General features: G+C 40.6%; 4 protein-coding genes and 1 non-coding gene across 11 annotated transcripts; 3 read left to right on the top strand and 2 right to left on the bottom strand.

Annotated features, from left to right (window-relative positions):
- Positions 1-4705: 4705 nt before the first annotated feature.
- Positions 4706-17847, top strand: rhoab (ras homolog gene family, member Ab). Its single transcript, XM_040047498.1, has 5 exons — positions 4706-4835; positions 12124-12281; positions 13688-13808; positions 14732-14862; positions 15067-17847. The coding sequence occupies exons 2-5, from the start codon at positions 12126-12128 to the stop codon at positions 15238-15240; spliced, it is 582 nt and encodes a 193-aa protein (XP_039903432.1). The 5' UTR covers positions 4706-4835; positions 12124-12125; the 3' UTR covers positions 15241-17847.
- Positions 17848-27502: 9655 nt separating this feature from the next.
- sema3h (sema domain, immunoglobulin domain (Ig), short basic domain, secreted, (semaphorin) 3H) lies at positions 27503-80611 on the top strand. Of its 3 annotated transcripts, XR_005698260.1 has the most exons (19): positions 27503-27969; positions 47499-47653; positions 51948-52010; positions 52625-52744; positions 55139-55232; positions 55550-55669; positions 56166-56311; positions 57148-57262; positions 68563-68632; positions 71589-71733; positions 71965-72054; positions 72340-72469; positions 72575-72663; positions 73679-73720; positions 74262-74419; positions 75067-75128; positions 75327-75469; positions 75584-78772; positions 78816-80611. XR_005698260.1 is itself a non-coding variant. In XM_040047579.1 (18 exons), exons 1-18 carry the CDS (start codon positions 27858-27860, stop codon positions 76034-76036), a joined length of 2307 nt encoding a protein of 768 aa, XP_039903513.1. In that variant the 5' UTR covers positions 27503-27857; the 3' UTR covers positions 76037-80611. The 3 variants fall into 3 exon arrangements, 2 of the variants coding, with proteins under 2 accessions (XP_039903513.1, XP_039903514.1); XM_040047579.1 differs by having other exon boundaries at positions 75584-80611; XM_040047580.1 differs by having other exon boundaries at positions 27504-27969; positions 74265-74419; positions 75584-80611.
- On the bottom strand, positions 31188-31260 carry trnar-ccu. The gene has a single exon. It is a non-coding gene; the product is annotated as a tRNA-Arg (tRNA).
- Positions 80612-86301: 5690 nt separating the features above from the next.
- borcs6 (BLOC-1 related complex subunit 6) lies at positions 86302-95751 on the top strand. Of its 5 annotated transcripts, none has more exons than XM_040047767.1 (7): positions 86302-86382; positions 88278-88900; positions 89295-89481; positions 89686-89868; positions 92937-93100; positions 93665-93748; positions 94138-95751. In XM_040047767.1, exons 2-7 carry the CDS (start codon positions 88289-88291, stop codon positions 94261-94263), a joined length of 1356 nt encoding a protein of 451 aa, XP_039903701.1. In that variant the 5' UTR covers positions 86302-86382; positions 88278-88288; the 3' UTR covers positions 94264-95751. The 5 variants fall into 5 exon arrangements, with proteins under 5 accessions (XP_039903701.1, XP_039903704.1, XP_039903705.1 ...); XM_040047770.1 differs by having other exon boundaries at positions 86307-86382; positions 88281-88900; XM_040047771.1 differs by lacking the exon at positions 86302-86382 and adding an exon at positions 86389-87058 and having other exon boundaries at positions 88281-88900.
- A 3991-nt stretch (positions 95752-99742) lies between these two features.
- Positions 99743-108410, bottom strand: si:dkey-72l14.3 (Glyco_hydro_56 domain-containing protein). The gene is made up of 6 exons (XM_040047242.1): positions 107378-108410; positions 105456-105704; positions 104727-104873; positions 104341-104427; positions 102279-102461; positions 99743-100564 (listed from the first exon to the last, which is right to left on the bottom strand). Exons 1-6 carry the CDS (start codon positions 107951-107953, stop codon positions 100175-100177), a joined length of 1632 nt encoding a protein of 543 aa, XP_039903176.1. The 5' UTR covers positions 107954-108410; the 3' UTR covers positions 99743-100174.
- Between the last annotated feature and the right edge of the window lie 8116 nt (positions 108411-116526).

Genomic DNA, 116526 nt, shown 5'->3' with positions numbered 1-116526 from the left:
AAGTCAGATTAGCTTTGGGTTTACTGGTTCCAAATATAGAACCAGGTGTGGAACGGAGGAAGCATGAAAAGCATGTTACTCAGCACCAACTGCTGGACCACAGGAAAGAAGCTGTTGCGGGTCTGTCTTGCTGATGAACTGTGTTACCAAACATCAAGATTTGAAAAGGTGCCAGGTGAAAGAAAAATTCCAGACCAGGTTAACTTGCCACCTGATACCTCTCTAGAATCACAAGCAGAAGTACAAACCACATTAACCCCACCCACCCCCTTTTTTTTGTTTTTTGTTTTTGTCAGTGGACAAAAATGTGGGGACCCCCCCCCCCCCCCTCCTAAAAAAATAGTCTATTCACTTATTTAATTCAACAAAAATGTAACTTTTTTGGACTAACAAGACATGTTGGTGGTGTTGCGTCACACAGATCTGTGGATGATTTTCTTGTTTTGCAAGCTGATTTTATTTCTTTCCTGATCCTAACCTGTTTACACTTCTGCATTCAAGATTCTGAAATTATGCTACAAATGTGTGAGCAAGTGCTGTTCTGTTATCTGGGTGCCTACAATGAAGGGAAGGTGGTCATTGTCTGCGCTTCTTTTATCCATTTGCACCATTAGAAATGTGGTATTTGAAGAAAATCACATTGATTTATGAGTTACCGATTTTAAGTTTTATAATTGTTGTAACTCTGGCACTGGTCCATGAGGACAAATGATTCCACAAACAGAGGACTGCTGTCCTGGTCAGTAGTCAACATGGCACAGGTCTCACAGTCACATCCTTTGGACTTGTAGCATTACCATCTCTAAATTTATACTTCCAGACCTGACTCATGGTGAATCGTTTTCTAGGGTTGTTGATAGCAGCTAAATTATTTCATCTAAATAAACATGAACTTCATTTACACCTAAAGGTCATCAGTTCACTGATTGTGCTGCCAGTCATTGCTGTTGCTGTTGCATGCTATTGTGGAAACAATCAAATCATTGAATTTGCAATTTCCCTCCTGTCCTTTTTGATTAGTCATTTGAAGCAAATGAATTGTTTAGCAATGATGACAAACTGAAACCGTACTTTGGAAAAATACTTTTGCACTCATAATCATAAGCTTGTAATTTCAGTGAGAAATTCCAACTACGGTAGCTGAGACTGTGAACCATGGTGGGTTTTTTTAATCACTTTAGACTAGAAGTGCAAAAGTCCATGAGGTTATATTCACACCCTCCTTCGGCCTCTATGATTCTTCCTGTGAAAACAGGCCAAACATTAAGACTAAACGCTGATTAGGGTGAACTGCTAAGAATTAAGAGTTACCTCTACTTTCCTAAAGATATTTAAGAAAATTACAGATGATTATTATTATATTATTAGGGAAACTAGGGAGCTACAAAAATGAGTATGATGTTACATGTGTAATTCCATTTAATAGTTTTCTTTTTGAATTCAAAATAAATATTAAAATAGGTTGTTTTTAATGTTGTTTTATCAACATAATGAAACTTCCTGTGTCCCCACACCTTCAAAATAAAAAACAAAAACAAAAAACCCACATAAATGTAGCCAACCAAATTGAATTCCTCCTAAATGAAAATGTTTATCTGTGGCTCAGAAGGAGTGATTCTGAGCACGCCTTTGAAGCTATGAGAAAACGGTCAGCCTTGTGTCTGGACTCAAATTTTCACTTTTTTTTTTTTTTTTTTTTAAAACACTGAAATATAGAATTGGGTTCTTTGCTTTTTAATAAATGGCAAAAATAGCCTGTAGTCTGCAGACCTTCGCCCCATGTGATAAATTGAAACGGCTGATGGAATGAGATGTGATGTTGAAAGGGAAGTGATAAGCCATATTAGAGGGATGGAATTCTGTGTGCTGTCCTGTTTATTCTTGTTTTATCTCACTGTGCTCATATTTTGGCAAGCCTGTGTATACATGGGATGATATGGGCCTCTACATTAATTTGAATGTTACTGTTTCTGTAAATGAACGGACACAGGAACTGATCTTCAGAGTGGAGCAGGTGAAGCCGCAGTCAGACGTCTGATACCTCACACTGCACCCGACCATCAAACACAGTAGCAACGGATAAAAACAGTCAAGGCAACTTTGTACATAATTGCATAGAATTACAGTGCAATTTACAGCTTTATGGTGTCATTTTCATACCCTTTACATGCAAGATAGTCCGCAAATAGTCAAATAGCAGTTAAAAATTCAGCTTGCATCACAAAATCAGCATTGCAGCAGAACATGCTAATGCGGTTGCCTGCAGATAACTGTGAAGTTCAGTGATTTGGTGAAGTTGTACCATTTTATTTTATTTTATTTTATTCTTTTTAGTGGTTTGAAGGCCGTGGAGCATTGTCGCTGGCAGTCTGAGGTTTCAGACTGAATCTCGTCAGTCTGTCATTCAGCCAAACCTCACCTCCAGTCCTGTTTCCAATGTTTTGTTTTTTATTTATTTCCTTCCCCCCCCCCCCCCCCCCTTGAATTAAAATGTCATTAAAGCGAAGAAGGCAGATCCTGTCTGTGTGTCTTATCCCTTTGTACAGTTGGGTCAAACTATAAAAACTGCAGACGAGCATAATGAATGATGTCAGTGCTGTTCACTGTTAAATTACAGTGGCCTCTCTTTTAGGCTCTGCAGAAATGCTAGCATTGCAACTTGGCCGACATAAATTTGGTTCAAGTCTTTTTTTTCCCCCCTTCCCCTGTTCACATGTATCATGTCTTCAGCCGGGCATGGTGACTTTTTTAAAGCTTGTTTCACTCCACCCTTACATTCATCCTTAAATGTATTCTCACAAATCATTTCCCAATTGGATGTCCAGTTACATAATTTTATGTTCAATTTTTTCAGGTCTTAAACAAGCTCCTTGCTTTGAGACACATGAGAGATGGATGAAAATTGTATGCCCAATGTATAAAATTGGAAGACGAGTAACTGAAGGGCTTCATGTGTTTTTACATCAGAATTTAAGACTTCTTTTAGAACTATTGCCTCTATTAATCTGATTGTTTTTCTTGTCTTAATTTTCCAGTATGAGTGTTTTTACAGATGTGGAGCTGAGAAAAGAGAGTTGTAACAATGACATTAAATATAATCACTGCTTGATATGGCTGGGTTATCACTTGTAAGGTACATTTGGGTGTTTGGGGGATGCTGTACATGTAAGGTTGTCAAGTCTTTAAGACACTTTGTGAGACAACATAGTCCTAGGAAAAATGTCATTGTTTTGGGAAACACCAAACTTCATGAGCTTTAGATAAAAATGGTTAAGAAAGATGAGACTGTTGTGTTTTGGCAGAGTTGATCACCCACAAGGTTTATTTTTCTTGCTTTTCATTACTTCCATTTTCCTTCTCTGTCTCTACTTTTGCTCCAGCAGATCTCGTTCACACTAAGGACATCTTTCTTTCTCTGTACTGTGGCATTTGCACAGACTTCTGTTGATTTTCAAATATATTAGTTCATCTCAATATGAAATAAAAGGCGATTGTATGAAATGTTAGTGAATGGTGTATTACTCTTGTGGTAATTGGTACCCTGCTGTGGAGCTACTATTGAATTTGTGGGTTCAGTAGTCATGTGAAAGAGTTTTTACATGTCACTATAAGTCACACATCAGACCTTCAGAATCCTAAATTTAGATTTTTGGGTTTTTTCAGCTTTCCTGAGCATTGCACAGTCCAACCTTGATGGGTGAATTTGCTGTGGCGTCCACTCCTGAGAAGACTGTCAGTTGTTTTGAATGTTTTCCACTAGTGACTAATCCTTCTCATGTATAATGATGAATTTATAACCCTTACCAGAATGAAGGGGAGAAACAGTTGCTTCTTTAAGATCATTGTTGATGCACTTCCTCCTTGGCATTGCATTAACACAAATACTACCAAAGCCTTTTCTTTTATAGAGGTGATCACACAGTAGTATTTATTAGAAGGACTTGGCTAATACTTAACTTCTTAATTCCTAGTAAAGTAAAAAGTGTAATTAATTTGGCATATATTATATATTGCCAGAGGTGAGGAAAACCTGTAGTGTAACATATTTATTTTGTTTTTCATATTTACAGGAACATTTTTACACAATTTCGTCTCCCTGCCTCTGAATTGGCTTGTTTTCTGAAATTGACCGCCAGGTGGGGCAGCAAGCACAAAGTTTTTCCTGTTAGGCTCTGGCTCTGGCACTGTTTAGAATTGGACCTTAAAGCTATAACTTGGGTTCAATTAACTCGGTTCTTAAAATATTTTCGCCCGTAGGGGCATAACCCCATCATTTATTTTATACTGGACCAGTACAGTAATGGCCACTGTCACTTGTTTAGCCCAAAGCTACAATTAGCTGGAACCTAAGGAAAACGAGTTACTGTTAAGGTGTAAGGAAATGTTGGAGTCAGTCGTTTTGGACACCGCGTAGTGGTTTAAGTAAGATTATTTTAGATTACCTGTAATTGGAAACCCTTGTAAAAGTCTTTTGGTTGGATAGAAACACTTACGCTGTTTTAAAACACATGTTAACCTGAGTGAAAGTCTTTTTTTTTTTTTTTAAATTCCACCTGTGAAATAGACTGTGTTTATGGCTCACATAGTACCCTGAAATTACACATTTCCACAAGTGTTCATACCAAGTCGTGCCCGCGCAGGTGTGGCTCTCAGGCTCGTGCCCGCCACCCCTCCCCCTCTGCTAGAAACTACAAACCTTAGCGGCTCGCTCTCGTCAAGTAATTCATTGTATCAGATTTAGACGGGAGGAAGCAGCGAGCGAGTCGGCTGGTCGGAAAAACAACTTTGGTCCGAGAAACACTGAAAAACCCAACTGCTAGGCACATAAACTGAAGGTAAACAACTTTCTGCGATATCCGACTATGATGAAATGTTGTTTCTTTCGCACTGTTATTTTTAAAAGTGATGGAAATATTTTTTTAAAGTTGCCCGGAGCTGAGCGAGGCCGTGCTAGCGAAGCTAAAAGCTAGCGATGTTAGCTTACGGTAGCTAAGTTAGCCTTTCCCCGAGCCGACCTCTATTTTAGTGCCGCTTCCGCAGTTGCTGTTCAGTTGTGCTGAAGAAAAAACTAGTGTGTGCTTATCGTAGAAAGTCTTTCGACCCCTGCCTCCCCCTAAAGAAAATTATCAGGCTCTACCGGGCACTGTTTACAAACTGTGCAAACTTAGCAAGGCTTATAAATGGAACCGCAAAGATTGGTCTAGATTGTCGAGTCTTAACCAAACAATGAGGCGATTTTCCTGACTTGCCTCGGCTGATCAGGCGGTTCTCCGGCGTCTCTTTTTTGTCTGTTAGTATGGCTGTTAGGCGGGTTATAATTTTCCCGTGACGAGTTAAAGATAAGAAGGGCGGTGTGAAAGAGCGTTGCGGTTTCTTTAAAACCTAAAATTCATATTTCTCGTCATTTTGTACGCTTTAGAAGGCGTCAGTTGTACTTGGGCGCACCATTTCTACTTATTAGGGCATTTTAAGAGTTGCGTTTTCTTTGAGACGCTTTGTGGCGAGAAGGTTTTACCTCTGGTAAATCGTACGTGTGTTATGTGTGGATCTCGTTTGGTGTGTAGTTTGGATGTTGGCCACCCACCCATTCTTCCACTGCGGACACACTAGCCATCTGTTGCCTCTGTGATGACGCCATTTTTCTGGTGACCCACCCAGTGGCTAGCTGGTTAAAAAAAAATGTTTGGTTTAACACTCCCGAGCTCTCACAGGCGACACAACTTTTTCTGTACCTTGGCTATAGTGGACGACCATATATATAGCAGAAGTCAGCTTTCTAACCCGCCACATGGGTGTTGCTTGGTGATACCAAAGTGATCTATCATCATATTTATGCGTTATGGTTATTGTTGATGTGACAGTATCATGGGTGTGACTTTGTGTTCTCTCACAGTTAAAATCAAAACTAAAGATCTAATGCAGTCTTGGGGAAATGGTAGCAGTGTATGTAATTGTCAAGTTGACAGAAGTATTTCCTGTTCTTTTTTCTTTTCTTTGACTAATAATGAGAAACTGTTACATGTAATCTAGTGCCGGAGCCAGTGACCACAATCTCAAAGCATAGCTTTTTGTATAGCATATAAATTGGTTTTAAAGTATTGTACATTAATAATCAAAGTAAATATTTCTTGACATTATTCTTTTCAATGTAGAACAGCCTCCAGGGTAACTCCTTCATAAGGTTCTATCACTCTGAATCTGCCTCCTAATACACGAGCAAGGTTTTACTGCAGGACTTGCGGGTTGTTGCCCTTGAAGCTGTTAACTAAATTCATATCCTCTCCACTGTAATAGAGGAAGATGATGGCTTTTGAACAGTATCCAATTTAGATAAATGGTCAGCTTTGTCAAAATAATTTCATACCGATTAAGACTTCTTACCCATACCACATATATATCAGTACATGCGTGATGACAAAGACAAGCCCAAAGTGTAGGATGGTGATGAATGGGTGGCTGGAATTTGTGTGCTGGTTATTGGTAATTGTTCTGCAGCCTTATTATCCACAATAGTGTCTCCAGAGGTTTGTACCAAAGAAACTGTAATTGTTTTTATTTTATTCTTTAAATTGCAGTTGGTACCATAATCATTTTTAAAATGGTGTATATTAAATGTTTAACAGTAATTTTATTGGCTGTGCTTATCTGTAGATCAACTGGTCTCATACACTTGATGGTATGCTTAACCTAAGCTAATAAAAGCTTCTGGTATTGATTATGGTAACTGGAGTCTCAGAACTGAAATGCATTTTGAAATTGTTGTTAACAAGAATTGATTGAGCCTTTGAAATTTGACAGTAGTGCTTTTACTTATGGTTTTCTTTTTCATTTTAATTGATGATTGATGACTGTGCCTCCTGTTTGCGGAGTAATTCAGTAAGATGTAGTTATCAACGAACAGTTATCAGAATGTAGTATGTAATAGGAACCTACATTTCTACTATATGTATTGTATTAATAAGGCCCACGATGTTGTTCCCTTTAATTTAATGTTGTGTAAAGTACACATTATAGTATGTGTGTTTCATTGTATGTTTATAACACTACATGGCTAATCTGTTCAATGCTGTAAAAAACATTTCCTGTTTATAGAACTGGGCTTGAAAGGGCATCACATATGTGCATACTTTAAAAGTAAATTTGTAAACCGAGACCAGAATTGCTCCCACAGTAACTTACAGTGGTTTTTATCTTCGTGTATCGTGATGCCCAACTGGAGCTGCTAGTGCTATTAGTTAAAACATTGAGTGTGGTAAAGTTCATTCAAGTATGAAATGCGCTGAAAATTCAAAAGAAAAATTGGATTTATTTTATTTTGTTTATGATCAAATGATCAAAAACTGTGGCATAAATAGTTATTTCCTCTAGATTCGTACCTGCCTGAAAAATGAGAGATGAACTGAACCGTGGGTTTAAAGAAATGCTACACCCTTAAAATAAATGAATTATCATCTGATCGCATACAGGGCAAAACCGAAACCGTGACGTACAGATTCATCTGCACTGTTTACACTGACAATGGTCTGATATTTACAGATGGCTGTCTAGCCACTTTTAGCAAACCAGCAGGGACAAACTGGAGTACACACAATGTTGAATCAAGTTCAGCAACATTGTACTTGGTTGGCTGAGATGACATCCAGTCAAAAAACCATGGGTTTGACCAGTGTGAAGAAGCTCTTTTCAATTCAATCTTTCACACAGACAGAATTCCTAGATCACGGGGGACATGGCCAGACGGCTAACTCGATGAGCAAATACTGTAAGGTCATAATTTAAAGGGCTGTCTTGACCAAAGGTAGCTAGTATAACAAGCTCGTCTTTGTTACTTTGACATGTAATGACCTGAGTTCCAAAGTAAATTCATACACCGTGTATCTCTAGCCAAACTGCTTACAACAGGTGACTACTGCCTACATTAAGTACAGGTTATGTTGGGGGAAAAATCGCTGAAATGCAAATATTTCTCTTCTTGAATACAGCCCTTGTGAGCAGCCTAGTCATTTCATTAGCTGAAGATCTATGACATGTTTTCAAGTCTGTAGTGCTTTAACAAACTAATAGCGCATACATTACCAAGCAGTTTTAAAGGGGATGTTTTTATACTGCATTTTTCCGTTATGTATGTGCTGTACATATTGATAATAAATTGCATTTCTTTGGGCTCCAATTTATTATCAATATGTACAGCACATACATGTTAGGTCACAGAAGAAGCTTGTGTCAAGTATCTGTCAGAAATTGAAATATTTATCAGCCAGCAGTCAGTTAACCAGCCTTAAGTGGGGGTAATTTTCCACCCTGGAGAATGTATGTGTGGGGTTTTTCCTCACCAAGCATACACACCTTATCGATGCCACCGTGGCACTTTCTAAAGGTTTCTTGTCTTTTGTTTTTGTTGTTGTTTTCTTTCTAGCAGACAAGATAATGAATCATCAGGTGCACAGTAATGTTTAAGGCTGTGTCATACAAAGTGAAAATGCTGACAGAATAGCATTTCACTTCACACTTGAATGACGTGTGAAAGCATTATGGAAGTGTTGTGTTTGAAAGTGGTTGTGTAACTAAACAGGACTGCTTTTTATAAGTAACCAGAAATGCCTACTTGATTTTTTTTTAATATAATATTTTAACAAACTAACAAAAAACTGCTGGCTAAGTGTATATTAACCAGTTGTCATTTGTTGCTCTCTGCTTCTCTGTGTACTCTTCACTGTAATTTGATCCTGTTGGTTGTCAACGTCGCTCTCATTTGAGTTAATCTAATAGACTCTTGCTGACTACCATGCTAATGGGGTGGGGATTTGCACGTGTAGCCTAGTCCTTACTATCTACAAGGTTATGAATGACAAGTGAAGTAACATGTTACCTTGGTTTGCTGCTCATCCAGCATACAACACAGCTTGTATAACCAGCTGTGTTTTGCTAAACTCGAACAATATACTATCTTTAGTGACAGTCAGCTTGCCCACTATCTGCGTTATCACCATGATGTCGATGTCTGAGAATGTGGTGTTTTTGAAAAGGACTTGTTACGTCACTCCTGTTAATTGGCAAACATGTCTAAATTTAGCATGGCTATGAAAAATGGGCTGCCTAAATTTTAACAGCCGATGATGATGTGTGGAAATCTTCATTTCACATTCTGTTTGTTTCAAACAGGTAGACAATGCTCAAGTTTTATTTTTTCATTGAGTACATCTGGATTTTAGAAAAGGAATGATTAACTAACTATTATCCTGTCGTTTAAATGTACATCTAGAGACACTAAGGGCACTTAGTCATTATTCAATGATGCCCTCTTGAAAGGTGCACGTTTACTTGATGCATTGGTCCAGAGATTTTACATTACAATCTACACGCCCTAAAAAAAAATTGGCAGGTATGTGGAAACGTGCACAGAGCGTCACAGTCATTGTCTGATGACAACATTACGTCATAGATCCTAGCGTGCTCACAGCTCCAGAATCTGAAAACACGCTTTGTAGCTTTCAATCATGTGTGGGATGGGCAACATTGTTATGTAGTTTTTGTACTTTGGCCATCAGTATTCACCCTAAGAACTAATAATCAACCTATATTAATCTTTTGACAGCACTTCTGTACTAGGTCATACTTACATTGTGATAATTGTATTTACTGAAATTAATGCCTAAAACCAGCTTTATATCATTTCTATTGCGGAGACCCCTGCTAGCTATTAAGCATGGTTGGTACGTTTAACGACTTGGTCATAGACGCATAACCAACATTCATCAAAAGGAGGTCACAGATACTCATTTTTACCTAGTGGGCAAATTGACTGTATACCCACCTCTAGGCTACAGCTGCCCCAATTCTTGTCTTTTCCTTTTATCCTCAAGTCATGGTGGGGGTGGTCTGATCCTTTTTTTTTTTTTTTTTTTTTCTCTCTCTCTCTTCTTTTTTTGGACGCCGATGTCCTACTTAGACAATTCATCTACCATTTATGAGATGCTTTCCATGCTTTTTAGATTTGATAACTAGAAATTGAAAAGAAAAATATGTAACATAATTATTAACTAATTTATGTTCACTTGCTTCATCCTCTGTTTCTTCATTTCTATGGGAAGGGGCTAACTGAGCAGAGCAGCGGGCATAAGATGAAGACAACGCAATTTGTTCCTGAGCGCAATACAAGCCAGTCCTGGCCAGAGCATTAACAGCTCTGTCACAGTTGCTCTGCTCGGCAAGCAAATTTAAAAAAATGAGAGAGTGAAGCCCACAGGGAAGAGCAGCATAGCCAGCGAATGACAGGAACTCTAGCATGTGTGAATTTAACCTGTGGTTGATGAATGTGTTCTGTGGAAAAAATCTTAGTGGTGGAAGTAAGCCCTTTGTCCAGATGTGCTGTGCTTTAGGAAAACGCTGCCTTTTCATCAGAAATTTACTGATTTTGTTGCCAGAAACTAAAGACTGTAGGCACATGTATTTGAGAATTTCAGTTGCATGCAAATTACTATATGGACGCACACACAAACATAATGGTATATTAACTAATTTTTATTTTCATGCAGCTGGGGTTTTATTAAACTATGGTACATCAATAAAACTCTGGTACCCTAGCAGATTAAAGGGGCCAGTTAAACAAAGATACATCTCCAGAACTGCAGCAGATTAACACCATGTTTTAGCTGACGGATTGAAAGACAACAGGAGAGGTGTCAAGCAGTTTGCTCTCTACCACGCCTCCACCTGACTCACTATGATGGAGATAGCAGGGTAGAGAATGATGATTGGCACTCCACACTGCTATACCTTCTCAAACCAAGGAGGAAATATCCATTCAGGGATGTGATTTATTAGCCCTGCTATGTGAGGTCCTGTTGTCCTTGTGCTGTTAGCAAGTACACAGTATATGTACTGTGTTGGTGTGAAAGTCTAAGCAGCAAGGGCCACCATGACAAATGAGCTATGTTTGATATGTGCTCAATGAATAAAGAGAGCGTTTCAGTGTGTCCAGCTGAACAACGCTAGCATTTAAAACACATTTCCTATTTAAATGAAGACAAGTCACCTTCTTTTGTCCTGTTTAGTGTCTCAGATTTTTTTTCTTTTTAAATGTGGCTGAGATTATAGTCATTTTCCATAGTTTAAACAGCAGTGCATATTAAATAATTGTAAAATATCTGTGGAGGTTCAGCAGAAAATCCAAAACACTGGCACTCATTTCGTGTCTTTAACATTCAGCTGAATGCAATTTCCCAACATGGACTGATCTTAGCTGCTGCAAACCAGTGACACAAGACTGCATGTCACTCATTTGCACTAACTTCCCTTAACTCTGTTGGGCAAGTTCATCTCACACCCACACTGGTGCGCTTGTTGGGTCATTTACAATAATGAATTACTGGAACCTTGACTCAGTACTTCCTAGTAGCTCGCATCTTTGTGCACCACGCAACACCTTTGTGATGTTGTGTATAGGTAGTGCAGAAAACGTGCAGTGCAGTTAGAAGAACAGGGGACAGTGTAAACACTACACGTATTCTTAAGTTACATGCACAAGACATTGGATTATTAATGAAAGTGGGTTACAGTTATTTACTCAATTTTACATCGAGAATGTGAACAACGTAATTAACCTTTTAGTTTTTAACAAACTATATGTAGTAGCCTGCAGGAAGTTTAACTTTACCCCAATACAAAATGATTCCTGCTCTTTTCTTTGCCATTTTTATCAAGTATACCCTGTTTTCAAATCGGTTTGAATAGTGATACCAATATATTTCTGATTATTTTCTGATTTCATTAATCATTTCACAACTCTGGGGGGCTTCTGAGACGGAGTTGCTTTTCAGCTATGTGGTTTAAAGGTGTTAAGTGTAGTGTTGCATAGTTCAGGTGCACCTAGCAACACTACCCTTCTATGTGGCACAAATGTGACTCAACTTTCACATTTTCCTCTGTTCTCATGCTCAAAATGGGCAGTCAAACAAGACCTGAGTAGCACAAATTTTATTTGTGAACAGGAGAGTAATTCTCCCAGTGGTTACAGTCAGTGCCCTTTTGATGCTCTGCTGTAATGCCATGCTATACATATACTTCATACAACGCTTTTCCTGTGGTTCCCTGATTAAAATGTTCCTTTTTGTATTCCACCAGGGATGGCAGCCATCCGTAAGAAGCTGGTAATAGTGGGGGATGGAGCGTGCGGGAAGACTTGCCTTCTAATTGTCTTCAGCAAAGATCAGTTCCCTGAAGTCTATGTCCCCACTGTGTTTGAGAACTACGTTGCTGACATAGAGGTGGACAGCAAACAGGTGAGACAACTGCAGGGATTCGAACTACTACACTGCCTACTGATACTTAATGTCATGTAAGAGTGGTGCTTTGGGGTAGATGCTTTAGACCTGTTGACCCATCTGCATAAGTGACTGTTTTACTCTGTGAACAAATGCCATTTAAAGATTCTTACCTGAATTATATTTTTTGAATATTTTACTAAAGTAGGTGACTCAGTCTTGGGTCTTCTAAATGTCACAGCACATCTTTCCCTTCCTTACTATCTGCACTGGTTTTTGTGCTGGGACTCATTTCCTGGGTGCTTAATCATGCTCAGTGCTTTAATTTTACCTTCAGGGCCAAGTGAGCAAGTGTTGAAAAAATGTACTGTTCCATTTTCACATCTTCCTTCACACAACAGCAGTCATCTGCTAAGTCTGGTTTCTTTTTGAGCTTGGTCATCATGTTTTACAATGTGTTTGTAGCTTGTGTGTTTGCACTAAGTGAGGATTATATAAAATATAGTAGGACACTCTGCTCTGGAGTTCAGTGGATTTGATTATTTAGCACTCCACACATATCCTGTGTGGGTGGAGTTAGTTCTTCCCAGATAACTGCGGCAGCCAGCCTCATCAGTCACAAACTCTTGAGTCCTGACCTCTTTGTGGGTTAATAGGATTCTGGGACGGGAAGTCTTTATTGGCTGTCTGATTTCTAACCTCCTGTGCTGCTGCAAAGGATTCATGCTTCTTGAAGTGTGACACTTTTCCAAATGCCTTCTTTTACCATTTAGATTTGCATTCTGTATAGAGAAGATGTTATGTCACTGTCATGTTTTGTATTGTCTCTGAAATTAAATGGCACGTGCAGAATGAACAAGAGCACAATTTATGTGAGCACATTGTTGGTATTTTTTCCCCTACCTCTTACAAATTTGGCACGTGTATTACATATACCAAGGCTTTGCAGAAATATTAATTTAAACTAAAATTGCTCTTTGAATGTGATTGATTTTAGGCAGCTTGTGGATGTTCTCTTATGTCTGGCTAATAATGTAATGCTTTATATGGCTTTCAAACTGGGTATTCAAAAGGTTGTGGAGAGAATATTTGAACTATCGAATGGCAACAGCTGGGAAAAAAATGTATTTATCATTTCCATATCATAGATCATCACTCTTTCAGGTCTTTTTCAAATTATAATTAGTGATTATGTTATCCTTGCCAGTTTAAGGTTGTAAAAAAAGCCTTTGTTGTCAGGACTGTCTGCTGCAGGTGTTGCTCACCTTCTTTGCTGGCTTCAGTGTAACAGTTATGCTGATCAAGATGAAAATTACACATTTTCCATCCCCTTCTGATCCTTTTTTAAAAGTTTTCCTTGTTCTCCTTTCATCAAATCTCATCTTTTGTCCTTCTTTGCCTTCTCTTTTCTCAATGTTGGTCAGGTGGAGTTGGCTCTTTGGGACACAGCAGGTCAGGAGGACTATGACAGACTGAGACCTCTCTCCTATCCAGACACTGACGTCATCCTCATGTGTTTCTCCATAGACAGCCCTGACAGCTTGGGTGTGTACAAAGCAAACACATTCTCGCAGTTACATACATTCATGGCATAAATAAAACCAATTCTCTCTTTTGTGTTTGCCACATTTCTGATTTCATTAGAAGATATTTCTGGACTGTTTTGATTGTGCACTTGCAGAGGAACTACTTACATTTGTGTGCACGCAGAGTAACAACTCGTTTGTTATGTAGTGTCATCCACTCCTGCTTTAAACAAAGTTGTATCTTTTTTCCTCATGATGATTATTAACAGCACTTCCATGATCACATGGAAATGGCTGTACATAAAAGTGATAAAAGCAGCAGAAAAATTAAACTGCCAGAGATTAATTAAATAAGATTCAATGAAAGGACATTATAGTTGTAATAAAACAAAGTCTTATTGCACGAAAGATTGTCATATATCTTCAAAGCAACATTTTTTGCTGACCAAGTAAGATAACATTTGATACTCAGAGCTCTGCTTTTATCTCCACTTTCTTCTTTTCAGAAACATAATTTGTCTGCATAAGCTTAAATTTTAAAGACTAATCAGAACGCTGACATCCTCCAATTTTACTCTGCTAACACATTTAAATGTAAATGCAACTGCTGTGACATCAAACTGCTTTGTTTTTGCAAAGAATGCAATGATGGTTTGTGGTGCCCACTTTTCCTATGAAAAAATGGGATTAAATAGTACTTTGTTTCTCCTTTAAGTGAGACACAGAGGGCTACAAAAAGATAAACAAGTCCACTGGAACAGGGCAGGGATGGACACATCACTGGAGAATGTCTTAAAGCAAAAAAAAAGAAAAGAAAAGAAAAAAGGGTCACCTCAGGCATAAAGGGCTCTCAATTAAATTTTAGTCTGACAGTTATAACACTTAAACAATTGAATTATTTGTTTGTTTATGCCTCCCGTCTCTGGTCTTTGTCCATTACAGAAAACATTCCAGAGAAGTGGACCCCGGAGGTCAAACACTTCTGTCCAAACGTTCCCATCATTCTGGTCGGAAACAAGAAAGATCTGCGTAATGACGAGCACACACGCAGAGAGCTGGCCAAGATGAAACAGGTGCCTGACTTTTTACTTAGTTTGAATTAACATGTTTGTTCTGAACTAAGCGAGAGTGAATCTTAAGTGTTCTTCTGATTTTTAGATCTTGAATTAGTGGTGCCGTGTTTCTGCCAGTCACTATAGCAAAAGCTGTTTGAGATTAAACACTTATCTAGAATATGTGTGTTCCTAAACTACCACTTTGTTTTTCTCGGCTAATAGGAGCCAGTGAAATCAGAAGAGGGCCGAGACATGGCCGGGCGGATTGCAGCATTTGGCTACATGGAGTGCTCTGCTAAGACCAAGGACGGCGTGCGGGAGGTGTTTGAGATGGCCACCAGGGCAGCACTGCAGGCCCGTCGTGGGAAAAAGAGCAATAAATGTGTGCTACTGTAAATTGGCCGTCATATTTGGACTGTTTTCACCCTGGGTTACTATACCTGGGGATAGGGCTTGGGAGGGACAGAGGGATTACAAGATGGGAGGGAGGGGGAGGAAGAAAAGAGTGCAGTAAATGACTACCGCTGTAACCTGGCTGTTTGTTGGACTGAATTTACCCTGGGACTTGGGTTTGAAAGGCTTTGATGGCAAAGTACAGGTGGGGAGACGAAGGGAAGGGAGGTGGTAAACGACTACCGCTGTAAACCATTGGGCTCTTTACCTGTGGGTTTACCATCTGGGTGGGAAATTTACACCAGCGACCAGCCAAATGCTGGAACAGTTACTTTTCAACAAGCCACTTACACTGATAAAGATCCTTAAGATCGAGTCCTTCGTAAAATCTAGCTGACTGGTAGCCCTGATAAAGTTGCTCATGAATTACAGGGAGTTGGGGACAATAACAAAATATTTTTAAAGTTACCTGAATGGATGACCAGACAGACGGAAGGGAGAAACGGACAGCACAGTAAATGAGTACCACTGTAAAAGGCCACCAGTGGACTTCATCCCCAGGTGCTCATGCCTGGAATTAGGGCTAAGATGGTGTGAAGTTTGGAAGATGGAGGGATGGGATGTATGAAGTTCTGAAGTGGCCACAATAAGACAGGGAAGCCAGGGCATCACTTCCTAGTTTTGCACTTTTATCTTCCTCGTTATATGCTGTAGGTCAGTTAAAACAGCCCTCAATAGGAGACAAATCGCCAGTTAAATTGAGTGCTCCTCAGAATGGTGCTTGAAACAAATTTGAGGTGTATTAGCTAGCACTTCAATCCGATGGAAGAAAAACTCTCTTATTGATAGGATTAAACTAGTAGTCACATGCTGTCAGGTGGGTTGTGTTATTGGAGAGGCATGGAGCATGCTCACATGCCATTTAGTTTCTCTTTGTAGTTAATCCTCTGTTTATAGACTCTGTGACAAACACATTTAGCCTCTACTCTTACTGGATAATCTGTTGCAGACACCTGACATTGAGTGCTGTTGTTATTTGAGGCTAGATGCTTGTTTTAAACGAGATCTGAAGTGTATCTTATCACAATCTGCTTGCTTCAGATGATCTTAGTGTTTTAGAAAACACAGCCAGGTTCAGTTATTTCCAGGTTAGCAGCAGTGTGCCTTTGGTGGCCAGACAAGATGAGCATAAACATGCAGCTGGTTTGTCTACTTTAGTTCACATCTGAGGGTTCTTTAACATTTAAGTTCTTCAGACTGAATCAGTGGAAGTGGCGGGTGAATTGTGGTCCCATTGGAAGACAAAGGTAGCTTCCTGTGTTGCGTAGACCAACCTGAGCAAACTGCCATGGCTCTGCTCCCATCCCTTCCTGTTCCACAGCTGGCCGCTGGTGCTCATCCTCCTCTGGTTTTAGGCCAGGACAAAGAACAAGGAGGGGAGAGTAATGTTTACATGCACACCACTGATTTCCTTATTTGGGATGAATGACGATGAATATTACGTGTGTGTGCTTGTGTAGGCATGTAGAAGGGTCATGTGTACATTAAGCAGATCGGGTAAATTTTTGAGGGGGGAGGGAACGGATGCCTGGGATTTACCATCCCTTTTACAGGTTGCCTGTTAGTAACTCTCATCTGCTTTAACGGTTAAAGAGAGACAAACAACAAAGTGACATGACCTTTTTATCCCAGAACAGTGCATAGAAATGCCAGAATTGTCAGGTTGGTCAGCCAGGTGGATTTTGTATAACATGCAGGTGAGCCACATCAAAGAAATAACCACCTGCTGCTAATATAGTTTTGTTTTGTTAAAATAAAGAAAAAAGAAAATGTAGGCATGGCCAGTCTGAGGATTGGTTAGTCACCAGCCTTTCCTGACTTTACTGTGTATTTTGCTAACACATTCTGGCTCTCTTCTGTGAAAGTGTTGCACCCTCCTGTTCTTCTTCCTGGTCTACAGGGAGGAGCCTGTTCTAGAAACCAGTCTTGTGGTGTTTGTTTTTATACTTTATTTCCAACTTCTTTAAAAAAATGTCATAAACATATGTTGTCTATCAGTATTTAAGAAAAAAAAAAAAAAAAAAAGAGGTGGAAGACTAGGGAATACTTATGTTGCTTTAGGTTTTTGTTTTTTCCTTCTCTGTGCTTTACCTGAATCTTTCTGATGATTTACTGTTGGTTTTAATAACCAATCAATCATCCCGCCAAATGCTGTTGTTGGGCAGTCAGGAGAAAGGCTGGCCTCTCGGCTGCCTGTCTAGAGCATCGCTAGGACAATTAGTGCTGGCTTTTTTTTTTCTGTTTGTTTGTTTTTGAACACACTGTTAGCTGAAAAGACAAAAAAGGAAAGCAAACTTTATTCTCATGTACAAATCATTTTTATTTCTAGTTTTTATTGTATTTTTAAGTCCTTATTTTGGATGCTGAAGTAGTGATTTAAACAAAGGAACAGGAAAAAAAACAAGCTGTATGCAAAGTCTGTAAATATATTAAAAAAAAAATAGGAAAAAAGATGTGGGTTTGTTCATACTAGGCTATACACACGCACATGACTGGAAACTATTTGTAAACTAGCTTTGGTTTGTGTAATAAATTACTTTCTATAACACACAACTCCTATTCATTATCGTCTCCAGGTTGGGGAAGAGCACTTTGGCTCAGTCAATAAACATGTAATATAAATGAATGGTTTAGTGTTTAATGTACTGGTGCCTTTATGTCTTAAGATTACAACACTATGTCTGAATACATGACAGTAAAACTAGCACGGGAAATCTAGAGAAAAATCCAGACAGCAGCTGAGGGGAAGTGAAACGACTTGAGATGCAATAGAGCATTTTAAAAGGAACCAATTCTTTCTTTTTTCCTTTTTAAGCCTTTACTCGAGAGGTACATTTCAGGAAAAAAAAGTAACATGAAGCAAAGACTCAACTCAAGGTTGCTGCAGCCAGAAACTAACTTAATGTTACGTGGGGGATGCACTAAATCTAAATGAGCTGCACAATACAGCTCAGGTGATCAGGGTTTAGGATTTAGTCTCTCACAGGAAGCTTCAGTCATGTTCTTAATCTTAAAGTCATCCACACTTAATTTGTGCTACAGAACGTGGTCATTGTTTTATACTTTGTGGTCTGAGATCAGTTCAGACTGAGAAGTCTCAACTCAGGATGAAAATATGAAATTGCATTCCCACTGCACCTTTAAACGTCAGAATGAGCTTAGATTAAATAAAAAGCTGATTCTCGCTGAAGTTTGATTACGACCTTGATAAATAACCAGTCGTTAGGATGACTGCTGCCTGGGGAGCAGAAAGTAACACCATACCACTCAAAGATGATGTTCCTGCGCTGCAGAGAGTGTGTGGGATGCTGAGGTGAGGCAGTTTCAGCCTGCGTGGGACGGTGCTGGATGTTGTGGGGCAAGTAATCGAGAATCTGCGAGTGTGTGCGGAGTGTGGTGCCACTCGGTGTCCAGCAGTGGTTGTGTAATGCAGCGTGGAGGAGTGGAAATCCAGGAATAAAATGGATTAAATGTATGAGCAGGATGGTACTTGCATGGAGCTGAGCCTACATACCCCTTTGTGTAACTTAAAAGAAAAAAATACCTCTGTGTAGCACATGTAAGCAGTCAAACGGCGTGGACTAAATATTATTTTAAAAAAAAAAATCTGCCTGTGTCAGTTCCTTTCTTGTGCTGCCAGACACTTTGATGTGAACACAGAAATCATGATTTGGAGAGTAATGATCGCCATGGGCATCAGAGTGCAAGAGGACACAGGAACAGAAATTAAGCATTCATTTAATATTCACAGACGTAGCATAATAATGCCAGGCCATTTCAAAAGGAGGGGATATCAGAAACTCCGGCTGCTTTATTATTTAAAAAAAAACAATGCTGTGCAAAAATCTTGAGGCACCATCGTCTCTTTATTATTTTGTTTCCAAGCAGCCTGACTTTCTTGTCATTTTCTAAAGTGGTCTCGACCTATAGTTCTGAGTTTTCTGAGTTATAGTTTTCTGAAGGTCTTCCAAAGCTTTTCTTTAGGCATGTTTTCTTGCACAAACAATGAGCTATTAGCCAAAAACTTGGCTCAGTGGAAGGGTGGCTATCAGGAAACCATTCTTAATGAAGGAAAACAGGGAGAAAAGGCTGATGTATTACAAGTTACACATTAAGAACTTGACTGAAAATCAGCAGGAACAAGTCTAATAGAGTGATGAATCCAAAGTATACATTTGTGGTTCAAATTGTCATCAGTATATAAAGAGGAAGTCAGCAGAGAGGTACAACAGTGAGTGTCTACAGCCATCTGTAAAACACACTGGAGGCTCTTTAATAGTTTGGTGCTGCATTTTAGCCAGTAAGTTTGGGGTGCTTGTAGAAAACTGATGGAAGTAGACTTTGACCCACCATGAAAAACTATCTAGAATGCGTCTGATTGGCCACATCTTCATTTTTCAGCACAAGAATAATCTCAAACATACTGCCAATGCAGTAAAACACCCAGTGGAGCACAATCGGTCATGGATTGGCCTCCTCAGAGCCCAGATCTCAACATGATTGAAGCAGTGTGGGATCATCTTGACAGAACAGAACAAAAGGCAGCCAACATCCAAAGAAGAGCTTTGAATGTCCTGCACTATTTAAAAGAAATAAAAGAAAGCTTGACTAAGAGTTCAGGCTGTGTTCAAAAATAAAGGTGATTTTGATATTGGAGTTGTGCAAACTCTATTTTTGCCTTATATACTGTATTTACGTGTATTTACATGCACATTTCCATAAATATCTGCACCAGTTTCCCATTTCCAAAACATAAGAAAATGAGAGGTACTTTAAGATTTTTGCTCAGTACCAAGCATATATGGGAGAATTGTGGGGTATGGTTGGAGGGCGACAAATTAAATGATATAGAAAATATGCCTCTAGTATACAGGTAGGAGGTCGTCTCCAACAGTAAACTACAAAAGCCACAGTGGGCGGATGTGAGAGGAACCACGTCAACTTAAGCCTGCCAGACTGCAAAGGACCGACCTCCGTGACTGCGGACCTTCTTGTAGGAGAGGGCCTCATCCAGAAACAATAAGCTGTGTTGTACTCTATTCTTATTTTACCGACTCTGCCCTCGTGATCTCATCTGTTTCCTGTTTGTCACTAAACGGGCACAGCCTCAGTCTCAGTAAAGTTTGTAATAACCGTATTAAAATGCTGTTACACTTGCAAAGTGGCAAACACAACACAGACACACAAGAAGCAACATTGTTAGAACCACTGTAGTTTGTTGTAGTCACAGCTACACCAGCTATGACTATACAGACAGACACTTAAGACATATTAAGGGTATTCCCGACTTAATAAAAAGCACCTCCTCAACTGTGAGATCTCTGCTGGCTAGGCAAGGAAATGGACTGGGGCTCTCTAGAGACGCATTCAGAGCGAAACCCACGAAGTCGAAGAGGAAGGAAGGAAGTTCGTCACTGCCTACTCCACCCAAAACTGGTGGCATGTAAGACATAAGACGCGCTGTCTCTAGCGCAACACTTGTAGAGGAATGAGCTGAAGGGGAGGGTACCGATGCTGCTTTCTTTCTTTTGCTGTGTGGCTCCTTCCCCTCCCGTCTTTCTTTCTTTCTTTCTTTCTTTCAGTCAGTCAGTCAGTCTTTCCCTCTCTCCCCCTCCTTCTCTTCCCTTTCGCCTAACAGCCGGGGAAGACTAGCGAGCAACGCGGCTCAACTGCCGACTTTATATACCGCTCTATTTTTAGCCACTCACGGGCCCGACTATTTTTAACCAATATGAGCTCATTGCCTGGTCCGCCTATCCAATAAGATAAGAGGAAGATGAAGGGAGTCGTCCAATAGGTGCTAGGAAAAAAGAGAAGGGGGCGGGTTACACAAGAGTCTGTTATCTGCAGTGAAACGGTCGGCTTGTGAGGGAGGCAGCAAGGGAAAAGGAAAGACCTCTCACTTTGCTGCATTTCCTAAGGATCTTTTTGAAGTTCATCATTATTCAGACTCGCTGTTCTACAGCCCAAAGCGGATCTGCATGGAGGCAACGATTTTTTGTCTAATTATGCACCTAAAATTGTCTCTGATTTCTTAGAAGCGATAACGATACAATACATAGTTTTAAATTGTTTTAAAAATATTTTGTTGATCCCATTTATATAGAGGAGATTTTCGAAGAGAAGTGTGTGAAAATCCAATTAACCTGCCTAAACCTCTTGTACCTTCCTTGCAGAAGTTTTCACATTATGTTTTAAATTAGCATTAGCTAGCAATTGTTATTTTAAATATGTTAAAAAAAAATAGTTAGTGATAATCTTTCAGTAAAAGCTAACCCCAAACCAAGCTATAGCCCCTGGCTTGAATATGTAGGCCATAACATTTTGTTTGAGATCCATCCATCCTACAATAGACGGCCTTCCCAGGATGGGATGCCGTCTATTGTAGGCTGAACACAGAGAACCATTCACACTGACACTTAAGGCAAATTTATATTCTCCAATTAACTAAACCCCACGAATGCCTTTAAATGTTGCACTGAAGCCGAAGTATCCTGAGATAACCTGCGTAGACAAAGGGAAACTCCACAGAGGATTCAAACCCAGGACCTCCTTGCTGTGAGTCAACAGTGCTGGCCAGTGTACCCCCCTCTTCCATCCAGATCAACTGAACACGATCAGCCAAGGGTAATTTAAGATGATTCTCATTATAAAACTGAAAAAACAAACAAAACAAAAAACATCTCGTCAACTTCCTGACAGGAAAAGATCTCATTTCATGTGAGCATCACTGCAATTTAACTCTGGCCCAAGATACATGACTACAACAGTGTTGACGTCAAAAATGTCTGGCCCCTCAGTCTGGAACTATTTTTACTCACAACAGAAACATAAAATTTTCACAACAACGTTGTCTCGGCAATGAATAAACAACTATGGATTAAACTGCTGCAGTACTATTAGTTTGCTGTGTATGCTACTGCCTTCATTTTATATTTGCCCTTATAATCTGCCAGTGTCGAGTGGCCCTCTCGAATCACATGCATTAGATCATATTACTAGATTATAATTTGCAGATTCATTATTATAATTACTATTTTGTTTATTAAACTTATTACTGTGATGTGAACTAGTTTTAAGTAATTATATGATGCTAGGTAGCTTTATCTTTATCATAATAGATTTGACTTTTATCCATAGAATAATTAAAGGTTTTAAATAAATGGTGTTGACTATGTAATAACAATGTAAAATATTTGCGTGGCTAGGGTTGTGGTTATATACAAAATCTTTAAGGGGGCTGCTGCCTCCCATGCCCACCTCTGGAAACATCTCTGTTTAAAACAACTTCATTCTTAAAAGAACTTTTCCCCATTAACAGCATTCATGAACAGTGTTGAGGTTTTCTAAAAACCAATACTGGCTGAAACTGACTGAGTGGTTTCACATACATCATCCAAACAAGCCTGCAGTGAATCATAAAATGACAAGACTCGGAGTTGTGTCGTAACAATACCTATTTCCTTATTCTTAATTAGCAGAGCCATCCATGCGGCAGCTGCTGCCCAGATTTGCCTGTCACACCCTTATACTTTCCCGATAGTCGTCTTTCAATTAGACGATCTTCGGTGGTGGCTTTGGACTGGTAGGACTGGCTGCTCGGTCCTCAGTGTGTGTGTGTGTGTGGGAGAGAGAGAGACTGGTGTGTAGTTTTTGTTATGACTTTGGACGGAGGGTATGACAAGGATTTCCCCGTGATTGTGACTCATCGATACACCCACCTATTCTTCTTGTTTCCAAAAGTTTTATTTTTAAACGCTGGGTGTCCTGTCACCAGTGGGTCTCTGTTTTTCCGGTAGAACAAGAATTACGATTCACGACACAGTTAAAAAAAATAAAAATAAATAAAAAACAGAAGAAGAATAAAGCTGCCAGTTGGGTGTCTTAGCTGTTACTTCATAAAAATGCTAATGTTTTGGATCTACTTTTAATTCACTAACAGCTGCCGCTCATCCCCCAACAAAGCGCGCTCACGACAGCCGCGCCCCCGCACAAAAGGTTCCAACACATCATGATGTGAGCGCGGAGGACGAGAACGGTCAAGTCCACTCCCTCCAAAACACTCTCCACCCTGCCATATACTCCATATCATCTGCTAAAGACTTTCATTCCCGACCTCACCGTGGGATTAAACCGGACTGGCTAATTTAAAAATATATTTAACCCAATTTAAAATAGCCAAAAACCAAATAACGGCAGTCGTAAATGAAAGTTGAACCATTCATGAGGATACAACCACTGTAATAACTTTTAGCTATGTAAGCGTTCTATGTTTTATTCTAACATCTGAATAGTATATTAAAAACATAACACAAGGTAAGTTCACTCCACTCTGAGATGACTATTATCATATTCTTACTATATTCTTACATATTCGCTGTAACAGTTCAGGCCACACAATGTCAGACTGACCTCTAGCGGTACAAGGGCGTCATTACAACTGTGTCGCTCGGTGTTCTGGTGAAACGCCAGAGATTACGGTTAGTCCAGAGTCTCGCGGGATTACGAGATCACATTCAGGTAAACAGTAAGAAGAAACGTAAGGTGGCAGCATAGTCCTACCCCTCTGATGTAAGTGCACTATAACCACCGTACTGAATAGGTGGCACAGACAAGGTTACACTTTAGCACCCTGACTAAATTATGGCCAACTTTTCTTTCTTTCCAGATGTTTATAGTTTCGATTGAAATATGAAAGTCACACGAGCATGCTAAATCTTTTCTTATAGGACAAATATGGCACATAACCTGTATATAAAGGAGTTAAATAAACACTGCTGTCATTGAAAGTAATAATTAAGCAAACAGTAATATAAAATTTGAAGTGACCCAGCTTGAAATAATGGTTCAAGCTAATTATGACTTTATGACTCGAATTACTCCCAGCCCCATTATATCCCATAGTGCAGTAAATAAACATGGCTACAGTTTGTAACGTTTGACCTTTCAGAGCTCTGGTGTTGATTCTCAGTCTGTGATTATTTGCATCAAAAGGCCACTTAAATGAAGCTGATGCTCATTTGTTTTTACATCACTTACACTGGTTTGTGAACCATTACTGTCATTAACAATTACTGGTCATCAGGGTTCATGTCATGTCTGCCTTATAGGGGTCCATAAGCCAAACAGAAGAAAACGACGACAATGAGCTGCTCATTAACTGCTGCATTCTCACTCACTTCACGAAACACGGGGAATGTGCATGAGTCAATGGACGTGTCTGTGTGTGCCTGGTTTGCAGAGAATAGCTGCGGTGGGATCCAAGACCACTAACAATTGGTCTTAGCAGCCAGAGTTTGCATGCTAATTGACAAATGACGTAACGTGTCAAAGACAAATCGGAGGCTTTTTGTTCAGGCTGACTGGGAGGTCATTAGTTGCAATTAACAAGCAGACTGACTCTGGCAGGATTAGCAACGAGCTTCTAATTATCCTGCCTTAATGACCTGAGGGTTTAAAAGGTTCCGGTAAGAGATGGATGCAACATTAATATTTTTAAGCTTGTCATTTTACACATTTTCTCTTTGGGTATTAGAAATGTGAACATCAGAACCAGGAGAAGAACCTGCATCATCAGTAGCATGCTAAGTTCCTGGTGAGGATTTCTGTTTGGCCCATTACTGACAGGTGAAACTGTAGCTTTACCAGATTCTTGCGCAATTTCAACCAGCTGTTTACAAAATGCACATCGAAAGACAGCAAATGCTGACTCAGTAGAGACTTATATGTGTAAATGATTACTCCAGCATCCCATTCTTCCTCATTTTCAGTCGCAGTAGCGTTATTCTAAAATGTCACGTCTGACTTGACGTTTAACACTTTACCAACAGAAGCCGTAGAAACAGCTTCAAGGTGCAATAGGACAGGAAATATTAAAAGTTGTAGCATGAAATTCCATTTCCCCAACACTTAATCAAAGTAATCCACAGTAAAAACACATAATATCTGTGGGATTTTCCCCAAAAATTGGGCTGTATTTTTATTTACCTACAGTGTACAGTGAAAGTGAAAGAGGGAAACAATTCTGTTTTTTACCAGAAAGAAGAAACACCAGAAGTGATTTTAAGTAGTGAGTAACTTCCAGGTATTTCAAAGGAACTCTATTTCCCTTTTTAACCTGTAAATATGCTTTATTTTTAGGGGTATGGCCATATTATTTAACAGCTTATACTTCCCTTCTTACATCAGGTGTACATCTACATTTTAGGGGTACAGATGACATAATGGAGAAGCTTAACCTCCCCATTTTACATTGTATGCACAACTGACTTTTTTAGGCATGTGGGCCGAAGTATGGAGTGGTTTTAACCTCCCCATCATATATTGTATGCTTACATTACTTTTAGGGTCACTTATAACACTTAACCTTGCCTTTTGAGGATAAGGCTATAGCAACACTTGTAGTATTGAAAGAGTGTTTGTTTTTCCACTAAAATACGTAAAAGTTACTCACTTACCAAAGGTGCATAGAGTAAAAAGGTTTTTTGAATTCTTTCTAAAAAATTGTATTGTTACCTCCTTATTCTAGTGTACTACTATCTGCTAAGTTTTTTTAAAGGTATGATTATAACCTTCAAATAAAAGACCTTGTAATTTAATGCTAAATCTGGAGGGCAATATTATAAAGTGCTATGCAATTTTTTTTTAACTATCAAAACACCAAAACACAAGTGATACAACACATCCGAACATAAAACATCTGCATATCTATTGCATAGGATCTCTCTGTCCTGCGTTACCTGTTTGTCTAAAACACAAAACTAGTCCGGGCGGTTAGTGTGGGACATGATGACTGTGTAAAAGCAACACTACTATATGCACTGTTTTACTTGCAGGTGATCTCAGCATGGGTGAAAAAAGGACTGGCACTGCTATAATGAGAGGTAAGCAGTAGTACTGCTGGCTGTACTGTAACTGCAGAAATAATCATGCATTGTTTCTAAGTGATACAAAACAGCACATGAATATATCTGAGGTTCAGTTATGCTCATTTTCCTTGGCCACACCCCGAAAGAATCACTTAATTACCAAGAGATGCATTTGCAGTGACGTCTTGCCCAAGGTCACTTTAGTAGTGCATAGTGTCATCACAATGGGAGTCTCTATGGATAGAGAGAGTTTTTCTCCTTCACTAATTGAATAACTTAATTAATGACCGGGTTTGACCAGATTTGACCTCCACGAACTGTAAGCTTTATGAGGTTGTGTAAACACCAAGACAGAGGACATCTAATCACATAATTAAACCGCTGGGTCATATTTAAAGAAAAACCTGCACTAATTATGCAATAACAAACAAGCTCGGAGAATAAATCATTTACAAAGCAGAAATCCTCAGAGGGAGCATATACTTGTTCATTTGCACGTAACCTAAATTCATTATTTATCCAGGAGAATGAATAAATCGTCCCCGCTAGCCTGTGATTGAACTTGAGCTGGTGAAAAATTCAGCCCGGCGCAGCTGTACTCCAGTGAGTCGGTATCTAATGAAAATAACAGAGCAGGAGAGAAGGCACGGGCTCGGTAATGATTGCATTTGGGTTAGGAGTGGAAAAAGAGAAAATAATGAGGATAAGGAAAGAGACTGAGGGGTAGAGTTTGGTGTTTTGCATGGGTTGTTTTGGAACTGATTGTAAGATCTCACTCATTTACTTTTAGTGCACCTCTTGGCTCGGTCCCTGATTGTGTTTCATGAGTTGGTCTCACCTGAACGCAGTCCTGAGGCTGGAACCTGCGGTTCATAGAAACGCTAAAACCCTTTTTCGCCTCTCATAAAAAGTAGATTTATTCTTAATCGATTCTCAAAACCTATTTTCATTGAGTGGTTAACACAATAAACATGTGTCTATACCTGTTGCTTTAAAAAAAAAAGTTTCCATAATCTTTTATCAGCCACTTTTTCTTATTCTATTTATTTTTTGATAAGTATAAAGCCATCAGAAGAAAAGAAAAAGAGTGAGCGAGAGAGTAAGCGCAATAAGGAGAGGTCGGTAGAGAGACTAAGAGAATGGTGCATAAAGATGAAAGCTGATTTCCTCCGTCTCAGTTCCACTTTAACAAGGTTTTCCTGGAGCGGAGTGAATAGGCGAGCACGTCTGCATATGTGTGGCCACAAAGATCTCGGATTTTTCTTCTCCTTCCTGAGAGAGAGAGAGAGGGGGGGGGAAGGAGGGAGGGAGGGAGACAGCGAGCACATGTAGAGAGGAGCTGGGACGAGAGACAGAACAGTAGAGAGCTGTCAGGCTGCGAGGAGGCAGCAGAGAGACGACTCACTCATTTTCTTGGAGTACGTTTTGCCTCCATCTCTGACGCGTGCGTGCACAGATAGCATCGCAGAAACAAAGATGGTAAAGTTTGAGCGTGAGTGCTACTTCTTACCTTCCTGTGAAAAACTGTGAATCATTTTAAGGATCTGGACTTAAGCCTGACACACTGTGACTGTGACTTCACAGTTTACTTTGGCAGGCAGGTTAGCCCTTTCTCTGAGTTCTACACTGAGTTAGTGTGTCAGTTGCCAGAATTCAGTAGATTTGAAGCCGGACTTGGACTCCCCGTGTGCGATGAGGAGAAGGATGTACTTGCTGGTGGTGGCGGTCTTGCTAGCCCACCTCGGTGCCACCTTGACAGGAGCGTGGAGAGCATCTCAGCCCAGACTGCAGTTCACACACCCTGGTAAGAAGCAGCACGTCCATTTCTGAGCATTTCTCTTTATGTTTCCTTTAGTGTTTCAAGTCTTGGTTCCCCACACGTACATGCAGGTGGCTGGAATCATGCTTCACGTTTTTTTCCCCACTTTTCTTTCTTTGTCCTTCTATTAATGCCCACACACTGTTATGCAATTCATGTATAAATTATACAAAGCCTTTCTGTTCATGTATCTGTCTCCATCAGCCCTTTTCTTTCCTATATTGTCCTCCAACTCTCTAACCACCTGTATTTAATCAATCATCCTCCAGTAGTCAGGTTCAGAGTGTGACAGCCGTATCTTTAGCCCCACCTTGCTTCCTCCTTTCACTGTGAGGTCTGACACTTTAAGTGAAAAGTAGCGCTTTTGTCCTTTTGTCACTTTTGAATAACAACAGCATATTCTTGAAAGTTAAGAGTCTTTGTAAAACCACATGTCAGACGTGGCAAATGACATAAAAAACAAAAGTCTGGGAAAGAAAAGAAGAAATGAAAGAACCGAATTAAATGCAGCACTCATAAGAGTATTTCAGATAAGCTCTTATTGCACAAGAAAATAGAGTGCAAGTGTAACTGTAGAAGGCACGGCAGGTAAAGATGAACCAGCCAATCAAGTGGGATAGTGTGGAGGATGTTTGCTGCTGGCAGTTTGGGTAATTATTTTAGTGTTTGTATCTGATTTTTTCTTTGGCAAAAATACCCAATTACAGTGTTATCCTTATCAATCGAGAAGTTTTTCTAAAGCATAACGAAAGCATGGAGAATTCATGTGCAAAGCCTACTTTATCGACTCGAGATTAATTTCCTGTCAAGCTCAAATCTTTTGCCAGCCCCTTTGAAGCACTTCATTAATGAAGTTTCAAACTCGAAAGACCTTCTCCATGACAGCACCTCAAACCTCCCGTCACCCCACCTCGCCCCCTCCTCCAGGATTTGGAAATGTGTCCTTGTCTGTTAGTTTCAGTTATGGCTAACAAAGAAATAATTATCTCATGGCAGAAATCCCAGATTCAGATCATCAGTGAATTAATTATTTCTTGGCCCCGGGCCGATCTGTCCGCTGTAGTGAGGTCCACGCAGTGGTGGAAGGACACACATAACAGAACCTCCTTTTAAAAAAAGGGAAAGGACAGCTGTAGCCACTTGAAGTTTCAGCTGTTTGTCGGTGGAGAACTGCATTGTGCTTCTGTGTGCGTTACACATTTTTTCCTCTTTCTCCATGCACTTGTATCACTGTGCAGCATGTCGCATGAACTATGCTGTTACAGGCTGATGCGTTGGTGAACCGGAGTTGATTTTGACTACTACAAGGTGGTGCTGTTCTGCATCAGCTGCTCCAGTTTTACTGTTTACTTTACCCTCGTGGATGCAGCAGTTGGGTGGGGTCTGCCTCGCTGAAGAAACAAGGGGACTCTAGGACGATGTGTGCGTAACAAACACTGTAGCTATAGATGCTCTTGTCACCACTGAATAGGGCAGGACTAAATACTTTGACCCGTTTTGGGGTTTTGCTGTTTGAGGATAACAAACGTGACGGTCAAAAGTTTTGTGAAAGCAAAATCCTGTAATTAAAACAGGATTTGGATTTCAGCGTTTGCCCTCGCGGCTCTGGCGAATCCCTTTCAAATGAAAAGGATTTTTGAGGCCTTTAGTTACAGCGAGGTAAACTCAACTCCCTTTAATCATGTTTACCGGAGCCACCGTTGATTACGACACCAGCTGATTACACATCCTTGCATAAGCCGAAAGATGCTGTAGAATCCGTACTTTAAATCTGGAGTCGACCAATTGTGACCTAGAAAGTAAAGAGAGAGAGAAGGGGAATCCTTTTGGATTCTCCCAGGGGGGAGTTTGGCTGTAATGGAATCTGGAGTAGCTTTGATTGAGTGATTGTGATACAATAGGTGCCTGCATGTCCTTGAATACATATGGCTGCATATTCTTGGACAGGAATATGGAGTGTGTGAATGTTGGCGTGTTGGTGCATGTGTTTAAAGGCTTCTGCATATGTACCTAAATAGAGCAGCTTCATTTCCAGGATCTCTGCCCATTTTACTTTTTGTTGTGTATTATGTTGAGACGAATCCTCGCATCCTTGAACAGCAGCGGTGTAGGTGTGCGTGTGCGTATGTATATATGTGTCTGTATGTGTGTTTCCTATCTACAGCGGTCAATATGCTCGTCTCTGGAAAGAGAACAAAAAGAAAAGTATGATGTGTTTACTGTGGTGCCCACCATCATGCTGTTGTACACATTTGTTTTTGTTTGTGTGTGCGCGTGCACGCTCTTCCTGCCTCTCTGTGGGAGCTCTATACTGTGGTCATTTCCCTTCTCATCACCACAGAGGTTTTCCTCAGACACAAGGAGGAGATTTTTTTATTTGTCATGGAATTGCTGTAATTACTCGAAATATTTTTTGGCCGCTTAGAGACACTGTACATTTAGCTTTTCCTTTTTCTTTGGGATGCACAGCAGATGATTAACTAAAAGAGAAAAAAACAGTACAGGCTGACATTTAAGTGAAGTATTTCACCCTATCACTGGAGAAAATTGGCTACTACAAAGAGCTTTGAAGCAGAAACCAAAAGCATCCCTCAGACTCAAGTGAGTGGTACAGCAGCAGTAAATTGATGATGAAGTAATAGAAGGAAAATAGACAACTGAGGGAAAAGGTACAGGAGACAAAAAAAACAAAAAAAACAAAAAAATTGTATCCACTGAGTTGGTGCCTCAGTAGCAGCACTGCTGATGAGACAGTTCAGAATGTGAAAGGGCGTACAACATTGGGACCATGGGACAAAAGCAGTGATGTAATAAAACAACAATGCTAACGCTCACTAGCCTTATTGACCCCTGGATCATTGAACTAGCATGCTTCCTCTGCTGTCAGTCATGCCTGCTGTTCACAATCCCGAGTCTGTGTCTAGAATAATGACTGGATAAGTTGATGGGTGTTTTCTTAGATTTCAAGAAAAAGCTGTGTTGGTTCATTCAGCAAATGCCCCAAAAAGTCACTGTAATAATTTTACAGCAGCAAGAAAAGATGTTAGTTATAAAGTTGGCCAAGGCAGTGTAGGAGGAGATTGTGGTGGATAGAGCATGTGAGATAATTATTTCCAACTGACAGCGAATGTTACTTTGTTCTTTTTTTTTTTTAACTACAACCACAAGCCTTGTCTGAGCTACTTTAAAAAAAACACCATATTCACCCCAGATGGGACTCGAACCCACAATCCCTGGCTTAGGAGGCCAGTGCCTTATCCGTTAGGCCACTGGGGCTCTGGCTGGGTATATATGTGGAGACAGTTTGTGTTATCAACTTTGCTATGAACCACAACAGATGTGACTTGAATTCTCAGTCACTGGGTTTGGAGGCATGTAGTATCCTGCAGTATCTCTGAAAACTGCAGTGATATATATATATATGACAAAGGTCCTTTTACCTTTTACTGAGAAATATAACTGACCAAACAGCTTTGTGTGTGTCTCAGAATAAAAAAACAAAAACAAAACAGCTTTAAATACTTAAATATACGCTTGATTACCTCCTAACCCCCACCTATCTCTTAATGGCTAAATGATCCCAGTTATTCACTCGCCAATACACACACAGACACACTTATGTATAATGAGTCCATTATCCCGGCCATTCAGTCAGTGATAGTGCGCATTTCTTGAGGGAAAATGGCAGTTATAGATACGATCTGTGTCCCCCGCACACATGCAGACGTACACATTTGCTTAGGAATGTGTTATGTGAAACCTGTTTGGTGGATTGCTGCATGAAGACCCTATAAAATAATTACTCTGGATGCAGCATGTGAGACTTCACGCACACAGTAACGCTGTATACCCGAACGCAGCTACACAAATGTGTATGTGTACAAAAACACAATCATTACAAGTTCCTAAAGAAGAAAGCAGTCCCTTACAGCTGCATCAGCACCAACCACCCTTCCAACTCTGAAACTAAAGGAAGCATCACGATGATGTGGCGAGGATGAGAATATCATCCTCGCCACATTACCACAGCAAAACTTCATAAAAGCCTCAGAGGAGCTGTGGCTGGCTTATCTAAGTGAATTCGAACCTATTAACTCACACAGAGGCTGAGTCATGTTTTATTCATGTGGCATTCACTTCATCAATTGGTTTGCCATAGACATTTAATAGCAGTCAGTCTCTGTAGTGAATTGGAATGAAGTCAGAGTTTGCTTGGTGTGAATGGAGACACTGGCTTTGATGGCTCACCTTTAAACTGCTGATTCCTTGTGATGGGGCGTAATCCGGGCATTTTACTCATCCCGCAGTTTCTCTCTGGACAAATGCCCACATTGTAATGTGAACGTAATGAGTCGTTTTAAATTGCATGCTATTAAAATGCAAATTGCGTGGTTATTATACACAGTAGATGCGTTCATCAACGTCCAGATGCATGTTTGCTCATGCGCTTGTCCGCGGGACTCAATCTGGGTTTTCTAAGAGAGAAAATGTTGCTACAGAAAAAGCTATAGTTAAGATAAATCCTTAAATAGTTTCATTTTTATCTCTGTGATATTTAAGGACGGTTAAAGCCCTGGCATTGCCCATCCACGAGCTGACTGGTTTTGATAACGCAGAAGGACATTTATTATGCAGCTGTGTTGTCTGTGAGACACACAAACCAGCAGCTGTCAGCATATGTGGCCACTGTTTGCCTTAAATGAGTAGAGAGAGATTGTAGAAAGAAAATGCAGGCTGTTCCAAAAAGATAGGACGGTTTATTGGTTTTAAACTTGATGTTCTCACCTCACAGATCACAGATATTTGGATTCCCAGATTTTAGTGCTATTCAGGCTCATTAGCTTAATCTGTAGCTTAATGGATTACCATTAAGTATAAATATATCTTAACGTGTTTTCCAGCCGAGAGAAGCAGATAAACAGTTAGCACTCGACCTCTGCTTACTTTTATTTCACTGCTGTGTTGAGATTCCACGTTAGGAACAGTAATCTGTTTTGTTCCTTGTTCGCTTGACTGGCGTGCAAAAGTTCGTCTCCTCTCTCCAGCCTCACCTTTCTCTTTTCCGCGTGTCCCAATAAAGCACAAAAGCCTTCAGAGGGATATTAAAATCAAGAAATATTTCATTATTCATTTATTCTTTCAGATCTGTTTCTATCTAGGCCAGTGCTTTCCAGGCTCTGGGCTGAGGATGTTGCTGAGACTTGGATTTCACTGGGATGGGTATCTGGCACAGAATCCGGATAGTCTCTGTTATTAATTTTAATGGTACCAGGCCCCAATGGTGGCGCAGTCGTTGCCTGTCACTGCTGAAGTCAAACGGCAGCTGTTTGCTCATCCCACGCTTCATAAAAGACTCAACTAAGACTGCCTTTTCTCTGGAAGAAGACCTTAATTTACTAGCTGCTTGCAGACTAATTTGAAAAGTATACTGTAGCTGCTACCGAGGCTTTTGAAAAGACTTCACCCTCCTCTGCTGTTTAAAACGATTCCTCCAGAATATTTGGAAAACCTACACTAAACTTTAAGTACTTGCTAAGACTTAAAAAAAAAACCCTGATTAAGGGACTCTGAGGTGGAGGGGTTTCTCCTGTTTCTGGACAGAGACGTGAATAGAGTCTAATTACACCCTTGCTTTGGCAACAGCAACCCATGACAACAGTGGACATGCTGTAAATTTACCCTCTGGAGGTTTCTGGTGTTAATATGTGAGCGCTATCTTTAGCCAGTCATTAAATAAAAATCCACAAGCTTCATATTTCTTCAATTTCCCTCAAGTATTAATTTGCTCCAATCTGACCTGCTGTCAATAAGCTAGAGCTGAGTTTCCAACCATTCCTCTGTGGTTCTTTCTGTGTGTCAGCAAGTCTTTTCAAGCAGTGTGAGACTGAATTTTTACTCCCATTATTCAGGTGTTGTTTAGGGAGTTTAACTTTGTTCTACTGTGTACTGAAAGCCAGACAGAGGGAAACTCAGTAAAGATGCAAACAACAAAAGAAGCTCAATATTTTTTAATGAGCTGACGCTTCAGAGTCATGAATGGAGGGGGAAAAGTTTTATTGGGCTGTTTTCTGTGATTTTGGTCTTCATCTTTGTCCAGATGTATATTTCTCACAGCTTTCCTTCACGTTAGCAGTATTTTTGTGGTATTGTGGGATTTTAATCCACAAAACACACTTGAGGTCTTCATCAGCTGCAAGCCAGAAACAGATGGGATCAATAGTGCTAAGATCTACTCTGACCGTTAGTTTACCTCATTAGGTGTAGTTTAGGCCAAGCTGGAGATGGAGGATGTGAGTGTAAATGTAGAGGATACAGAGGTATATTAACAGGAAGTGGCTGGAAATGTATATTTGTGTTTAAACTAAAGTTTTCTCTCTTAAAATCCATCTATGATTATGTCAGGATTTTACTTTCTGTTCTATGCCCATTTTCATGAACAGTCATTTTTAATTATTTTTCACCTTTTGAACGAAAGCATAGGACATCTACAATCAGTCGACCACGCTTCCTCAGTCAGTTGTTCTTAGACTGACTGTGAAGGACTTCTAAGGTCGAGGCTCACTGAGAGTATTTTAAAAAATGTTTGTGACTACAGCCGATCTTTAACCTCTCATGTTACCGATCTGACGTTCCCATGTCTCTGCAAAAGAAGCAGAAACCACAAGAATAAGATTCTCTCTGTTTTAGCAGCAGTGGAAAGATCAGACATGTGCCACAAAAGGTTGGAAGTCAGACTTCCTTTTCCTGTTAAGAAGCAAGAGGATGCAGAGTAACAGATAATGCGTTTGATCATCTGGGCTGGCTTTAGAGTAGAGAGTCTTCACAAGTTTGACCCTCAAAGTTGCCTGTAAATCGCTGTAGACATCACGGCTGTCCACAACCGTCAGGGGACAGCTACTTGTCTTCATGGCTGCCCATTTAAAAAAATATCCATGAAGCACGCTACGCATCTAGTAGCCATTTTTCACATTAACAGGTCAGTGTGGATGACGATTGTGCTGCAGAGCAAGCTCATCAGCAGTGATGTGTTGCCTCACAGTCTATGAAACAACACAGTGGTGATTTTATTTAAGACTCTGTCACCAGTCCAGGCCACTAAGGGCAATTGTTTCCTCTTTGGATGAGCCCACTGCAGAGTCATGAACTTGAAGACTCAGAGTCAGCAGAATCACAGACAGATGTCACACTGACTCAACTGAATCTGAAGGAGGAACAAAAATTATCACATGCCTTTTGGATTTTTGTCCATTTGCTCCAAATAGCTTACAATCTATACGTTTTCACTATTAATGGATTACAAAACTGTTCTTTTTTAAGAAACAGGAGCTAAGCATTAACTTCAGCAGTCCTAAATGTCTTTTAAGGTTCTTTGTGTTTCAGATTGTGAAGCTCAGGGTGGGAAAATAGACAAACTTCAGCTGTCCAATGCAAAAGATTTGTTTTTGTTGCCATTAGCAAATGAGTTAACCCAGAACATTGGTCTGCACTGAGGTCCCCACACTAGGCTGCGTATAACTGTGAGAATATGAAGCGAAAGACGAAAACAATGAGTTCTCAGTGATCCTTCATTTACATTAATTAGAATTTAAAAAAACAAATTAGAGTAAAAGTAAACAGCGGATGGACTCCAGTGTGTGCGTGTAGCGGCACAGCGACCTAAACGAACAGTCTAGTGATGATGATGATGAATAATCGTTCCCTCTAGGGTCAAAGGTCAAGCTATCCACGTGGGTCTGGTCTCTTGGTGACACAGTCCAGATATAGTGTGTGTCTGTGTGTTTGGCTATAATTCCGCTCTGGTATGTTTGCGTGTATGTGTGTGGGCGCATATGTTTCGATGTGAGAGAAGAGTTGAGCCTGTGCGGAACAGTAAGAAAAATTAAAAAGGGAGTATTTCAAAAAAGACAAAGGTATGAATACTGAATGTCAGCCGAGTCTATGTGCAGTCTGGTTGAACAGTGCTCGGTATTCCAGATTCATGTTGTGTACTGCGTGTTATTTTGCAGATGAGTAATTCGGCATCTGGGACGCCTCACGTCGGACATCAGAGTTTCATTCATCATTATTGCTCATTGTGGATTCTGACACTCAGCGGGAGCTTAAGGCGGCGCGATCACCCTCTGTAACACAGTCGGGCTTTGTGAGAGATGCAAAGTAGCAAGAACTTGGCATGAAAGGGAGAAAAAACAAGGAGACAATTAGATTTTATTGCGAGCTAGAAAAGATTTTGTGTGCGCACATACTGCTCGTGCATGTCCCCACATCGAGTGCCCATCTGTGTGCCTATGGGCTTTGTTCCCAGGCTTCTTCAGGCCTCCCACTGTAATTGCACCAGTAATTGGTGAAGTGATAACCCCATTTCCACAGGAAATGTGCCCCGGTTTCCTCGCCCCCACCAAGACTACCCCCTCCCCGATGGCGCAGCTAACAAAGTCCTCCCCCTGGGAACGCCGCACCAGACAGCTAAAGTTCCCCAGGGCTCAGCGGGTAGACGAACAGACAGACAAAAGCAGTCGCACAAAACTACACACACACACACTGTATGCAGCTTATAAATGGACAATGGTTTAGGCCATGAGCTAATAATTGGATAGATTAATGATAAGTGTCGCTTGTGTGTGCACGCAGCTATAAGTGGAGTGTCTGGATGTGGAAGAGATTGCAATAAGACACCAGGAAAATAACAAAGCTGGACTCCCGGGAGTGAGATAACGATTGAAATAGCAACTTGATTCTTTCATCATCTTTTTCTTTCAATTTTCTCTTGTATGCCACTCACTTTTCAAACGTGTCAGTACCAACTTTTGAAAGAGTTGCAGACCTCTTCTGTTCTTCTTGAAATAGCTTGCAAGTTCCTCACTCAGCAGGGAAAGTTTCCGTTCTTGAAACCTCCTGCTCGCTAATGAAATCAGCTCACCTGTCCAGCGGTGCGCATAGTCACGTACTCATGATGTGTTCCTCTGATGCTGGCATGGAAAAGCTGCGCTGGCATTCGCTGTACTGTGTGTCAAATTGATGCTTCTCAGTGTCATCCCTGCACCTTGGCTGCCAGCCTCACCTTGACAGTCCACCTGAGCTCAGAGCACAGAGTCACGTCCATAAGAGGAAATCTCAAACATCAAACAAAATAAGTCATAAAGTTAGAACTGCAGAGAATATGTTAAAAAAAGAAAGAAAGAAAGAAATGGAAGTACAAAACATGATGTCACCCATCGGTTTGTGGGCCAGGCCCTTCTGAAGACTTGGTTTTAGCACTGCATCTTAGTCTCTTTGGAGGCAGCAGTGACCCATATTTAGATCAGAGAGCTAAGTTATCATCTGGCACCAGCAAATTTGGTTAGCAAGCTGCATCCATAAATAGTAGGAGTGTTACACACATAAGCAGAAATTAGTGTTAAGAGACTTTTGTACTTTCTAACACTCACACTCCGATGAATGAATTAGGAGCAACTCAGGGTTCAGTATCTTGCCCAAGGTTATTTGGCATGGAGACTGAAGCATCCAAGGATCAAACCACCAAACTTCAGAAGACGCCATAAAATAATTCAGAGGTGCACTTCACTGACTCACATTAGTGGAGGTGAGGCCTAGTAGACAGGAAATCAAACAGCCACCTGTGCTGGCTTCCACCTGGATTCAAAATGAGCTCTTAAAGTCGTCATGAATTGAAATATTGTCTGTAGTATAGAGTATAGATGTTGTTGTTGTTTTTCTGTACCAGGCTGTAAATTCCAGCAATTTATTTCAGTTCTGAAGTTTGGCATTACAATGTGTGGGCATATGGGGAATTAGTTCAAGTTTGTTTTATTTATATAGCACATTTAATTACAACAGCAACGTTGACCAAAGTGCTGTACAGAAGTACAAAATAATTAGTACCAAATAACTTATAACTTATAATATTAGTACCAAATAACTCTCATACTGTAGAATACAAATGTCTTTTGTATTCCCTGGCATACAAATGACTTCCTTTTGGAGCCAGCCTTAAGTGACCATTTGAGGAACTGCATTTTCTTTTTTATCCATGTTTCACTTCTGTTCTTCCTCCTGCTCCTGATGTGACTGTTGGGGTGGAACGCCAAAATGGATGTATAAACCCACACAGAAATCTCTACGGGCCACTTATCTGTTCAGTTTTGAAGTTATGCCTTTTTTTCTTCTCATGTAACAAGCAGCGCTTCTGACCATCTACTAAATTTGTTATGAAAGGCACTTCCAGAAGACAGATGCCAAGACAAATACTCTCTGCACAAGAAAATTAGCTCCAAACAGAGCTCCTGACAGGCTGTAACTAGTACCAGTAACCATCCTCTGTAAGAGGAGGTGTCATGAAAACTTAAGTTTTACACTTATCTGTTTCTTCAGTGATTTTTCATTCTTTGCTGTAAGCTGCACACGTACACAGCAGGTTGCCTCTGCTGCAGAGTGCAGACCAGTCACTGCACTGTGTCTGAATCAATCCCTATAGTGTAGTCCTGACATCTATAGCTGAGTTATTTATAGAAAGTAAATTAGAACTCATTTCGAAGTCTCTATTTAGTGTCATATGAATGTCGTCTGTGAATTATGTAGCAAATGACATAATGCATACAGAGCCTATGATTAGCATAGTTTGCTGCGTCAGGGCTTGTAAAACAGAGAGAACGACAAACATACTGAACATTTTCTGCCTTAAACGTCTTAAACAAACACCATCAAGCTAAATTGGATTTGAAACCAGCTTGATCAGCAAAAAAATCATGTTCGTTTGATCACAATATGCAATCTTTTGTGCGCGTATATCATGTGCGCGTGCATGCGAGTCAGATATGTGCAATGCAGGAATGTTCTTAGCCGGATCACACGCCGCACATTTGCACTAATCATATCAAGGTCCATCAGAGCTCCCATGACCAGCAACCTTTAATCTAATGTTCACCATGGACAAAAATATCCAGCCACTCACACATAGAAACACACACACAGACCCTCAAAATGAATAGTATGTAAATAATAACACTTACCGAAGGCGAATAAGGACAGGCAGATTGTTGCACTAATATAAAAGAACCATTCATGCAGAGACAAAATCTGTGTGTGTGTCTGTGTATGTGCGTCTGGACTGACCTGTAGGCTTATGTCTTAGCGTGTCTGTTCTTTTACATCTTAACCTTTTCCGTCTTTGATTCCAAGTGACAGGAGTCAGAGGCCAATTGGCTCCGATCAGAGGTCACGACCCTCATTGACCTCCCTGTCAGTTTGATGCTGATAAGAGTGGTTGAACTCTGCAAGAGCTTGCACTGGCAAGTGTGCATTTGTGTGTGTTTGAGTGTGCGGCAAAAGAGCAGATTGTAGTGCTTTGATGGATCAGAAGTAGTTGGTTCCGTTTTAATATATTAGAGTTACACTTTTAATTATCTCCGCTTTGTCTTGTCTCTTTAAGACTCACGTCACTTCAGTGGGACAGCTTTTGATAACACTATACAGGTGTATGCAGGGTTGAGGAAGTAATGCAGTTTTTAGCACGTCTCTCCCTCTATAGTGCCATAACTACTACAATCCATAAGATTTCTGTGATCAATGGTTTGCTTGGTAGACTAGTGAGAATAGTACAACATGGTCGAAGAGTAAGTAAGTCTTTTATTATGAAAGGTCACTACAAAGAAAGGTTAAAGAGAGGGAGAAAACAGTAATTACCTTCACTCTCTACTTTACGCCCTGCTATCCACATCTGATGTATTTCTCACCTTGCTCGTCTTTGTGTGCCACATGACAACTCCCTATCTTGGTATCAGATGGTTTTTCCAGCTTTCAGTTTGATTTGAAGGGAGCAGAGAATCCGTTTAACAACAACAACAAAAAAAGAAGAAAGAAATCAATTGTAATTCAGAGTTTCTGAAAAGACCGCTGTCTCAAAAAGCGTATTGCATCTGGGTCGATAAACTCTTCACAAACTGCCACGGACAAAACGTTGGTCTTTCTCTTGCGCTCTGACTGCGACTTTTCAGACACCTCCATTCTGGAGCTTTATGGGGGTGTGAGGTGAAATTGGTTGACTTTCCATCACCGCGCTTTGCTGATAATGGCCAGAGATTCTGGTGATGGTGGGTGTCTGTGTGTAAACATCCTGCTGAATGTTGTCAGGGGCAGACAAACAGGCGGACAGGGTCACAGATGATGCTTGCTGCATTGTGAAATATCTGTAAATGCATGTGGTCAGTGGTATGCATGAAAGCTTGTCTGTGTTTGTTTGCCCTCCCATTACCTAAATGGCTTGATGTCTTGGAACAACACTCCATCATTCCAGACTTCGCTGTGTTGATGAGAGGTGTGGACCAGATTATTATTATTATGTGTGTGTGTGTGTGTATAAGAGACCTGGGTGGTAGGGGGGTGTAGAGTCCAAGAGACACCCCTCAACACAACACAGACCCAACCCCCCCCAGCTTTGAAATTATGTCGGCATGGTTGCCGTTACCAAGGCAACTGTCCCATGAGTAAGGGTGGGGTGGGTGCAGCTGGTGCTTCATGACTGAGTCAAGGGTGTGCGTGTGTGTGTGCGTGTGTGTGTGTGTGTGTATGGTGGAGAAAGAATGTGTTTTTTTTCTCCATATTGAATAAGAGCCATTCATCGTGGTGAGGTCAAGATGGTCGATGTCTGAATGGTGCAAAGTTTTCCTGTGTGTGTGTGTGTGTATGCGTGTGTGTATGTGGGTGGGTGGATGTGCAGGGTAAAGACAGAGTTGTAACCAAACTGAGAGAATGGGTTAGTACGTGTTTGTGTGGATGTAAAGATCTAAATTTGTTTCAGCATTAAACATGTGCTGCTGACTCACCCACTGCACCCACTTTCCATCTTTGCACACACACAATCATATAAATGTGTGCGTGCATGTGTGTTCTGGTACATCCACTCTCAGTTCCCATCTTGGAGTGTCATCCTCCTTGTTATAATGCTGATTTAATGAACTCCAAGCTATGAGCTGTACTTTTCAGCCTGTCTTAACCAATAGGATCTTGTGACGCTGAATGGTGCCGTTATTTTTTACTGCAGAGGTGGTTTCATATTCAATTAGGCTGAGTTTTTTTCAACCCCCCCCCTTCATATTGAATTAAGCAAGGTCATGCTGCTCTTGAGGCGCACACGCTGTAATTCAAATGAAGTGCTGGATGCTTGAATAGGCCGAGTAAGGCATGAAATCCACCAGGCTTTGATTGCCTTGAAGAAGAAACACCATTCTGTTAAATATAAGCTGTGAAGTTGAGTACGCATGCTTCAAATTCAATATTCAACATAAATAGACCACTTTTAAAAAACAGTGAATGTCTTCTTATCATTATTATTTTGAAATTTGGTAGGGTTGGAGACACAAATCCCTTCGGGGTTGCATCAGGAAGAGCATCCGGCGTGAAAAATCTGCCAAATCAAACATGCAGCGCTACCCACTGTGGCGACCCCTCGTGAATAAGGAAGCAGCCCAAAGTAGCTCTTTTAGGAATGTGTAAAGAAAAGAGACTGTAAGCTGAAAATTAACGAGTGCCAATCCCAGAAAGTTGACGATCAACTGGCTTATTGAGCATGCATCAAGAAATGAGTGCCATCACGAATAGCACATTTAAATGTAAACACAGCCCCACTTGAAAGTGCCGCAAAGCTTCTCCAAGATGTGCATCTTTCCATTCTGGTGTTTTGATGAACGTTGCACGCTATTTTTGGGTAGAGCTACTCAGTTCTATTGTCATTATCATTGTGAGTTGTGATAGGAGACAAATAGCAGTAGAAGAATTCAAGTCAATCGAAGCTGATGGCAGTGCACTACTCACCATTCATTTGCTGATTAAGGGGAAAACACTTCACTGTTTGCCCAGTGAATAAAAACAGAATGGCAGTGATGAATGGAGTGGTATAAAAAATAGGGGCATGTTTTCATTAGCACTGATTAGAACAGATTTTCTTCTCTTTCTTTCTTTTTTTTTTTTTTTGTATAATTTGCACGAATCATGTTTCACAGAACCTTCAGCTTTCAGGCCCTTCCACTGTGGAACCAGCTCTCAGTTTGGGTTCAGGAGACAGACACCCACTCTACTTTAAGATTATTCTTAAAACGTTCCTTTTTGATAAAGCATAGAGTAAGGATTGGATCAGGTGACCCTGAATCCTCTGTTAATTACGCTGTAATTGGGCTGGGCTGCTGATGGCTTCCCATGATGCACTTGGTGTTTTGTCTCCCTAAGCCTGGTTCTGCCGGAGGTTTCTTCCTGTTAAAAGGGAGTTTTTCCTTCTCGCTCTTGCCAAGGGCTTGCTCATAGGGGTTTGTCTGATTGTTGTAGTTTTTAGTTATGAAAACTATGAAGCACCATGAGGAGACTGTTGTTGTGAATTGGAACTTTATAGATAAAACTGAATTGAATTGAATTGAAATCTGTTGTTAAGATGGAGGTGGTGGGTTAGGTGGGAGTCAGCTATTACTATAACCTTGGTCAAGGCTTTGTAAGGACTTTTGTCTGCATCTTTTGTCAGCAGCAACTACGTCAAACACTTTGAGCACACCAAACTAAAAGTCCCGATTGTGTTGCACTCTTTGTGTTTCTGATGCTCCTTCTGGGATTAATGAAGCTCAGATCAGTGTGAAGCAAAACAATTTACCTCTCTGACCGTTTGCTGAATATTAACAAAGTACCCGGGGAGATTTCACACTGAGCTCAAGTATAAGTTTCTGCTATCTACCTTTAGTGTGCAAGGCCATTCCTCTCCTACCGCGGCTCGCTCTCTGCTTCGCATTATCTTCCCATTTCCATTGAGTCATGTCTTCTTCTCTTTTTCTACCCTAATTTCCTTTCTGCTCATCCATCTCTTGTGTTTTTTTTGCCTGACTGTCAGCATGTTGTGCTTCCTCTCATTTCTGTCTTCAGCATTTTTCTTGCATTCCTTCTGTCACCTCCTCCTTCTCCTTCTCTTTTTCCTCATCACCTGTTCTTTGCCTTTTTCTCTTGTCTGTATTTTTCATCCTTCTTGCCATTGTTTTCCTCTGTTCTCCCACAGTCACTGTCTTCCCTGCTCTTTCTCCCACCTGTCATCCATCCAATCACCATTTTTCATCTTGTCATCATAGCAGTGTTGCTGTTTCCCATCTTGCCTTTTTGCCGTTCTCCCCTTCTATCTACTTATTTATCCATCATTTTTCACTTTTTTATTGCATAGTTTTCTGTCACGCTTACGGCTACTCTCTTCCCCCACCCAGTCCTGCTTTCTCCCCTGATTCCACTTCTTCCTCAATCCTTCCATACGTCCATCATTTGCCCCGCCACGTCATTGCAGTATTATTTTTACAGGCACACTTTTTCAACTGCTCTCATCAACCGTCCTCGTCATCATTACCCATCAGTATTTGTTAATTTCTCAGACCAGGATTTCTGTTCCTGCCCTTTTGCCTCATCCCGCCCCCTCCTTTTCTCAACTGTCTGTCATCGTGTTGTGTTTTGACATTTTTCTCATTTTCATCTCCGAACTGTCTCCACCCATCAGACCGTTTTCATCTTGCTGTCACTTTGCCGTGTCATTTTTCTCATCTTCCCTCCTCGCTGTCGCTCTTCTCCCGTCTCCCCTCCCTCTTCCTTTCTTCTGACTTCATTCACCTTTGCTGTTTTACCCTCTCACTTTTATTTCAGGGTTTCACTGCACTTTGAACGTCACAGGTCTCAGGTGGTAACACAGTGAACACAACATTACAACAAATACCTTTTTATGCAAAAACATTTTATTTCTTTGTCCAACAGCCAGATGCACTTATAGAAAATATATTTGGAAAGAACACCTCAAGGCCGTCTGTTTTTTAGTAATTTGTACAACAAATATATTAACAACTGGAGTATTCTGGAGGGTTCTCATGTGCTACTCTTTGGATTCAAAGGCTAGCATTTTCTGCTTACTTCTTGTGTGGCGTTTTGCATGACTCTGATGTCAGAATTCCTTCAGCTGCAAGTAGGTTTTTCAATTTGATTTTAAATCCTCCCACAAAATGTCAGTATGATTCAAATCTGGGCTTTGAAGAGGCCATTCCATAAACCTTTATGGCCGATCGGCTTGTGCTCCTATTCTGTTGAAAGGCCTGATTTTGATTGAGTTTAAACTTTTGGACAGATGACCTCACATTATTCTATCCTGTTATCACAGCTGAATTAATGACTGCAAGCTGCCAAGTCCCGGTGGCGGTGAAGCATCCCAAAAATATTTCCCCTCTAACACACTTTACAATTTTTGTGCGATGCTTGTTTAAAAAACGTCTGCTGATTCTGTGGCCTGATAATCTTAGATTCATCTATTCAGACCAAAATCTTCCAGCAGACCTGGTTTTGGCAAACCGTAGTTTTGATCTTTTTTGGACAGCTTGGACTTTTTCCTGGCACGATAGCAGTGAAGGTCAAATGTGTGCAATCCTTTGCTGATCAGCTCCGTTAATAGTTGCCGTTTCAAAAAGGGAACAAATATTTGCTTGCTTGAATATGTCAAGAAAGTCGACAGTTGACTGTACACGCCAACTGGGAACAAAAGTCATACGGGCTAACAGCAGGACACTTCTTAATTGGACACAGTTGTGGGAACCTGTCATTCCGCCGTGTTAGCCATTTTGATGAATTTGGACATGGCCCAAATATATCTGATTCGAGTTTCTGTAAAATTACTTGAGCGTGATGGACTTGCACACTCTTTGTTGCCTGTTAGCAGTTAAAAACACATCAAGAAATGGTTGAACAGGAACTTCAGACTGCACATGTGTGCTTCTGAAGACTTTTCCAAAGCCTGCTTAACAGCAGTGAGAAAACCCACATCTATGGGAGCTGCAATGTTCAGTATAAGTAGCAGCTGTATTGCATGAATGTTAGCATTTAAGGCACCTTAACTGAGCTGCCCACTTACAGTCAGCCCTACAGAATGCTTCCTCTATGCAACACTGGGGCTCTCATTCTTAAGGAATTTCACCTTCTGTGCTCAACAGTTTGCTATCTGTTTTATTGCAAATGATTTGATTTATGCTGGTTTTAGGGTATTATACAGTTAATAGGTGTTTCCAAGTGTTTCTGTTAGTACTGGCATTAGGCTGGGCCAAATAGCATAGACATCACCCAGCCACATTGTTTGGCCCCGTCTGGGAAATTCACAGGCATTTCCACATCAGGCTAAATGTGTAATTTCCCTGGTTTGTGTACCAAAGGTTGATCTGAAAGCTGCTCAGAATACCTGTAGAGGACTCTTCCACTTCAAAATCTAGCCTAAATGCAAAGTTTTCTTTGAAACTGCACTTTAGAGCTGCTTAATGAAAGTGAAGTTGTTTGAATTATAGTGCAAACTGAGACTTTTGTTCAGCTATTTGCATTTCTGCAGCTCATCAATCTGAACAAAGAGGAAATAAACTTAAACGAAAACTTTTCAGCAGCTCACTGTGGCTAGTTAGTATCACCAGATTTAAACACTCTTTTTGTTACCTGAACAAACAAGTGTTAACTTCAGCTGTGACAAATACCTTTGGCCCCAGTTTGCTGCTTATCACTTCTTTGTCTTTGAATGTTATGCATTGTCCTTTATGCAGTATGACACTTTCGGGGATTTTTGCCTTCTGTCCTCCTTCTCATTTTCGAGCTCTACAAAACAGCGTTTGCTTGCTTGCTCAAATTTGAGATTGGCACAAATTGGCAAAATGGACAAAAAGGTTAAACAGGTTTCAGCTTTATCAGATTACACTGAAATCTGATCGAGACCGTGTCTGTACAAACAGAATAAAAATTCAGTTAGCTTCCTGTTACAACTCTGCATTTGCTTTGTACAAAGTTAGTTTACATTGGTAGCAAAACTATGAATGCAAATTCACACTCCTGCCACACTAGGAAACATTATATTAACCGTGCCTCCATCAGGTAATTTCCCACGGGATCTACCAACTTTTTAGGAAGTTTTTTTTCCCCACTACAGCGACTATTATTTTGCTCCCCCCAAACCCCTGCTTTGAGTGGAAATACAGCTGTTGTGTATAATGCATCTCAATGCGCAATGTTAGATCAGATTTAACTGGTTGAAGAAAGAAAAAATGCAGTGGTTCACCAACTGCACCACATATACGCTTACAGCTCAAACAATCCAAAGTTATGCATGATGGTTTTAATAAAGTCGTGCTCTCTGCCAACGAGACAAATGCAAGTTGAATTGTTCTTTTTCCATATATACCAATCTGTCTTTGGGTTCGGTTTGAACATTTAGCTTGGAAATTTGCTTTTGTGCATCCCTTCTCAGTTCAGTTTAAAGCATTGCAGGAGAGCCTGGTTGATAAATAAGAGTATGCAGTTTGCTATTACTGTTTTTAAAGTTTGAACCACTTTTATAAGCTCTTTCTACTCCTCACTGCTATGTAGAGCTGCCAATGTGTGAAGCCATGTCTGGTGCTGCTGTAAAGCCTATATGTTTATGCTTTAGTTTTGCCAAATCCGATCTACAGAAGAAGACGTGGCAGATAAAATATGAAAGTTAGCACGAGGCAGACAGACATGCAGTTTCTGTCCTTGTTCTGAAATCAGTCGATCTCCCCGCACCATAGTTCTCATAGTTTACATGGTGCAATCATTTAAAAAAAAAGCAATCTGTGCTCTCATTATCTGAGGTTTCAGATCCGGTTGTTATCATCCAGTCTGTCTAGAGATGTGCAAGTATTGTTTGTCTACGTTTGTTTATTCACGAGAGATACATTTCAGTATTCTGTGTTTGAACATAGTGACCAACCTGGTAAGAAAAAATGAGGCAGCAAAACAAACAACTGCCAGTTCTATTTGTGATTGGTGCTGCAGGCGTGGGACAGTCTGTGTCTGCGTCTTTGCGCAACACGTCACTTTATCTCAAAGATGATCCGAGTGATGATCTGTTAAGACAAAATTTGCGTCATAGTTAGGTTTATTAATTCTCACAGTCTGTTACTTTGAAAACCTGCATTTATTGTTGATTTTTACACAATTGCAACCAAACTGCGAAGGGAAAAACCCGCGTATCAAAGTACTGGAAGGTATATTTTATTCGCCCCAGTCACACTGGCCTTTAGATTTGTCAGTGACCATCCAACAACCACCAGTTGGGAGGAAAAAAATTTATATTCCCCAAATGGTTGCAAGTGGTTTCTGGCAGTCGCTAGTGTGAAAATGGTTGCAGAGACAGTGCTGTATGAAATTCTCCTCGAGATTGCTTTGTTTGCTAGCACATTGGTCATCAGCGGTTTACAGACATGTCTGCAAAAACTTAAAAGCTATTTGTCATTTATTAGTAAAACTGTAAAAAGCACGGAGGCTGTTGGACCTTTTCTATGATGGAAAACACTTCTTCATATACAGTAATGCCTAATGAATAAGACAAAGATTAGATTTTTATTGCAAACAACAGATTTCTTTCAGTTTAATGCCATTTTTGTTCCAGATCTCCTTGAATATTTTTAAAAACTGATAAAAAATGGAGACCCTTATTTTGTGTTTTTTCTCTTCTTTTTTCTTCTTCTCAGAGCTGATCCAGAATGGCCGGCTGCTCACGCTACCCCTGATGGCGGGAGACCTGCACTCCCTGCTGCCCGATGAAGACAGGAGACGTCTTTATGTGGCCATGAAAGATGGCCTTCTGTCTACCAGTATGGATGACATAACGCAAAACCCACGCAAGGTTAGAACCGCAGGACGCGAGCACACATTTGCTTACCATTTAAGGAAAGGTAGACTCAAGAGATGTAACACAAAATACACACATAAAACACACAGTCAGATGACAGCAGATGAGATAGCTGATGTGTCAGAGACTTAATAGGGCTAATTGCTGATGGTTTAAGAGGAAAGTCACACCCTTCTAATATCCCCTCTAATCTCTTATCTTTGTCAAATTCCTTACTTGTGCTGCACAAAAGCTCCGCTTTTCTTCCTCTGACCCTGTTTTGTGGTTCTTAGCTGAACAAATAATTCACTTACCATTCATTTCGATTTAGCATGGAGACAGAAACAGTGTTCAAAAAGCAGAAAGAGGCTGTGCCACATTTCCACCTCTATTCAGCTTTCTCCTTGGCAGCCAAGCTGTCCATATTTGATAAAAATGTCTCCACCTTTTGAGCAGAAGGTGATTTTTTTCTTGGCCTAATCACTTAGTATTATTTAGTTTAGCAATTGGTAAATAGAAAAAGTACAGAAGTTGGGAATGTACTCTTAAAGAAGGGGCTACGCTTTAAAAAAAGAAGGGGGGAGAAAACTTTAAGAAAGAAGACACATACAGATAGGACTGTAATGGATTCCATTCAAGCCACAATTATTTTATGCACGTTTCTTACATCCTAACTTCCTCTGCTTTCCACATTTACTGCTCAAAGGCACGATTGCCTCTGTTGGCACCAATACGGAGGTATTATGCTTCAGACGAGAACAGCTAAACTTTAGATGAAAAACGACTGCACGAGGTCAGCTGCACAACATATTTTTGGTTTGCAAAGACTGCACAAGCGCATCTCTAGATTTTATACACTAGTGAGCGGGTCAGTATTTGATTTGATTAGCTTTTTCACATATCAGTAAAGTGAAGCTTAGTCAAACGAAGACTCTGCCCAGCACATAAGCAATACACAGGAATGTGGAAGTGCCACAATAATATTCCGACCAACCCAAGATTTGCTGCGAGACGCGGCGCTCCTTCGTGGTGGCTGTTAGATGTGGAAGTTTTGTTACAGTATCTAGTTTCATTCTGCAGCTTTAGCACGGTATCGAGACAGCCAGACAGCCACGTTAATGGCTCGCCAGTCAGGTAGAGTTCAGGGTCACAGCAAGGACACAGAACAGTGCTGGCTTTCTTAACCCTGCCCAGCCGGATCAAATCAATACCCTCATCAGTCAGACGTGCATGCAAGCTGTCAGAGAGCCAAACAGGTAGAAGAGCAGAATAAAAAACAACCAGCGAAACCGACAGACAGCCATCAGTTGCGCTGGCCAGCCACCCACTCAGTCAGGCAGTCAGCCAGCATAAGGATAGATAGTCACAGTCAAATCATAACACAGCTCTGTGCGGGCTGTTAAGTTACATATTTGTACATCCAGTATTTATAGGCTGTTTGTACCTTTCCAGCCTGTGTGCAGTCCCCCCCCCCCGGTGTTAAAATCACTCAGTGCCATGTTCTCAACATTTCTGTTTATTTTCTCAGAGCTTCTTATCAATGTTGCCTGAGACAATCTGGATCCTGTTTTTATTTATATTATCTCCTCCTGACTTTACCCACACTTATGCACAGTGGACGTGCGGTTTTTCTGTTATATAAAAATCAGTGTGGCTTAGAGAGACGATCTTATAATTTATTATAACATTTAAATCACATTTTTCTTTGATCGGGGTAAAAAAAAAATACTCAGGCCATTCTTTCTGTGTGAGTCAACAGCTTGCAGCTGCTGTAACACAAAGGGTCACCAGGGGTTTAAATGTTTGTTTGCGGCTTTTTGTTTGCTTACAGTATTTGTTCTTCTCTCCTTTCATTTTCTCTGTTTTGAATCTTCTCTCGGCTCTGAAAACGACTCCAAAAGTACAGAAATGTTAATTTTTTTCTAGCTTTTTTCCCCCCTTGTTCCTTTTACTTTTTAAAATACGTTCCCTTTTTACAAAAACCCACATTTACATCTTCTGTTTCGTATAAACTGACAACCAGCATGTTTTTATCAGAGGGGTAAAATCCCATTAACCGCAGTCTTTACCTGTTGAGACTCCCTTAGTGGTGGTCCGTGTTCCTGTCAGTGTGTGGTATTCGGAGATAAACGGGGTCTGTGGTCTCTAATCTAATCTGATGGTCTCAGCGCCGCACCAGCCTCTGTGGGAATGACTGCATCGTGGAACAATTAGTGTACATCCAGAAATTGTTTCCTGAAACCACCGCCATTTGTCATTAATCACTTTCTACAAGCTCCTGTCACTTCTTCACATCTTCATTCACCCCAAATACAAAAAAGAGAGATAAAAACTACAATCAGTGCACAGATGTGTTTTTTTAATTAATAAAGTGCACTTGTTACAATTTATATATACATTTACTTCCTAATGCAGTGTGAAGTTGAGGTCTTGAATTTACTTCTGACACCTGAACAGCAGTTTGTGTATCACGTACTTAGCGACAAGTGCAGACATTCGCTTGTTGTATCGATTACATCTCGGTCTCACCGTTCTGCTCTCCAGGGGAATGACTGTCTCAGGGAAATATTTAGATTAGTCATGTTGAAGCCATTTGACACTAAGGCTCACCTCCTTCTCGCTCTCGCACTCTCTCCCTCACTGCACACCATCCCAGCCTCTGTTGTTTCCTCCCTTACTGGCTTTACATGAAAGCATTCTCCATTATAGAGTTTTTATTATACACTGATTAAGTTTACACTGAAGCAAACAGTGTGGTTTAATGTGATTAAGCTAACAAGTGCAAGACAAACACTTCTCTGATTGCTTTAGTTTGTTAAATGGTGAAGTCATCCATTTTTCACGTTACAAATGTACCTTTTCATGTGTGATCATCTTACCTGAACCCAGGATGACCTCACACAACGAAACCTAAACAGACCCAAAGAAAAAAACTTAGCAACCTGAGGGGTTTATTACACCGCACTGATTCTCACAGCTTAAACAACAACAACGGGAAAAAAAAAAAGAGACGCCGACATGTGGATCTCGATTATTCTCTGACTCTTCACAAAAGGCACAGATCTCTCTCATTTGTGCATTACACAGTGTGGAAAGATTTTTTTTTGGAGCAATGTCATTTATTTTCTCCTTGAAGCCCTTATCAAAGAGCTCACATACAAAGTGAAGTAAATACCATATATCTTCCTCTGAGCCAGGGTCTTCAAAATCCATCGTGTGGGCTTTATGGCAGCCCACACGATGCAGGAAAGGAATGCACGACTGTATTTCATTCATCTCCGGTTCATATCATGATATAACAGCAAAGGATGAGACTATGAGAGCTATTCTTCTTTTAGTCATCTTAGCAGACTACAGGTCTGTGAGAAAAATATGAAGTGAAACTAAACTAAACTATGACTTGTTTTGGGGGGGGTTAGGGAACTTCATAAAGGCTTTGCTGATGCTGCTGCACTGATAACGTTCATCTTTGTTTAAGTAAAATCCAACATGGAGTCTTTATGATTGTTATCAATAAAAAATGTGGGGCATGGGTCATGAGCTTTTTTGATCTTCAGAAAAAGTCTGAGAACTGCTGCGCTGACACAGTTTAATGTGGCCTAAGTCATTAACTTCCTGAATTGGAACTCGGTCACCGAAAGTTTGATTCCCTGTCTTAGAGCCTGTCGTGTCCAATAAGAACTACTGGTTAAAGAAGAAACTAACTGTGAAACAACAGAGAGGAAATTGTGGAGCCAGAGCCTCGTTTGGTTCATCTCGGACCCTTTACAGTGGCTGCTTCAGTCGTTCTGTTGATGCAAGATAACATAATAACATCATGTTATAACTGCACAAATCAAATAATAGCACGATGTTTAGGGTTTAAAGTCAGAATAAAAACTGTCAGCCATGTATAATTGTAATCAAGAGTCATTTAGTTATTTAGATGAGTGATAATAGCTGCATTGCAGTGCACATTCACAGTGTGTAGGCATGGCCAGGATTGTATGTCAGTTAGTCATACTTGTAGTCATGTACTCTGCTCTGGCAGTTTGGCTCATTATCAGAAGTCAGCAATGCTGCCAGTTGGCTTTTTCTTTCCTCCTCCCTAAAGCTGACTGTTATCTGTTTGGAGCTAAGAGGTATGAAAATCATCTCCTTCTTTCTTCTAGATTAGTCATGTTCTGTTGACTATTCCTGCCACGCTCCCTCATAAAGCACCTGCCAATCCCCCGAAGCCCTTTATCGGAAATGTAGAGTGAGCAATAAAAACATTTCTGAAATCTCTTTGTCCCTCTCTTTTTTCTCTCCCCCTCTCTTCTTTCTGTAGCTGTATTGGCCAGCCAGTCCAGACCGCGTCCAAGAATGTCTCATGGCTGGGAAGGATCCAGAGGTAATCAAACGCACACTCGCAGATGCACACGCAAACACGCTAAGATTGGGTAAGTAACCGTGTTACCCTGACTTAAGCAACGCGGGGAAAAGAATTACATTCGGACACATTTGCGTGCAGATATGAATCGGTGTCAAACCACATCAGCCGTTTTCATCCTTTCTCTACTCCCTACTGCCTGTTTGATAATACCTTACAAGAACTGTCTAGAGTTATGAAGCAATAAAGCAATACAGTAGGATGATAGATTACCATCAAGGGCAGAACTAAAGCTGAATGTATCTTATTCATTTGGGAACTGTAAACAAACAAGACAGTTTTCATGCAGGCAGGCATATCAAGATTCAGTTGATCCAAGTACTGGCAGACGTCTGGTGGGGCGTGCTGAACAGTCAGTCACATCTGAAGTTTTAGGACTACTTTTTTGCTTCTTGACTTCACAATAAGCTCAAGATGAAAGGTGTGAAAATTTGTCAGTTGAGCCAGAATTTAATAAGTGCAAGTCATATTGTTTGATATTCAAACAAGTAATAGAAAACAGTTAAGCATCAGTGCAAAATAATGTGTGTCATCCATTATTCCTCACTTTATGGTCCCTGTTTCTCTCTGTCCAGCTGGAGTGTGCGAACTTCCTGCGTGTTCTGCAGCCTTTTAACCAGACTCACCTGTATGTGTGCGGCACCGGGGCCTTCAACCCCCGCTGTGCTTTCATAGCCACCAGCGTCTTCCATCAGGTAATGCTACAGACACAATTACATACACTATACAGGTAATGTATGCTGGTGCAAAATATGTATTTTTATTTTCTTTTGCGACTTTGCTGGATAAAAAAAATGGTATCTGTAGAGGCGTGAGCTCTACCATTATTTAAAAATAATAAAGCTGAAGAATGGGTTGTGTTTAAAACACTGCTGGCTTTCTGGTCTGGTAAAAATGAAGCAGACCATCAAAACCCGATATTCGCTGAAGCCCTGCTATCAAATCCCTCTCCTTGAAATCTGAAGAAGCTCCTCTTGTCACGGTCTGGCTGGCAGACCGTGGGGATGTGGGGAAAGGAGGACCCAAAACGCAGACTCTGCGATGCAAACAGTGCTCTTTATTTACAGTGAAAAGCTGTAAACACAATAACTCCCCGTTGCTCCCTCGAACCCCGTGTGCGTGCTTCCCTCCGACGTCTGTGCTCGTGCTCCCCGCTGTTGTGTTTCCGCACTCCCTGTGCGTGCTGCCTTTCTGGACCACTCTTCCTCCTGCAGGGAAACCATAGAAGCAGCCGTCAACACTAACCCTCAGCGGGCATATACGAACAGCACAGACATACGCTGACACACTGCCTTGGTACGATAACTCAATGATCCCACGCCGGTGGGAGCTCCAACACTCTCCTAAGTAGCTCCCCCGACGAGCCCTGATCACCAACAGGTGTGGCAGGAACTTCAGGTGTGGCCAGTCCTCCCGCAGGGCCACACCCATCAGGCCTGCAGGTGGCTGTGCTCCATCCTCCAGCCACACCCGCAGACATACACACGTGCACAACCACACCCTGTCTATACATACGAGTGGGACACAGACTAACACAGCATTGTGGAGAAAAACACACATCACCAAATAATAATCATACTAGCAACAACAACAGTCAAAACTGCTCACGGACCCCCGAGTCCTCCAGAGCCGGGTCCGTGACACCTCTTTTTGTTCCTCACATTTTTCCTTACCTATCACACTAATGCAGAACCATCATGGTCATCACGTGTGCAGTCAACTGTAATTTCCAAACTGTCTGCTGATGTAGTTCCCACATTTATGCCACTTTAGTCACTTATCCTTCTGAAACAGCAGCCACTCGAGCAATTTTTGTGGCTGAAGCCATCTGCCCCCCAACAACAGTTACCTCTTCTTTCAAAGTCACATAGATTACTCTTTCCATTTTGGTCCAAAATCAGAATCAGTTGGGCCATTCTCTGCAATTTTATACAAGCAGCACTTTGATGTTAACTGCAGTGCTGCCCGTGGATGCATAGTGTTCAGTCTGCGATATGTCAAATTAACGTTCGTCACTGATGCTCTACTCATTTATCCAGGTTTTGAGGGCTGTCTGCATTAAAAAATAGAAATATATGTATTGGATGCCTTGATTTTCCTACCACCCACCAATATGTCTGTTTTCAGACTTCGAGTTCCAGCCCCCATAAGCATGCCTATGAGCAGCTGAAATATCATGTGGTGTCTGCCCCTATGCCCACATATCCCCCAGGGTTCACCTTGTGATATGTCAAATTTCCTTTCGTCACTGATGCTGCACTGTGTGGGCTACCAGACACCTTAGATATGTTATTTGACATTTGTATGTCAAATGCAATGGATGGTGAATGTAACTGTAGAGGTCAAACCTGCCTGCTGTTGTCGGTGTGTAATTTCTCATCATAATGACACATGTGGGTTATCGTTTTTTCCCAGAAATAGGCTGCTGGTTCTGAAGTTTCCCACTCATCTCACTTAGTTGTGTGTGTGTGTGTGTGTGTGTGTGTGTCAGAGAACAGTTAATCCCATGAAAGACCATGTAAGATCAGAGCAGAGGTTCAGACATGGTTCTTAGAGGTGCCGATGGTGCTGACTGGTTTAACATTGAGCTTCACACATTTTAAAATCCCTCCACTTAGCCCGATTACCCTCAGTTAAGTGCTCACTGAGTGCATGTGTGGCAGGGTAGTTGGGCTCCCTGAAATGGTGCTATATTAAGCACTGGTACTTTTTATGCATGTGTGTAGGTTTTTTATGTTGCATTGTCTTTGTTTTAGTTCATAATAATAATTCATATTTGTTTGTTTTGTGTTTTATTCTGCTGTATTTATTATATTGATCTGTGGTTTTATCTTGTAAAGCACTTTGGTCTACTTTGTTGCTTACACGTGCTGTAGAAATAAAACTGACAGTGACATCAGGCGCAACTCGGGGTTCAGTATCCTGCCTGAGGATGCTCTGACACATGGACAGGTGGAGGTCGGGATTAATCCACCTTCTGATTGTTTGCTGCATCAGTGGATAAACTACTTGAGATTGCAATATAAATTAGGGCAGCTTTGTGATCTGTCTTCTTTCTGTGTGAGTGACGTCTGTGATTTCTTTGACAGTCAGAGCATCAGACTCTCTCCTACGGCCAGACAGAGTGCGGGAAAGGCAAATGTCCCTACGATCCATTCCAGAAAACGGCCTCTGCAGTCGTTGGTAAGTTGACTGTTTCTTTAAACCTCACCTTTAATAAACAGTACACACACCATCATGCACTTTATTCTCTCTACAACAAAATATAACCGTTAGGTGGAAAGGAATCATCTAAATGTGCATGATTAGGTGTTTTATCAAAGAAAAACTAGATGGAAAATGGGTTTGTGTTTGTAGCAAAAGTGATGCTTTGCTGTTATAAAACTCATCAAACTGTGGAAGTTATATATAATTTCTAGAGGATGTCTAAAACAGGAGAGCCATGACTTGGATGTCTTTCAATGACTACTGATGAGAATACTGTTGTGTATTCTGTGTAGATGGAGAGCTGTATGCCGGCATCACCTCAGACTTCATGAGCCGGGACTCTGCCTTTTTCCGTAGTCTTGGCAACCGTCGTGTCATCCGCACTGAGCAGTACGATTCCACCTGGCTGCAGGGTAAGTGCAGAAAAGCACCACTTCCTTTTTGAAGTCTACCTTTGTGTTGAACAACTCAGAACTGCGTCTGACATTAGAAGTTAGTTGAGAATGTGCTCCTTACGATAACACAATCACTAAAACACTAAATTTCGTCAAATTCTCCGCCAAGAAAACATCACAAGTCACGGTTAACGTGTGCAGCACATTCAGTGTGTGTACTTTGTGAACTGAATTTTCTGAAGTAAACCGAATATCTTTGAGCATCTCTAAAATCATCTCCTGCACACCCGGTTGGTGTTTTATCAGGCTCCTGTGTATCGACGTCTGCTGCTGATAACAAGGCGATATATACTGACTCCCTGCTGTTTGGAAACTCGACTTCTTCCAATCATCCCTTTGCTCTTTCTCTATTCCTTGCGCTGCAAATTACATTTGTATCAGTGTAGCCGGACTGTATTACATTTGATTTCTTATAATTTGCCTGTGTGTGTGTGTCTGTGGTACTTTCCTCCAGATGCCCAGTTCGTGCGGGTAGCGCCGTTGTCTGAAACTGATAATCCAGAAGATGATAAGGTTTACGTGTTCTTCACCGAGCGCGCTCAGGAGGCGGAAGGTGCTGCTGGGAAGGTGCTCTACTCCAGAGTGGCACGTGTGTGCAAGGTATGCGACATGTTTGTTTGGCATAGATAGGGTTTGTGCAGTTTGGACACTCTCATCAGAACACGTCTGCATGTAGCTTACATAAACACGTTTACCTCCATGGGAAGGTATGTACGTGCTGTTTGGTCAGTGTGTGTGTTAGAGCAGGCAACTGTGTATCTGTGTATCACTGAAATGTATGAGGGACTGTTTATGTTTGTCACAATCACTGCGTCTTCCACTGTTGTGTTTGTTTTCTGTGTGGACATGTTTGCACATTCATGGCTTTGTTAGAATCAGAGAGACTTTATAAAGCCCAGAGGGAAATTGAGTTGTCATAGCAGCAAATATACAATAAACATCAAACACTCGTTTAAAAAGAGTGTAGAAACAGAGATATTGATAGATAAATATTAAGATAAATAGATAAATATAGAGATATAGGTATAAATATCAAAGGAAAAGCATGTGCTCAAATATATGTCATCATGTACAAAAGTGACAGGGTGCAGGTGAGGTGTGATTAATTCTGTTCCACATGTGTGATCTGACCCAAGTGGATGAATTAAAGAGCCCGATAGCAGCGGGAAAGAACGACCTCCTGTAACGTCCCTCAGACAGCGAGGTTAAAGGAACCTGTTGCTGAAACTGCTCTTCACATTGTGTGTTATGGAGGGGGTGGGAGTCATTGTCCATAATTGCAAGCAGTCTTGGCAGCGTGGCGAGCTTCATGCCAATGTTACTGTGTGTGCGTGAATTTTTTTGCCAGCTTAAATATGCAATGTTCATATGTTTATATGTTTGCTACTTCTGTAATCATAGCAGATCTAATTCAATTCTTTGTAATGTTCATGTAGAACGACATCGGAGGCCAGAGGAGTTTAGTTAATAAGTGGAGCACTTTCCAGAAGGCTCGAATGGTCTGTTCAGTCCCAGGACCAGATGGCTTACAGACACATTTCGACCAGCTCCGTGAGTACACACATGAAAGCATCAAAAGGCAAAACGCATCACATTAAAGCTAAAACAAAATCACATCCGACAGGTCTTAACCGCTGGTCGTACAGCTGAAGGTCTGTCCCTGAATGTTTCATAAAAGAGGAATTGAGTTCAGGCACTCAGCCAGTGTGTGTGTGTGTGTGTGTGTGTGTGTGTGTGTGTGTGTGTGTGTGTGTGTGTGTGTGTGTGTTTCATGTGAGTTCGCAGACACTTAAGGAAACTTAAAAACCACTGCCTCAGTAAATGCCTTCATAGCTCCACTGTTACCACGGTGACCAACAGCCCTGTCGGTCACCTTGGGTTTGTCTTCGTGCCTCAGTCTTGGTTACCACGGCAACATTCGTTGCAATGGGTTTATTCGTTATCGAGGATTTTCACATCAGAGTCCTCCGGTCAGCTCTGAGTGTGGGTGCGTGCAGCAGCAGGTCTGTGAGAGGTGCGAGATGCTGAATTTGTGAACTTGGACGCTGCCGGTGTGAATTTGTCGCTCACAGATGTGCAGATGCACAACTCTGAGTTTCTCTTAAAAAACGGTGGCATTAATGTTAATGGGCAATCAGCAAGCTTTAAAACATCAATAAAAGACACCACCACAGTAACTGGGTTGATTCATCAGAATCAGAATACTTTATTGATCTCTAAGGAAATCATGTTTAGCTGAGATCGGAGCTACAATATTAGCGATTTAAATATTTTACTACAGAAATCTTTATTTATTCAGAGAAGACATCAACATTTCAACATCGATGTAACTGTGCCTCAGTAGAAAGCTTTAGTAAATAACTGCAGTTGATGATACAGCCTGTTAATTCATTGCTACTGCTAGCTCCCCGCACAGTAGGGGATGTAGCAGTAGGTCCGATGCTTGCACCAGGGTATCTCTATCTTTACCATTATAATTTGGTGGTGGAGAGTAAAGAAACTATGTAGAGGATGCCTTTTACAAATTAAGCTCCCTATTTTATTTGAGTAGAAACTTAATATTCATGTACTCCTACTTCACCTTTAGTCCTCTGTGGCGGGCGGGTGGGATTATGTTCTTTAAAGTTGCCTCTGCCCATACAGCTCAGAATTAGTCATTTCATATTTTGATTGGAAGTTATGAAAAGGAAAGGGTGGATGGTAGAAAGAGGAAAGCATGGTGAGGTTTTTAAAAAAAGGAAGGCGTAGGAGGATGAAGCAAATCGGTTTTGTTTTTACTGCACATTTAGCACACATAAACCTCACAGTGTGCTGCATAAACAAAGTGAAATTAATTGTTGAATAAATAATATTATTGAATTTCTGCTGCCAATGAATTACAGAGGCCATGGCTTTGGGTCTTCATTAAATGTCATCTAACACGGGTGTGTCTGCAATAACAGTCCAGATGAAGATCCTTGAGCCACGGACAGATGTTTGGATTCCTGAGGAAACCGAATGAGAGCTAGAACTTGCTTCCTTTATCTAATTTCCACCATCATAAAAGAAGTGGGCTTGTATCGAGTGTGAAACACTCCTCTGCAGAAAACTGGCTCCTCCTTGGCCCTGACTTCAGCCCACAAACCTAATACTCTTGAGACTGCAAGGTTTTCGTGAAAAGTCTGCATTAAAAATTAGAGGCTTGGAGTTTGAAATTCATGGGTGTTCTTGGAAGGGAGAGTTTACCCAAAGAACACTAAATTGCTAATGGAGTTTCTCGAGTGTTTGAAATCTCTAATCAACTGCCAAGACAAACAGTTAACAAAGAAATGTTTTGATCCATGAGTTACGAGCCCGGCGTGCTTTCACTGCACCACCCTGTTTTCGAGCAGATCATCTGAGACTCTCTTTCTTATGAAGCCACTGTGTTTCCTGCTCGGCCCTTAGGGGATTAGGTATTTGTTAGGAAAAGAAAAAAGGTGTAAATCTGAGACACGCAGTTTGACATATGGTAACAGTGGGACAGCGTGAGGTTGGGACTTGTCTCTGCTTAGGTTACTCGTCTCCGCTCTTTGTGTAAACAGAGCACACTTAGAGTAAACTAAGTAACTCACTCAGAGAGTTACCATTTGCGTGAATGTATACAGTACATTAACATATACAGTAAATTTTACACTCCTTCACATAGTCCAACCATTACACAAACACATGCTCAACAATAACAAACACCTGAAAGCACACACACTGTTTTTCAGCTGTTACCACACACACACAAAGACACTCAAGCCTTAGCCTGTCTGTGTATACAAAAGAGTTCAGACTTGTCAAGAGCATAAACATCTCTACCCAGCATGCCTCTGGCCATGTTTTAAACATCTGATAAGGCTGCATACAAATTTGTTTGTGAATACACTTCAGCAGCACACACACATACAAAACCACGACCTGCATATACAGGAGATTAACCCATCGTGTTAAGAATGCTGCCAATGTTGTGTTTATGCCATGCTCTGCCACATAGAAACACTACAAATCCCATAAACTCGCGACGCTCTGCTGGTCCCTCCAGAGCAGCGGGTGACACCAGGCTGCGTGTGGGTGCTTTTATTTGCATACATTTTTTTTTTTTTGTTGAACATTTTTTTCACTTTTGCTAATTCTGTAAGGCACAAAAGAAATATATTAACAACAGTCAAACACCCATTAAGTTCAATCCAAATGTATTTATGTGGCGCCTTGAGATGACTGTCTCAAGGTGCTTTATATTGTAAGGTAAAGATGTTGGGAAAGTGGGAAGGAAAAACTCTTTTATTAGGAGGAAACCTTCTGCAGCTCAGAGGGCACGGAGCCGGGACAAAAACACACTGTGGAAGAGAGCCAGAGCTTAATAATAACCAATGATTAAACACAGAGTAGTGTATAAACAATCCATAAAAGTACCATCTTAAGTAACACTATGAGTACTTAACACTGTAAAGGCAATGAATAGATAAATAATAAGCGATGATAAAAATGATACTGTAGCATGACAAACCTAAACCTCTAGTAGCTGTGATAATTTCACTAGCAAATGATCTCAGTCTAGCTCACAAGATAATTCCAGTCCAGTCTGTTTCATCGCTGACCCGTGCAGTGTTGAAACAGATTAGACAAATGGCCGGAGATAGACTTATATACATCTTGATATATATGTATATATAGTATAGATGGAATTTTTCATATTATTCATTGTGACCTGTACCATATTCCCACTGAGTTATGCAGAGTGTAGTTCTTAATTTACTTTATGCCCCATGTCTGTTACAGAGTGTCAAAATCAGCACAGGGAGGAGGTTGGGGTGGATGGATTGGTGGCCACTCTTCATTTACCATTTCCAATGTAAAGTAAATGTTTGCATTTCTGACCACAATCATTCTCTAACCTTGGCGCCTTTATTCTAAACACCATGATGAAGTTCTCCACACCTTTACTGAGAAGGATTTATTTGAACCTGAGCTCTGAACTTTTCCTGATACTACATTTTTGGATCTAAACTTAGCCCAGCTATAGAAAATCAATTTCCTTTTGTGTTCATAGCAGTTCTGTAACGCATGTCATGTCACTCAACAGGCAGGGGAATCAGATCAAAGCTGCATGTGTTGCTCTACAAGCTTGTCAAAGCACTTGTTGCAAATTGCTGATTCACCTCTTGTTCCTTTAGCATATTTTTGTCGGGATTGACTCACATGTTCTATGAGGGTTTTGAACACCCTCAGAGTTGGCTTTGTTTTGGGCAAAGCATTTGGGCTGTAATTGCCACGAGGACTGACTCACAGCACCGGACTGCTTTGAATTTATTGTTCAGTTGTTTTGTGTCTGGAGCTTTAGGGCCTTTTGTTCACTTGTGTAAGTGTTAATGCTGAGCTCTTGTTGTCAACCACGCTAGTGTGAGAAAAACAAAAATCAGACCTCACTTAACCATAATTATCCAAAGAATCAAACAGTCGAGTGGAAGCCGAGTCCCTCACAGGAAAGGACCGTGCAGTGCTGTTTTCCCCGTTGTTGTGGTTGTTGTTGTTGTTGTGGAGGAGAGTCATGCTATGAGGTTTTAGAGCTGGAGACAGGCAACCCTCTGTGGCCGGATTCTGTGTCCTGACACTGGAGCTACTTCGATTTTCTCAGCCATTTTCCTCGTCTATTTTTGTCTGCGTGCGTAAGATTCAGTGCTTCAGACATAAGGCAGCACCCGTACGCTTCCCACAGACAGGAAAAGTGCAGGGGAGGAAGAGTGTCACTGGGAGAGTTTGTGGATGGTATAAAAGCATGATAGTGACGAGAGACAGAGAAACACATCAGCCAAGTAAGCCTCTTGTTCAAGCTCAAATGTAGATTTCATTATTTTTTAAATCCACATATAATTTAAAATGAGTTTGAGATGATGACGACGATGACCTTCTGAACAGTCAGCTGTTGTAAGCGATCCAAAAAACATCAGTGATGTATGAGAGCCACAACCCAGAAACAGCAAGTTTGACATTTCTGGGAGATTGATGTTTTATATATTGGACGCTTTTGAAATGACCTTAACCTTTCTTTGGGTCAGCCGTATCTTCTCCGGGTCTGTTTGACCTCATCAGATGGAGAAAAAGGTCAGAAGATAAACTAGAGGGAAAGATTTGTCTCCCTCCGTATATGAAGTGACGGTTAAGCAGTTGCACATATTGCCAAGCCTTCCCAATCCTTTCAGGTTAATCTGACAAATGTGTTTCCACTATTTAATGCTTAATTGCCTCGTCGACAAACACCATTTGTTCAAACTGGTTAGGAAAACATGTTTTGTGATGCTGAGGCAGATTTGACTCCCCCATTGAACCTTACTAATCCATCATCGCTTGACTGCAAACACTTGAAAGGAAGCCCAGTTTATCAGAGGGAGAAAAAAAAGAGGAGATGGATAGAAAGTGAGTGAAAGTGAGGAGCTGGGCTGATGGCCAAAAGAAGGGTAGGAGGAGGGGGATCTAGTGGGACGGGCAGGATGAGGGCAGAGGTTGTAGCACGTGGTGTTGACCAGACATGAGAAGGACAAAGAAAGATGGGCTGAGGGAGATGAGGAGGGATGTGGAAGCTGTCATCAACGGGTTAGTAGTGCAACACTGTGCAAGAGAAGGTGAAGGAGGGGGAGGGAGCAGGAGAGAGGAATATCTGATTTAAGAGAACATTGGAAATAAATTTGGCTTCTGGGCAGGGCATATGAAGAAAAAAGAGAGGGGATGAAGAAAGGAGTGGTAATCGCAGAAAGAAAAACGTTTTATTTTCTTCTTACGGCCAAACAAAAATGTGGAGAAATGAAAGGAATAGTTTCAATTTTAGCATTTCAAAAGGTTAAGACTTCCAAAGTGGAAATTGAAGAAGCATAGGCAGAAATTTACCCTCGCGCATTCAGCTTTTTATTGTTGCCATCACTTCTCTGATCCCTCTTCACATTTTCACTACATTAAGAATGACAGAATAGTTTATTAAAGCATGTGTTGAGTGTAAAGTCCCTGGGTTAGTGTAACAGCCATCGCTATCAAGTTGTCAGGAAGAAAGGAAAAATAACGTTGATGTAAAGGACTGAGGGAAAGGAATAATGGTCAGAGAGAGTTAGAATTGCTGCAGGCCATGCACAAATATATTTTCCCTCTAAGGACCAGGATTGGATGAGTGAGGTGAAGTGAATCTAAAAGGGTGTGAAGGTTGACTGAAGTGAGACAGAGAGAGACGGAAGCAGGGAAATGGGGTTAATGGGGAAAGCTGAAGCAGACTGAAGGTGGAGATGAAAGAGATTAGAGATTTGCACTATATTTGTCTTGCAGTAAACTCAGTGTAATTTACTGGATTTCAAATGTATATTTGTTGGTGTGCAATTCCATCCTGAAGCGAAAAAAAAAAGAACAAAAACATTGTATGACACAGAGAGTGGTATCAAACGTCCTTTGTTACCACCGATGCAGAGCTGGCATCTTAGTCTGGCCATGGATGGCAAAACTGAGTTAACAGCTGTTGCTAGAGGGTAAAACATGTATCACAGTGAGAAATATGGAGTGTCAGAAGGAATAGGGTCAATAGCCGAGAGGGTTAAGGATCGGATAAGATGGAGGCAGGGCTATTATTGGCAAATTACTGTAAGATGGAGGGACGAGACAAGAGGAGTTGGCAGAAAGGTGATGAGCATAAAGGAGGCACGATCTAGGTGTTGGTATTCAGGGTGGCTGGATGAAAAGGGAGGGAAAGAAGAAACAGTGGAGAAATGAGGAGAATATGGGAGTTTGCCTGAGGGCGCACTGGCCAGACAATTAGGATGAGGGGTAGGAGGAGGAGGAAGAAGACAGGGGCTGGGGCTGCAGGTCTGCGGGCTAGACAAGACTATCTTCCCTCAGGGGGAAAACAACCTCGTTTTGTTTAGAGAAGAAGACACAAGAACAATCCTCCAGAGAAAATAGGCCAGACAGACAGATGGACGGGGGGGACAGAGGGAAGAAGAGATAGCGGGAGGGAGGGATGGAGACTGGGAGGGACAGCAAAAGTGAGAAACAAAGAGCACGAGATACACCCAGAGGGCTTCCGGGAAGTCCAGGTGGATTTGAGCAGAAAGGAGCACGGGATGAGAAAACTAATAAAAAGATAAAGAGATGGAAAGAAAAAGGAGAGGAGATGATTCAGGAGACAAAAAGAAAACATCTTGGAGTGTAAGATAGTGGTCGAGGCTGAAAGAGTAAAGAAGCTGTGCTTAAAAAAAGATAAGAAGCCATGAATCTGTCGTCTTTAACTGTAGCATGAGCAAAAAACCAAATAAACACTCTTTCTTGCTTCAGCGGTCAAACACTCTCACCTGGTCAGCCCGTCTTGCAGATAGAAGCAGAGTGACCTCATATTTTCTGCACTATATTTGTGATTAATGCATGTCTGAGTGTTGCGTTATCCCTCCTCTATTAAAGATTAATGACATTAGAAGCCACTCCAGTTTACTAAATCAAACATGCGAGGGATGTAGGTGGAACAGCACTGAATCAGTCGAGGTTTAAACTTGTCACGGAGCGATAAGAGTGAAGTTTTGCCAAGCTGAGCCGTAAATAACTAAGACGTCTTGTTCAAAGTGTGTAAGAAAGAAAAATGTTGCGCTGGCTGCGTCTTCTAAATTTGAACTGCATTTTTATGTGGAGCTGCATGTACACTGAGGTGCAAAGAAGAAAGGGAGACTAACTTTCGAGCAGAAGGCAAGTTTTTCCCCTGCAGGGTTTTACCAGAGTTTGTATTAAGTTTACTCAGAACAAAAAAATGCATGTATTTACTTTTACGTGCTGTGTGGCCTCATTTTTACCTGTCTTAAAATACCACAAAGTAAATTGGGATTTTTTTCCCTCAATTGGAAACCTTTGTTCTTTCTTACATTCATAATAGTTGGAGCATTGTTTGGAGATGCAGCTCTGTGGATGCTAGCCAGACCTGCTGTTTTGATCATTTTTGATCCACACTGAACTATGTCAGGTTTTAATTATACAGAGCAGTAACAAATCCTAAATAAGCATATTTCACGGCAGTCAGTTTGTCCTGAAACAGCATGTATACGCATGTGTTACTAATGACGTTAATAAAGTTTCTTGCCTGTTTAGGTGAACCGAATTTGTTTACATATTGTATTTCAAAATGGCTTCTGTGAAATCAGTCTATTGCCTTGAAATCTGGTGCAGCCATTCGTACCTTCCCTCTGAACAACTCTGATGAATCTCTAACTTCTTGTCATGCAATCAACAGGAATCAGTCATGTTTCTTTTTCCAGCACTTTTTCACTCAATACCTGCAAAACTAGTTTAGGTATTGTGCTAACAAGTGGATGTTAGCATGTCAAATCTTCCTAATCTCACTTGACCCCATGTTAGCATGCTGATGTTAGTAAGTCTTTTATACAGTTACTGGTCTTGGCTTGGAAAAAAATTCTTATTTGGCTTGAAACTGACTCTGAAATACTTCACTTTTTATGCTCAGTTTGGGCATCGTCTGGCAACCACCGGTCGCTACAGAAAAATGTTGCGAGTGGTTGCTGGAGAAATCGATTGCTAAATCCCCAGTGCACAGGGTTGACTCCCTAGTAACTACGGTTGCTAGGGAAAAATGTATATTCCCCCACCAGCTGGCAAGTTGCTGGGGGATAGTTGTTTGGTGTCGTTTATTAGTGGTTAGAAAAATACTTGCTAACTACTGACAGACAAGTCAGGGTACAAACTATAGGCGACTGAACTGTGGGCAATCTGCTAGCAACCAGGCCAATCACACAGAGGTTTTGAGTGGAGCACCGTCTACCTCTTTTGACCAATAGACCTGTGTGACTGAAGCCTAATGTAATTACATTAGATTACAACATTAAAAGTATTTTTCCTGCAGTAGTGCATGAGTCTTTAACAAGGCCAAGTATTGTTCTGTCCAAATGTGGTGTATCTAACTACAAGTCCAATGCCAGCTTGGCTGCACTTCCAGATGAGTTTCATCTGTTCTTTGCTCTGTTTGACTGCAATCCCATCACCTGGTAAACTTTTCCACTAGGTTTTAAAGGGGCTTTCATCTGTACTCAGAAGGGTTCCACCAGGGTGGCTGTGTGACTATAAAATTGAGCTCTGTGGGTGTAGATGTGCATCTTACAATGCCCTTCTTTTTTAGTCTGACTCATCTCTTCTTTGAACAAAACTTCGAGGAGCTTCAGATGAAAGTGTACTCAGGATATACATCATCCAGAGTAATAATGCATGAAGGCCATAAAAAAAACACAGGTAAACATAGAGAGGCAAAGTAAACCAACAGATGATAAAGGTTTTGATTAATGAAAAGCATTCTTTGGAAGATGTGAGAGCAGAAGATAAGCTCGAACAAATGATGGGAAAGTAGAGAAGAGGCTGTTAAGAAAGATGGAGGGATGATATGAGTAGAATTAGGGAGTGATAGGAAACAGGAAGAGAGGTAAAAGGAGTGATAACACAAATGGGGGCATCTACATTGTGATTTAAAGGCAGGAAGAGCTCAAAGAAGCAGTAAATAAAATGCAATAACAAAGAAGTGATATATTAAAGGGAAGAGGGAGTGAGCAATTGGTACGCTGGAGGCAGCAGACTACCCATACTCTTCTGTTCCCTATCATGAGGGGCCTGTGTGGGTGTTTGTGTGTCTATCGGTACCATGCAAGTTTGAGTCAATGTTCCTTGCTCCCTGCAGTTTAACAATTTGGTATGTGTGGGTGCATGAATGTGGCTATACATGCCTTTATTTCTCTTTGCGTGCTCCCAAATCTGCCACTGTGTGTGGCAGCTGCAAGTGTGTGTAGCTGTGTCGAGATGAGATTAGCCTTCCTGCAGGGCCGTAGTTCCACGGAGGCCACCTGAAGCAGCAGGAGCGGCAGGAATGTGGGAACATTGATACGCTTCGTCGTCTCCAGCACCACAACAACATATCTGCCTCTGCATGGGAGAGGAGAAGAATAAAAGTAGAGACATACGGGGCACTCATTGAGTACTCCTTGGGTCGAACCTGTTTTTTAGAGTTTCGGGAACCTTTAAAGCTATTTGCCACAAAAGTAGGAAGCAAAAAGAAAGGAGCCCTAGGAGTCATGTATTTATAGATTATCACAGCGTGTTGCACGGAAAACAAAGGGCTCCATTCTCCTCCATTTTGATGGGATGATAAAACATTCCCTGCTCTTATCTGAGACAAAAGTGCAGAACAGAAAACCTTTGATTTATTCTGATTTAAATAAACTGTGAAAGCCAAGGTCTAGTGTGAGCTGCAAGTGTAGGCAACTGAATAACACAGCGATGAACAATAGTGGAAATATGGGAGGCAAAAAAGTCAAACTGTGCACAACTTTCAGGAACATTAATTAATTTTTTTAACGTGTGTTTTTTTTTTAAAATGTTTTATCACAATTTGTCAGTATTGAACCACTGGTGCTTCATACGAGACACAATGTTTCCATTGTCAGTCTATATGTGTTCACAGTTGTGGGCCTTTTATTACCAGTCTGTTTTATTTGATTGTGCGTTCATGTCACATCAGTTTGTTCCTATTTTACTCCCCCATGAATCAGAGTTGTGAGCGTTGTGGTAAAGTGCTTCACAACTCAAGATGTATTGACCCATTTGCTTTTTATGCTATAAATTCAGCACCTTTACTGTCACACACAAAGTGATGATACGGCAGTTTTTTACGGTTCAGCATATTTCCAAAGAAAACTTCCATACTCAGGCTGGAGGAGCTGGGAATCTGCCAGCCTTACACTCCTGAGCTGTTGTCACAGAGTCGCTTTATTTCTTTATCATACACACAGTATCTTTTTGGACCTCCAAAGTATTTGTAACCTTTTTTACAGACTTACATTGAATCTGATGGGAACACAAGATAAAAACAAAACAGTTAATCACTTTCTAACTATCACACACTCACTCACACTCCGATGAAAACATCAGAGGCAATTTGCAGTTCAGTCTTGCCCGAGGCCACTTTGACACGAGGACACCGGAGGAGCCTAGGGATCAAACCGCTGACCTTCCCATTAGTAGATGGGGCCACAAGCTGCCCCACTTTTTCTTTTCCTTTTTTCCTTAACACTTCTGAGGATACTTTTAGCATTTGAACTTAAATCTACAAGTTCATTTAAAAAAAAAAAGATCCCACAGTTTTACCTGCTGTATTCAAATGCGGTGTTATGGCCGCTGAGCTATCAGGTGTCGAAGGCAGACAGATGGAAAGAGCTAAAAAAACAAATCCGCACTACACCTGATTGCGCTGCATGAGCGGATCACTATCAGAGCGACGCCAAAGTGAGAAAAACATATCAAATGTGTGTGTGTGTGTGTGATCCGCTGTGTTTGAAATGACGAGTGGAGACCGAGGTGTGGTGTTAGCGTGTGTGACAGCAGGTGCTGTGTTCCTGTGGCGGACGGAGCGCTCGGCTCTCCCACTGCGGCTGGTTATTAATGGCTACAGATTCATTACAAGCAGCCAGTCAGCCATGCTGCCAGCATGCCCGACGCTATTAGTCACACAGTCAGACTGATAGATGCACACACTCAGATACGCACACGGGCATACACATAATGAATACAAAGTACCTAAAACTGAACACACACTCACACAAATAAAGAAAATAGACTGTTACACAGATTCATGAGCATTGCTCACATGAATACAGACACGTAGAGTTTATGCAGTCCTGCGCAACTCTCCAAAACGTCTCCGTAATTCAGACATCATTCTGGTCTTTTCTGACTAACATTTTTATGTCTTTGTCTCCTTCCATTTCCCTTCCCCGTCTTTCTCCTTATCCCTCCCTTCCTTTCATCATTATGTCTGGATGTTCTCCATTCAGAGGACATCTTCATCCTCCAGGGGAAAGACAAGAAGAATCCTCTCATCTACGGCCTGTTTACCACTTCAAGGTATGTGCCTCTGTAAAGCAGAAATCATGGGAATTGAGTAACTTGAATGGGTGGTGTGTAAACTGCATACCCTTGTTTATGTGTGGAAAATGTCAGTATATGGTGGTAGATGGGAGGGAGTCCCTTCACTTTTACACTGGGCGGACTAGTTTTAGAAGGACTTTAGTCCTTAGCATTTAGTTCTGTATTGATCAAGGCATGCAAAAAGAAAAAAAAAAGAATAGAAATGGAGTGCAAAAGAGTGGAAGAGAGGAGAAGAGTAACTGTGTACTCAACATGTACAGGATAAATACGATTTCTTGAAAAGGATTAGATGATTTGTCAATAGTTTATTTTGAAATGGGATCCGTGGTATGCATAGTTATACTTTTTGGTGACAGTTTTATTATGGAGCATTGGGTTTCTTGGGGCCCCAGAGGCAGGAATTGCTGTAATTGTTTAAATAAAAGGTTTAAAAGCAGTTTAAAGCCAGCTGTAAATTGAACTGCCGACGACAGTGGAGGCTGATGAGGTTTTAGTGAGAATTTCAAACCGCTAACCAGACACTGAATTAAAAACAGATGACAGAAGCATCAGATCTTTAACGATAAATACCTGTTGACCCACACAGTAACTCCTCAACATGTCATTTTTAACAAGTTAAAACATGTGATATAAGAAGCTTTTTTTTTTTAGTGGTAATCATTTTAAAATATGAAGAAAATAAAAGTATAAAGTTCTTTTTCTTCAAATACTGAATAAATGATCATCTGCACCGTCCTGTACTGTGATGACACACGATGACAAGAGAGCGTCTGTGACAGGATATGAGTGCTCCATGTTTCACATCCACGTGTCAGATGTTGATGTCACACGCTGTGAGATACACACCACCCGCCGGGTCTCATGTCACAGTGACTCATGAATGAAATGCATCCATTCATGTGAACAACATGGAGCGTATATGAGCCTTCACAGTTGTCATCATCAGTGCACAGTTTCTTCATCTGTGTCCAACTGTGTGTGTGTTTGTGTTACAGAAAGGTTACAACTTGACTTCTACTGTATTTTTTCACACACAAATAGACAAAAAGGCAATTTTGAGATCCTGGAAGAAGTGCATGAGGACAAAATTGCAAAAAAATGAATTGTGACTTTAATAAGGAGTTGATGATTTTCAACAAGACTCTAAAGCAGCTTTGCATAACTCACAGTTTAAAAAATGCTTTTGAGGACAAATGCTTTAGGGCCTTTCAACCAACTTTCTTCTGATTGGCTCCCAATTTATATGTTCCCAATGAGGTCAGAAAGAGCCAGAAGTAAGGCTTGCATGATCACTTGTACATATGCTGGCCTTAATTATTTGAAACTTTTGACCATGTTTAACTTACATGACTGAAAAAAGGAATAATAAATACCCTTTATAAAAAGGCTACTATGAAGCAGCCCACAGGAGATATGCTTTCTGTTGAAGTCTACGTTAAAGCCTAGGAAATGTACAAATTGCATACATGTCAGACATAATAGAGAAGAATCAAAAATATTCTTTCAGACCATCAAAGGCTGTTAGTTTAAAAAAGGCAGTTGTCCGGATAGACAGGCTTTCATAAAAGCTCACGCAGATGTCTGCTGAAAAAACACAGACATGAAAAAAGCAGGTTCTGTCTGAAAAACGAGTAAAAAATGATCCAGCGAGCAGCCTAATTAAAGTAAAAGAAAAAGGCTGCGTTTTCTCATTTTCTCTACACCACTGACCATGTTGCATATCCAGAGAATAACACAGTTTCTGAGCTGGACGCCAGAGCTCCACAGTAGCAGCAAAAGTATGACGGCATCTGGCATGGCAGAGCAGGGAGTTGGTCTGTTTTTGGGGGTTTTGGAAAGTGTGTGGAATCTTAGCAGGGAACAGAAATCCAAAGCATCACCAAGGGTGCGGTCGCAACCACAGAACTGGAAAAGAGCAAAAAGGTCATTCCTTCTGAAAGGAGACTTGTCTCTCTGGTACAGTAACGATTGCACACGTGCTGGTTTTTATGCCTGTGATGAAGGCAAGCGTGTTAACAGTTCTTTGCTTTTATTTTGCTCTCTGCTTTTATTTTTAATTGTTTGTGATTCATAATGTATCAGACAGCTGATTAATTGATTTTGCCCACCGATAGCCTTGTTGTCACATTTATTCTCGCAATGCAAAGTGGCCGGGACCCAAACTAAAACTAGACCCTAAGCTCAACTCCTGGTAGCACACCTTTGGTAAAGTTGAACCACTCCATGAAACTAACAGCACTGCCAATAACCTGCAACACAACTAATAATTATTAAAGCACAACCGCAAAAAGCAACAAGGGGACTGAGGTCTGCTCAGGTGGAGGAATGTTTGTGCAGGTGAGCTTCCAGAGGAGGCCACTTATAAACAAAACAGAATAGAAAAGAGGAGAATTTACAAGTGTAAAGGTGACATCCCCAACTTGTAAAAACACAATTTAGAGGCTGACATTAATGCTTTTTTCCAACGTCACGGTTCACTTTTGTACTCTGTATGATTTGGCATCTGAATACCAGACTGAGACCTCTGACCACTGAGGAGAGAAAAAAGCTTCCTCTCTAAGAGCCCCCTGATTCATCATAACATGGCCTTTCTATCTGTTCTGTTTCTGCTTTGCTGGAATCTCTAGCTCGTGCGTGCTTTGCCACAAATCCTCCAGAAATGTGTGATCTTAACTGCAGTGGATGGGATGTGTTATAGTGGGGACCGATGTGCTGAAAGCAGCATATTCACCCAGGCTGGATTTTGGGTTGGAGCGCATTCATTTAATTGATGCATTCAAGCTGGAAAGCCACAATGAATCACAGCTCCTAATACAGTACTCCATTTACTGCTTAAAGACCTTTGGAGTATATCAAGTAAAGTAATCAAAGGTATGCTCTGCTTCAGACATATCTGATGTCTGAATCTGGTCTCCTTTTGTCTTCTCCTTAGTGATATCCTGAACGGTTCAGCGGTGTGTGTTTACCGAATGGAGGATGTGGTTCGAGCCTTTAAAGGGAACTTCCTGCATAAGGAGGGGCCTCAGTATAAATGGGCAGAATTTACAGGCAAGGTGCCCTATCCACGGCCAGGAACAGTAAGTTCATACTCAAAACTAGATACCACCGCTATCTCTCCAGGTGACTTTTTGTATTTCTCTAAAAGCAAATGCGTGATTTACCAAGGTAATACATTGCAATAATATGCTGTCTTTGATGGAGGGTCATTTAATTCTGCAAAATTGTGCTTAATTTCCATATAAGAATGCTCAAAACAAAAGACTGGAAACATTATGATCTCAGTCTCTGTCTCTCTCTTTCTTTGTCAGTGTCCGAGCAGTACATATGGAAGCTATAGCTCGACCAGAGAGTATCCCGACGACGTCATTTTCTTCAGCAGAACTCATCCGCTGCTGCAGGTTTGGCTGATATTTCACTTTATTAAATTAAGCCAGTTTAGCTTAATTAGATTGCCGCATTTTACAGCAGGTCAAGCTGTTTTTTTCTCTCTATTTCTGTCTAAATTCTGAAGTGAACATAGGAAATTAAATTAGCAGTCCTTGCCAACAGGGCACTGCTTCATCACAGGGAATATGAAACCTTTGCTGTATTAATGATGAATAGCAAGACTGGCTGAACAAATTTATTAGTCAAAGATTTCACATTTAATGTGATGCATTCTTGCTTTTTTTTTTTTTTTTTAGGAAAATGTCCTGCCGCTTGGAGAGCGACCCCTCCTGGTCAGGGTGGGTGTTCATTACAAGTTCACCAAACTGCTGGTGGACAGAGTGGAGGCTGTCGATGGCACCTACGACGTCCTGTTCATCGGTACAGGTAGGTCATGTGACATTGAAGGTTGTGTTTCTGGCATTTTAAAGTGTTTTTTCAAAATTAAATATGGTGAATGATTTGTTTATTTTTTATTTTTTTTGTCTTTAGACTCAGGACTCGTTATGAAAGCAATCCATCTGCACAGGGAGCACGGCCAGAGTCAGGAGATCACTCTGGAGCAGATGCAGGTGTTTCAGGTACTGCAAGCTTTTTCTGTGAGGAAAACCTGGCTGAAACCTTAAAAAACTCAGATTTGTTAAGAGCTGGTCTATTTTGTAGTAAAGCTCATTGTTTGCAGATTGAGTTGATTTCTTCGCGGCGACCATTCATTCCTCCTCCATTAAAAAAAATTCAATTACCTCTCAAAACTAGATCCAAATGTACATTATTGTCACAACATAATGCAGCACAGACTTTTCAAATTAGCCTGCGTGACAACAATGCATGCAGACACAGTGTGACTAATTCCATATCTGTCCATGCCATATGGAAATGAATGGAAATACATGCATTCTCTCAACAGTAAGAAAACGCATGTGTGCAAAGACACCATTCTGCTCTGGTTAATGCAAAGATAGTTATACACATACTATACCACTAAAGAACTGCGTATATTTACATGAAATGCAGTAAATACCTTTATTTAACCCCCTAATGTCTAGTGTATCATATTTGATGCATGAGTTTTTTTAGACTTCTACATCTTAAATAAATTGCACAACAGATTTTTAAGCAATGATCTGAACAAAATTTTCAGATGGAACAAATACAATACAAATTAAAACTAGTTTATGTATATTAATATTAAAAACATTTTTAAATCAGAAGGTTCAATAAATGCTCAATTTTTTCAATTATCTCATGGTTCAGGATTTAAAGGGTTAAAGCTTGTCACTGCACCAAGACCAAGTTACTGCAGCTGGGCATAGTTACCAAAAAAGAGAAGATCACAGTTCACAAAATCCACATTTTGGTCCAGAATGAACTCCGCTTTGGGTTCAAACAGCAAAATGAAGGAAAACAACTTTGGGTTCAACCTGAATGATGTGGCTGAGATATCTGTGGTCAGACCTGACTGTGTTTTTCCTGCTCTGTATTCTAAAGTATATGCTTTGTAAAACCCTATCTATCTATCTATCTATCTATCTGTTATCTTTGTTTCAGTATAAACCTGGTGTGTTTCTCAGTTTTCCTTTCCTGTCTCCTTCACAGCACAAATCACCGGTGACAGCCATGGCACTCTCAAAGAAAAAGGTAACAAACGAGACTCGCTTTCAAAGTTCCAAACTGCCGCACTCACACACGGTAACATCGCACTTCTCACTCGTCTCTCCACCTTGCGTCTCCAAGGACGGCTTCATCACCAGTTGCCATGGTTACCTCACCTCAGTCAGAGCAATAATGAAGAGATGCTCACACACAAATGCACCTTGCATTATTAAAACAGTTTGGCATGAGGGGAAAAAAGAAAATGAAACCGCAGCTCGCACACACACGAAGATTATAAAAAGCAAGCATCCTCACATTTCTCTGTTTTCCACCCCGCATGCAAACACACACTCTCCGTGGCCACTGACATTGATACAGCTTGAGTTGGATTTGTGACTCACAGAGTGGAGATGAATCTGCTTTTTTTTCCTGGTGACTGTCAAAGTGTCCGTGTTGCAGGGGAGTGAACTTGATGCCCCTTTGTTTTTCTCTTCTGGCTCTCCCACATTGTCTCTGCTTTCCCCCCTCCATCGTTGTTTTCTCTTCCATCTCTATTTCAATCTTTCACCCACCCCCTCTCCTCTAGCAGTGGTTGTTTGTGGGCTCCAAGGAGGGTGTGTCTCAGCTGGCCCTTTACCAGTGTGAGCTGTACGGTCAGGCCTGCGCTGAGTGCTGCCTGGCCAGGGACCCCTACTGCACATGGGACGGACATGCTTGCAGCCCCTATATGCCGACCGTGCGCAGGTAGGGAGGACATACCAGCTCTATGCAGATCCAGACAGCATTGATAACATTACAGCAGATTGAGTTTCCCCTTACGGCTTGAACTTATTTTATTATGAAAAGAATCAATGTGGAATCAATCTTCCCAAATTTGATTTAAACCACATTTGTTGATAGTCAGAAACATAGTTCAAGTTACACCTAAGCTCAGATTTTTCTGATTAGATTTTAGGCATTTTTTCCACATGATTAAGATTTTGTTTCTTTACTAACTATCACAACTGGCCATAATTTCTATGATTAGGTTGTTTATGATGATATCCTGACTTTTGCCCCAGTGAGCAAATTGATTCTGCCAAGGAAGTTATGGTTTTGCGTGTGTGTCGTTCTGTCTTTAAACACGATAGCTCAAAAAGTTTTGAATGAATTCTGAGTATAGAGTGAACTCATGTCAATAGATTGATCTGAAGGTCAAATTAAAAATGCTATATAGAGCTATTTAAAACTATGTTTCTTACTGGCATTGTTTGTGTTGACAACATATAGGCATGATACGTGTGACCTCAAAATGCGTGCCCTTTCTCCTAGTGCTGCTCTCACTTTGTTAAAATCATCGCTTTGCTGTCCGTTCTGTCTAACACAAGCTTGTGGTTTCTGCTTGTCTGCAGGAGGAATGCTCGTCATTTAGGAGAGGATGAGGATCCACTGACCCAGTGTGTCAGACAGGGAGGTGAGCAGCTTCCATTGTTTCCATTCAGGGTCTTTGCTTTACCTGTTGAACAATGATCAGGCCACATTATGGAGCACTACCAGTGTAGTAGGGTTTCAGAGGGCTCAAGCCTGTTCCAGCTGAGACTGGCGAGAAGCAGGCTTCTCGGACAGGTCACCATATCTTTAACCTGTTTCACCTTTTCTCTCTTTAATTTAGCCGGACTGCAGGTGGAGGCAGAACAGAGGGTGATGATGGTGGCAGAGGGTAACAGCACCTACCTGGAGTGTTTGCCTAGATCCAGACATGCTGCAGTGACCTGGTACAAACAGGCTGGAGAGAACAGCGCTGAACTAAACCAGGTGCAGTCACACGTTTTACACTTGTGCTTTCATTTATGTTCCAAATCCTTTTTACAGCCACTTTGTTCGAGATTATCCAGATTATAAATTTCCTCTCCAAAAATCTCTCATCAGGTGATAACTGGTGACCAGCTGGTGGTGATCGAGCGGGGCGTCCTGATTCGTCGAGCCGAGCTGTCTCACGGCGGGGTCTACCACTGCCAGGTGGAGGAGCACGGCTACCACTGGACTGCGGTCACCGTGCGCCTCGCTGTTTGGAGCCCCTCTGCCAATCGCCTCCTGGCTTCCTGGTCGGCCTCGTCCTATCAGAGCGCCGGAACCCAGCCGTGGTACGAGAACGTGATGGCACTGATTCACCCCGGAAACCTTGGCCAGCACTGCAAGGCTCTGGGATACCGCCCTCCACGCAACCACCATCGCCATGGTGACACAAAGGCGGAGCCACACAAGGAGAAAGAGAGGCACAAGCATGGCGGGGGAAGAGGAGGAGGAGGAGGCGGCGGAGGAAGAGCAGCGGGGAGGAAGAGCAGGAGCAAGCCGCAGCAGAGGGCGCCCAGGAGTGCTTGAACGCGTGCACGAGCGGGAGGGCAGATTTTCAGTGACTTCAACAACTACACAAACACGCAAACACACACACACACAAATGCACACATGTACACATACACAGTTAACTTATACACTGAGACACACACATACTGTATGTACAGAGACTACTTCATGCGCATGCACTTATCTACAAACAAACATGGCGTCCTTTCATTATAGAGACAAACAAGCTAAGCTACACACGAGTGACTGAAGTATGTACAGGATCTGGACAGCGAGGACTGTTTCACCGGGACAAACGACTGTATGAATGAAAAGGCTTAGGTTGCATCGCATGTTGAATGAAGGATAAACGGCATGCCTAAATCCCTAAGTTTGACTGACTCTGAGTCATGACAAGGACATTTGATTGGATTCTTTAGATTTGGACGCTCTACAGAGAGAGAGAAAAAAAATAAAAACAAAAATCCGAGTCTCGTTCCAGAAGTCGATTTTAAGCGTTTGGAAAAATCATCCAAACCGTCTGTCCCGAAAAGGACCATACTTGTGGTTTTGCATGTTTTTGCCCATTAATTAGGAATCACAGCTATCCCTCAAAACAGAGCAGATGTTTTTTAGATTGATTTCCTACCTTCCAGGCAAAAAACTGCTTTCCATTTATTTTGTGATGTGGAAAGAGAGACATTTTTTTTCAAAGTCATGTTCTTGAAGTTGAAGAAGTACTTTTTTCCCCAAGTACTTTGCAAAACAATTATTGTGCTTCAATTTCAAGGACACTCTTTCCTCTGGCATACAGGAATAAATTTTCAAACTGCTTCTTTGTTGTTGGAAAGAGAACAGAAGTTGACAGAAGGGCAAATATGTATTTGCTGAAAGGCTGTCAAATACCATTCAAATGTCATTGGAACCCAATGAAACAGCACAAAAAAGAAAGCTGTCAAACTGTTCTCTGTAGTGAAGAGTTTGTTCATCTTAAAACTTAGTATGTACGGCAGTGATACATAATGAAAAGGGCTAAAACATCCAAAACAAGCTGTTAGTGATCAAGGTAACAGTTTAATTCTGCAGAAACTTTGATTATTTTTATTTTGAGCAGCAGCAAATAGCACTGATGAGTTTTAATTTTCTTCACTTAATGGATATATAACATATAATCCTTCAGGCGGTTTCCCTACAGTAAGGGCTTTGTTGGTTTCTTCAGATAGGTGGGGTCTGACCACGAGATGACTGACTGCGACCATGGAGATGAAAGGCAGAGAAAAAGCATGGTGACGGCTTTGATGAGGTTACAGATCAGCTTTCCCAGGACATTAGTGCTCTGTGTTGCAGCCGTGCAGACCCGCTACAGGAGATGTTTCCATTATGTTCTCCTCAGTGTTTGCTTCTGCAATGCTGGCTCGGTTAAGACTCACGGGCATAAGCTGCCATTGGTTTTGTGCCACGACACAGAGAGCGGTTTGGTTTAGGTGTGGGAACAAAGTGAACAAAAGAAGGAAAAAAAATGCTCCGTGCTGTTTAAAGTGTTGGTTGAGCGTATCTGGAGTCCCACGTGTGGACGTTGTACAAATTTAGGAAAAAGGTGCAGACACGTCTGAACACCAACTCCAACAGAAACTTCGCTTTGACATTCAGAACTGAGTGTCGTCCGCTGGTCTGAAGTAGGGCGCTTTCGAGCTTTCTATATATTCAACATCTATTAGGTTATTGTTTAAGAAGTTGAGAGTGAATTTTAAAAGATTTTCATTACAACATGAACAAGAGGATCAAACTGTAAACCGAACTAGAAGAAAACTCTGTACAGAAATGCATGTTTCCCAACCTGTTGGTGAATTTCAGTGGATTAGACTAACACAGAAGAGTGGAGCACATTATTGCAGGTTCTGCAGCCCCAGCTGGTAATGACATCTGACTGTAAATTATGAAGCAGGCCCAGCGGATCATAAAGAAGCCTTTATTATACCAAGCTGGAACTGGAGAAAGTGCTAAACAGGACTGGCGTCAAATGGACTCTGGCCAGTGGGATTTGAGTGACTTTGTGAGGCAGTAAATTGTGATTTGTTCTTAAAATGTTAAACGAACACAGCTACTTCCATCTCTATTTAACTTCCTTCTTTGTGCTATTTATTATTTTAATCTGGTGTGAGACTACTTCTTTGAGGAGTTGTGATACTTTTTTGACATGAGTGTCTTTGTTGTTCTGTCTTTGTACGTATGTCTGACGTCCAAATTGTTACCAGTTGATGTACCTTCCCACATTCACCAGTGGAAGTGTTTTTATTTTCGTTTTTTGAATCTTGTCTTTCGTATTGGCATCGAAAGGAAGTGCTGCTTCAGTCTGAGGCAGTGGGAACTAAATGTGCATTTAAAATATGATATTTTTTCTGCTTGTCTTCTCGTTGTTGACGTTTCCCAGAACACTGGATGCAGACTAAAAGTTCCAACATCAAGCCTGAGCTCAACAGTACTGCTGTTGTGTGTGGCTCACATGGCATGAGTTCTAGTTAAATCATAGAGAGAGAAAGGTGTAGCTAAAGGACAGAGGGAAAACTTACTAAATTAAAACTTAATCGAATTTTATATGCTATACTGGAAGAACGAGCATTACATGCATGGTTAAGCCCAATAATAACAGCCTCAAAGTTTTCCCTTATTTAATATCATCCAGCAGTGGTGATACTGAGCACACATTACTGACGGTAATATATACCATGATCCTGCTGGATCCCAGTCTCTTTGCTGTATGCTTCGTCTCTCTATGTGGGTAAGGATCTGTGTGTCTTTTTGTGTGTTTGACATTAAGGTGGTTAAGGATCTGTGTGTCTTTTTGTGTGTTTGACATTAATGGGATCAGATTTAGAGTAGCTGACAGGGCTGTGTCAATAAATCTTCCAAACGTGGAACTCTGCAATATATTCGAGATATTTTTTGATGCTATAAGAAGAATGTAGCATCAACACAAAGCACAGAGAGCCCACAGATAATTAATATGGGTTTGGCTTCTTGGTGTCTTGGCTCTTTGCTTCTTGGCTCGGGCCACATGAAAGAAGTCACAGCACTGAACTAATTGTGAGTTTAGTTTATAAGGGAACGTGTGACACTGAGCAGCTGTCCAAGTGTCACGCAGCCAATTCTTAAAAATGAAAGTGTGTGTGAGAGTGTAACGCTGCAGCTGTAATCTAAAATGAAATCAGGATTTGGCCTGTTGTTAAGCTGCTGTTTAAAGTCGTTTAGAGTCGAATAGCTTACTGCTAAATTATTTTGATTGGTCACACAGCTGGTTTTCTAGCAGATTTTCTGTGCTCATGAAAATTGGAAATATTTCCCTGAAATATGTCCAGAGCAAGCAAATAATCATCATAACATACCAGGACTAAAGCTTTGATTAATTCAATTTCAATTTAGTTGTAGCTAAAGTGCCAAATCAGCATAACAATTGCCTCAAGGCACTCTATATTCTAATGTAACGATTCAATAATAATAGAGAGAAAATCTCGACAGTGGGACAACCCTCTGTGATCAAGCACCTGGTGACAGTGGCAAGGAAAAACTCTTTTAATAGGAAGAAACCTCTGGCAGAACCAGGCTCAGGCAGCGGCGACCGGTTGGGGGAGTGAGGGAAGGAAGACAGCATAAAAGTCGTGCTGTAGAAGAGGGCCAGAGATTGTAGCTTTCTCGTCACATAATATTGTATCATTTATCAGTTATCATACTGCCGCTGAAGCTGCTGAATGCTAACACCACAATCACTTATGTATTCTATCACAGATTTAAAGCTCTTCTAATTAGCCATTGTTGTGCACGCCCGTTGTTAAGAAAACATGCAGGATTTCTGCCCAAATGGCTATCCATTACTGCAAAAGAAACTACGATAGAATCACAAATCACAATACATAACAGCATTTAATAGAGCTGAGCAATTGAACCATAATCAGGTCAACTGAAGCAAGTGCCACTAGCTAGCTAGTTTAGCTTAGCATAAAGGTTAAAAAATAGTGGCAGTGCAGCTAGCCTCTCAAACTGCAGTTTGTTATATGGACATTTTACCCCAGAGACCCATGCAGATCATAAATATAGGCTCGAATTCTACTCAATAAGAAAACACACCCTCAGTCTAACAAAGCAAAGCTTTCAACTCTATTTTTCTTGCTAATTTCGACTGCTCTTCGGGTTATTTGAATTACTATTCAAGAGATCCAGAAACATTAAAAAGATAAACCTAACTATGCTTGTAATGACCCTGCCTTGTGGATATTGTGTGTATATATATATATGAATGTGTAACGTGTATATTTTATGTCGGATCCCATCTCTGCTGAAAGTTCTCTGCAGAACTCCAACGAGACATTTTTATGGAGGACCATCTTAAACATTTAATGCTTTTCCTGTAAGACGAGGTGCAGAGCTGCTCCTCGTTCATTACAATGGCCTCACTCTGTTATGCTGTATTTACATCTGAGTGCCAACATTCGTCTCTTGTGATTTTCCAGAACGACTTCTCTGCAGACAAAATGAAACTGTCATCACATGATCTCCTCTCATGTGCAGAGACTTTGTTTTTCTTTTTGTAAATATGTATAAAGGTCTGCTTTCAAATGAGCTTGTGTCTTGTGGTTTAGCGTGCCTATACGAAAAATATCCATATTCTGAGCTACACACCGATCCACATATTTTAGTGCAGGATGAACAAAATTTACAGCAACACGGGCACCTTTGCACTTTCTTTTTCAGCATTTTTTTTAGAATGTGTTTTACAGAGTTTACAATATAAAGCTTTTACTTGTAAATTATATAGTTTGCAAGGGTCAATTATAAGTAATGGAAAATCATTTAAACCGTGTCCTAAACCCCAGGGGTTTCAGCCTTCTTAGGACACGTGTCCTTTAGAAGCATATGGGCAGATTTGGACACTGAGAGGTGCATAGTTGTATTACAGGCATTCATTACAGCTATGCTATTTTTCATGCATTCTGTCCATCACCGGTTTCACTCCAAAACAGTAACATACCGTTCAATACCAAATCACCATCTGTCTCTGCCAAAGCGACCACATACACTACTTTCTCATCAAATGATAAACAACTGGTATGCTGAGTAATCTGATTGGCGAGAGATGCGTTCCAGTCATGCTCAACATCCTTGACTTTGCTTGTTTCTGCTGTTTGGAAAACTTCTGATAACAGAGAGGTCAAGAACTCTATCATAGAAATAGAGAACTGTGCATTTATATGAAGTTAGTCTATTGTAATCCTGTGTTTTGTTAAGAAATAAACATTCTCTTTCCAGTGTTTTTACAAACCTCTACTGGATGACAAAGTTGTGATTCCATAATTATATTTCATTTGGTTTCTTATTAGGCTATACATTAAAGGCAAAAGGTATCATCTGGCTCTCATCAGCGATTACAGTCTTTTCGAATACATCGTGTCAATTTACTCACGTCATGTTATAAAACAAAACAAAACAAAAAAACCCTATGAAGGACTCTGTGAAGTGGAACTTTTAGAAAACACTTTTTGTTTTGGCATGCGAGCAGCTGAAACTCACTCTGATATGACTTCATCTTCTAACAAAACATTTAGACAAAAGTTTTCATGTTCTTGTGTGGCAGAATATCAGTTTGGCTCTCTTTTATGTTTCTGAACAACAAAAACCTTTTTTTGCCATCCGTAAGTCAAAATTGTCTTAAGATTTTAACAGCTTAAGGTTGTTGGTTTTTTTCAATTTTGAGTTATTTTTTCAGATGTTTTAGTTAGCAACTTAAAAATTTTAGGATAATAATCCCTCAATTGTTTTGCAGTCTAGTCTTCGGGCCTGCTGCAAGGTCTTTGTTGTTTTCCTGGATTACTCCAGCACTTTAATTCAAAGTTTCATACTTTGAGTTCCTTTTATACACGGGGTTCCCAGGAAAATGCTCATAATTTCACAATTTTTAACTTACCCAGTGAAATACGTCAAGATCTAGAAGATAAAGTGTCATTCTTTTTGTTAAAGACAGAGGATGACCCAAAATGACCTCTGATGTTTCTTTGTCATGGCAAAATTAGTCCTTTGTATACCACTTAAAAACGTAAACGTTCAGTGACAGTGGCTGAAAAGGTTAGCATGCTTATGCACAAACATAAGTTGCTGATGATGGAAAACACTGATCAATAACTGTCAGCATGTCTTATCAATGTGAGCATATCAGCATGCCGTCAGTAGAATTTAGCTCAGAGTGCCATATTAGAGTTTCACATGGCTGATAAGGAATTTGTGAAGCTTTACTAAACAAATGCAGAGTGTGCACAGTGCACCACAGTGAACAACCAGCAGAGGAAATGCATGATTCTCATGTACAGTTAATATAGAATCGCCAATTAGCCCAACTGTGGGAGGATCTCTTGCAGATGTGCAAACGACATCTAGAAAGACCCCAGACTGGATTTGAATGGGGGGCTTTCTTGCCGTGAGGCGACAGTGCTAACCACCACACGCAAATTAGACTCCCTGTGTGACCGATATGGTGACAAGACATGAGACATGTGGTGACATAAATGGCTTTGCGTTTATTGGTATTTGCTGTTTCCTTCAAGGGCTCAATAAAAACAGCATGCTTGGGAAATGTACCAAAAACTAGTGCATGCTTTAAAAAAAAATTCTCAGAAGGGGAAACTTTAGAATTTGCCACACAGAATGACTCATCTACTCGTCTGGTTTTCCCCCCAATTGGTTGGTGACCAGAAAGACGTCTTTTCACCATTTCGCTCATAAAAGAGTCTTTTAGGTGTAATAAGGGGGTTGTGCACTTCACCACAGTATCCCATTCAGTGAAGTCCTCATGCTGAATAAAATTGTCTGCTCAGGCTTCAGATTAAATTTTCCAGCTAACTGCCACTGTTGGTTTTCTGGAGTGACTCCACTGGAGCTCTAAGGACTCCACGGTTGTTGGAAACGCAGGCATTATCACAGATGCCTCTGTTTGATTATGTCTTCTACTTTGTCTTGCACTTAGCTGATCTGCCAGACTTTCCAAAATGCTCTGAAGCTGCCTCCCCAAAAACACAATATCTCTCCTATTTAACAGCTGTACTTAAATATGTCCATGTTTGTGATGGGTTTCTAAGCACCCTTATAGGATCCCTAGCCCTATAATGCCTCACTAAAAGCTAGTCATATTTTAATTCAGTTCTCATTTTGTCCTAAACCTGACCGGCTTTGACTATTTTGTTGGCGTCTCGATAGACAGCAAGTCGAAGCTAAATTGAACAACAAGGGAAAATGTACTTGTGCTTCACAATGAGTGTTGTAACCTTATACTCACCTGCAACTTCGTTAGCAACATCTTGCCAGTACTGGGTTGAACCTCCTTTTGTCTTCAGAGCTTTATCATTTTTTCATGGCTAAGATCCAACACAGTGCACAACACAGCTCTGTTGGATAGAAATCTGGTTACTGTGGAGGGTGTTTGAATGCAGAGAATTTATTGTTATCGTCACTGACTGTGGTCATAAAAGGATGAACATGGTCAGCAACAGTAGTCAGACAGGCTGTGCCATTTAAACTCTGCTCACGTAACTAAGAAACTATCCCCCACACACCTCTAAACTACATCACTGATACAAGGTAGGACTGATTAAAGCTTTCATGCTGTTTCTGAAATTAAGACTCATTATACGTTTTCAGTCTCATATTGCCCAAGTTTTGTAAGCAAGTGCAAACTGTAGCCCCAGTTTCCTGTTCTTAGCTGACAGAGTGGCACCCACTGTCGTCTTCTGCTGATGTAGCCCAAATTTTTGAAGGTTTGATGTGTTGTGCATTCAGAGATGTTCTTCTGCATTCCTTGGTCATAATGTGTGAGCTTTGTGCCTTCCTATCAGCTCAAAGCAGTCTGGACATTCTCTTCTGACACCTGTTATCAACAAGGTATTTTCAGCCAGAGAACAGATATTCTCTTTTTCTCTGGAAACCCTCAAGATGGTCACTTGAGAAAGTCTCTACATCTCTACAAGTTGCAGCAATATGACTGGCTGATTAGACATTAAAACGCAGTTTAACAGGTGTACCTAATGAAGTGTCCATGGCAAGTGTATTAACCATCCAGCCATGTTTATTGTTAACAGTTTACCAAGTTTTATAAGCACCATTTGCTTCTTGATAACCAGATGTTTGCATTGGTTTGCAAATTAATTATTAAACTGCTAACCCATTTACTGTTGTAAACTGTGAAAAAGTTTAATTAACTGTGAATTCATGAATTTAATTATTTGCATAGAGTCAAATCACAAAAACAGTCACTTCAAGGCACTTTATATTATGAGGTAAAGACCCTACAATAATACAGAGAAAATGCCAACAATCAGATGAACTCCTAGGGGCAAACACTTGGCAACAGTTGGTAGGAAAAAACAGTTGGGGGCGATGGGAGGATTTATAATTTTCATCTACAGTTTTAAAGTGTTACCCTGTTAAAGTTTATGTCTAAACTGAACAAAACTGAATAAATTCAGCTGCAGTTTTGGTTGCCGTGAGCAAAAATTGCCTCACATGAAGAAGAGCAGATTTAATTCAAGTCATCTGAAGAGCACAGTTGTCTTGCCCCTTGAGTATGGATGTAATTAATATCTGTGACTTGTGGGATAATGATTTACAGGCTTTTACTTTCATTTGTGCAACATGCAGTCTCCAGCTTTCATTATGCAAAAACCACATGTGTGTGGAGCCATGTGCCTTCAATTTGCTTTTTTTTATTCCTCGTTTTCCTAAACGGTGCCTTTCTTGTGGCAGTTCCTAATATGCTAAAATAGCTTCTTTGGCATTAATAGCCTTAAAAAAAAAGAAACACAAAACCTGGAAACAGTCAAAGTGACTACAAAGTGCTCTACTGGGAAATCCTTGAATATTGGCTTATTTCTAAAGTCTTTTAGTCTTTAGGTAAATTCCACAGGCTTTGATGTTTGTCACATCAGGAGAGGAACAAAATTGGGTAAAACAGCTGAATCTTCACCAAGAGACAGGACGCAGCTGGCCTGAATGGATGGCTTAGATTAGAAATTATACGAGATCCTCAGATGTGGTGATTGTGTGGTTTTGACTCCTCTCTCCTCCTCTACAGCAGTGTTTGTCATTTCTGACCACATTTAAAGATTTAAGAAGCCACAGACACTGTCCTGACTTCCAGTGTAGGCAACCAGGGAAAACTGGGGGCCCTTTGGCTTTGTACTTATACTCAGTTACTAATTTTATTCCACCATCTGCTAAAATTATGTCCAATATTCCTAAAAAAAAAAAACAAAAAAAACCAAAAGAACCAATGTTGTTGTTTTTTAAATGAGGCTTCAGTGAAATAGTGTTTCTGAAACGAATTAGAGCAAACGCAGTGGTGCACATTTTTCTATGATTGCTTATTTACACTAGATTTGGAGATATGTAACTGAAGAGAAGTACAAAGCCAAACCAGTACATGCTGACGCTTGGCCCATGTGGCATGAACATTACAACACATATTGCACCTTCAAGGTAACCAACATTTCAGTTTTTGTTGCTATTGTTCAGTTTATTTTAGTGGACTTGCTTCTTGCTTAGTTGCTAAAGCTCCACAACACTGGGGTGGTTTGGTTATAGGCCATAACTACAGGTAAAGGAGGGTCCACCTCAATCTGTATTTGGCAGATGAAAATCACCAACAGGTAGCTTGTAGTCGAGGAAGTTTCTTTGGAGACTGGAGACCTGCGGTGTTTGTCTCCATCTGTTGGGGTAAATAGAGAAATGCAGGATTATCATGTGGATAAACGGTTTACTGAGTTTCAGCACATATAGGAACAAAATGATGCTGATAAACTGAAAACATAAGTACACTCAGAACACAACCGCTTTTCTTTAAAGCAGGGGTGCCAGAATCTGCCTGACAAAGACATTTGTGGTCCATTTGTACATCTGTGGAAAATGTGTTGCTGTATTTTGATACATTTTACAGCTTATCCTGCTGATAAAGACATCTCTCACTGCCATTCATACTAAACCAAAGTAACTAAGTAACAGATTAAATAGAAACAAATTACAAAGAAGTAACAGAACCTTTATGTTTTATAACAGGATAATCTGAGACATTTTTTAATGAAATTTTACAAATTATTTTTCACATTTAAACCCAAAGAGTCGTGCTGACAGAACTTTTTTTCTTTCGTATAACATATCTATCTATCTATCTATCTATCTATCTATCTATCTATCTATCTATCTATCTATCTATCTATCTATCTATCTATCTATATATATATGTTTAATGATGCCTTTTGCAGGCCGGAACATTTCTTTCGGAACTTGATGCGGAAGGATATTTTCATCGGACTCGGTTGTTGCTTACATCTGTCAGGATAGAAACTCCTCAGGTGAGTGTTTTTTATCGTCTAACGGAGCTCTGTAGCGCTGCTGTATGAGCCTGTTTGTAGGTAACTGCGAAGGTTAGCACTAAATGTACGTTTTGATGTAGCCGTGTCAAACAATAAAAGCCAGCTGTGAGTGTTCTGGGAGTTGGAGGCCTGGACTGCTAATGTTAGCAGCTGCACTAACGTCATTTAACTGCACTGGCAGCTGAAAGGGAGCTAGCAAGGCGACTCTGACAGCACTACGACAACTTCCTCAGCGCTGGCAGACACTTATGCTTGTCAGGGTTTTTTTCTTAGTTCCTCTTTGTTTGTCGCACAGTAATTTTCGGGCGTTGCTGTCTTAAAATCTGGAAATATAAGCTAATATGAACACTAAGGTAGCTTAGTATTGTGCTAAACCATTTAGTACGACGCCATTTCAGTCTTTATGAAAAATTGTTATGATCCATAAGTGTGTCAGCTAACACCGACGTGTTTAAATCTCTGGAAAATTCTCACAGCAGTCTCCTTCTCACAGTCTAATTGTTTCCATTGTCTTGTACGTCATATGAGAGGTCAGGAGACCAAGCACATTATTCACTTATTCTACTTTTGAAGAGGAGTCAGTGAATTGAGTGGATGTACTCTTCTCCTGTTGTCTGTGGTTGTGCCTTTAGAGTTTTCTCTTTACAGCAGTAACGTAAGTCTCCTTACTCACATTAAGCATTTCTCATTGTGTTTCTACGCACTGCTGTTGTTTCTACACATACTTCAATTTCTCATTGTGTTGATGCATTTTTCATTTGACTCTGATTCATGAAAACCAGTTTTTAACACTTTTGGCAGTCAGATTTTCAGATATCACTTACCTTAATGCTGTCTGGTATTGATTTAGTGTTTTAAATCATATCAGTTTTAAAGCTTTTCAACTATAAAGGGAAGAGAAGGCCAGTTACACACACACACACACACACAGTAATAGTCGCCCTACAATATTCATTGGTGACAGATTGGACGTTATCGACTGACTTTGCTTGGTTTGACGTGAAAAACTTTTGATTGTTTTAGTCTTTTGCACAGTTCAGTCAGTGTTATGAGAAATGCCTTAACTGTTTTGAGAACTGCTTTAGGAGTGGTGAGAACGATGTTCCTGATGCATCGAAGTGATCAAGACAAACCATAAACAGCTGCCATTGTTCAGCTACATGGCAAAATGTAGTTACTATATTCTTACTTACATTTGATAATGTGCAGTTGTGGTCAGAAATCACAAAGAAATTAACATTTTTCTTTTTTGAAGTTATTAAAGATGTTTGTTGTGTAATCATTCCACTCTGGTAAAAGACCAGTTCAAGGAGATCATTAAAAGCCCAAAATTAAAGTGACATTCATGTCCATTATGATTGTATGCAAACTTTTGTTTGCTGTGCCTTTCTGTTGCATCCCATGTACTCAAAAATCTAGAAAATTCTCTTTACTGCTGTATATGTAAATAATTCATTGGATAAAATTCATAGGTTCTACCCACATCATCAGGCCCTATTGATGGATATTTGACCCCCTGACTCGTGTTTCTCAAGTACGATCTGGCCAAACCATTGAATACTCAATACTGTAGCAAAAGATGGCATTGAATGCTTGGTCAGACTCTTGACTTTGTTTACGAATTTTATGATCAAACATTTTCTAATTTAAGTGAGGAATCCTTTCTAATGTACTTTAGTGTTTAGCGCTGATGATTAAGGAAGGATAAGGGGATGAGATGGGTTCATGTTTTTAAAAAATGGTTTGTATGAAAAATGTTATTTTGGTATGTGGGAAAACCCTTTTAGCTCATGGTAAAACCAGTTAATTTAATTATAGATTCAAAAGGCAGAGTCACTTCCAGGTTTCCAGTAATGTTCTTTCTTTGTAATCAGCAGGCGGAGGGATGAGTCTCTCCCCTGTGATTGGCACAGAAGTGCCAGAAACGGCAAACGGGGTAGCGACACCTGTTGCACTGGAGAATGGCCCTCAAGCTCCGGTCTCAGTGAAATGTTCAAGTAGAGTACCAGGTACCGGGGAGGCATCTGTGGATGAGTCCCACATGCACACAGAGAACCATGCTGATGCTAATATGGAAAACCTAGTTCACCATGGGAAAGGCCACTTGGACACAGAGATGGACATGAATGAGAGAACCTCTAGCTTATCATTACAAAGCCCTGAGGAGGCAAACCCCTCCCTCCCCACGTTGACAGGCACAGAAGAAACAGATCTAGGATCCAAAGACATTCCTGATGAAGCCTCTAAGACTGTGGACCCTGCTGATGCAGTTCTTCTGTGGGACTCAGCATTGCACAGGCAGTCCAAAGACTCGTATCAGCAAGGACACCCAGTCACCACAGAAAGGCAGCAGACAGAAGCAGAGACTGCAGATGGAGGCTCCAACAGCCAAGAGGAGGATGTAGATGGAGAGACAGAGAAACAGGATGTGGAGGAGGATGAGAAGAATGAAAACAAGTTGGAGAATCAGCGCGCCGGAAGGAGAACAAAGGTGGAAGTGAGTGGAGTGCCGGATTATTGTTCTGACATTTCAGGTTTATTAGATTGTGTGTACCAAAGAGAGCAGAGGGTAAAGGAGGAAGAGAGAATGATGTCAGCAGATGTAATGAGAACTAAAGCCAGCGCAAATAAATGTAGCTGAGTCATCAGAACATGACCTCTTTCAGACAAATTTCAGTAGGATTAAAATAAAGTGCAGCGTGCTGACTATCAATGATTGACAAGATGATTGTCGTTATTTTAGAGTGAATAAACCTAAGAGTGAGAAAAGAAGCCGTCTATCAAAGAAAAGCGTGGCCACTGTAAACGACAGGAGATATGTGTAGCTCCACATGGTTCAGTAAATTTTCTCTACTTTTTTTTATTTTTTATTTGTTCTCCAAAATTTCCAGTCTTCACAACGCTACTCATCTTCAGCCCCTGGTCCGAGTACCTCCACCTCTTCTTCTCCTCCACCTCCTCTTCTTTCTTCAGATGATACCCCTTGCCCTCCTCACATCATGGCCCAGGTCTGGGTTCGCAATGTGCGGGGAATGCAGGACAGCAAGAGCCTGGATGAAATTAGTCAAGCGTGTGGAGGTAGATGTGCATCTTCCCGTGGTCTAGCTTTTTCTTCGTGTCTTTTCTAAACTGAGAAATGTATAAAATCTTTTTCTGTAAAGCACCAGAGTGAAGTAAAAAGAAGTGGAATTTGTGACATAGTTCAACGTGGAAGAAAAGTTAAACAGTGTTATTGACTATCGACAGTGTTTTGTAACCACAAGTTGTTGATATTGGTTGCAGGTGGTTCAGGGGCTCGAGGAGGGGGCAGAAGTGGCCAGTCAGAGGGCCGAAGGGCCACCATCTCCTCGGCTTTGGAACTAGAGGGTACAGTCAGTCATGATGGAGACCTGACTAACTTCATCACAAAAAACCTCGAGCAGAAGATCAAAATGAGCTCCAAGCCTAGTCTGGACTGCAGTGACTGTGAGTAAAGAGTCAGAGGAATAATTGACATTATTCAAACACAGTTTTCTCCCTTTTTTTTGTAAATTATGAAAACATTTTGTATTTCTGTATTAGTTTTTTATTCTTAGTGCAAACAGAAGAAACATGCATACTGTATGTGTGGACTGTATACAGTTTGTGCTGGTGTAGAGGACATGTAGATAGAGCTCTTTCATGACTGCTTGTACTCCTGCTGTAGAATATGGCATTTCAACAGGTTATTGGTATTTGTATAGCTGGTGGGACTGAACTGCAGTGACAGTTGTCTTCTTTAAGATTCACAGCCTGCTCCTCCTTGCAGAGGCAAACACACCCAGTCAGTGACTAGTCATCATTAATGCATTGCTTAGACCATGATAAGTAAAGTGGAATTGAGGTACTAATTTAAGCAAATTAATTGCCATGGTTGGTTATCCTATTATGAACTGGCTTACTTGAATCCCTTAATGGCCTGTGGGGTCATTCAGTGACAATTGATCAAGTGCATACAATCTGATCGGTGCAACTCAGATTTGCTTGAGAAAAGAATTCCACGGTAAAGACAGATGTGGTGATAGATGTGTGAGTGTGGACTCTAAACTGTATGCTTTACGGATGATCTGATATCCTCGTGTTGGTGTTGTTCCCAGACCATCATGAAAATGTTGTTCCAGGTTCAACATTGCAAGTGACCAATCACATTGTTGTGACGTTATTCTTTTGCGCGCCAAGCCATTCGTGCATTTATGAAATTCCAATGTTGCAAGGACAATATCAATTCTGCTTACTGTTTATTAAAGGGTTACGGTTAGGGTTAGGGTCCGTTGATCGGCGGACAGAGGCGGTTTCTCGCAGCTTAAGTACAGTTTTTTGTTTTACGCCGGTTTTTCCCGAAGTCGCAAAAGTATGACGTCACAACATTCTGATTGGTCACCTGCAATGTTGATCCTGGAGCAACATTTAGTATGATGATCTGGGAACAACACCAACACGAGGATATCAGATCGTGCATGGTTTACAGTTCTGTGTGTGTGTGCTACATTCAGACCTAAAGAGACAAGTTTACATATAATGTTTGCTTGATTTCACTAAAATATTTAGCTGTTAGATCTCTGATTGTAGATTTTACCTCAGGCAAACAAAGGCAGGTGCAACAGATTTATGTAACAAGAATAACTGTCAGACAAATTCCATTTGATCTTTTTTTACAGGTTTTACTGGTTTGAGCCGTTGCTCATGTCGAGGTTGCTGGGTCAGAGCTCTGAATAGTTTTAGCTTTGGTGTCTTTTCCTTTCTTAGCTACTTTATAATGCCCATGTTCAGCTGGGTGTGGTTGATATAAGTGTCTGGTTAGGTTTGATCCCCACCCCCCCCTTTACAGTTTACTTTAGCAAACTTTGTGTCTTCACTCACAGTGAAAAGCTTCCACGCTTCACAACATGGTAGCATATGGCTGTCAATGTGCGCATGACTGTTCGTGTGCATCGCTGTGCATGTGTTGCCCATGCATAAACCAGACCGGTTCATGCATGGGACATTCCCGAGTCTCACCAACTGGAACTCGTCAGAGCAGAGAAGACTAAAAAAAATCATCCTTTTCTGGTCCCTGGCCTATCGATCAGTGCATCTCTAATAAATGTATAATTTTTCCTCCGAGCACGCAATAGCTGCAGTTGACTGGTTTGCCGTTATCACACAATGTTAATGCGGTACAAGCTAAGCAATTCATGCAGTCGCTATTTTTTTTTTTTTAAGTTATTTATTTTACTTTCTGTCTCAATTGAGTGAAAAATCATGTGACTGACTCAAGGAAAGATGATGTGTTTATTTAGTTAGGAAGTGCACCATATATACAGATCGTTACAGTTGAAGAGTAGTTAAGTGTTGAAACATCACTTGCTGCAGCAAATAATGAAATAAAGCGAAGCTAAAAACGTGACTAATGTCAGTGATGGTGCCAACATGAAGCAACAAGCCATTCTAACAGGTAGATACTCTACACTGTGTATGAATCAGGTTTATCCTGTCTTAGTGATTCTCTTACGTACTCAGGAAATGTTTCTGCATTAAGCTTTATGCTCATATCATTGAGAACAGTGTGGGAAATCTCTAAAAGTTACACCTTTGGTTAGTGAAACCCTCCACCAGTGCTTGTTTCCCTTCAGAGTCCTCTCTGCATAAGATTTTATAAGCGTAATAATTAAAAGGTGATTTTGTTCTTCCCCTCTCCTCATCTTCCCATTTTCCTGTGTGATTAAATTAGCCTAAGTCTGAGCTGTGGGGAGATGATGGAGACCCAACCCCAGGAGAAAAGGTTTTGTTTCTTTTTCCTCAAAATCCCACACGTGTGCCGCTGTCTCAGAAATTAAATCATCTATGTAGGTTCAGCAGGTCGACCTGGCAGAGCTTGTGCATTAGCAGCCATCCGTCTTGTCAGATTTTGCTGGAGTGAGACACAGAGCCCCTGCCCTTCACTCAGAAACCCCCCTGGATGAGAGTGTCAGCTAAACTGGCCTCTCAATTTAAACACAGGGCCACAGTCAATATGTCCTCTGTGGCAGCTCATTCTCTCTACCTGCTGATTCAATTAAGATTGATGACGCACAGACCTTGTTTAGACTGAAGGGATTTGTTAAAGGTCCTGCCACAGCCCGACAGAAACTTTTCAGAGGTTGAAACTGTTTTTGTTTTTAAATTCCAATTTATTGACTGGGGTTTGTTTAATCCAAGGTTTAATTACTCATGGCACTCTTGGCTAAGTGTGTAATTTGTTTCAATTTCTGAGAAACAGTCAAATAAAAATGTTTCATTTTATTCAGTGGGTTTTTTTTTTTTTTTTTTTTTTTTTTTTTCCTTCTTCACTGTAGTTATAGTTTTATTTTGCACCCCACAGGTCTGACTAGAATTTGGTTCACTGCATTTCAGTCAGAAGGCATATGCTTATCTCCTCCTCCAGTGTCCATAATTTTGCACTTTATAGATAATTCTGCTAATGGCTTATATAAAAAAAGTATATTCTATATTAGCTATTCTATATTGTATATCTAATTTATGATTACTCTCACTAGCGGACTGTTCGGGTCCTATTTACCGAAGTCGAGGGTTGACACGGCGACCAGCGGATATACCACCCATTGATCCCACCGTCCTTTTGGACCTTCAGAGACACACCCAGGAAGTGGCACACAGTGTGGAGGTGATGATGCGGAGCCTCAATGGAACCATCCAAAATGTGAGTCTTAGTAGTTCTTTCTTCAAATCACCCTGTTTATGCTGTCGTCTGAGTCAGAAGTGTAACACGTACACGTCATTGAAGTCTGTGTATTACGTAGTAGTTTAAGTTGAGGATGGGTGTCACAGATGTCCGCTGAGAACAGCATTGCCTGGTGATGAGTCTCGATTTCTGCTTTGGATTCAGACGGTAGGGTCAGAATTTGGCATAAACAACATAAAAGCTTCCTGCCTTCCATCAACACCTCATATCACAAGTTCACTGTTGTCACCAGATATCAATCCAAAGAGCATCTTTCACATCATGGATGTGCAGCCAACAAATCTGCAGCGACTTTGTGATGCTTTCATGTTGACATCAATGTTCCCAGCACCTTGTTGAATCTATGCCATTAAGAGTTAATGCAGCTCTTAAGGCAAAAAGGGGTCTAACCCTGTAATAGCACTGCTGAGGGTGTATGTAGATATATTACAGGGTCTTCATGTTTTATGTTACTATTTTATTTCTCCCCTTTTGTTTTTGTGCTATTCTTTAATCTCTCTCTTAACCATCTCTTTTATGCAGATGACAGCTCTGAGTGTGGGGTATATCCAGACCTACAGAGACTCAGTGGACAGCCTGGGAGAGTCTGTAGATATGAGTATAAAGGTGACATGTAATTTCTGTTCCTTTCACATAATGTGACAAGTAAAGATTGCTGTTTGTTGGGTCCACCAGAGCATGCATTATGAACCTTTACTACCTAATTAGCTAAATAATAGTGATAGCCCAGCTTGTGTCCAAGGAAAATCCAGCAAAATGACATGAGTTTTGTTTATGGGTTTGGATTTTGGATTGTAGTCCCTACATGATAGGTCACTTTACAGAAATATGATTTAACGTAAGGCATTCCTAACTTGTGAACCTGAAAAGAAACTGTTAATGAGGAAAAACCTTAAATCAGGACCACAGTGGGAAACCCCCTCACATTATTTTTTTTAAAGTACAAATTATTCCTTTTCTGATAAATTCTGTCGTCCATGTTTTTGCCTCCACAGGGCATGTATACACTAATGGCTCGCTGCGAGGAGTTGGATCGTTCCATGCAGCCCATACACAACCTGGCTACGCAGATACGCGATATCAAACGCACCCTTGACACTCTGGAGGCAATTTGCAAGTAACACCATAAACAAACATCCCAGATGCAAAGGTCTAGCATCAGGCGCATGTGTGCAACCCACCCACCCATGTGCAGGTAGCACACACACACATACTGCAGCGAAGACACCCGTGGAGTCCGGGAACTGTTGCTGCTCAGCATGTTGGATTATTGGCACTCCTAGTTCCTCTGGACTGGCTTAGACGTTCCTCATGTTTGTGTTGTGAGATCTCAGATGAACTGTGCTTATTTCGCTCTTCAGGCTGAGCTTTTTCCTTTTCACAACATTTACGCTATCCAAGTTGTCAAGAAACAAAATCTCACAAATTAACCAATTTTAGAGACACTTGTACCGTGGACACATGCACATGGACAGATCTTTAAAGAAGGTGGGATAATGGGCTCTTTTTTGTGTTTTGTTTTTTCACTTCAGGAGTGAATTGGTCTCCGTCCAGCCTGCTTGGTTCAGATTGCACTAACCTCTGTTCCCCACATGGAGGTGATGTTTCGTTCTCCGTCTCTCTGCCACTGGAGAGGCAATAATAAACTGCTCAGAAGGCGGTGACTTTTGCACAGGAACAGAAAGTCTATTTTTTAATCTTATGCAACAAGGGTCAGATTCTTTCACTGCAAGCGAAATTACAGTTGTGTCATGTCTGTTTGTCCTTATGTGTTTTGTGTGTTTTCAGTTTCCTCAGCATGCGTGCTTGTTCAAAAACACTGAAACTTTGTGCCACTGGGAACCAGTACAGTCCGTACTCTGTCAGTGCAGTCCAAGATGATGTTGAGTACATAACTGGAAAAATATGTTGTGCAGCCTTCGCAGTGGCTTTAAATATTACGTGTAAGATTAACAGCTTCAGGTATTTAATTTCCTTTGACTTTTAGATGCCATTTATAAGGCTGGATACTGACGTTGATCTCCTGATTTTAATTCTTCATTATTCAGCTGCATCACATCTTGAGAACCTAAATTCTTACATCCTATAAAACTGTAAAACTAAGTAAAGTGCATCTGATAGGCTAAATTGTAAAACACAATCAAGGGGCAGCATAATTGTGCGTAACTTAAAAATAAAAGCATTGTAACTTTGAGCACACGCAGGACTGAATGTCTCATCTCATTCTTGTTAGCACTGTTTGTGCTGAGATGGCTAGCTTACATTAGCAACCCAAGAGACTGACTGGATTAAGTAAATTCATGACTTGCATGCCTCCATAACTTGTAGCCAGAGATAACATCTCATCTTGTCATCAAACACAAACCAAGGGCTCAGATCAGTGTGCAGTCTTCTTTTTTTTCAGTCTGTCCCCCTCGTGATTATAGTCGTGACTCAATGTGGCTTTATAAAACAAGATTCATGTGCACATTGTGACAACTCGATTTCCAAGGTTTAAACACTTTACACTCTATGCAGCTCTGACTGAAACCACTTAGAAAAATTAACCACTGCAGCCACACAAAACTGAGAATAACGAGGAGAAGGAAAAAAAAAGGCGAAGACTGATTTCCAGTGAAATCTAAAGCTGTTGAAAGTCTTTTTATTTCCAGGCGAGTAACTACAAAAACACTGCTCAGTGTCATTAATTGTATCGTGTTTGGTTAGGTTCCTGTTCACCCAATTTAAAGAAATGATTTATGCATTAGAATAGCTCCATTCAAAAACACATTTTAAATCCATTAAACTGCTCTTGAAGAATGATTGTGAGGGCTTTGCCAGCTTTGGACTTAAATCAGCTGCTAAACGTGGTGAATGACTCAAGTTGGAGGTTTTGTAGCTTTCTGTTTTACTTTGGTGAAGATGGGTACTTTTGCATTTAATAAATGTGTTTGAAACATGGAAAATTAAATGCTAAAAATTAATTTTGATTCACAGTTCTGGCTTTTGATTGCACCGAAGGGTTGGAGAGAAATTACTCAGACAGCAGATAAATTGTTGTGCAACTTTTTATAATGTCAGCATAGTGGACACAGTGTTACAACAAAAAAGAGCTACGGCCTGTGGATGTGAGCTAAGGTGGTTTACTTAAGCATTTATTAATTTACCCAATGATAAAGCCAGTGAGTGCAGCGTCGCCCTGCTGTTGTTCCCAGCCTTTCTTAATTTAATGAAATGTCTGCTGTAATTGCACTTGTAGGATTAATCTAGATCAGAGTATGTGTTGAAGATCTTCATTCTAAGAGCGAACCTTATTATAGATGTCATTTGGAATGAGGAGTCTTGTTTTGGTTGTCTTACACTGGACTCTGCATACATTTTTGTCAGTAGCGTTTCAAGATTGATCCAAACCAAATACTGAAGTCATTTTTAATCTAAAATGTTGTCTGAGCAATACTGTAAGCAAGGTAAGTATACATTTTAATCTTGAACATAATATTGAAGCTTAATTCAGCCATTAAATCACTTTCAAACATCTTTACGAAGTGTCATATGTGGATGTGGAGCTCAGAGCAGCGCATTAACTCTGCAAAACGTGCCCCTCTATGCCGCTCTGCACTTGTTTTCATCAGTGCGGTAAAGATCAAACCAAAAAATACATTCAATTGGTTATGATGGCTGTTTGTGTAAAACTGCTCTTTGGTTTCTTAATTACGTCCCTTGAACCTCGTTGGAAAGGGTTTTAGCCAGGAAATGTTATTAAAATTTCAAGGTATATAGTAAAGTTAATATTCATCCAGGTTCCCTCAGTTATACTGACGTCGACCAGTACATGTGTGTAAAGATGTAAATGCTGTTTTGTAGGAGAGTGTAAAGTAAAAAAAAAATGTTACTGGAAGACTTGATAGATATTTGAGGCAAGAGAAACATCATAGAGCTGTGATGTAAGAGAGGAAATGTCATTTTCTTGTTTTGTTTTTTTAAATTCTGTTTTACAATCAGAGGCACCTGTGTACATATGATCTCTTTCTGTAACTAAAATGATTTAGATACCTTTGTCTTGACTGTATATTTTATTGAAAAATAAATTTACAGAAGCTGCAAAAAACCCAAACATTTGGAGCTTTTTTTTTTTTTTTTTAACAGAATACCACCTCCAGTATTCTGTTACAGTCCTGTGATTAAAAATGAATCTTTACTGCTGCCAGAGGAGTGTAAGTAGCAGTCAGGAGGAAAGACATCAGCAGTGAAGTAAAGTAAAGAAGCAATTGTTGCTGCCCATCAGTCTGCAAAGGGTTAAAAAGCCACTTGCAAACAATTTAAAGTCCATCATTCTACAGTGAGAAAGATTATTCACCTTCCCACGAATGGACGTCCCAGCAGATTCAACCAAAGTAACTGTGTGATATGTTCTGACTCAGACTCTACAGGCCTTAGTTAACCTCTTAATTTTTCGAAGTTCATGACCCCACAGTTAGAAAAAGACTAATCAGACTTCTGGAATGTCCTTTGGATAGACCAGATCGAAGTGGACATGTTTGGCTATAATGCACAGCACCACGTTTGGTGAAATCAAACCACAGCATACCCATACCTACTGCCAAGCATGGTGGTGGAGGGATGGTGATTTGGGCTTGTTTTGCAGCCATGGAATCCAAGACCAAAGTATTCTAGAGTCAAATGTCAGAGTTGGGTCGTGCACGGACAATGATGTGAAGCACAGCAACAAACCTGTGAAAGAGATACTGAAAAAAAGAGAAAAACCCATCCATTGATGAGAGCGTCGCCGATTTCGAAATGCTTTGGCAGGACCTTGAGAGAGCTGTGCATAAAACTAAACCATTGGTGAACTGAAGCGAGGTTGTATTGAAGAGTGGGACAACATTCCTCTGCAACAATGTGAGAGTCACACAAAAAAAGATTTCTTTAGATTATTTAAAGATTGTTGTACAAGCTCTTGGATCATCAAGTGTACTTCAGTTTCACAGGACAGCACAGCACAGTATATGAATTTGCAGCTTGTCTGGAGTACTGCGTTTACTGCTTTCTTTGTAAGCCATGAAAATGTGGTGTTGAGCCCAGATTTGAAATCCAGTGACCCTGAAATTGAAATGGCAAACCAGAATTGTGCCTTCACTCATTTTATTGTTTACAACTGAGCTTTTCCTACAGTGACTGTTTCCCAGTGTGGAGCGGTGTAGTTCCTGCAGAACTCAGGCAGAGGAGGCCAGAGCACTCAGAAAATATGTGCTGCATCTCAGCAGTATTAACATTTATGATATGTAAAGCTTAAGTGAGTTTTGTGTGTGTGTGTGTGTGTGTGTGTGTGTGTGTGTGTGTGTGTGTGTTAATATGGTAAATATGTAGCCCAAGGATGACACACATTCATTGTGTAGGAAATTTGCATTTAAATTCTTCATGCCAAGCTTTAAATAAACTCCCTGTTAAAAGCAGATTCAAAGTTGAGCTTCCCAAAATAAGAGAATGTGACATTTCACTTACCTGGACCATGATTCAGGGATGTGAATAGTTTTGGTTTTATTGCCCAGGCACCGTTACCATGGATCATCTACACTTGTAACTAGTGTTGGTCAAGTTACTTGAAAAAAGTAATCAGTAACTAATTACTGATTACTTATTTTCAAAAGTAATTAGTTACTTAGTTACTTTTTAAAAACACGATTTACAACCAGAAGAGGTGATAAAGCGATAGATCTTTCAGCCCAATTCTACTTTTTCTACATAATCCATCATACAAAATGTAATCAAATGGAAAAGTCTCTCTTTTTTTTTTAACTTGTTTTATCAGTTTTAATCTTTTAACTTTATGCATCAAGCAAAAATTTAATTATATGCAACATTCTCTGACTTGAATAAATTAGTTTAACATTTAAACCTATTTTCTACACATTCCAGCACATAAAATAAAATATTTTTTGTGTTTACACTCACTCTTTCAAATAGATGCAAGTAAAACACAGCAGAAAATAAATAAAGTCAAAGACTCAGCGGTCCTGTTGCTCTATTTTCACCTGTAAAGCAGGACTGCGGTAGGCGGAGGTTTACCCTGGTGCAGGTGTGCCGCGGTCAGTTGAAGAATCTGCGAGTTTCTCTGTGAGTTTCCCATTATGTCATTGCGCACTCGGTGCTTGCTTGGAAGTTTAGGGGTTTTTTTTCGCTGTAAAAAGAAGTTTTCTTCCCACGCACGATGGACGCACATGTTTTTGTCACTTTTTATGGAATCAAACTCAAAGTAAGGTCAGTACTTCCACGCTTTAAACGCTGCACGCTCATACTCTCTCCCACAATTGATATGTGATCCATTGTTGATCTGCACACAGCTGTTGTCACTAACTGCGCACTACGTCACTGTCGTGAGACATTCTCGCAAAAAATCACGGTTTTAGTAACGCAGTGTTCCTACGTGAAAGTAACGGTAATCTAATTACCGTTTTTGCAATAGTAATCCCTTACTTTACTCGTTACTTGAAAAAAGTAATCAGATTACAGTAACGCGTTACTGCCCATCTCTGCTTGTAACTAACAGCAGCCTTCGTTACATGCATATGAAATCAGTCACTGACATTTGTGCGTGCTTGTGTGGTTTCTTCTGTTCTTTTATTTCATGATAAAATAAAACATTTCTTTTTGAACCAGCCCTTTAACATGACGCATTTCTTGAAATACAAGGGGAGCCAGAGTATTTTGGGCCTTCTCTGGCCATACACACATGCACGGACAAACCTCAAAGCAGTTTTACAAACGTTACCAGTGCGTGGCGAGGTTGGATGACTTTCTGGCTTATTAGTCATTTCTCTTTAAATCCAACCAGTCAGTGTAACCTGAATCTGTTGGCACAACCAGTGGTAGGTCTTCACCCTCAGCTCTGGTCATAGTTTGTCCTTTTCTTAATGATGCACCATTCAGATCACACACTTGGTTAATCGTCTGCACCTGGCAGGGTTTGGATGTTTTGCTCAAGGGCACTTCAGAAGGGCTCACACGTGTGGTTTTGATGCAGTCCTCCAAGAGGAAGGCTGTTCAGTTCAAAATTTAAGGTTCCAGGCTTAGGCTTCCAACCACCAGCAACAGCAAAACGGTGATGCTTGGGGCACTCGGGGGATTGGTACCCTTATCTGTCGATGCTTCCAGTGAAGGTGCTGGAATTCCAGTACCAGCTGTGCTACTCCCACTAAATTCTGTCACAGAGGCACGTTTTGTTGCGGCAGTTGTTGTAGTCTCTGTTACACCTCCAGCATTTGCTTCCAGTGTTCCTCCAAGAGACACTCCATCTTTGGGAGACTGCAGGTCTAAGACATCCTGGTCTTCTGTCTTATACCACTGGCACTGGAAGTCTTTCTTCCAGGTTTCAGCTGGATCCGGTTCAGCTGTCTTAGTGTCTGTGTCCGGCAGATCCGTGGCTTTCGCTGCCTCCACCTGAGACTGATGGCAGAAAATTATGTTATCAGTAACAAACACTACTATATTTACTCTCACAGGAAATATTGCAGTTTTTTTGGAGTATTAGTCTAAAGTTTTCTGCACTTTAAGAACTACTCAATAGATCAGACAATAGATTTGAAGGCATTTCCAAGTCTCGACCTTTTACTTGATAGCTTTTGACTGAAACTGTCAATATGAGACAAACAAAGGAGAGCTAACAAATATTTAAGCAGTGACCAAATCAACAATTTGCTACATTTTTAAAAAGAAGCCAATGCCCAAGCCAGCTCAGCAACACCTTAAAAATCATGAAGCCAACTGAAAACGATGATGGCAGAATTACTTCCCAGGTTAAGTAAGACTCCTTCACAATATCTAATGAAGTAAGGGACACTCTTGAGGAGGTAGATACATCATTGTGAAGGCCCACTCAAGAGACACCTTCACGAATGCACAAACCACTGGTTGCACTCAAGACCAGAAGGCTCAGGTCAGACTTTGCCAGGAACCATTTAAAGGGTTTGCCTATTTCTCCCCCCCCCCCCCCCGAAGCATGCAGACTCAGATGAAGCTAACAAACCTTGACACCTTCTCCACACTTTTCTCTTTCCATCATTGGGAAGAGAAAAGTGTGGAGAAGGAGAGAAACTGATCAGACAGCGCATCATAGTGCAAATAGACAATGACCCATAGCGTCCTGCAAAATCAACCCAAGAGTTTCTAAAGGCAAAGAAATGGACATTCTTTAAGCAACAAGTCAGTCAACTGATCTCAAGCCAACAGAGCGTGATTTTCAGCGACAGAGGAATAAACTGAATACAGACAGTCTAAAACAAGCAGCAGTGGAAGATGACTGCAGTAAAAAGATAACAGCATCTCAAGGGAGGAATCCCAGCGCTGGGTAATGTACATGGATTTTAGTATTCAGACTCCAACTGATTTTCATCCAAGTGTTAAAAACAATCATTAATATAATATTTAAAATTACATTAGTCTACCCTTTTGATTTAGATCCTCTGAAAATGGGGGCTATACATAAAAACAGCTGTGCTTCATATTAATGAAGTTAATGCAAAAATTTTCGAAAACCCTTGAACTAAAGCTGAAAGTCTACACTTCAATCACGTGTTGATTGTTTGATTTAAAATCCAATGTTATGGTGAGCAGAGGAAAAACTACAAAAAAGCATCATTGCCGTTAGGTGTATGCACCTAACTGTGTGTACTGAGTGTTGTGAAATCCTGATCTAGTCATTTACAGAGAAATAACACGGTGTTCCTGCTGTGGAGGATCAGACTCCACTGCATCCACCTCTTTTGCATCTTAGCTGCCGTCTTCTTGTCTGTTGAACACAGAATATCCTCAAGCGGTCAAACTCCCTGCTGTTTTTGTTCCCTCTGAGATTAGTTTATATTCCCCCTGATAAAGCATACCTGGTTTTCTTTCAATTTTTCTTCTTCAAAATTAGCTTTTATGTTTCCAACTTTTCAAACATGCAGCAGGTTAGGAGCGTGCATCACTGCGTCCCTGTAAACTACAGTAAGCAGACTTTGTGAATCAGTTGTAGAAATCTAGGTTTTATTATATAGCCTCTGGTACCACAATGTGTTTGTCAGCCTTCTCCACAAACATGATTTCACTGCGACTACTACATAGTTCATTCCTGACATGCAGGAAGCTGAAGTTTAAATGGCTTTAAATAGTATTTTCTCACCTTTTCAGCCACTGTGGATGGAGGTGGGAGATGGAGATAGGCAGAGCTTTCTGGATTTTGACGGACACATCTACCTCTTCCTTGACAAAGGGAGGCTGAGCAGAGTCGAGCTGCTGTGGTAACGTTGATGGAGTAGGGTCCCAGGACCTTACGGACAAACTCAGCCAGTTCCTGGCACTCTCTCTGGAAAAAGAGAGGCAGTTTGATGGACGAAACTCTCTGAAAGTTTCCTTTATGAAGTTAAGCATTGTAGCAGACCACAAAAGTTGAAATGCAAACATAAAAATATATGGGAGGTGAGGAGACCAGTTGCCGGACTTTTGAGAGAGGAATGTTGTCTTATTCGTGTCTGATTTAGGATTGTAGCTCCCATCACTAATGCACCCCCATACTTTGATATACCTTTATTAGTCCCACATTAGTCTTCCAGCCAACCCAGGTGGCCTTGCATAGAATGGGAGGAACAGTCTAAACACAGTCCATTATCAGGGTGTTGTTGTTCAGCTCCAGCCTTGAGACCGCAGCTGGCGCCAAAGGGGTATCCGTATGAAGTGATGGTGGTTTTTACGTTAGTGCGAACAGCTCATGAATTTCAAAGCTGTTCTAACAGTCCGACACTGGTCTCTCAATCTCCCGTTGGAGAGCCGTGAGCTTCTCCATGATGTTATCAAACTTACACTCCGTGATGTTGTCATTCTTGTGCTCAAAGAGCCGATTCTGAGAACTCACGACTGCAGTGAGCTTCTCCAAGATGTCATCCAATTTGCGCTCAGAGGTGTTATTCCGAGCGAGCCCCTCCAAGATGTAATCCAGTTTGCACTCAGAGGTCTTATTCTGAGTATTCACGGCAGCCGTAAGCTTCTCCAAGATCTTATCTGTGCTGACTCAATGAGCCCATTTTGAGAAACTCACGCCTCTCCCAGTGTTTCAATCCCAGCGGGCAGCCTTGTGGGGGTTTGAACAGCCGGTTCCGCTCTCTTAATTCTTCGATAAGTCAGGGCCAAGCCAGCTCCGATCAGCAAGAACCTTGTTATCATGGTTCCGAATAGGTAGATATCTTCAGCACTCAGGCTCACCCGAGCCCAGACTTCTCGTTGAGAAAGGGGTGTCAATTGCATTCAGGGACCAGTTGATCAAATCCATAATTCTCTTGTAGGTTTTAGAGAACGGACTGTGAGAGAGTGTTCCAGGGAAAAGTAATACAAAAAACACGAGACTAGACAAGGACACAAGAGGCTAAGCAGGGAAGCTAAGGGAGGGGAGGAGAGGAGAAAAGTGCGACCGCCTTCGTCAAGAGCAAGAGCATGATACCATCAGGGATGCAGGCTTTTGAACTGAGTGCTGATCACAAGTTGAATTGTTCTGCTTCTTTTCATTCCCGAGGACAGAAGCCATTTTTTCTACACAGATTTTCGATTCCTCTGACCACAGAAGAGTTTTTCACTTTCCCTCAGTCCATTTTAAATGAACCTTGGCCCGGAGAGGATATGTGGATTGTGCTCACATATCTCTTTAGCCTGGATTTGTAGATGGCAGGGTGAGCTGTGTTCACGGACGATGATTTCTGGAAGTGTTCTTGAGCCTGTTTGTAATTCAGGGTTGTGTGAGGGCCCAAATATTATGGTCTTGTCCCTTCCACCCACACATTTCTCAAAGTTTTTGGACTCTTTTTGATGATATTATGTACTGTAGATGATTCGATACTAAAAGTCTTCACAGTTTTACGCTGTGGAATGTTTTCCACCTCTCTAAGACCTAAGATGCTCTTTTTATACCCAATCACGTTACTGACCTGTGGCCAGTTTACCTAATTAACCTAATGTTTCCCTTTTCTTGACGTTTGCTGCCCTCACCCCTGCCATCACATTTAAACTGAGCCAATGTTTTTTTTTTTAAATTTCCACAGTTTGACATATTTTTATGTTCTACTGAAGTAAAATATGGGTTTATGAAATTTGCAAATCACTGTTTTCTGTTTATTTATATTTCACACAGTGTCCCACATTTTTCCAGAAGTAATGAGGGTGCAGAGCATGCTGTGGTCTTTATGCACAGTGTGTACCTCTGTTTTAGTCTCACTTCTCTCCCACATGACAACTCCTGCTGTTCCCATGGCAGCACTTTCTCCTATGCTGCTGACCAGATCAGCCTGTAACAAAAAGACGAAGAAAATGTGCAATAAATTAAGCCATGAAAGGTCAATACAATGGCTTTGTAATATTCAGTGTATATTACAGTGGAACTATCTGTTTATTAAGCCATGAATCATAATCCCATAAGGAAGCTGTGAAGCAACAGAAAAACACATTTTCTGAGATTACATTTTAAACTGGAATATGTCACTGGAATTAACTTCTGCACTTCATCTGTTTATGTTTTGCTTGACTATTTAAGTAAAATATGTTTGCTGTGCACTACAAGTGTATATCATTGTATCTTATGTCTTACCTGTGATAAAAAAGTGTTAGTTGAGGCATAAACACTCTTAACAAGAGGAAATACTGGAAGGTCAAACTCTGCCCCGCTTGCAGAAGATATTCGTAGTGCTTCCTTTATTTGACTGGATAAAAAAAGCCTGGCTCCAGGTGTCCCACTCTATAAAAAAGCAAACATAATGCACACACTTTTAACAGAAATAAACTGTGTCATCTTGTGGTGATCAAAGCTCCTTTTCCAGGTTTCTTCTTGAAATGGACACGTGTTTACGGTGCAGCGTTTTAGAATTGAAACTGGTTGGTCTTTGTCAAATGCAAAAACACTCAGGTTTTTTTGGCTCTTCTCGGTACTGTATCTCTGAGCTCACAGAGATGTTGGCATGCATTAACTCTGACAGGTAAAAGGTTTCAAACTAGACGAGACCTTCTTCTTTTTTTGGTTTTACACTAGGAGCTGCCTTTCTACAGTCGGGTAGATTTTGACAGCCCAAGAAGTGAAACTGAGCTGGAGAACAGTTTTTGGGACTTGTTCTCTTCTCCCTAGTTTTCCCTCTGCTTGTCTGCCAGACAAGCTGAAGTACACATGACAGTGATTAGGTTTTCAGTGCTCCCTAAACACAATGTTTTCTGTTATCATAGTTTTATCATACAAATAAAGGTGGACCATAATAGCAATACATAATAGCAATTACAAGCAAATAAAACTGTTCACCTAAAACATACACGTGGAAAAGTTACTGACCTGCAGCTTCTCCAGGGTGAGGAGAGGGTAGAGGGCAGAGCTTCGTTTCCATAGCCATGAAAGCTCGTCATTAAGAGCCATCTCTGCAGGGGGGCACTGGCCGGTGTAATTGGCTAACATGGTTTGAGTTGGGTCGCTATTGTAGCAGCTAGGGTAAGGTGAAAAGCCCCATAATGCTTTGGGTCTTAACCTTTTGACCTCCCGTAGAGTCTCCATCATTACTGACTGGGCTGTTGCCTCGAAGTCCACCTGTGAAAACATGAGCAGATCTTTATGTCTTTTAAGGGGAAATTTCTGTTTTGTGGTCTAAAAAGACTTTGGGCACGTCATCATCCCGACACATTTTATTTGATGATAAACAACAAAATACACCACAAGATGACAGAAATGTACAAGCAGGTCTTATCAGCTCAATGAACAGGACTTCTTGGCAGTATCAGCAGTATTTTTTTTTTTTTGACACTTTGTTACTAGTAGTCTTTTACAAAAGCACATAATTTATTTCCATTTTCTTAGTTGTATCTATGAAAAATGCCAAATATAACACAGTTTGAGAGACATGAAGTTGTACTTTTGCACCAGCAAGGTGATTCCTAAACTGTTATTGGAATAAAACTTGATATATGTTAGCCTTGTGTGCAGTGTGTCCTTAACACATTTGAGGATTTGGGGTTTGGTTTTTTTTAGCCACACAGTATCATCTAGACAGCATCTAATTGGCACCAGGTTTATTTTTGAGTGTGATAATGATTCCAAACACACTGCCAATACAGTAAAAGCTTGGCTGGATAGAAAAGCACACAATGGAACACTACAGCTGATAGACTAGCCTCCCCAGAAGAAGCCAATGCACTGATAAACACAACTCATCTGTGACACATTTCTTTGCACTAGGGGATTCGACACAGCTGGTTGCTTATATTCCTGTGTAAAAGCTTGGTCACTGAGTGTCTCTGTCATTTTGCAATTTAAATTACTTTCCTGCAGCAACTATGAATTTCTGAATTTCTGTTTCAAATCTATGAGGTTCTGTCTGGACTGAATGCAAGTAGTTAATGTAAATTTCTGTTTAATATGAATTTCTTTGTATGTACATTGTAGTTTTGGTTGTGCTGCAATTACCAGCCACTGTTTACCCAGTAGAACTATAATGTTACAGGAAGAGACCTACAACAGATCAAAAGCAATATATATTTTTTAAATACATTACCTTAAAATAATTTATTAAGAGTTTACTACAAATAGTTGATACTATAATTTGATTGACATTTTATTAGCAATATTCTCTGCCTTTACTAAAATGCCTCTTACCATGCTGGCCTTGATAGTACACCAAATACATCTGAAATCTCTTTAGCAGTTTTATTACATAAATACAACTGCTTAGAGTTGCTAAGTGTGAATATGTGGTTAAAATATCTTATTTACACATATTTATGTTCACACAAATTGTCTAAATTAATGCAAGTTGTGTATTTTCTAAGGCCACGCTGAGGTTTAAATGATAATCTCTCTGCTACAAAATGATGCCAAGGATCACTTTGTCCAAGTGAGTCATCACATAAAATACACTCACGAGATAAGGACCAAATTTTCAGTCTGACTTTCTTCTACATTTTCCTTCCTCACATTTCCTCATCGTCTTTCTCTTTATAGTTTATTACACTGTTACTTTAAAATCTTGCCTGCTTAATGATGCAACTTTGGTGTGATAACCAAAAGCAAAATAGACCATAGTGGGGCTTTTAGTAGCAGTATTTCTTTTGAATTTTTCATCAAACATTTTTTCTTAAAACAAAGTTGGCTTCTTCCCAGTTTGCCCTGAACTTTAAAATGAACTCATCTTAGCATTTTTACCTTTTCACCATCTTTTCTTCTTGCCATAGTGGCTCTTTACTTCTACCACCTTGGATTTTCCTTACCTTTGACCACTTCTCCACTTCTGCAGGGGTCCAGTTAGGAAAAAAACCCTTGAGCAGTTTCTTTGATGCCTCCACATATAACGCTTGCTTCTCTCGACTCCTCGACCACTGAGGGACCCACTCACCCCAACGCAGTACCCCCAGACCAAGGTACCTTGGGGCAGGTAAAGCTTCCTCTAAGTCCTGCTTCATCTTCTGGAGGTGAGTTTCCAGCCGTGTGTGCTGTGGTAGTCCCCCATTTATTGGCGTGTCTATATCTACAAAGTAAGGGTAGTTCCCCAATGTATCTTCATAAAAGACAGCTACACGGCTGTCCCGTTCCATCCCGAAAGAGCCGGGATCTGGCCGACCAGAGCAGGAAGAATCAGGGATACCCCAGAAGATAATAAAAGGCTGTCCAGACAGGAGAGGGGGGAAGGCTGGCCGCGGTGGAGCAGCTGTACAGATGCCAGCAAAGGCAGCAATCATGAGGAAAAAGAGAGCTGATAAAGAAACAGAGTGAGTTCTGAGATGGTAACGTTTCAGTTTCGGTTTTGGCTGTGGGTCTTGATGAGACCGAGGCTCAGTCCACGCCATTGAAGCAGTTCCCTCTCAGGTTCTCGTCTCCTTGAGCCCCTCACAGCGAATCATGTTCCTGGAAAACAAAAAGCAGGAGTTAAACTTTATTCTATAAAGAGATGCAGTTGCTAAACAATGTCACCATCAAGTTGTGTGCAGCAAGTGATGAACAAGTTATTTGTTGTCAGTTAGTTGTTGTTGGTAATTTGAGCTCATTAGAGCAACTTGAAACATTAAGAATCGTCACTGGGGAATAACCTGTCCCAGATATCTGTGGATCTTAAACATGTATGTAAACATTCGAATTGGCTTTCCACTTGTTTGATGATGCCCTCATGGTGCACTTTACACATCTGCTTGAGCTCAAGAATACTCACCACATGTTGGTGAGAGACACTAAACATTGATATAACTTCTTTTTTACAAGGAAAGTCCAGAAGGAAAGAAACCCACCACCCATGACCAGATGTGCTCATTGACACTGCATCTTCTCAGGACTGTAACTGGCTTGATGGCCATCTTTTTTTGCAGTTGTGTTCATTTTGTTGCAACAGTTAGGATGGGAAACTTTGATCTTATTTGTTAATACATAAGCTTTGCTGATTGCATTTAATAACCAGTACTGATTATTATCAGTCAGAAATGCTGAAAAGGCTTTTTAAGGTCTAAATGGTAAAATTTAGATTTCATGTATCAGTCACATTGTACAAAACCCGCTCTTCTTCTTTTACACTGACAAAATGCCCAATGACTAACAGCACAGTAAAATACATTGTTTCATAGATACATTTTCTGGGTTGCAGGGTTTCAAGCAGTCTAAGCAGAGATGTCTAGATGTCCCTCTCCTTTGCCACCTACTCCATTTTGACTGGAACGACAACGAGGAGTTTGCATAATCATGTCTCCCGGCTCTGCCTTGGGGATTCCTGCCAGTAGGATTTCCAAAAAACACACACACTAAGGAGGTTCTCATGAAGCATCTTAATCAGATGTCTGGACCACCTCAGCTGCCTACTATTGGTTTGAGTCCTCGTGAATGACTGAGCTTCTCACCCTACCTCCAAGGGAGACCCAGGAAGAACCTCGTTTTCACCGGTTGTGTCTGTATTATATTGGTCACTACCCAGAGCTGTCATTCATTGGTGTGGAAAGGAACGTATAGGTCAACCAGTAAATGGATAACTTCGCTTCACATTCAGTTCTTTCCAGTACAGCACTACCGCAGACGTCGCACCAATCTGTTATCAGTCTCCCACAACCTTCTTTACTCCCATGTGAACAACACCCCAAGGTACTACTCTTCCACTCGGGCCAGCAACTCAATCAACCCAGAGGGGGGACTCCACCTTTTTCCGGCTGAGATCCATGGCCTCTGACTTGGAAGTGCTAATTCTCATCTCAGCTGCAAACCACCCCAGTGCAAGCTGGAGGTCACGGCTTGCTGGAGCCCTCAAAAACCATTGCAACAAGCAGGCACAAGATCCTGAGACCAACAGGTCACATCTGTAACCCACTGTTGCTCTCAGAAAGAGACCTCAATCAAACCCATAGCCTCTTTTGATATTTCTACTGCAAGCTTAATACAGCTCTTTTTGATTGATCTGATTAACCCCCTGAAATCCTGAAGGTACACAACACACAAACACACATGGCACCAGTGGTTTACGCTGAGTAGTTGAGAATCTTGTTAGGTTACAAGAGTGTTTGGTTCTGAGAGAGTAGATAAGAAGTTTCAAATATTTATTTCACCCTTAAATTCATTGATGCTATAAACACTTTTAAATAGTTTTGCTATCTTTAACATGGAGTAAAATACTTCTTTTTTTTTTCATTTTTAACACTCTTTTCCTTAAAGTAACTTTATGAGTCACATTTTAATTTCTATTCAGTGTGACCACTGTGTGACTCACTCGGCTAATTTGGATCATAATGAAGTGCTAATATATGCACCAAATTATCCCGTCAGTTCAGATAGCTAGAGAAAACTGAGGGGGAAAATAGGAGAAAATTCAAGTCTAGTTAGTGTAGGACCACATTTAAGCATATGTTTGGACCTCAGCCTTTAAAGATTCTTTTTTTTTTTTGTTGTGGGACGCTTTATTGTTTTAGATTAACACAATTCAAAGCGGCACAAGGGGTACTGCTTTTGCTTCCTGCCAGTGAATGTGCATGAAGTTTTGGATTGTTTGAGTAATTACTATAAGAATATAGTGATTAAAAGTCTAAACTGGGGTGAGTGAGTGGCTTGCTCAGGAATAATGAACTATGAATGCCCGGGTATCCTTTTACATTTCTGTAGAAAAGGAGGGGAGAGCAAGATCTCTTGCAGCTTCTTGTTAAAACAAAAACAAAACACACACACACAAACTAGAAAATAGAGAACTGTCCATGGAAACATTTGTCCAATTGGGAGGGAGAGACACTGTTGTTGTACTCTGAAGGAGTGTTGTTCAGCAGGCAGCGCAAGATATGAGCTAATAAGAACTGAAAACAGCACTTGTGTTGCTTTTTTGTGTAGGCAGAAAAACTGATAATGGAGGGAGACTCTGCATTGCTAAAAGTGGCAGAGGAATACTTCTGCCGTGACACCATAGCATCATTATCTGTGTGAACTGACACAGATATGCACCAAGATCTGCTCACGATATAAATACAAAATATAAATTTTTAATGGGGGTAAAGATGCCAGGCAAACTGTCTATTAAATTGGTAGCATGCAGAGATATGTGACTTTAGACAACATCACTGCATCTGTGCCCTAGCATAAGGAGTGGATATATTACACGTTGTTTTGTTTTTTTTGACATTTTAAATCATCAAATTTTTGCCTCCAAACCCTCGTCTTGGACCAGGACCGACATGCCAGCGGTGGATTTGTCTGTGAATCTATGTCCACTCAGTAGGTAGAGACTTCACACAAGGTAGCCATACCCTAAAGCGTACCCTGCTTTATGGTCAATTTTACCATAAATTGGAGTATAATTTACTAAATTAAAATGATGCTGTGTTCAACAAGATTTGAGGCTGTTACAGTATTAAATAAATTAAGAAGTGGAGCCATTTTTTCCTCATAGATTTCTTGGAGCCAGGGGTTTCTTACACATTAGCACATTAGCACACTCATCACACCAAGAAGCAGTGTTCATCTTTTATATACAGTGCATATATACAGAGCATTGGGCATGGATACTGGGAACTTGGGATTTCCAATACTGGAACTGTTTGTCTGTGGAAACCCATGCTATAAAGTTTTTGTATGATGTTAATGCCAAAGGACATGAGCGATGCAGTTATTGAGTCAGCAGAGCACTCGTGACTTTTATGCATTATGCACCTCAGCACTCAGTGACCCCCACACTTTACATGGACCCTCACTTTGTGGGTGACTTACTGTAATTCCTAAATGCCTCTAATTTGCAATAATACCACTTACAGTTGATTATGGAATATCTAGTAGCACTTAGGAACAAACCATTACTACACAAATGTTCGTAAAGACAGACTGCATGGCTAGATGATTTTTATAAACCTGTTGCCATGAGACTGAAAGCACATGAATTCAAGAATTAGGACATGTGGCCCAATACCTTTTGTCCATTTAGCGCAAGTCTCTGCAGAATTGTTTTCTTTTTATGCATTTATGCTGATCCTACTGAGATACGGTACCTCTTCTGCCAGAGGTTGTGGTCAAGGTAGGGAGAAAACCATTTATCCAGTGGAGCTCTTGGAATAAAAGAAAAATATTGTTTGGTCTTTAGGAGCAGTGAATTGTACTGGTACACAGTAACATGTTCTGGCAGCTGTACAGTTTAAAAACTGCAAAGCAACCTGACAGACTGTGTGCACATAAATAATAACGAATAGGGCTAATCTTTCTAATCTTAAAAGTACGACGGCTCTTAAACAAACATAAAAGCCTTCAGGATTCCATTAGTATGTATAACAAAGGTAAGCATGTCATTTAGCTGGATGTTAGGCCTTTTGTAAGAGGTAATCCTCTCGAAACGAGTGCCATCCTTTTACAGTTTAAATCTAAATTAACAAGAGAAATCTGCAATAACTTAAAGGAAGTTTGTCAGTTTTACTTCACTTTATCAAATTGTGTCCAATTCCTCTGTGTTAACAAGGGCTTGTTGCATTCTTGTGCTTTCCAGACGTTATCTTTTTTTTTTTTTTTGTTCACCAGGTGCTTGTCACATTTTGGTGAAAAATGTTCTAACAATTGCTTGTTAGCAGTGGCAACTCTTCTCGGGAGCACAGATAGCTGCATACTCTCTAACAAGCCATTAAAAAGGGAAATGTCCCACTATTTGAGTGCCTGCTGGGGACTAAGTAGAATTTTAAATGCCACCAGCTTCCCGCAACATTTAATATGCTGCTTGCAAATAAATGCATAAGGATGTCACAGCATCCACTGCCCTCAATACTTCTATACATCTGGTGGTTTTAATTGTCGATACATTTGATCGACTTAGCCAATAAGAAACGTGAAATTAACATAACAAAACTGGAGCGTGAGGTATGGCTGTCCGTCAAGTAATGTCTGCACACACCCCCGTTTGAACAAATAACACAAAGTACAGTGTTTGCACAGCTATGATAGAAAGCTACACTATATGCATTTGTGAAAAACATAGAAAACACTAATGTATTTTTTAAACAGCAACTTAACATCTTATCCCATCTCAGATGAGCCAGTTTCGAGAACATTTCCTGCTTAACTATCTTGGATTTGCATAAAAATGTAATGTTGATAAATGTTAACATTTATAAAGATTGCTGTGGAATTTTAGATTCACATCAAATTATTTTAAAGATTCAAGCCTTCCTCTGCGCATTGAAATCGGAGAGTGAATTTGAATATCTCAAAAACGTGTTAAAGCCTGAACATTTCAGCTATCTTTCTTATCATCAAAATGAATCAATGCCTTTCTGATTAAAATTTTTTTTTTTAAAAATCCAGCACTCAAAGTCACATACAATACTTGAGCATACATAATTAAAGTGGCATTTGTGACGAACTTGTAATGATATATAAAGAAATTACACAATACTGTAAAATAAAGCTTATAGAATACTTTCGTTGTGACAAAAAAGAAGAAAATGCCATTTTCATTCAACTTCATTCAACTTTCAAGATGGTCATTCCATCGTGAACCATCGAATTTTTAAAATATTTTTTGTTAAACCATCTTTGATTTCCCTTTTTATGATCCAAGGTTTGGACAGTTTCACAGAAATCATTACGGCCGAGCAGAAGGCTTGGTTAACTTCAGACAGAATGAATCATTTATATTAATTCATCACATTCCTGCTTTAGTACAAGGTATTCAAGTCATTTCATTGATTTAATGTAAACTAAACTGCGTGGCCAAAAAATCAAAAAATAGAAATCACCACTTGGATTTGAGATGAATACGTTTCCGCTGGCTACAGATCATTTAACCCTAAGTGATGCGGTAAGCAAGAATCATGTTGGAAAACATACCAAGGGATTGGACCTTAACAGCTGTGTTGCCTTAAGAAAACCACTTATCAGTCAGTGTGGTAGGACTTGACTTAAGCGGTCAAAGAAGTGCAGGAGACTGATGCTATCCAGTGTAGCAAGTGATTTATTCACCATTTTGTGACCCAAACAATATTTACAAAGAAACAAATAAGAAACTCAACTCTATAATTAACTCAGTTCAAATAAACATAACTGAACTTAAATCAAGGGAAATTAAGGTCAAACTGCACACAGCTACACTGACCTGGTCCTCTCTCCTCAAACACCTGAGTTATGCTTAAATAGTCCACTTAACCAAACGATTTCTCCTCTGGACTATTCCATTCAGTAGGTAAGATGAACATAATGATATTCAAACCTCCACTACTACTCTTTACTAGCAACATAAACTCTATGGTGTAATCAATACATATTACAACAATAAGTCTATTTCTCCATAAACACTCTAAAATCAACTTTATGAAATTACAAGAATTCTTCCCCTTCTGCACTTGGTCTCTTCCTGTGACCTCAGATTAACCCAGAAGCTGTAAAGCAGGAAGTAAAACTACATTTCCTCCTTTTGTTTCTGGAAGACAGGTAGGTAAGTTTAAACAATACAAATTAACAGTTGAAGTAAATAACAGGTTAACTTAACAAACTCGTAGAAATTGATTTAAACCAAGATGTTATATTATATAATCTGTAAAAGTGCAAAAACATAAACAAACCCAGGATAGTAGATGTTTGCCTATTGCAGATTACATGTGAAATATGGTTAAATCAAAACAAGAATGTTAACTAAGAATATGGACAAATGGTGTTCTCACCCACTTTGTCACAGTCAGCCGAATTTGATAGGGTGCAGCGGGAAAAGGTGATGTGGTCTGAGGAGTCCAGATTTTTCCTGTTCCAGTCTAGCTTCAGCAACAATATATGCTCAAAAAGTAAGTTGGCTGACTCTGAATACCGATTCTACAGGTGTGTCCATCAGTGGATTTTTGCTCTCCCGATGCCTTCTGCATGATCCAAGATGACAATAGCTGAATTCATTAGTCTCAAATTGCAAAAGAGTGCTTTAGGAGCATGAATCATCATGGTCTGGCCACCCAGAATCCAGATCTTAATCCCATTAAAAGTCTTTGGGATGTACTGGAGAAGACTTTACTCTGTGTTTTTGATGCATCTTAGCTTCTAACTGCAGACACCTATAGTAAAATTTGCTAGAACCTCATATATTCCAAATATTTTCATAACAATTTGTGGGGTGCACTCTAAAATACAACCAAAGGTCTTTTAAAAGATGTGTCAGTGGTAAAAAGTGAAAGCATTTGCATTAAGTGATGTAATGTATATTTTACAGAATGAACTCCCAATCACATGTTATTGTTTCAAGGTATTTTAGTACTACAAAGCTGGTTTCTAATTTATTTATTTATTTTTACCATAACCGTAATCCCATAATACTCTATATAATCCTGTCTGTCTGCTAGTAGTGAGTGGTAAATGTGTTATCCAGCTAATCTGTCGTCAATAAGCCTTTGTTTATGTTAACTCTTCTGCTGTCTAGGATCCTGAACCCTCCACCTCTACAAGCAAGTAAAGGGCACTGCAGCTGTAAGGGTTACATGTCCTGTTTGCCCCCAATGTGTCAGCTTTATATTACACAAAAGATTTGCACAGGAAAAAAAAAAGAAAATTAATGCTTTGTGTGTATGGGAGGTTGATTTCCTTTTAGTTGATAGTTATAGTTTACTTACACTGCTGTTTATTCATAAAAAGTTTCCTTTCTTTACTGGGTCTTTCAGCCACAATGGAGTTAATGAATTTATTATAAATCCATCATTTTCAGTGATTTTCTGATGTGTTTCTTGAGATTTTTTGATCTCACACTTCATTTGTCTGCTCGTGTCCCGTGAAAGCTATCATGCTGTGCCAATCATACAAGGAAATCTGTTATTTTTACCTGCTGAGACTCAGATTTGATCTTGTCATCATCAAATAGGTAAAAAAAAATACAATTAAAAAAATGCACTTAATGAATAAACAATCCAATAGAGCAAGACATAACAGCATAAAATATTAAATTTAGATTTCATTTGAAAGCCTTGCAACTGTAACTTGTTATCTATCTTTGGTACTGACTACTTCAAGTTGGCTACAGTTCAGTACAACAGACTGTCTGCATATTAGAAACTTGCTGTCCTTTTTACCTTTAATTTGTGGCTGCACTGTCCAGTCTGTCCTGGTGTGCTTTTGCTCAATGAAGACAAATACTGATATTAGTCAATACGGACAGGAAATCAGCCAAAACCACAGTAACAATTAAAAAACCCATTCATATGAAGCACTCAATTATTTATATGATGATAGTAATGACACACGTTGGGCAGGAAATCTAAAGGGTTAGAGCAGGGGTGGGCGATATATTTCCCCATGGGGCCACATGACAACCTGTGGCCCCTGGTGGGTGGGCACAGGTTGTCATGTTGTGGAAAGCCGCACTAATAAGCTGAACTCAATTCTGCTCAATACTAATTTGGTCTCTTTCTAAGCTTATGGATCCGGACTTCCACATTAGAGGTTAGAGAGTAGGAAATGACCTCAAGAAGGTGACACGCAATCTCTGAAGGTGAGCATTTTCCCCACTTATTATTAACCACGGATGTTGCCTAACGGTAGCCACTTAGTGTGGGGACTCACTCTAATGTGAGTCCTTCCTGGTAGATGCGAAACATTCAGAATGATTGCCGCTTTCGTTGGTGTCGTTGAGAGGCAGCTTGTTTGTGCGTACAAAAAATACAATTTGTATTCTAAAGGTCAAGTCACTTTTATTTACATAGCACATTTAAAACAGCAGAAGGTGACCCAAAGATGCATTGGCATTCCTGGTGTCCAAACCCCCAAAAGACAAATGGTGTTCTTTTGTGTTTACTCAGGTTTACCTCTGTTACTTATAACATGTATTCGCTTGGAGCTCAAGGTGCTTTATTATGCACTAAAAGCAAACAAACAAAAACCTTTAAATTAATAAATTTTTAAAAAGTTTAACAGCTAGTCAAGAATTGCTTGAACTAATGACTACCGACTGAGAAGGCTTTTG

Source organism: Simochromis diagramma, unplaced genomic scaffold (genome assembly GCF_900408965.1).
Source record: "Simochromis diagramma unplaced genomic scaffold, fSimDia1.1 OVJJ01000387.1, whole genome shotgun sequence".
NCBI classification, from domain to species: domain Eukaryota; kingdom Metazoa; phylum Chordata; class Actinopteri; order Cichliformes; family Cichlidae; genus Simochromis; species Simochromis diagramma.
Note: the sequence above shows the minus strand (reverse complement) of the source record. Positions and strands in the feature narration are given on the sequence as shown.

Excerpts from the sequence above, each read along its gene's own strand:
- rhoab (XM_040047498.1), top strand. The coding sequence starts at position 12,126 with ATGGCAGCCATCCGTAAGAAGCTGGTAATAGTGGGGGATGGAGCGTGC. Across the intron at positions 12,282-13,687 it reads TAGAGGTGGACAGCAAACAG|GTGGAGTTGGCTCTTTGGGA; the intron begins GTGAGACAACTG and ends AATGTTGGTCAG. Across the intron at positions 13,809-14,731 it reads AGACAGCCCTGACAGCTTGG|AAAACATTCCAGAGAAGTGG; the intron begins GTGTGTACAAAG and ends TGTCCATTACAG.
- sema3h (XM_040047579.1), top strand. The coding sequence starts at position 27,858 with ATGAGGAGAAGGATGTACTTGCTGGTGGTGGCGGTCTTGCTAGCCCAC. Across the intron at positions 55,670-56,165 it reads CGATTCCACCTGGCTGCAGG|ATGCCCAGTTCGTGCGGGTA; the intron begins GTAAGTGCAGAA and ends ACTTTCCTCCAG. Across the intron at positions 73,721-74,261 it reads TGGCACTCTCAAAGAAAAAG|CAGTGGTTGTTTGTGGGCTC; the intron begins GTAACAAACGAG and ends CCTCTCCTCTAG.
- borcs6 (XM_040047766.1), top strand. The coding sequence starts at position 86,427 with ATGAGCCTGTTTGTAGGTAACTGCGAAG. Across the intron at positions 86,455-88,277 it reads GTTTGTAGGTAACTGCGAAG|CAGGCGGAGGGATGAGTCTC; the intron begins GTTAGCACTAAA and ends CTTTGTAATCAG. Across the intron at positions 89,869-92,936 it reads TAGTCTGGACTGCAGTGACT|CGGACTGTTCGGGTCCTATT; the intron begins GTGAGTAAAGAG and ends TACTCTCACTAG.
- si:dkey-72l14.3 (XM_040047242.1), bottom strand. The coding sequence starts at position 107,953 with ATGGCGTGGACTGAGCCTCGGTCTCATCAAGACCCACAGCCAAAACCG. Across the intron at positions 102,462-104,340 it reads GAAGTGAGACTAAAACAGAG|AGAGAGTGCCAGGAACTGGC; the intron begins GTACACACTGTG and ends CTCTTTTTCCAG. Across the intron at positions 100,565-102,278 it reads CATCCACAGTGGCTGAAAAG|TCTCAGGTGGAGGCAGCGAA; the intron begins GTGAGAAAATAC and ends TTCTGCCATCAG.